The sequence below is a fragment of the Mytilus galloprovincialis genome, chromosome 5 (genome assembly GCF_965363235.1).
Source record: "Mytilus galloprovincialis chromosome 5, xbMytGall1.hap1.1, whole genome shotgun sequence".
NCBI classification, from domain to species: Eukaryota; Metazoa; Mollusca; class Bivalvia; order Mytilida; family Mytilidae; genus Mytilus; species Mytilus galloprovincialis.
Window position 1 is genome coordinate 18354424 of NC_134842.1, and position 133221 is coordinate 18487644.

At 31.5% G+C, this 133221-nt stretch overlaps 6 protein-coding genes across 7 annotated transcripts; 2 read left to right on the forward strand and 4 right to left on the reverse strand.

Annotated features, from left to right (window-relative positions):
* Positions 1 to 1866: 1866 nt before the first annotated feature.
* LOC143077017 (uncharacterized) lies at positions 1867 to 63499 on the reverse strand. Its single transcript, XM_076252906.1, has 8 exons — positions 63416 to 63499; positions 61609 to 62191; positions 48241 to 48789; positions 45746 to 45847; positions 3873 to 4166; positions 2896 to 3090; positions 2327 to 2437; positions 1867 to 1898 (listed from the first exon to the last, which is right to left on the reverse strand). The coding sequence occupies exons 2-8, from the start codon at positions 62156 to 62158 to the stop codon at positions 1867 to 1869; spliced, it is 1833 nt and encodes a 610-aa protein (XP_076109021.1). The 5' UTR covers positions 62159 to 62191; positions 63416 to 63499.
* On the reverse strand, positions 6395 to 23595 carry LOC143075312 (uncharacterized). The gene is made up of 3 exons (XM_076250686.1): positions 22922 to 23595; positions 9641 to 9825; positions 6395 to 7354 (listed from the first exon to the last, which is right to left on the reverse strand). Exons 1-3 carry the CDS (start codon positions 23225 to 23227, stop codon positions 6529 to 6531), a joined length of 1317 nt encoding a protein of 438 aa, XP_076106801.1. The 5' UTR covers positions 23228 to 23595; the 3' UTR covers positions 6395 to 6528.
* LOC143075311 (uncharacterized) lies at positions 13493 to 35647 on the forward strand. 2 transcript variants are annotated; one of them, XM_076250684.1, is made up of 5 exons: positions 13493 to 13590; positions 27369 to 29160; positions 30192 to 30389; positions 31699 to 31860; positions 34100 to 35647. In XM_076250684.1, exons 1-5 carry the CDS (start codon positions 13508 to 13510, stop codon positions 34682 to 34684), a joined length of 2820 nt encoding a protein of 939 aa, XP_076106799.1. In that variant the 5' UTR covers positions 13493 to 13507; the 3' UTR covers positions 34685 to 35647. The 2 variants fall into 2 exon arrangements, with proteins under 2 accessions (XP_076106799.1, XP_076106800.1); XM_076250685.1 differs by lacking the exon at positions 13493 to 13590 and adding an exon at positions 15799 to 15901.
* Positions 63500 to 79934: 16435 nt separating the features above from the next.
* On the reverse strand, positions 79935 to 83952 carry LOC143075313 (cytochrome P450 2J2-like). Its single transcript, XM_076250687.1, has 4 exons — positions 83562 to 83952; positions 82494 to 83003; positions 81414 to 81851; positions 79935 to 80214 (listed from the first exon to the last, which is right to left on the reverse strand). The coding sequence occupies exons 1-4, from the start codon at positions 83893 to 83895 to the stop codon at positions 80030 to 80032; spliced, it is 1467 nt and encodes a 488-aa protein (XP_076106802.1). The 5' UTR covers positions 83896 to 83952; the 3' UTR covers positions 79935 to 80029.
* Positions 83953 to 91096: 7144 nt separating this feature from the next.
* LOC143075316 (serine/threonine-protein phosphatase PP1-gamma catalytic subunit A) lies at positions 91097 to 98272 on the reverse strand. Its single transcript, XM_076250689.1, has 7 exons — positions 98072 to 98272; positions 96185 to 96316; positions 95292 to 95522; positions 94543 to 94647; positions 93009 to 93232; positions 92221 to 92355; positions 91097 to 91716 (listed from the first exon to the last, which is right to left on the reverse strand). Exons 1-7 carry the CDS (start codon positions 98124 to 98126, stop codon positions 91612 to 91614), a joined length of 987 nt encoding a protein of 328 aa, XP_076106804.1. The 5' UTR covers positions 98127 to 98272; the 3' UTR covers positions 91097 to 91611.
* Positions 98273 to 98455: 183 nt separating this feature from the next.
* LOC143075314 (uncharacterized) lies at positions 98456 to 122928 on the forward strand. The gene is made up of 15 exons (XM_076250688.1): positions 98456 to 98659; positions 101427 to 101795; positions 103165 to 103293; positions 106943 to 107097; positions 112379 to 112597; positions 112959 to 113034; positions 113344 to 113487; positions 114416 to 114621; positions 115273 to 115560; positions 115974 to 116598; positions 116916 to 117103; positions 117774 to 118245; positions 118690 to 119008; positions 119482 to 119767; positions 122257 to 122928. Exons 1-15 carry the CDS (start codon positions 98641 to 98643, stop codon positions 122428 to 122430), a joined length of 3669 nt encoding a protein of 1222 aa, XP_076106803.1. The 5' UTR covers positions 98456 to 98640; the 3' UTR covers positions 122431 to 122928.
* The last annotated feature ends 10293 nt before the right edge of the window (positions 122929 to 133221 follow it).

Below are 133221 nucleotides of genomic sequence, written 5' to 3' on the forward strand. Positions count from 1 at the left end.
TTGCAAGACAAAATAGAAGACAAATCAAAGACGATATAATATCAATGGATGTACATCCATTGGCATTTTTGAAAGAGTGCATTTATTATATGTCATTACAAGGAATTCCAGAAATAAAAAAAATAATCTTTTAATTGGCTTTTAGTTGGAGGCTGTGCAGCACACTTTTTTTTTATTATACTTGTAAGGTGTCATTTAATCGCGCTTTTGTTGTATGTTTCCCCACTTTTTCATGTGCATGTCTTGTATGTTCATTTTAAAAATTATACCCTCTGCCGTAAAAAAAGATATACATTTTCTCCTACCTATAGGATAATACTCTCATATAAATACGTTTTATATCAACACCATTAATCATTTGATACAAAAAAAAAGTAGTTATACAAATACGGATATTTCTTAGAATTGACGATCATCCTTTAAAAGTTACGATCATCATTTAGAAATTACGGTCATCCTTTACAAATTACGGTCATCTTTTAACCAATTACGGTCACCCTTGTTATGAATTGATGATTCTGTTACGGTCATCTCGATTGTGATTTACGGTCATCTTAGCGATTTTTTTAAATCGAATTTCCTGTATCATAGATATAGGAAGATGTGGTGTGAGTGCCAATGAGACAACTCTCCATACAAATAACAATTTAAAAAGTAAACCATTATAGGTTAAAGTACGGCCTTCAACACGGAGCCTTAGCTCACACCGAACAACAAGCTATAAAGGGCCCCAAAATTACTAGTGTAAAACCATTCAAACGGGAAAACCAACGGTCTAATCTATATAAACAAAACGAGAAACGAGAAACACGTATATATTACATAAACAAACGACAACTACTGTACATCAGATTCCTGACTTAGGACAGGTGCAAACATTTGCAGCGGGATTAAACGTTTTAATGGATCCAAACCTTCTCCCTTTTTCTGAAACAATAGCATAACATCACAACAAAGAAAAACATACGATAAAATATCAATTGGCAGACTTAACTCAATCAAAAAACGTATGATTAAACAATGAACGAATAAATTTGATCTGCGATATCTGAATACAAATGCACAGTTAATTAAATATTAGAGACAAACATTCATGACCAAAAAGCTAACAAACAAATTCAAAAACAGGACATGACTGAGAAATATTTAACCAATCAATGTTCACTTTAGAAAAAAACCGGTTTTTTTATAATCTTGAAGTTTATACAAATGTTGTAAGAATAAGTGAAGATATTACAAATAATCAAAGCTGGTGTACAGACAAGATCCGTATAAATAAAAAATGACAAAAAAGCATTATAAACAGTATCAACAGGTCGAATTAACAAGAAAATACGATTTGAGAGTACTCGCAGTTACTGACAGCTAGTTAAAAGCCAAAACCAATTAATAATAAAAAATCATGCATCAGAGACATGCACATTTCTCGGAAGTAATTTGTGATTTCCGTGTGAATCTTTTATAAATTTACATCGAATCAATGTCTCCTTTGTAAAGAAAATGATATAGAAACACTGTAACAGACAATACAGATACTGACCTATTTTTTCATCCGACATCTTGGGATGACCGTGAATGCAGTTACGGTCATCAGCTTTACCCCAGTGATTTATTATGCATGTGAATAGTAATTTTATGTCTATGAGTAAAACGGTATTTTGTAAAGGTACAAATGTAAATGCAAATCACAAGCTATCTATATAGTTACCTCCTTGTTTAAAGATTTGTTTGAATTACTAAACATATAAAAGATTTATTCGATAATACCTAACACAGTATTTTTTTAATTTCTTAATCATGCGTATCGATATGCGTTTTTTAAATTTCTATATTAATTCGCAATTGAGTTATTAAGTTTATACCTGCTTAAAACATGCATATTCCCGCCTTTCCTATGACTAGAAAAATATGACACATGGTCATGTCGACACCGGTACTATTATGTTATCCATTATTTTTATCATAATTATAAAAGAGGGACGAAAGATACCAAAGGGACAGTCAAACTCATAAATCTAAAACAAACTGACAACGCCATGGCTAAAAATGAAAAAGACAAACAGAAAAAACAATAGTACACATGACACTGTGTAAACAAGTAGAATATTCCGTATTTTTGTAGTATTGAGAAAATATATTGTATTAAAGGTAATAAATAGCATGTATGCTTTTGATAACTGTTTTACGACTGATGTATCAGACATGTAATGAATGATATAGATTAAAATAAATCAGTGGTTTTATTTATCCTTTTGTAGCTGGCAGCAGGCATGGCAACATACAATATGTTCGTATGAATAAAGCGAGGGGTAACATACAAAATTACCTTTGCCAGATGTTCCTGAGACTATTTTATCCCAGTTTTCAAATTCCACAGATTTATCTATTATAGGACTCGACCTGCAAGTGTCCATACGAAGTGTCTCTTCTGTATTGTCTACAATATATATGAAAATAAATTGAATATTCTGGCGATGAAAAACAAAGTTTATACAAATGAAACAGAATTCTACAAGACAATAAGGACTGTGACCCCCTATTTACATTTGTTTTGTCGGAAACATTGATGAAAACCAATTCTCCCTATTTGAATTTTAACCAATTCTAATATCTAATGTTTCTGCAATAAGTAGAAAATAAAGATTTCCGTATATAGCCCATATAACGGAACCATGATTTCGTTAATTTTAACAAATTTTTACAAAACAAAAACTAGGTCTATAACCACCAGTGTTTTTATATCACAATTAGAGAGAACATTTACCCTGAATTATTATTTTACAGAATTTTAAGAAAAAACTTTCGTCAAACATTTAGACCACCCATTTGACTTAACACATTCTTCTTGCATGGTCATGATCCAACCGAAAAGCAAACATTGTAAATATGGTTTACCTGATTGTTCAGAATCTACTATGGCTGTCACTTCTCCGATAAAACCTTTCCCATTCAGGTTTTTGATTGTTCGCTGCATACATGCATTCATTTCTGATTCAAATTGTTCATCCGTTTCAAAAACATCCATGTCTACGTTGAACTGTAACCTTAAAGACTTTGCAACAGATGAGTTCAAGTCTAATTCCATGTTTCCTTTAAAAAGATATATATTAGATTAATTACTGAGTAAGTATCAACTGCAATACCACATAAGACTATCCGTTTTGAATTTTAATTTGAGTTCTGTTTTTTTTTTTTTTTTATTTTACTTTTATGATATAACAGAGTTGTTATGCATTTGAAGGAGAAAACTATCATAAGAATGACAGAAAAACAATAACTAAAACATTCAAAAAAAATCCTCATAGCTACTTACTGCGTATGTTGTAGCAAATAGCACACATTACATGCTGTTTAAAACTGAGCATTTACACAACCTCTACGAAACGACGTTTAATAGATTTTTTTTTAACTTTTTAGTAGCAAGCTCAAAATTATTGCATCATTTGTAGAAATCACGAAATATGTATAAAATGTAAATAATTTTTCTTCTAGATACAGGGTATTTCATTTTTGAAAAAGCTTCAGTTCTCGAATGGTTTATTTTATTTTTGTTTAAACATCTGATAACCACATATGAACGATTTAAGGATGACGAAAATGTAGACGACATGCGTCAATCATCAATAATAATTCTGAGGAAAACTTGCATTTTCGTGGATATTAGATTTGGTGGCATTACACCTTAAAGAAAATTTGTAATTCGTTTAACATCAAATTTTGTGTTATACCTGTATCACGAAGTCTACGAAAATTGGCATCCAGCGAATAATAATGCATTCACAATATAAGGTTGACAATGTATACACAGAGTATCAAATATAATTCTTTCTGTTTTCTTGTTTTGAATAGCACAAGTTTACAGTTTAAAATACCTTCTGCAAGAAAAATTACAGCATCTATCCATTGAAATGAAGTTATTTGTAATCTTCCTGTATTAAGAATTCTTGTCATAAAGGATGTTAATTCTTCCTGAAGACTTGTGTTTGTTATCAGAGCATTTGTATCAATGTCTGCATGGATAATTAGACTTCCTGTAATAGCGGCAATAAATTTAATCTTAAGGTCACCCTCATTTACTTCATCCTTGAATTCGTTTAATATCTTTGCTCTCGTTTCAGTGTCATCCACATTTGGTAATTCTATATCTATGGCAATCGTTCCTTTTCCTAAAATTTGAATTAAATCAAATTAACAGCAAAGGGAAAGGTATAGCACATGTTTGCTTAGGCACTAATTTCATCTGAATATAAGAATATGAAAATAAGGTTTAATTACCTATGAGACAACTCTCCACCAGATAACAAATGACATAGAAGTTAACACATATCACTACAAACTCCTCAGAGTCTGAATTGACCAGTTTTTGTGCTCGACCAGTAAAATCGAGCACACATTTTACTCGACCTGGCTCGACCTTGTCTCGACAGTACTGAACTGTACTGATTTGTACTCGACTAAGGTCTCGACTTTACTTATTAAGTCTGATTGAGTATTTTAAAGTCTAAATTTGGTCTCGACCAATGCTCGACCAGTCTTGACCAATGCTCAACCAGTCTCGACCAATGCTCGACCAGTCTCGACCAATTCTTGAACAGTCTCGACTGGTCTCGACCAGGCTTGATCAGTCTCGACTCAGTCTCGACCTGTCTCGACTTTTAAATTTAGTCTCGACTGGTCTCGACATGGTCTGAATTAGTCTCGACATAGTATGAATTAGTCTCGACATAGTCTGAATTAGTCTTGACCATACAGGGAAAAATTTATAATAGAGTTGCTTCCCTTCCCTTGATTAAAATTTAATTTTTCTATTTCATTGCATTTGAACATAATTACAATAAAAAAAGTAGCTATGCACAAAATATTCTAATCAGATTAAATATGTTTACTTTTTGCGAATATTTCAACAAAGAACATTACAACCTTAATAGTATGATTGATTTAAAATATTTAAGATATTAACATTCCTTACTATATTTTTGTATTTGTTTATACAAGAGAGTTGCTTCCCTTCCCTTAATCATCAACATTAGATTTTCTATTCCATTGCATTATTTCAACAATCTATTTACAAAAAGAACTACAACTGGAATAGTATGATTGATTTAAAATATTTAAAATAATCACTTTCCTTACTATCATGACTATATTTTTGTATTTGTTTATATAAAAGAGTTGCTTCCCTTCCCTAGATCGAAATTTGTGATTTTCTATTTCATTGCATTATTTCTTCAATCTATTTACAAAAATAACATTACACCTTAAAATGTATGATCGATTGATTTAAAGTAACAAAAATATTAACTGTCCCTGCTATATTTTTGTATTTGTTATATGAATTTTCTTATAAAAAAAATAACAATAAATTGAATATATTTAAAATGAAAATTATTGTGTTGTGATCATTACTTCATGTGTAATTAGATTTTCATTTCCTTATTTTCCATTAAATGTCGAATTCCCTGACCATTTATATTATTTTAATAAGTTGTGAATTTATATTTTCAAAATATCATTTAAATACAAGTATTTTATAATAAATTATATTGAGGCTTCTAGGAGCATTAATCACCCAATCTGCTTTTATTGCACATATATATCTATCAATAAAAAAAAGCGAGAAAAATTACCTACACAATTGTTTTAGGTCTTATCAAATGGTCTTGCATGTCCAAAAACCAAAAATGTGTAGACACCTTTTCATGATCTATACTTCTGAGATTGTTTTTCTGTAATCAACATCAAATATGCGCAATAAGAAAGAAGTAACAAATTCTACAGAGGTTTGAATGTAGGCTTCGAAATTCACAATTAGACATTTTGATATAACAACAGACACCAAAGTTTAAACAAGTATAAAAAATTAAATATACATCTTTGAAATTTGACCAAATTGACCAATTGAGGTCTGAGAAGACCTTCTAAATATAACAAGACTAAACAACGAAGTTACAGCCCTAAGAGACAGAAACATATTTGCATAGTTTGATTTAATTCTGTTCAGTGGTGTTCATAGAGATAAAAGTATGAAGCTCATAGACAATGTATGGAGGATTCAATGTGTCTTTTTTATACTTTCTGATGAAAAATAGCAAGTGTTGTTTACATGTATCATGTGTCTTCTTATGTTCTATTTTAATGTATAATAGCAACACAGTGTGTTTTCAAAAATATATACTCAAAACCATCATTTGGTTTTTTTTCTAGGGTTTTAAGATTCATTTCAGGATGCATAGATTATTCTCTTCAAAATGACCACAAAAAAAGTACAGGAATAAAAAGCACTGATTATTTATTAAAAACATTATCATGATTCATGTAAACATTTTTGACAATACTGAGAAATGATCCTACATATATATATATATAAACATAACTCCATTACACATGTTACAAGTTAGCAAACATGTACACTTGTGAAATATTTTGCAGTTTATATAATAAGAGCATGGCATTGTTCAATTCAAAGCTACATGTGCCTTTTGATAGCATTTCACACAATATAACAATTTTGATTCATATTTGGTTCACCTATTCAAACAACTTGGCTAGCTTGTCTTTAATTGTACAATGAATGTCGGACGACCATTCTGCTTTCCCAAATGAAAAAAAGATTGTGTTGATGTGAACGCTGTCTGTATATGGCTTGTCATGGGAAACGATCCATGTTTTCAAGCCCTTAGCTGTCTTCTTTAAGTAAGTTATGTCCACCTTTGTGTTCCAAACACTTGTTACCTTTGCATAATCGCAACTGTTTTTACCACGGGCAATACAAACAGTGTCCTGAATATGAAATGTTACACCAGAAGAATTCTTGAAGACTTTAACCCTTGTTGTGACAGAAGATGAAGTTGATGCTGGTGATGATATGATATCTTGTGGATTTAATGACTTAGTTGTTTCTGGTGACCCAACAGCTTCAGGTGAGCTCAACGTGACGGGTTGACCTGGAGAAGATCTACTTGAAGAAGAATTCACTGGAGATGAATTTACTGGAGACGAACGGACTGCAGACAGATTGACTGAAGATGAATGGACTGGTGATGAACGGACTGCAGACGGACTGACTGGAGATGCAGGGTCTGGAGATGAACGGACTGGAGATGCACGGTCTGGAGATGAACGAACTGGAGATGAACGGACTGGAGAAGAACGGTCTGGAGATGAACGAACTGGAGATGAGCGGACTGGAGAAGAACGGTCTGGAGATGAAAGGACTGGAGATGAATGGACTGGAGAAGATTTTCTTGGTTGCTTGGTATTTGTTGGTGGTGTTTCAATTGGGTAAGTTAAGTTTCTTTTTACAGCTATAGATTGGCATTTTTTAACACTGACACCATTGGCTTCAGCAATCTGTCTAAATAAAAGTTAAGTTCATAAGTAAAGTTTTGCATTTCAGTTCATTAATATCATTTTTGTATTTCAGTTTAATATTCATGTATAATTTTCTTAACTCAAGTTGAAAACTCATTGGTAAGTCTTATTTTTAAATACAGAAAAAGATTTTACAGGTGACATCAATCCATTGTTTGTACTTATTCGGGCCAATAATTCCATTACAGCACAAGAAAATCTTTAAAATTAATATTTACATCTGTTTTCATATAAAGAATAATATGTTTGAATTTGTAGTTGAAATGTTCTCAAAAGTATACTAATGTGCAATATGGGACTGTACGTCGACCTATAGTTGTCAATTTCTGTGTCTCTTGTGGAGAGTTGTCTCATTGGCAGTCATACCACATTTTTTTTTTAAACATAAACGTCCAATTGGAGGACAGATTTCCAAATTAAAATCTTTTTGTTGTAAAGTTCCAAGTGAAGACAGAAAAGCGCCAAAAACTACTAATCATGGACTGTCACCAACAGCATAAGTGAGAATTGTCAGAAAAAGATTGAACTCTAATAACAGTAAAAACATTTTAAAATTTCAGAATGGGTTTGATTGGTGTTTCTCAAATTATCTCACAAAAAATCTAAAAAAAAGTACTACTTTTTCAATCAATCAAGGACTTTTAAATATCCGAACAGCCAAAGTGAATGCCCCCCTCCCCAGGTTAAAATTAGTCCAGTACACAATTTCTGTAAAACAATGGTGTCAATGAATCATGTCTGTTATAGTTCTTTTACATGAATTATAATTTTAGAAAGTAGACCATGAATTGAATTGGTTCATAATTTCAAGTCTGGGCCTTTTAATGCCAACTAAAAGGTTTGTTTTCACATTGTTGATCGCCATACAGTTGTCTATATTAACTTAGTGAAAAATTTTATTATTGGCAAGCATACCACATCTCCTTTTTTATATTTGAGCAGTAAATGATTACATTGTTACACTTACAACATGTATTTTCTATGTACTGTAGAATTTAACATTGGTAGCATGAATACCCAAAAGGAAAAATTGCCTTGAAATAACAATATTTATATTTCTTAATAGAAATTATGTAATTTATAAAAAAAAAAAAGCAAGAAAAGTTATATTTATTTTAATTTTTCTGACAGTCAAGGACCATAACTCATGAATATTAAAAGTGAAAACAGTGCAGACCAATGCCTACCAAGACCTATAGCTAATAAACACATTTAAATCAGATTGATTTACATGTACAAGGACATTACAACTCACAGTACTAATAAATAATTAAGATTAGGCACATAACAGAGACCTGGAGAATTTGATTATTAATTTAAGCGAACACAGTTCAATTTTGAACCAACTTGAAAACAAGTTAAAAAAATATAAAAAGTTAAGGTACACAATTCAGATTCATCATATTAAATTGGTCAAGACAAACATTTTATCTAAAAGTTTTATAAAATGCTTGTTTTTTTATTCCCTTATTTCTAAATAGTTAGGATCATAACCCCCAAAATCAAATGCAACCTTCCTTTGTAGTATGGAACCTTGTGGTACAATTTCATAATGATCCATTTACTTAAAAACTTTTCTTAATATGACAGAAATTTTTATGTGGTCCAAAAAATGGAAAGATTTATCAGTTTCTCTTTTAAGGTAGATAGGGTGTCTTCCTCCATCTTGGATATGGAAATTCAAGAAAACAAAGTCTAGATCTTTAATAAAATGTGCAAATTTTTAGAGAAGTAGATAATTCAGGTGTAAGAACTTTTATTTCAATATAGAAAATGACATGTTTTATTATACTTATGGTTGTATTTTACAAAAAAAAGAACACTTTTGTTTGAATAAATTTTTTCCAACTTTTCCACTTAAGGGGAGGTACCGCAAATTCAAGGGTAGATAATTCAGATTAAGGTAACTTTACAATAGAATGTGTTAGAAATTTACCTATTTTATAAAGTAGCAAGAAAACGGGTCCGGTGGCCCCACTTTTTCTTTTCTTAACTGAAAGCATTTTATTTTAGCTATCTTTTCATAAGATATATATCTCAAAATTATATGGTGTAGTTTATGCTTCATTGCGGAAAATTGGGTTTTCCATGCATAATCTATACAAAATCTGTCAGCTTCATATTTTTTTTTTATTTTTGAAAAAAAAACATTATATAATATAAACTACATTGTGGCAAAGTATTAAAAAATTCTATGGATTAAAATTTAGACACCCCATCTACCTTCAGCTTGGTTAATTTGAATTCAGTACATGTATATAATACTTACTTGGTTTTCTGGTAACTTTGTTGGTTATAAATTCTTTTCTTTACTCTTTGTTTCACCTTATCTCTTGTTGTTGGAGTATGTTGGAGGCCACTTAAAAAGCTAACAATGCAGGTAACGGCAGATTCAAACCCTTTATCTGATGTGCTGTTGAACTTGTTATCTTTAACTACTCTGTTAATTTCTGCCTGTGAAATGAAATTTAGAAAAGATTGTTTAATTTGGAAATTATTTAAATTCATGAAAATCAATCCATATTTTGTATTAATTAAAATAAATAAGAATGGGTCCCAAGTACATGGAATCCCCACTGGCACTATCATTTTCTATGTTCAGTGGACTGTGAAATTAGGTTAAAAACTCTAATTTGGCATTAAGGAACATGTGTACTAAGTGTCAAGTGGATTGAACTTCAACTTCATCAAAAACTTTATTGACCAAATATTCTAACCTGAAACTTTCAAAATCATTTTCTATGTTCAGTGGGCTGTAAAATTGGGGTAAACAAGAATAAGTCCATAGTTCACAGATGCCCCACTCACACTATCATTTGACTGTGAAATTGGGTAAAAAATCTAATTTGTCATTAAAATTAGAAAGATCATACCATATGGAACATGTGTACTAAGTTTAAAGTTGAATGAACTTCAACTTCATCAAAAACAACCTTGACCAAAAAGGGTTAACCTGAAACTTCCACTTTCATTTTCTTTGTTCAGTTGACTTTGAACTTGGGGTCAAAAGTCTTATTTTGCTTTAAAATTAGAAAGATCATATCATAAGGAACATGTGTACTAAGTTTGGAGTTGATTAGACTTCTATCGTAGGTGGGTCATAAAAATCTAATTTGGCATTAAAATTAGAAAGTTCCTACCATAGGGAACATGTACAATACAAAACAAAAAAGTTTCATGTGGATTAGACTTCAACTTCATCAAAAAATACCTTTTGACTAAAAACTTAAACCTGAAGCAGGACGAACGAAGGGATGAGTGAACGAATGAACCCACAGACCAAAAAACAGAATGCACCTCTACTATCATAAGGTGGACATAAAAATGTACATGTATTTACAATACTGATTTTTAATAGAAAGCATCCCTCTTAAACTTAAATACACATCTTTTTCTTATTGCAATAATTTATAACAAGAGCATAAATTTTAATGTGATGAAGCCTGCTAAGGTCGCATTTCACAACTATCAATCAACTAAATATGATGTAGCATTAGCACTGTTTTAATTAGATGATATCATATACTATTAGAACTCAGCTGCTAAGAATCATTTATGAATCAATAACTATGCAGTGGCGGATCCAGAAATTTTCATAAGTGGGGGCCCACTGACTGACCTAAGAGGGGGCCCCGCTCCAGTCACGCTTTAGTCATTCCCTGTATAAGCAACCAAATTTGTTCCCAAAAAGGAGGGCCCCGGGACCCCTGGGCCCCCCCTAAATCCACCTCTGCTATGAATGCACAAAGACATATTTATAGAATAATAACCTTCTATGAAAACCTTTAAAGATCGCCTGTTTTAACATATATATAAATATAACAAGATGTGGTATTGGTACCAATGACACAAGTCAGTTACTCCCCATTCAAGTCACAATTTGTAAAAGAATAACCATTACAGGACAAATAACGGCCGTCATATTAACAAATAATTCAAGTCTCCTTCATAGTAGGCTTCATCTCCACTTTATTGAATAATTTTCAATGAAAAAAAAAACCGACGTAGTCAAAGTACATGATATCTAGGTTAAACTTGCCATTCTAAAAATGGCGTACAGATTTAGACTCCTGCAGACCTAAGTAAAATGATAGTAGGCATTACAGAATCTTAACAAATAAACTTTGAACTTTACTAAAGAAGCCTGAAATTTAGGGCAGTACGTGTTATACCAACACTCCATGTTACATAAAAGTTAGGACTTAATGTAATTTTTTTCATACTGTGTATATATATAATTCATCACTATGTTGACAAAGTTTCAAATTAAGGTTTTAAGTGTTTTGCTGTGGAAAAAGAAGTAAAAATTTGAAATGAAAAACTCAACAGCTTAATTATAACCATACAAAAATAAAGTAATGGATCAGTAGGCCTATTTTAAAAAATTCTGATAATTTAAAATAGTCATCATTTATTTCATATAAGTATATATTAGACATCCAGTTTCTGATATATAAAACAAAATTTGTATAGGTTGAAATTTCCTTCAGAAGCCACCTACTTCAAAGCAGCCTTAAACTCATAACCCTTTAATGGGTATTAAACTTTAATTTTATTACAGGTTAATTACCACATAAGTTTTAAATTCATATAGCTGATAGTTCACACTTCTTGGGTGTTATCATTTGGTCATCAAAGTGTAATTATTACAGGTTGAATTATCATTAAGTAATTATCAATTTCTAGAACTGAAATTAACCCTTTCATAAGCCATAAACATGCATGTTATTTAACAGGTTAATTACCACTATTTCTAAATATCAGATAATTAATACTACTTTGTTGTTGTTATTTAACACAGATTAAAGGGGTCATAAAATTTCTGCCTTTCTGACCACCTGGCTCTTGTAAATGCTTTATAATGATTAACCAATAAATAGGTATGAAGGAAAACATAACACTAAAACAATGTTACTTTTATGAAATAAAAATAACACACCTATAAAGTTACTAAATATTATTAATTTAAATACTGCAGGTGTACTTTTAATGAAAACTGATTGAGCAATCTGATCTTTTGTCATTATTTTTATTAACATTAAGACATTTTCTATTTATTCATTTTTTCATATTTTTAGTAAACAAATTTTTCAGTAAATTTGTTTAAAACTTTTTCAAATCAAGAATTTTGATGTGGAAGGGTTATCAAATATCATGTCATAATTTCATATCTTGCATGTAATTTCTAATGCTTCTGTATAAATTTGTACCACATAAACATAATTAAAAGTTCACAAATTAGAAAGAAAAAAATCTATACAAATACTATGTCTCAAAATGATAAAAAAAAAATGTTTGCAGAGAAAATCAAGATCCCATGCAACACCACATACTTCAGTACAGTTTTGATTTTAATGGTTTGAGGCTAAATGAAAAATGTTTATCACCAAAAAGGGTTGGCCCCCCTTTTTTTTTGGCCGATCTATGCATTTGAATGGGGGGATATGGTTGGAACCCACCCTTTGTCCTGGGTTGGGAACCCCCCATTTTAATTTGGCTGGATTCGTCACCGCACACTTACATAGATTGTACAACAAAATAATACTGATTTGCACAATCAGAAAAATCAATATGAAGGATAACTGATCAGATTTTATCTTCTTTATATTATTCATTCAGATATTGCATCTTAAATATTTAATTGTAACAATAAAGATATGAAGTCCACCAAAATAAATCTGAAAAAAAGAGAATTATTCTTTAATTCTTACCTGTCTAAAATATTCCTTATAAGAAAAATTATGCTTAGTAGACTACATTTAATAGTATAGCAAACCAAATATATTTCCTAAATCTAAAAGGGGGAAAAAGGTGAGAAATATAGAGAGAAAAAAAAAGATTTTCCTTGTGGTATTATTATATGAACAGCTTATTTATATTCGGTTTTAGAACTTCCTTACAATTTTTAATGTTATTAACAGGATTTATATAAAAAAAACACCTATAGATATATTTCTAAAATGGCCTAATAAATCTAGTGGGAGTGTCAAAAGGCAAGGTAAGTTCTTTTAACCAATCAAAAGTATTCAGGGCAATAAAATTGTCAATCATTGCTGGGTTGATCGAACATACTAATTACAGGTATAAAGAGTAAGGTACAGCAGTAAAACTATTCACAAGCTGATTTAAATTCCAAATGTTAAAGAGGATTATAGTTTTATTTATCTGTATCATTGTTTCATGTGCTAAAATTCAAGATGTGAAGACCAGGAAATTTTGGTGAGTCTTTTTTTTTAAACTATTTTTTTTTAGTCTATGATAATGACTGTAATAAGTTATATATAAACTGAACAATTGTGAAGCGAATTCTCTAAGTTAATTATGTTTTTAATTTGATATCACCTTCATTTCTCATAGTTGGTTCAACCTGAACAAAAATGCATGCAAGCTAGGTACTACTGGTACAAGTGATTTTTATTTACTTGAAAAAGTAAAATAAAATATACTTATATAATGGAATATGTAGGATACTTTATATATACAAGTTATTTGTAGGATATTTATACAAGTGAATTTTATTTACTTTTACATGTTAAAATAAAATTGGCCTACTTATATCCCTTAGACATTCAGATTGTTTTACTTATATATTTTATAAGTGAAAAAGTCATCCTATCTTTTTTTCTTAAATTTTACAGATTTTTAAAATTGCTCTAACAGAATTTTAAATTGTCTGCCCTTAACAGTTGTCTTTCCTTATCATTTAAGTTTAATTTCAGGGACAATGAAAATACAATTTGTTTGTTATCTTCAGAACAAGATAGAATATACAAGTATTTTTTTTAGAAAATTATGGGGAAATTATTTAAACATAATATTTCACTTATATACATGTATAATAAGTATATTTTATTTTACTTCTTAAAGAAAATAAGAATAACTTGTACAAACATAGAACCCCTGCCTGACTGAATGATGACCGAATATTTTTTTTTATCATTTTAAAAGTATAGGATAAAGTTCTTTTATAGAACTATTAGAGAAATCTCATTGTCTTACAACTAATCCCAAGAATTTGCATTCATTTCATTTAAAAAAATAAATCTTGAAAGTCAGGATAAAAAATTTCCAGAATGACAGTTCAACACGAACTGGAGGCTCTCAATGGATAAAACAAGAGATTTCTGACAAAAAATTTAAAACATGTTACATGACAAGCCAACTCCCTTAACATGCTTTAAGTGCATATTCCTATTATTTTTCTCAAAATGGAAACAGATTTTTATAAGAAACATAAGGTATGGAACAATCCTGGGCAATACGTTACAATGGTGATACAAATATATTAATTATTTGGAGTGGGTCTCATTGGGTCTCAGCTTGATGCAGGATCATCGATTTTTTAAGTATGACACATGAAAGTCAAATTATTGTGCCATGAAAATCGGAAATGAAGTCAAGCAGGACACTGTAAATTACAAAATAATGAGATTTGCTTACTTACATAGTGTACCTTAGGCTGTATTAATAGGATAAGGGATTAGAACACCCAATGAGACCCCCTTTGTACTAGGGACATGCATTACCCCAATATAACCTTAAGGTGGTACCTAACACTACAGGGAATTAACTCTGTAAAATCAGCTAAACGTTTTAATTACGTGGTGTTGTTAAAGGGATATTAAAAGCTTCTCAATGATCAAAACGAGTGTTTGTCAAACTCCTTTATAACCCATGTAATTTTCTGATAAAACGGTTGGTTCAAAAATTTGATTTTTTTTTTTGTCAAAGGGTCAAAGTCAATACTTTGTCAAAATTTTAAGAAAATTAAACGAGCCAAATTAATTTTAGTTAAAGTGTTAGGTACCACCTTAAGTCTAAACAATTATCAAATCTTGAAAGTTCATTATATTTCTTTGCTTTGACATACTTTAGGAAAATATAATTTTGAATAAGCGCAGTAAATTATTTTATCTTTAAAGCAATTTAGCCCAATCAGAATAACCTGAAATCAACTGTAGTCAATCATTATTAAAATGTCAAGATTTCTCAACAAAACCAAATTTAAAATGTTTCTCATTGCACTTACAGAAGTTGAACATATCAGTAACAAATAAAATTGTAACAAAATTTCACCTGCATGGCTTTTTTCAGAAAGTCACCACATGACATGGATATATATAAGCAAAAGTATTCAATGTTTCAGTAGATAATTTAAAAATTTGTGTTCCAATTTTAAAATTAGCAAAAACAGAAAATTGTCATGAACATAGCATTGCAATGTTTGACTATATATCGTTTATAAGCTTCTGCTGTGACAAATATAGTAAGACACTGTCACCTTTTGTTATAAATAGTATTGTTACCCACATGACTAGAACATGTTACCTCTCTGATGATTTTGCTGACTGGCAAATGGTGGTCAAATGGTACAAGGGAGCTAATTAGTTTACTTTTGGAAGGCAAAATTGACCTTCACCTTTACTTCTGAATGGCGTCATCAATGATGATGACAAAACATTTAATCCAAAAATATTAAGTTTTTGTCATATTCAGAAATTGAGAAAATATTGCAAAGATGCTTTGTATAGTAAGTTGAAGACATACATGTAATATGTTGAATATCTCATAACTAAGCAAATCATTTTCCTGACACATCTGACATGATCAGATTCTGGGCATGGGAGCACATCGCCACATGATGACGGGCACATGCAGTTGTTTCTGTCATTGTAGGGTTAACTATCCACACCCATATGAAAATGGATGTGGATAGTAGAATCCACATTGACAGAAACAAGTGCCTGTGCATGGGAGGTTGATGAAAAAACCTTAGGTCAGTATTCACCTTATTTAACTCCCTGCATGGTCAGCTTATTTACTGTGAACAACCAGGTGTGAAATTCACATGATATTAAATTTAAATGAATAATGAAGATGTTTCATATACCAGGGTGTAGTCCTATAACATATATGACTTCGCATTCTTATTCAATTTTTGACGTTTTTATACTGATATTTTCATTTTTTATTTTTTTTGGGGTGTAATTAAGCCATTAGTGTTTCAGATCCATTTAACATTTACAAATTACATTAACAAATATAGGTTACTGTACAGCCTTCAACAATGAGCAAAGTCCATACTGCATAGTCAGCTATAAAAGTCCCTGATAAGACATTGTAAAACAATTCAAGCGAGAAAACTATTGGCCTTATTTTTGTAAAAAAAATGAAAGAAAAACAAATTTATATGTAACACATAAACAAACGACAACCACTAACATTGATAGTAAAAAAAATTTGATCAGAACAGTAAATAGAAATAGTAAATAATGCCCCCGAGGTCATATGTTATAGGACTAACCAGGGTGGGACTTATATACTTTCATTAAGTGCTATAAGCTAAGGGAGAACCCATTTAACTTCAAAAAGGGGGGTATTTATTTTGTTATATGTCTTGAGTCAGTTTTTTCTCACAGAAGACCATTTTATAAATTTTTAGCTCTAGATATCCAATTATTTCTTTCATTATAAAGTATGAGGGTAACTGGATTCAAGTATATATTTGTGTCCGGACTCCTCTGCTTTAATAGAATATTTTTCCCTCAGGTTGGGAATCAGATTTTTTTCAGGAAAAAAAAACATTCCTTCCTCTTGAAAGATAAGTGGTAAATTAGTGCTTAGGAGGTCAAAAAGGCCCACTTGGTATAGACAATTGACAATATTTATTAGCACAAACACATTTACATTAAATAGTAATGTCATTCAAATTTGAGACAATAAATTGACAATAGTTAAATTGATTGAAATTATATTAGAGAGACAGTGGTATTCACAGGGAAGAAGAAAAAGACTATATATATCAACAGTTAACACATAATGATGTTCATGAACAATTAATAAAAGAACAAAGGAAAAATTAGGTTGCATTAAAAGAAATACAAGTGAAACAGATGTTCTCAATAAAAAAACAATCATTAATATACTTTAGGCCAATTAAAATTAATTGATAGATTTTCATCACAACCCCCCCCCCCCCCCCCCCCCTTCTGAAATCGTTCCGCCCCAATTTTTTTAAATTTTAAAATAATTACGATTTCCAAATTTTATTTATGTCCGTTAAGGGAAACATCGATAACTTCCTGTTTCAAATTTCGACATATTATGCTGTTGTATGATGACAATATCATCTACCAAGAATAGAGATTGATTACGAGAAGGGCATGAAATATTAGAGTTATGAGTAAAATGCTGTGTCCAAAAACACAAATTTTAGTATGTAACAAATGATTCGAAACCGGCCGTATTTTTTATTTATTTATATACAATGACTTTGTGTCAGGAAATTTGGACTGTGAATGATATCCAAAGTGTAAGAATTATGGAACAAATTGGTACAAAAAACCTTATCGGATTAAAGAAAAGGACATAAGCATAAACTTGGTAGATCTTTGACTGTATATTGGGAAAAAAAGTCGACAAACATAATTTTATTATAGCAAGCCCTTAGATTTACCCATGGCTGTCTTTTTTGGTTGACAAACTGCCTTCTATTCCAATACCCTCAATTTAGTCATTCAACAACATGTGCTTTTTAGTAAAGTTCATGTTTTACATCAAATTTATTTCATTTTTTATTAGTTTTAATTTTATTCTGTACTCGTAGTACTTGTGTTTCATACAATTGTACCAATTATTGATACATTTTCTTAATTTTATGGGGACAACAAACTATCGCTTAGAAAGCAAAATAAATTTGGTGTAGGTATAGTCTAACTCAAGAGAGCATTTCTCTTTGTTTTTGATGTTTACTATAAATAGTTTTCTAAAACGGCAATTACATGTTTAACAGTGGTTGCCAATCAAGAGATATTTATTAAAGAGTTTGAAAAATTATTCATGATTCCTTGTACGTCATGTATATCATATATATATATATAAACATATTAAATATTATTTTACACTTGCTTATACCCCGGGGTATGAATAACTCATGACAAGACGGTTTCATATGAAATAGAATTTAAAAATTAAATCCTCCCACCCACCCCATTTTTTCCAAAAATTTGGATAAAAATCTACTAATTACTTTTTATTGACCTATGGTGATTTTTGTCGAGCCTTCGACTTTAGTCGAAAAGCGAGACTAAGCGATCCTACATTCCGTTGGCGTCGGCGTCGTCGGCGGAGTCAACAAATATTCACTCTGTGGTTAAAGTTTTTTAAATTTTAATAACTTTCTTAAACTATACTGGATTTCTACCAAACTTTGACAGAAGCTTGTTTATGATCATAAGATAGTATCCACAAGTAAATTTTGTAAAAATAAAATTCCATTTTTTTCCGTATTTTACTATAAATGGACTTAGTTTTTTTCGTGGGGAACCAAAACATTCACTCTGTGGTTAAAGTTTTTAGAATTTTAATAACTTTCTCCAACTATCCTGGGTTTGTACCAAACTTGGACAGAAGCTTGTTTATGATCATAAGATAGTATCCACAAGTAAATTTTGTAAAAATAAAATTCCATTTTCCGTATTTTACTATAAATGGAGTTAGATTTTTCAGCGGGGAAACATTACATTCACTCTGTGGTTAAAGTTTTTAGAATTTTAATAACTTTCTTAAACTATCCTGGGTTTGTACCAAACTTGGACAGAAGCTTGTTTATGATCATAAGGTAGTATCCAGAAGTAAATTTTGTAAATAAATAAATTCATTTTTTCCATATTTTACTTTTAAATGGACTTAGTTTTTACATTCACTCTGTGGTTAAAGGTTTTAAAATTTTAATAACTTTTTTAAACTATCCTGGGTTTGTACCAAACTTGGACAGAAGCTTATTTATGATCATAAGATTGTATCCAGAAGTAAAGTTTGTAAAAAGATTACTCCGTTTTTTCTGTAATTTACTTTTAAATGGACTTAGATTTTCTTACAATCATAAAATAGTAACAAGAGGAATATTTTTATTGATTTTTTTCCTCATTGTTGTTGAGTCTGCGATTTACAAAAAAATAGGCGAGACACTGGGTTCCGCGGAACCCTTACAAATTTTTATAATGACTTGTAGACTGCTATATGAAAGTGCAGTCAAATGCTTCAGTGTTATAGCGGACTGCAATTTAATAAAATTGAAATTGCGAATTATTAAACTATTAAAATTTTGTATATATAGGTATCCCTCAATGATTTATACATGTAGTATGGACAGATTGAGAAGAAATGGTATTCATCCTCAATTTCTTGTTTGAAACAGGATTAGCAAATGCGTTTACTTCTTTCAATGTTGGTATAACGCCCTCTTTCAATTGCTAGGGAATGGGCACTTAGTTTAAATTAATTACTGAATACTGATCGATCAGTTTTGAGTTTACATATGTAGGACTCTAAAGTGCGATGGGGACGCTAAAGTACGATGGTCACGCTAAAGTGCGATGGTGTACGCTAAAGTACGATGCCTCCATACGCTAAAGTGCGATGGTCCGGGAAAATATAGACGTACGAAACGTAGTTGGATTATGACGTTAACAGTCGTTTATACAAACCAAAAATGAACATGCCGGAAGATGAAACAAATAATGGAAGCGAACAGATGCAGATTAATGCGATAGGCATCAATATATGGGTCCTTTTTCTAATTCTTTTAGTATGACAAAAGAAATTTAATTTTTCCCATTTATTGATAAATCAATTCCTAATTTGATAAGCCTGGTCATAGATTCTTTGTTGGATAGTATTTATGTGATATTATAAATTTATAGTATCAAAACTGAGATGACCAAAACCTAATTTATTTAACCAGTCTTTTACAATGTTAACCCTTTTACTTGTTTTCTCTACATTATTATATAGTTCACAGTGTGGTTTAGAAATTTTATAGCTGAAAGCGGAATTTGAAAGTACAAAAGGGGTTCTGTTTGTCTCAGCTAAACAGGCTACACTTGTTGTTTTTTAAAAAAGTGGTATGATTGCCATTGAGACATCTATCCACAAAAGACCAATATGACACAAACATTAACAAATATAGGTTACTGTACAACCTTCAACAATGAGTAAAGCCCATACTGCATAGTCAGCTATAAACAGTCAGGGGACTTACTTAAACAAGTGATTTTCTAAATCACTGATTCAAGTAACATTATTTCCATAAAGGTTGGAAGTTAGAGTTGTCTTTCTTTAATAATCACCTATTTAAGTAGTACAAATTAATCACTAGAAGAAGTGATTTAATATTAGTGTAGCTTTAAATATAGAATACTAATGATCCAGGGACTAATTATGTTTCTAAACTTATCAGAACCAACATCTGTGTTGTCTAGGATGACCAGGTCATTTCAGGTGATGACCTTGTACTGAATCTAGGATAATGACATAAAAATCACTTGTTTAAGTATCAGACCTCAATTTATTTCCCAAAAATCACTTCTTTAAGTATCATTCTTTTAATAACCCCCACTAATTTCAACACCCCCGAACAGTGAAATTTTTATCGCGAACAGTAGAATTTTATTACATAATCTGAAAGATGAAACCTTGAACTTCACAGGAAAAATACTCCCACTGCTGTGAAAAATCTTTTAAGAAAGTATCAGTTCATTATGTAAAGCCATTATTATAGCATTTTTTCAACTAAAATAGAATTTTCAGGTAAATGATAGCATTAAAGGCATAAACCTTGCTACTTAAAAGAAGTAAAAAATTTATATTTTTTGATTTTACTAATTAAAAGATGTTATTTAAACCTATGTGTTTAAAATTTTGAAAAAACTACAAAATCCCAATTTGTTACAAAACCTCGAATTTGCTACTCAAATAAGTGATTTAAAAATCACTTATTTCAGTAAGTCCCCTGACTGATAAAAGTCCCTGATAAGACATTGTAAAACAATTCAAGCGAGAAAACTATTAGCCTTATTTATGTAAAAGAAATGAAAGAAAAACAAATATGTAACACATAAACAAACGACAACCACTGAATAACAGGCTCTTGACTTGGGACAGGCACATTCATACTCCTAAGATTTCTTTAAATAAATCTAATATGTAAATGTTAAATGGATCTAAATCTTTGAACACTAATGGCTTACACCCCAAACTTCACTTCCATAAAGAGTTATTGGAACAACTATTGATTCAGGATATGCCTGGTTTCTATGAAGTTAAACTTGTTAAAATATTAAGAAAGCTGTGAAAATGGCACAATTTGATTTAACAGATAGGGACTTTTTATTGGTGGTATGACACCTATAATGTGAATAAATTCTACAAATGTTCTACAGAAAGATAAAAGATCAATCTTCTTAAAACATTGGTTCGAACCCCCCCCCCCTGTAATATTTTGGAAAATAAAAATGGGCCATTATTTGGTATGTAAAGTAGAGGAATCTATGGTATCTCGGCCTATAACATAATCAGCCACCCAAAATCAGATTACCAGAAGAAGTATGATGATTGATATTGGTATAATCTATATTGAAATTCATTATCCATACTAAATTTGAAATTACAATACGTAATAGGCAAATCTTATTTTCACAATTAAGTTCAAGGCTTTAAGATCCAAATATAATTTTATCTAAATTACACAGCTTTTTTACATTCTTTGCTCATTATGTTAATAAATGTGTACATCAATGTTTTTTTCCAATAATAGGGCTATTAAAGATAAATGGACATTTGAGGATGAAATGAAACTCATCCTAAAAGCATTTGTAATAAAGAATAACATATTATATTATTTTTTTTTTAATTTTGAATTACAATATATATATATATGTCATGTATGTTTAATTAATGTATAATTATTCATGTTACTTAACTTACATCATTAAGTTGAGTACAAACCTTTTTTAACCATGTTACATACATATTCCCTATGATATATATATTCAAGGGGCAGCTTGGTGTCTAAATATTTGACTTAATAGAATTTTCCTTTCAAACTTCTGTAAATTTGCTTACACTTTTTAATCTAAAATGTTGGGGTCACAGACAATTAAAATAATTCCAATAAAATAATACAATGAAATTATTTTTTTATATTAAACACAGGTTGAATGGTGAAACTATGTTGTCTTATTTTAAATAACCTTTACAAATGATACAATTGGTTTAAATTCAAAATCGGAATTGCTTTCATCAATTATAAAACAAGTTTATGAAATACAAAATGAAACTAGGATTCAATGGCCTTATTTTTCTAAAGAAATAAAAATGTATATCCCCCTTGATTTTGTAATGGATTTTTTTTAATTAAAAAAGAAACTCATTAATTTTTTGTTCAAGTTTTGTCAATAATTTAAATGTTTTCCATGTTGTCTGGATATTCTCCTTAATTAGTGAAGGTATAGCAGGATTTGAAGCATAAATCTGTAAATTTATTATTTTTTGTAGTAAAGTTCTAATTTACCATACTTGCAATCTTTACTCTTTTAGATAATTAACATTTAAATTTTAATGTTTGAAAATAAATAAGGAATCTTAAATCTGAATAATTTAGCAAAAAACTTTTTTACCAGTCAGAGGTTTAACCTGTAAATATTTACACACACGAGATAATTTTTATTGCATGTTATTTGTAAATTAATCATCAAAGAAAATTACATACCTGTAAGAACTGATACGCTGATGTCTTTGGTTTAAAATAGTCCTCTTTCTGGAAGTTAGCTTGAAGACTGTCAGTCTGTGTACCTATGGATACTTTGTCTTGATGGCATGAACAAGCTTTACCGGTCAAAAGAAACTTAGAACAACATTTACAGTTCAATGTACACCTTACAGTTGGTTGGTTTGGCACATGGTTAGGTAGTTGATTCTGAGGATTCTGTTGAAATGTAGTGTGGTATGAGTGTTGATGGTTATAGTTGTTCATATACGGATAAGATGGAAGGTTATTGCTAGCGTTGTAATCCATACTTGCACAGAAAATGATAATATATAAATCAAAGAATTAACATGCTACTATAAATAGCAAAGAGAATTTTAGTTGTTTTAATATTTCATTAATTTTAATTGGTTAATTTCATACAGCCATCAATTGATTGGACAGTGAAATACAAGATATGTGTCAAAAGTAGAGAAGGTTAGTAAGAACCTGTATGAATGGCTTCTTCTGACACTTATCTCTTATCTTACAATACACAATTTAGTATGGTATGGTTTCAAAAAAATGACATCAGATGGGCATGTATAATGACAATAAACTTTTAATTACCTGTGTGTGAAAACACAAAAATAAAATGCAATATTTGTTTTGATAACAAAATAAAATTATCATTCCTGTTTTTTAACATGGCATTCAAATTAATTAATATGAATTAACTTTTATTGATCCTTTAATAAGGATCTTCACCTCCAATAAAGATCAAGGAAATCCTTATTTAACCATAGCCAAAAATAATTTTCACAACACTGTACACGTACATGTAACTTTGAATTTAGATAACCTTGAATTTCTCTAGTTAGCATTTTGATAAAGTCTTCCTCAATGTGTCTATTTTAGTGAGAATTTTGATAAAAGTCTTATCCAGTGTGTATGGAGTATATTTATATCTTTATACAACTATGTTATATATATATAAGTTAGCATAGAAACCTCATAGTTGGCTTGCTTAAGACTTACTGAAAATATTGACAATTCTTGTTTAGGGGGTCTAAAATTCAGTTTGGAAGCTTCAAATTACTTCTTACCATAAAGATTCAACACCCATTATTTTAACATGTCATTTCAGTAAATGGACAGAAATTATATTATATTGCATTAAAGCATTGGAACATTATTTTTTTTATGAGATTTATTATAACTATTTCAAAGTTAAATTTATATGAGCCTATGCCTGAAAAAAAGATTTTCAAATTAAGGGAACCCTCACATAAACATGATTTATTTCAACCAATTGAAGTTTTTGATGTTTTTAAACCATAACTTATTCTTTTTTATTAATTAAAGGTACTTTGAGAGAAAATTACAAAAAGCATAACGCATGAGGATAATATAAATATGGTCTTAAGTCATGTAATAATGAGAATTATATAGAGGTGATTTAAACGGTATCCCATATATTTCAATATATAAATGCGCACAGAAGCTATAAGAATTGAAAATTAGTAACTTTTTGGTCATTTATATGCTGACGTGTCATGATACAAGAAGTCTAATTGCAAAAGGACTCTGGTACTTTTTTGTAGACAGTATATATATATTCTGATGACCAGTTTTTTTTCACTTTTCAAAGGAAAACATGCATGTAGTTTTAGTCTCAGTTATTAATTGGCATATATTTGGACCATTTACTATCTTTAACATGCTTGAGAAGAAAGTAATGGTTTCATATGAATGAATAAGGTGTACTAATCATTGTAAAGTGTATTTTTTACGGATTTAGGTGGTGTTAAGACGTACCGTATTTAACCTATTCATGTTTAAGTCTATTAATTAACATGATTAAAGTCCTTGGATATCTTATTGAAAGAAATGAAAAATGGCATACAATGAAATCAATGAAAACTGATGGCCTAATTTATTTACATAAAACTGGAGGAAAAACAAATTTAGCAAGTGTAAACTTTGCAGGCTGAGTAAATATATTTTCCAGTAAATAAAGGAAAATACTGATTGAAATTGAGTGGATAATTTTGAGTGGATATTACTTTGAAACCTTTCTCTATAACTGTTTAATTTTTTTTTTTTAAATTGAAATAATGAAAGAGTTTGATTAAGTCATTTTAAGTGTTCTTATTTCTATTTTCATTGTAAACAGTGATAATCACAATGATTTATTTTTACAAAAAAATACAAATGTTTTGCCTGTCACAAGGAAACTCATCAGGTTGGTTTTGCACTGAATATAGCATTGCATTTTGCACTGGTTTTGATATTTTCCTTTATTGTACAGATGTTCAAAATGGGTTCAGTTAAGGTCAAGGTGGTTGCACTTTGTGTATGTAAGAACTGATTAGGTAAAGGTTAAATTTATATTACATTATATATTTTTATTTAAATCATAATAAATTAAGGTTCATCATTCATTCAATTTCCAGCATGAAGATATTTTTTGTTTCTCAGTTAATAAACATGTTTTTTTATTGTTCAGGTGGGTCTCCAATTATCACTTTTATTACTTTCAACCCATGCCCTGTCATCGTTTATTGGGGGGCTGTTGTTTATTAAGAAATTAACTTTTTACACCTCGCAATGCCAGGTGTTAGGACTTTAAGGACTTCATTTACCTGTAGTTTATTTACCTGAAAAAATATTGCATATAATTTTATAATCTTTATTCAAAAATGTTTTAAAAATTAAATTGTTAATTCTTATTCATCTAAAATATAGACTTATTAGGACTTAAATATTAGGTAAAAGTGTTGAAAATTAATCAAAACCAGATTTTTCAGTTCAAACTGATGTCAGAATGCCCTTTTTAAAATATCTATATATATAGATAATATTTTCAAATCAACATGGATTTTTATTATCCTGTTCAATAATATACTGTTCTTTCAAATTGTAAAAACTATTTGTTATATCAAGTGGTATTTTGCTGTCAAATTTCATGTTATAATTAATAGATTATTCTCTTTAACTTCTTTTAATCATTGACATTTGTGGAGCCTAATCAACTTTTGTTGAAAAAGAGAGACATAACAACCCTACATTCCATTGTTGACAGCTGTATCCATAAAAATTCACTCTGTGGTTAAAAGATTTGAAATTTAAATTAATTACTACTCTGGATTTGTACCAAACATGGTCAGAAGGTTGTTTATGACCTTAAGATTATTATCCATAAGTAAATTTCTCCAGTCATGCTTCAATGATTCCCTAAATAATCAACCAATTTATTTCCCACAAAAAGGGGGGGGGGCGGCCCCCAGGGCCCCCTCTCGATCAGCCTTTGCATACAGGTCTCATGTGGACATTTGTCTTATTGGCAAAAATACCATGTCTCCTTTTTTATACATAGTCACCTTTAATTATTTTCCTTAATTATTCAATTCAACTTAAATTTGTATTCAACATTACAACTTATATACAGCTAAGAATTATTTATACAGCTGTAGGGGTTAAATAGGCCATTGCATTTACAAAATCCAATTTTGCAATTTCCCCCAAAAAATAGATTAATACAATGCTGATTAAAAAACTTAACTAATGAACACATTACAAAGCCTTTTTAAGTTATTGTCAGAAGTGTTAAAAATCCCCTTTTTTTTATGAATAAAGCCCCATAAATCCAAAACTTAAAATCTGAAATTACAAAAAAAGTGAAAGGGAGCTTTCAATTATAGATATAAACAATTCACCAAAGTTTCATGGACATTGGTGAAAGCCTTTTTGAGTTATTGTCCGAAGTGTTGAAAATCACCCCTTTTTTATGAATAAAGCCCCATAAATCCAAAACTTAAAATCTGAAATTAAAAAAAAAACGAACAGGAGCTTACGTCAATAGATATAAACAATTCACTTAAGTTTCATGGATATTGGTGAAGGTGTTTTTGAGTTATTGTCCGAAGTGTGGACGACGGACGGACGGATGGACGTACAGACAGACGGACAACGGTATACCATAATACATCCCATCCCAGGCGTATCATAAAAACAGTCTAAAAATGACAAAAATTGTGAGAGTAAACAATTTGATTAACGATCATAAGTTAACACAGAAATGTAAAGTATAAAATCCCTAGATACCGTAAGGGACGACATCAAGAGTTCAATGAAGGATAAAAAACTTAATTCACATAGTTTTTTCACTGACCCCCCTACCCCCCTCTTTTGGGAAAAATTGATTAACCCATATGGTTATCATGGTTATATGTAAAAATCAACGTCGGATAACCAAATCTTGTAGCAGTTCAACCCCCCACCCCCAAACTATTTGAAATAAGTTTTTTATCTTACATTGATATTTTGATGTCGTCCCTAAGAATCCATTGTTTTATCAGTCATGAATTAGAACAGTAGTCAGCAAAATTATTTATTCATGATATTGTTATTGATTTGGGAAAAAATCTCAAAAAATCTATTTTAGTAACAATTTCAATTTATATTTCAGTGAGGTTGTGCCGTCACCAGCAGGCATATTCTACTCTATCATGTCATCAGACAGCAAGAGACATTGTTGCATGTGCAACACCTGCAATGGGAAATTTGTGAACATAAAGACCTTTCGTTTACACTGCAAGAATGCACATGATGAACATATAAACAATTTGGCAGATGTGCAGAACTTCTCTGATGTAGACCACCTTTACAATTTGCAGAAAAGCCAGGATAAAGATGTTTATCAGACACCACTTTTTGATGGATCTTCAAGAACAGTATTTGACGCAATAGCAGAACATATGCTAATTTTTTCAACGAACAATGGCATGTCAAAAGCAGCTCTTACAGAGTGTTTACAGCATGAGAAACATATCCTTCCACAGCCTAACCTTCTTCCAGCAACCTATAAAGAAGCACTTAATATCATCAAGCCACTTCTGATGCCAATTATACAGTACAAATGCTGCATTAATGACTGCAAATGCTTCCCAATAAATGATGATGTCCGCAATTGCTCAGTGTGTAACGAACTGCTACATTACAAAGACAGTAATAGGTGTAGGAAAACTTACAACTACATGCCTGTTGTTCCTAGGATCAACCGTTGGTACGGTACAAAAAATCTTGCAAAACTTATACATGCAGATAAGGTGAAAATAAATGGCCAACTTAGTGACTATACTGATGGTAAAATATTCATAGATCAGATGAAACATGGTATTTTTAAAGATTCTGATGTATCTAGCTGTGTACCACTAGCTTTGTTCACAGATGGAGTTAATCCAAATAAAAACACTGCAGCCTTAAAATCGATGTGGCCTATCATTCTTACTTGGATAACTCTTCCACAGGATATCCGCTATGTCTTAGGTCCAATGATGTTATTGGGAATCGTACCAGGTCATGGACGTAAAGAACCAAAATCTCTTGACCCCTACATATCGATTCTAGTTGATGAACTACTTGTGAACATGGAATCAAAGATGTATGACTCCCATAAAGAGGCACCTGTTACTGTGAAGATAGCTTTGCTGCAGTACTTATGTGACATCCCTGCTTTTTCCAAGCTGCTGCATTTATCAGGCCAAGCTGCATTGAGATCCTGTGTGTTTTGTAAAGAAGATGGTGTCCGAAGCAACACACTGAACAAGACTTTACATGTATGTAATAGGCAATTTTTACCAGCAGATTCACCACTACGACTTGATAGTAAATCATTTGCCATAAAGAGTGCAGTAAACAGTACCAGACCTGAGTCTTTCACTAATGAGGAAGAAATGGCAGCAAGACGGGAGTTTGACCAAAAACCAAACAAAAATCAAAAGACAAATTTTCAAAAGCAAACTGGTGTAAAGGGTATCCATCCACTTACTTCACTACCATATTTTGATAGACTTAAACAGATGCAGACTGATGGCATGCACACTATCTCTGATGTCATCAGCAACATCCTAGACTTGATAAGTGGCAAGACAGACACCATTAAAGTTCGTAACTGTGAGAAACAATACCAACGATTTGAAGAGACATGGCCAAATATGAAGAGAAAGGCACCAGATGCACCTTGTGTCAATCCATCAAAGCAGCGCAAGAAAACTCAACTGCCAAAACCCAAATCTACTCCCACTAGTCTTGAAGAATCACCTACAATACCAGAGGCACCATGGTCACTTTCCAAATTAAAAATTAAGGTTGCAGACAAAAGAGCTGGTTCAATAGAATACCCAAAAGGTTTTGACTACACTCCAGCTGATCACTTCACCCGACAATGGACTCTGAGAACCATGCATGGAAAGCAACAAGTAAGTAATTTCTTAAATTGTTATGTTTTAGAGGCATGTAACCTGTGGGATATTTTCAGGGTTTTTAAATTTTTGAAGCAAATTCATAATACTTTATACTCTTTCGTCCCTCTTTTATAATAATATTTTAAAAATATTTGTAATAATTTTTTTTTCAAAATCACCAAAATCATTAAAATTCAAATCAAATATTGGTCCAAGATTAAATTACATAATTTTATGCCAGAATCACAGGTGAAGAGTTATCAATCTGAAAATTATTTTGAGTTTATCCAAATATTGCCATTGAAGCTAGACAAATCCTGGTGTTTTTCAATATATTCATTGATATTTGAAAAGTCGTTTTTTTTTAATCTCTCAGTCTCAAACATGTTAAATTATTTTTTTTTGAAATTTCTTGATCACATTAGAATTGTGTAACGTACCTTTGTAGTAAATTTACCCTTTTTGTTGTTAAAATCTGAGAATCTGGCTTCTTAGAAATTTAAAGTCACAGTGAGCTAGGATATATATATGTATTTTGAGATAAGATCCTTTACATATATATATCTAATTGTTTATAAATGGACCTGTATTGAGTCCATGATAATCTCTGCAACCTCATGTTTATTAGTTTAAGATAAAAAAAAAACAAAAACAAAAACACCAGTGTTATTATTTTCAAATCAATATTGATTCAAAGCTCCATAGTTGTTTGATTAACAAAATCTTTTTTTTTTTATTATCTATTATATAAGTAGATACTGTCAATTAATTTGGTTAAAGATATGTCATAAGTTTCTGAAAAGTAAAAAAAAAGATTTCACATAAGTTTAACTAAGAGAACCATTCACACTTACATATCATCAGAACTTTGATCAGGAACAATTTAAAAAACTATAACAATGAGCCATAATAATTACATGGGGCAAGTTAGAAATGTTTTTACAAATAAATCAAATGAATCATGGTAAGGATGGGTTTGTAGAGTAGAATATTAATAAATAGAATTTGAATATCAATGCATTCTGAATTTTTAAATTCTGTTTTAGTTTGTGACCTACAATGTAGCTGCCTGGTGTTTGAGAGGACTACTTGGACATCAACAGGAACAAACCCTTTTCCAACTGTTTACTGTGCTTAGTCGACTGGTTAAACCAACCTTCATGAAAGATGAAATACCATCATTGATAGCAGACACTCATCTTGCTGTGGCATTGCTTGAAAGGGATTTTCCACTCACTTTACAGGTAAAATAGGGTTACAGATCTGTACTTTAAAATATATAAAAAAAGATGTGGTATGATTGCCAATGAGACAACTCTCCACAAGAGACCAAATGACACAGAAATTTACAACTAAGGCCTTCAGCAATAAGCAAAACCCATACCGCATAGTCAGCTATAAAAGGACACTACAGTGTAAATGACAAATTCAATTGAGAAAACTAATGGTCTAATTTATGTACAAAATATGAATAGAATAAATTTGTAACACATCAACAAACAACAACCACTCAATTACAGGCTGCTGACTTGAGAAAGTACATACATACAGAATGTGGCAGGGTGAAACAGTGGGACAGTAGTGTTACAGTACAACATATTAAATAACTATAAAAATCTGTTTGAAATGGCTTAACTCATCAGATGGATACCATATGGGTACAAATTGAAATATACATCTTACAAATAAACACAGATTAGACGTGGCTGGGTACATATACATTTATATATATAATAATAATGACTTGGCAACCAAGGAGGACAGCCAATTTTATTGAAAATAGAACATGGTGGGAAAAATGAAAAGTATCTTTGTGATGAAGATGGCCTTTGGTGGGAGGATTTAACAGAGTTGTTTAGCTTTAGATATTAACTTATTTTTGCTTATAATATGATTTATACCAAACATCTGAAACCTGTTACCGCAGAAAGTGTTTTTATTTATAAATTTGTGACATAAAATAACTTCTTATAGCTGACTATGTGGTATATGGGCTTTGCTCATTGTGGAAGGCTGTACATTTACCTATAATTGTTAATGTCTGTGTCATTTTCATCTTTTGTGGATAGTTGTCTCATTGGCAATCATACCACATATTCTTTTTTTTTATATATTTTATGGGTTTGTTTATTAAACAAAATGATTTATCATGTTTATATGAAAATTATGTTCACAAAATGTATTGAAGTGGCCAGATAAGAATTGTGACCTTTGCTGATTAGGGCCTTATCGTAGGACTTCTAGTGTATGAGTCATATGATGCAATAAATGCAGGATCCCCCTTTTAATTAATTCAATTTAGTATAATTAACTCGTTCGCAGTTCCTGTTCTCTCTATAATTGCAGTAAATAATCAACATGTGTGTTTTGTAATATGCATTGACCTCTTTGGCATATGAAAACTTTACTTCTGGTGATACTAATTAGTTTCCAAATAACTTGAAAGATTGGAATAAATGTCAGCCTAACAGGTTCTAACTTTATTTTAAGAATCACTTTACACTTACAACAAATAATAATTATAATGTGTAGAAATTGTTTCTTGATTTGCAGAACTTGACCACCCACTTACTTCATCACATTCCTGAAGGCTATAATGATTTTGGGCCATTGTACGACAGATGGTTGTATCCATTAGAAAGAGCCAATAGTTGGATTACAAGACAGATCGTGCAACATGGTCATGAGGAGTCAACAGTTATGCAAACATATCGTGTAAGTTTTAAATTTATTTTTGTCAACAAGTGCTAAAAAACAATTTGATCATTAAAAAATTGCGGTATAAAGAAAAAAAAAAAAATTATCGGCACAATATTTTGTCTTATAATGGGAATATAAATTTTCTGTTTTCTTATCATCTAAAATCTTTGAAAATTGTCTTTGATAAAACTTTATATTCACTGCAGCAAGAATCACAAGAGGTTCCGCGTCCATGTTACTAAATATTTGATCAAGATAGTTGAATTATAAAGGAGTAGGTCCGGTAAGGACTCATTTTGGCCTCAAATTTCAGTTTCATCTGACAAAAGATTTTGACCACTTTTTAAACATTTAAGGTGGTATGGGAGTCTAAAATAGAAATGATAGAATTTGTTCATACTTTGCCAAAACGTAGTATCTATTGATATATGTTGAAAAATATAATAAAAATGATAGGTCACCGCGCATTTTCTCAAGCTACAGGATGTGACAAAATGACACATTTTGTATGGATTATACAGGAAAAAACACCATTTTGTGATTAAAAAGTAAACAAAATGATAGAATTGTTAAAAAAGGAAAAGATAGCTTTCAGACAATGCTCGGAGAATATCAAAAGAAAAGATAGGGTCACTGTACGTTTTTTTCAGCTAAAATACAAAATAGGAAAATTCCATGTAGAATCCTTTAGAAAATGCATTGTTTCAGAGCTATACCTCCCCTTAAAATGCCAGTTTAAAAAAAAAACAAAAAAACAAACAATATTAATCAATATTTTCAAAAATGTTAATATTTATAAGTAATATTCTTATAAATTGGTTCTTTTTAATGAAAATTCATATTAAATATCTGCATTCCTGCATCAAATTTTGCTTATTTGTTAGAAAATCTGGACCTTTGGTTCTCTGTTTTTAACAATCCAAGATGGAGGAAGACACCCATACTACCTTAAGTGTCTATTTCACTTGATTCAATTAGTAAATGTGAAAGATTTTTACTGATTTAGTAATTAAAATTGATCCGATTCAAGCTCAAATATGCAAAATTTCTCAAATATGCCAAAAAAGGTCACTTTTCAGATCGTTTTTGTCGAAATTGAAAGTGGCCGCATCCTTGTTCATCCACAACCTCTATATATGTTATGTATTATCATAAAATACAACTTACATTTCAATATTAGGGATGAACATGAATGCGGCCACTTTCGATTTAAAAGGGAAACCGTCAAAAATTTAACTAAAATGATAGAATTTTGAAGTTTTCAGTAATTTAGCATGACTTAATGGTGCCACAACATGATATATGTCAATTGTATTGTCAAAAACAGCCAATTTTTATGTAGCAGAAGCATTCAACTGTCCAATAAATAACTTTTACAAGTTTACATTTTAACAATTTTGTAAAACTGTTATATTTTGGGGCCAAAAAGGGGTCTTACCGGACCTACTCCTTTTTAAGCCCAAGCCTAGGTGGGACCTTTAAAATTCATACTTTTAACTATTGAGATTGGATAAATTTGATAATCCACAAGTAACTATGTAGAAATCTGTTTCTTTATATGAAAAAAATAATTTTCATTAACACCTGTTTGTATATTTTGATTTATTCATGTAGGTCAATCCTGTTTGGTATGCAGTTGCCTTAGCATTGACACATCTCATTTCCATTTTCCACTGCCCCCTCAGTCAAGGTTTATTGACTTTGAAAATTTGACTAAGTTAACATGTATTTGATTGGGATTAGGTCAGTTCAATGGGAACCATTAGTTGTAGGCCAATGTAAATTGGTATTCAATTGCATAAGCATTTGTACATCTAATTTCCAGGGAGAATATTTGTCTATGCCCCCTCAGTCATTGTCTAACAACTTGTAAACTCTTGCTAAGTTTAAATTAATAAGTTTCTGATTAGATCAGTATAGAGGAACTACTTATGTGAAGTCAATGATAATTAGTAAGCAATCATTTCAATGGAGATTATATTTGCCCCTCCCCCCCCCCCTTTTTCCCACCTCTTCATGGTTCAGTTGTATTCGCATTGGCACATCTCATTAACATGGAGATTCTTTAGCCATGTACCTCAGTCATAGTTCGTCGACTTTGAATATTTGCATAACTTATGTAAAAGTATTGCTATTTTAGTTTCGACATTTGCATAATGGTAATCAAAATTAAAAAAAGGCGAGACATATCTCATTGATAATAGTTTATTTAAAGATGTCCTGCATTTTATTATTAATTTTCTTTTTCTTTCAGATTTATGATTGGAGTGTGTTTAATTTATTAAGCGGTACAGTTAAACAAGAAACAACTGATAGGCAGACATCACTTCGACGAATTGTCAAGAAGATATGCAATTCAGAAGAAGACTTGCTAAAAACCAACAAACATTCAAGTAAGACAATGCTTCCAACTGATCACATCAAAATAATCAAGGAAAAGTATTGCAAAATATTCAGCAATTCTGACATTGAAATGTGCGACATTGATCCAGTTGTAGAATCAATACAAACAACAACAAGATACGACAAAACCAAAAGAAAGGACATTTTCTTTGCCACAGAGTCCCATCAAATTTCAGCAAGATCATGTGATTTTATAATTCATACAAGAGATCCTTCAAAGGTTTTTGGCAAAATAAAAAAATTGTACCGACATTCATTTAGGAACAATGTGTACACCTGGGTACTGCTGGATCGTTTTCCATTAGCAGAACAATGTGGACTATTTTGGTTTTCAGAAAACAAGACTTTAATGACAAATCTTTGCCTGTTGAGTGACATAAGCGATCCACTTGTTTCTGCTGTGGAAGAGGACAATCGTTGGTTTTTGAATGTATGATTAAATTAGTGATAACATCTATCGTACATAAGGATCACCACACATAAGAATTTTAGGATGTGTCTGTGCCTAATATGCAGGATACCTTTGTGTTTTTAAAACTTCCTAAATAAAATAAATACATTTTTCATGGACTGTATAAAGTGTGCACTTGCTTTCACAGTCATGACAGTGTAGGATATCTGTAGTTTTAAATTTTCCTAAATTAATGAATAATTTTGATGGGAACAACTTTAAATTGATATAAGCCTCTTGATGTATACATTAACAGTTTAAAATTTATTCAGATATTTCTAAATGAAATGAATAACTTTTTGTGGCAATCAAAATGTATGCCTGTACCTTGTGCTGGGTACTTTTGCTGTTTCAAATTTTCTTAATTTAAATACTTCATTTTTATAATTGAATAAGATATATCTGTCTCTTGTGTGGGGTACTTTTTGATATTATTTTTTCCTGATCATATAAACTACCGGTATATGTAAATAACAAAAGATAATAAAAACACCTTCTCAACACTTTATTTTTTAAGGGGAAATTGCATGAATCTCTATGTATGAAATAAGACCATTTGTTTTTCTGAGAGCTATTTAATAATAATAACAAATATCTTTGTTATGCCTTATTGATATTGATTATTAATAAAAGAATAGTGTGTATTTCTATTTAAATGCATGACTTAGCAGAAGTTGAAGTGAATTAATTTATTTAATAAAATTCCATTTTGAAATTAATAGAATTTGAAGAATTTGTGGAAACTATTCATATCCTGGATTTGCTTTGTGCTGTATTTTAACTGTTTTAACTTTTAACACAAATTTTGTTTAGTTTAAAGAGTAAATGTGTGTATATCTGTTTTATTATCTGTTTTATTATATATATAGTTTTAAGTTTTGTGTTATATATATTATATCACTATTTATAATATTGAGTTTGTGCTGGAAATAAATTATTTGATCTATATATATACATCTCTTATTTTACACATCTAGAAATTAAATTGAAAAAAAGACGTCTTTGTTGAATTACATCAATAACTCGTCATCTTATTATCACTAAGTTCGTCTTGAACATTCATTTAAAATGATATCAGCATCTGCAATATTTGGCAGTTTATATGTCATTTCAAAAAGAAAAAAAATCTAACACACACATGTGGAGCAGGATCTGCTTTAACAGTTCACCTGAGATCACCCCCAGTTTTTGGTGGGGTTAATGTTGCTTATAAAAAAGAAGATGTGGTATGATTGTCAATGAGACAACTATCCATAAAAGGCCAAAATGACACAGACATTAACAACTATAGGTCACTGTACGGCCTTCAACAATGAGCAGAGCCCATACCGCATAATTAGTTATAACAGGCCCCTATAAGGCAATGTAAAACAATTCAAACGAGAAAACTAATGGCCTTACTTATGTTACACAAACACAAACAACAACCACTGATTATGCAGGCTAGCACTTAGTCTTTAGTTTTCATGTTATGTTTTCTGTATCATTCTTTGTCTGTTTGTCATTTTATTTTTAGCTATGGTGTTGTCAGTTTATTTTTAATCTATGTGTTTGACTATTTCTCTGGTATCTTTCGTCCCTCTTTTACAATTATAATCAACAGAAGGAATAAAAATATATAATTTAATCACTGCATGATTTCATGGGTCAGGAATTTTATAACGGTCGATTACTGACACGTGTTATCAAACAAAATCTTTTTTTATCTGGATATATCAAATTACTCAAAACCTAACATAGTGTTTTCATCCAAAAATTAAGATATGGTATTTTTTTTTAAACCTGTTGTATGATGATTAGTTTTTATACCCACAACTATTTTGCATCACTTTCTATTGCAGTATTTTTTAAGATATCTTTGGTGGTGTTTGGATACACCCATTTATCTTTTGTCAAAGTTCATTTAGGTAACAAATTCAAATTATCATTCAAATAATTATGAAATTAAGTCTTAATCAGTTACATTTCAATATTCCAAGACATGAATGTAATTACATGTAGATTTATTTTGTTAAATTATTGTTGCAATGCTAGCCAGGGGAAGTAACTCTTATTCAAATCTGTTACTACACAAAGTAGATTTCTTCTAATAATTTTTTTGGTTAGAAAATTTGGTCGAGACAAGTCGAGAATAGGTTAAGACCAGTCAAGACTTGGTCGATACCAGTCGAGACTTGGTCGATACCAGTCGAGACTCAATTTAAAGGTCGAGACTGATTAAGCATTAGTCGAGACTGGTCGAGCATTGGTCGAGACTGGTCGAGCATTGGTCGAGACAGGTCGAGCATTGGTCGAGACTGGTCGAGCACTGTCGAGACAAGTCGAGACTGGTTGAGAAAAGGTCGAGACCAATTCAGATTTTTCAAGTAAAGTCGAGACTGAAGTCGAGTACAAATCAGTACAGTTAAGTACTGTCGAGACCAGGTCGAGCCAGGTCGAGTAAAATGTGTGCTCGATTTTACTGGTCGAGCACAAAAACTGGTCAATTCAGACTCTGAGGAGTTTGTAGTGTATAGGTCACGGTACGGTCTTCAACAATGAACAAAAACATACAACACATTCAGCTATAAAAGACCCATAAAAGACAAATGTTAAACAAATTTAAATGATAAAATTTAACGGCCTGATCTATGTCAAACAACAATGAATGAAATACAAATATGAAGCATGTTGTAAATTGTCCTTACTTTGCGTTTTTATCGTACACTTATTTTTCTTTTTGTTTTGCCAACATGACAAGTTGTTTCTAAAAAAATAAAAAAATAAGGCTTTCAACAAAAACAAAACTCCATTGCGCCAAGTAAATTCTCAATTTAGTTCTCCGGCACAACCTATAGAGGGGAGCAAACAAATTCAGCTGAAATGAAGTTACCCACTGCGATTTCAACCTGCAAAGAGACCTAGAATGATCATAAGAATGAGAAATAGTATGCCAATAAATAAGCTGTAGATGTTTTTCACAAGGACAGAATGGACAAAACAAATCAGGTTGTATGCCATCATTGACGACCACAGCAACCGGTCTCGCGCAACGCCTGAATTCCAAAGACTTTTTGACATTCGAGATAAACATAAACAACTTCTCTCTACCAACATGTTGGTTTTGAAACTCCTTACAGCTAAATTGCTTACTGTATGCAAATCACCTATTATCGATGTCAGAAACAGCTAATTGTTTACAGAAGTGTATTGATAAGCTATATAACTACGGTGATAAATGGAGGCTCCCAATAAATATAAAGAAAATTAAATCAAAAGAATTTTTAATACATAAGGAAGACTTGTATGAAAAGTTATCTACTTTTAATAAAATACTGTTGAACGGGCTAAAAATTACACATATGTAGACATTTATGAAAATGCAAGTGGAAGCTTTACGGAGGCTAGAGAAGATAAATATAAAATTAAAGGTGTTCAAAAGCTTTATTTTAAGTATAAAAAGAATTTCAACTTATAAAAACCTTAAATAAACATACTTAAGATAAAGATAAAAAAGCCAGGTCATTGATATATCCCCCAGAACTAGAAATTAAAAGAACAGACACGGCATCCTCCGCCCTGTTTTTAGACTTATACCTCCAATTTGACATACAATTTCATTTCAGTACCAGAATCTATGACAAACGAGACGATTTTAATTTTGAAGTTTCCTCCACCTTAGTAGCAATATACCAATTTCACTTGCATATGGGATATATACATTTTCCAACTTATTCCGTATTCAAGAGCATGCAGCAACTACCCAGACTTTGTAAAATGTCTCTAGTGTCTGAGCAGAAAGTTTGTGAACCATGGGTATGTAAAAGAACCTCTCGTCCTTTTTCTAAAAGAAAATTTATCGAAAGGTATCTAGATCTCCATAAAGTTCATAAACATTCCGTATCAACTTCTTAAATAACACACGATGTTCTAGAGTGTATAGATTCTGGGTACTGATTTTGTTTATCATCTTAATAACGTGTTATAGTATTCTTTTATTTGTATTTATGAATATTACTTTTACTGTTCAGTGTGTTTTGGTAGTATCTATTTGACATGGCTCTGTACTATATTTCTTGTCATTCTGTTATTGTTTAATGCTAAATTTTGTATTCATCTTTCAATTTTGCTAAGTTAATATGCTTTGTCTATATGCTGTTTTTTGTTTCTTTTTTTACATATGACGTGACTCTGTACTAAACATCCCATAGTTGTGTTATTGTTCTAATATTGTTTGTATTGTAAGATTTCATTTTTGCTAATATGCTTTGTCTATGTGCCTTTTTGTGTTTCTTTGATACATATGATGTGGCTCTGTGTTTATACATCCTGTCATTGTGTTATTGTTCAAATATTTGTTTACATATTTGTTTGTTTTTATAGTGATTAAGATCAAAACACAATATTGACTGCTGTACCCCTATTTTTGACATGTTTACTATTATATAAAAAAAAAGAAGATGTGGTATGATTGCCAATGAGACAACTCTCTTCAAGAGACAAAATACCACAGAAATTAATAACTATAGGTCACCGTACGTGTCTTTATTTTGTTCACACATTGTTGCCAATATAATGGAATTTTATTTGACTGTCATACAAGTGAGAGTTTTAGATAGCTATTTGACAGTTTTTATCCATGTGTTTGATGTGTTTGATCTGTTGTTGTTACCTTTTGATTACGGACTTTCCGTTTTGAACTTTCCACGGAGTTCATTATTTTGTGATTTTAATTTTTACATTATGTGAAACATGTGATGCTATATCGGAGTGAAATATGGGTAGCTTCAGTGATAAATAAACTATAAAGGGCAATAACTCCTCATGTTGACCTATTTGTAGATCTTACTTTGCTGAGCATTATTGCTGTTTTCAGTTTATCTCTATCTATAAAAATATTCAAGATAATAACCAAAAACGGTAAAATTTACTTAAAAATTACCAATTCCGGGGAAGCAATCCAACAAACAGTTGTCTGATTCGTCTGAAAATTTCAGGGCAGATAGATATTTACTTGATTAACAATAATACCCATGTCAGATTTGCTCTAAATGCTTTGGTTTCAGAGTTATAAGCCAAAATCTACATTTTACCCCGATGTTCTATTTTTAGTCATGGCGGCAATCTTGGTTGGTTGGCCGGGTCATCCACACATTTTTTAAACAGGATACTCCAATGATGATTGTGTCCAAGTTTGGTTAAATTTGGCCCAGTAGTTTCAGATGAAAAGATTTTTGTACAAGATTACAAAAAATTACGAAAAACAGGTAACAAATGACTAAAAAGGGCAATAACTCCTAAAGGGGTCAACTGACCATTTTGGTCATTTAACTTATGTGTAGATCTTACTTTGCTGAACATTATTGCTGTTTACAGTTTATCTCTATCTATAATAATATTCAAGATAATAACAAAAAACAGCAAAAATTTCTTAGAATTACCAATTTAGGGGCAGCAACCAAACAACCAGTTGTCCGATTCATCTAAAAATTTCAGGGCAGATAGATCTTGACCTAAAAAACAATTTGACACCATGTCAGATTTGCTCTAAATGCTTTGGTTTCAGAGATATAAGCCAAAATCTACATTTTACCCCTATGTTCTATTTTTAGCCATGGAGGCCACCTTGGTTGGTTGGCCATGTCACCGGACACATTTATAAACAAGATACCCCACTGATGAGTGTGGCCAAGTTTGGTTAAATTTGACCCAGTGGTTTCAGAGGAGAAGATTTTTGTTAACAGACGACGCCGGACGACGACGGACGACGGACGTAAAGTGATGAGAAAAGAATTTGGGGATCACTGTTTTACTTGTCTGTCCATCCATCCGTAAGTCCTTCCATCCGTCAGTCTATCCATCCGTCAGTCCGTCAGTCCCATGAATATTCTCGTCACATTTTTCTCAGGAACTATGTCAGGGTTAATATAAGTAAGTTATACCGTGTGATGCGTTTTCAGATTCATCACTCAACAACTTCCTGTTTACCGAACACTTGTATCATTTTACACATGATAGCCAAGTTGAAAACTTTCGTCACATTTTTCTCAGGAACTACAATACAAGGATTTCTGAAATTTTGTTTCAGGGTTTATATTAGTCAGCTATACTGTGTGGTGGCTTTTCAGATTCATCACTCAACTTCCTGTTTACCGAAATATTTCGGCGGGTATCATCAGCGAGCAGTAGCTCACAGTTTTACTTGTTTAAAATGTTTAGATATTATAAATATCTGCTAGAATCTGATAATATCCTTCTCTCTGAGGATCTGAATGTCTCTAGTTCACTAAAGAGCTTTACCACAATGAGTTGGTATAGTTGTAATGTAATATAATAAAATATCTTAATGTAGATTTAAAAATTGTTTAAATATAAAAGATGAATATAAAATCACTTATTTACAGGAAATTAAAACAGAAGTATTCTTGTATTTGGAAATCATAACTTTTCAATAATACAATTAACAAACAGCATAGAAAAAGTTAAGAACTTGCAGATTTTTTAAATGAAATATTTGTATGGACAAATACATCTTAATTATAAATGAGGATAAAAGGCGACTGCTCGCTAAGTTTGGAGTCAGTGCACATAAATTAGAAATAGAAAGAGCAGATATGCAGGAATTCTACAATTGAGAATTGTACAACACTGAATTTGAAGATGAAATTCATTTCCTTCTTCAGTGTCCTGGTTTAGAAAATAAATTATCTGATTATATAAATAACTTAAACAAGGTTAACAACAACTATGAAATCCTCCAAAATATATAACAATTAATATGGTAAATGTCATCTGACGATACTGTTTGGCAAGCCGTTCTCGTCAAAACTATGTATAAACCTTTTTTTCGAAAAAAATACACACTGAGATTTAAAAACCTAAAATAACACACTGAGAAATCGAAATTACACACTGAGATTTAAAAAAAACAAAATACACACACTGAGAATTCAAAATTACACACTGAGATTTTAAAAAGACACACTGAGATGAAATAAATTGAAAAACACACAATGAGAATTGTTAATTACACACTGAGATTTCAAAAATACACACTGAGATTAATATGCAAATTACTAATGAATATTCATGAGATGAATAATTCAACAGATTAATATCTTGATCTCAAGAACTCTTGTCATTATAATGAAATGCGATTCCTTCAACCAACATTCGTAATAAATTTCAAGACTTAACATCGCTCATATTCATAAGTTTGTTGCCTATAATTCAGATCATTACTACCAGTAATTAAGCATGTGTCTCTTTTCAAAAGTCTTCCAACTGTTTCCCTGATTTCGCTAGTTAATCTTTTATATGTTTGTTACATTTATATGCTATAATAGACACTTGAGTAAAAAAATTCACTGCATTCTTTTGCAGATTGTTCCAATGTTTTCTTATAATTTTAATAAATTTTTTCACCATTTGGTTATATTTTGGAATAAGAGTTATTGGGTATTTTTCTTGTTCTTGTATTTCTAAAGGTTTTTTTATTAATAATTTGGAACCAAATCGAAGGACTAACGAGTTATGTCCCCTTGTTGTTTTAAGCTTGTAATAGATTCAGATTAAGTATGCTAATTAGATATGTGCGCAAAAAAAAAGTGCGCACAAATCTCAGTGTGTAATTTCAGATTCTCAGTGTGTAATTTTAAATTCTCAGTGTGTAATTTCAAATTCTCAGTGTGTGTTTTCAGTTTATTTATTCTCAGTGTGTCTTTTTGAAATCTCAGTGTGTAATTTTCAATTCTCAGTGTGTAGTTTTCAATTCTCAGTGTGTAATTTTCAATTCTCAGTGTGCGTTTTTCATTTTTGTAATCTCAGTGCGTCTTTATGAAATCTCGGTGTGTAATTTTTAATTCTCAGTGTGTAATTTTCAATTCTCAGTGTGTAATTTTCAATTCTCAGTGTGCGTTTTGAAGTTTTTAAATCTCAGTGTGCTTTGTTGTAATTCTCAGTGTGTAAATTTTTCGAAAAATGGTTTAAACATAGTTTTGACGAGAACGGCTTGCCATAATACTGTTCTATAAAGAGCTCTCCCATAATATAGATGCAGTTTATACACTGTACGGAAAGATTCGATTTTGTTAAATTGTTATAATAATCAAAGTAATTAATATGTAATCACTGATATGAAATTTTAATTGTTCTGCTCAAATCATTGAGCTTCATAATTGACAATAAAAGACCTCGTATTGTATTGCTCTGGAAGAGTAGCTACGTCGGGGAAAAGGGAGAGAGATCTCGTAATGAAATCCGTACATGGTGACGTACAATTCGATATACCTTCATTAGTGGAATGCGATTATATTCCAAATAATCGAGACACAATCCCGACACTAAAACTTTAACTACATATTTCCATAGATATAAAGATTTGGTTTTGAAGTTTGGTTGTACCTGTAGAAATCTTATTCCAAACGAAAATGTTGTTTACCGTGCCCGGAAATTTAGATACGATCCTGGTAAAGTTATCGATCCCTTAAATAAACTAATTCTAAAAGCACTGAAATTAGATTACTGAACATTGGGTTTTTTTTTGTGAAATTATTTAATTTTCTTATCAGTTTTTTTAAAGCAAACTACAAATTATTGTTATATACATATTCACATTCAAGAATCTACATTCAGTCGATACCTGTATCTTGGCATTGCACAATGTCATGTTTTTCTCTGGCTGTTTATGACGTCTTTATACAAAATCCATTTGATATTGGATGTGTACTGATTGATAATTTAATCTTACATGCATGATTGTTTTATGATTTTTTAGTGGCTTTGAACTAGCTGTCAGTAACTGCGAGTACTATAAGATCTGTACGCAGTGTCTTTCTAATGTTGGAATAAACACAAGTACCCGGCCACGCCCACTCTGTGTTTTTGTTAGATGTATTTCTATTTGTATCCATCTGATGAGTAAAGCCTTTTTAAATCGATTTTTACACTCCTGTCCCAGGTTGGGGGAAATGTTAGGATTCTGCTAACAGGTTAAACCCCGCGGGCCCAGCAACGTATCAATTTTGCTTTGTATCCAAGGTCGACGTCACATCTGCAACGTCAGCTTAGCTTAAGTTGGTAACAAGAAAACTTCAAACTGTAAAGCTGTTGTTTATCTTATTAGAGTTACATAATAAGAAATCGTCCCCACATTTATGGTGCCGTGACTAATTGAGGTACCCAAGTTCAAATCAATAAGAACGGGCAATCGTAGGGACTTTTACGAAAATTTGACGAAGCAAAAGAAAGTTCTGAATTCGACAGAGAGGAGCTGTTAGCCACATACGAAACCTTATAACAGAAAAAGAAGGTACTCGACACACTGAATGAACAATATGTGAATGCATCGGAAATAGAGGATTCACATTGCCATATTAATTCCTACGTCAAGCTATGCTGACCCGTTCGCTATTTCTAACAACCGCCGTATGCCAAATTAACATTACCTACATTTAATGGCAATATATTAGAATGGCCAAGCTTTTGGGATTCTTACGATCAGCAGTTCATTAAAACCAAACATTGACAGATGTTCAAAAGTTAAATCATTTGCAGGACCATTTAGAAAACGAAGCCTCTCAGACAATTGCCGGATTTTCTCTAACGCTAATTATGCCAAAGCCGTAAATGTTCTGATAGAGAGATGTGGACCGACGCATAAAATTACGCAAGCACACCTACAAGAACTGCTTGATATTACGCCACCCCGAAATGACCTCATAAGCTTGAGAATTTTTTATGACAAAATGGAGAGCTTAGTTAGAGGTCCTGAATCGCTTGTATAAAACCAGGTTCAATCCACCATTTTCTACATTAGAAAATGCCTGTACCAAGTCAAGAATATGACAGTTGTTATCCATTCGTTCGATGTGTTTGGACTTTTGATTTTGCCTTTTGATTTTGGAATTTCCTTTTTGAATTTTCCTCGGAGATCAGTATTTTTGTGTTTTTACTTTTTTTGTACAGACACAGGACTCGTATGGTAATTTATTAGTCCCAATTATAATCAACAAACTGCCCGGAGAAATTAGAAAACATCTTGCTCGGGAGCATGGTTCGACAAATTGGCTTTTACGAGATCTTCAAACAAGTGTACATAAAGAGATACAAATAATGGAAGCGGAGCAGTTATACATACATAAAGCGATATTTCGACTTCAACCTTTTTCGACGGTTCAAAATCACAAAGAAAACAAAATGCAAGTACAAGAAGTGCAAATCAGCATTTACCAACATGTGCAACGTTTTCTTGCATTCAACGGCCTGTGCTATCATTTATATTTGATATTTCTTTCATTTTGTATTTTTTATGAATCATTTGTTTGAGTGGTTTAGGAATACATTATTAGCTCCTAATATACTTTCTTGTTTGAACTCAATCGACAGTTAAACTAAACTGTATATGAAAATAAGTAGCTGTAGTATACTTGAAGATGGGACAACCCTCCATCAGAGACCAAATGACAAAGACGTTAACGACTATAATTCACCATATGGCTTTCAACAGTGAGCAAAACCCATATAGCATAGTTAACAATAAAATGCCTCAGTCAGAACACGAGTATGCGACTGTCGTACACGATTGATTAATCGATACTTGCTTCACGACTTGTAGTAAAGATGTCATGCCTATTCAGAACGATAACAATGATAGGAAGGTCGATGGAAAGGACATACCTACTACCATTGAAAATGAGGTTATGGCAAACACTATTATAAATTTTGGCTTAAAACAAGCCATCTCCAACCCACTAAAGAAGTTTTGCAAAATTTATCATAGAGAAATAGTGGCACTCTTCAAACAGACGGCATTTGCTTTATCGTTCTTATACTGACCGGACGTGACTGCGTATTTATTCATCTCGTAAAGCAAATAAAACTCTCCACATTGGCAATTGTTCTACTCATGGACGAGTAACGTTATGGTATGACACAATATTTATCGTATAGTCAATAATTAGTGGTTCATTCTAGTGTAACTAAACGTAGGTTTAGATTTGATAACTAAAATGCATTATATTAATATAAAACTGATACAAACAATGGACGTTGGAAAAATATAATTACCTATTATAACCTTTCCTGTCTTTATCCTCTGCCTTATATCTTTAATCTTCATCTCAAATTTATTCCCCCAATAATACCTCACATAATCCTTTTCAAATCGCTCTAAAAAAAAATTGAAGAAATATGTTTGATTAACAGGAGACAAAACCTGAACAGAAATTTGTAACCCTATGTTTCAACACTTTTGTTCATAGAGTCATACCATTTAAATTTGTAATTACAATTTGTATCCACGTTCATATTGTTTCGTATCTAGAATTGTCAGATTTTGAACAAACAGGCATGCCTTAGCCGTAAACAAATTATTAGTACGTTTTATGTATAATTAGGAAATGTTATTGTCATTGTCAGATATGTGAAAAATTTACAAATCAATCAAATATGCAAAATTAATTAAGAAGCTCTCCAATAATGGAAACGGTGTTTTATTTATAACAAAATAGAAATCCATTTAGGTTTAAGTTAGAAATTTGATCCACGATTAAATAAGTTGCTGTATTATAATATTACTCTAAACATTTTATATAACTTATATGAAAATGAAAACAGTTGTGAAGTGTTCATTAGTTTACAAGATTGAACCGTCTGACTCTAATAGGTTTTATGCTCCCCTTTATAAACTTTTCAGTATGTTTTGTGAGTGAAGGATTTTAGGAATTGGTATCTGAAATGAGATGGGATTTAAAACTATAATTTTGTTAAAGGGATGAATGTCAAACTAACTTGCGTTTTGAGTAATATGACTATGAAACCATATACAAAGACATTTATTTATCTTATTCCCGATTCAGCAATATGATTGTAAAAATATGACAATGTCAATGGTGAGTGTGTTATATTATCTCAATATTGATAATCCAGAGGTATTTGACAGTTACCTGGTCTGATGAAATAGCATAGCCAGCAGAGACTATTTCTTATTTCGATTTTTTATAGATATCTTTTCTTAGAAAATATGAGTGTGATTTCAAAAACGTTTTTCTTATATATTTTTAGTCTCAAATGGTGTTATTTGAAGCATTAACACCGCTGAACCAGATTGTTTCGTATGAACATCCTCTGAAGTAAAGGATGTGTAGTGCATTTGGTAGAAATATCAGCTGCCAATGCAAAAGAATTTTTGTAACATACTGTGGATTCATTAATATTCGTTGGATACCAAATTTCGTGTATTAAGTGGGTAAAGGTGAACCACGCAATTAAATTTTTCCCGAATGTCAAAATCCCTATACGCTTGAATGCAGACTTTGCCAAAACCATGAAATTAAATATCCACAAACATGCACATTTTCCCTAATTCACGAAAATTGATACCAACAAAAATATACAAAACCACACAATTACAAGGCAGCATAATACATATTCAAGGTTAATCCAAATGTATCAAGCAATACAGGCTGTTGAGCCTTCAGTTTTTTTATCATTAAACTAGTTTTAAATTTTCAAAATCGCAACAAAATACGATTTATCTGAAGAAAAAAAAGAAATAGCATAAGTTTTTACATATTTTTTTATTTCACTAATGGCCAAGGATTTCACTCACAAAAACGTACAATTATAATAGCTAAAAGATAAATATACTTGTATATTCATATTTTGCAAAATTGATATCAAAATAAAAGAAAAGGGCTGAAAAAGTTATATAAGAAGTCTAAGATTTAATCTCTTAAATAGTTTTTTTTTATGGTAAACTAGTTGCTTAATATAGAATAATACGTATATCGTGACTGGCTATTAAGTGAGAGGAATTTTTATAAACAAAATCAAAACAAGATTATGCAAAATAATTTAGGGGGAAAATACATCCTACACAAAAAAATCTTAGAGACATATACGTTTAATAAATCTGAGGCGAATTATGACCACAAAAGGCTTCAAACAAAAACGAAGTAAATTTATTAGTTTCTTAAAGCTAACATCAGCGCTCTGAGATTATTAAAAATGCACACTCTTATTCATTTTGGTGGTCTTGATTTGACTACGTCTCATATCAGAACACATAGATGTGTTATATCACCAAATCAAAGTACGTCACATCCGGTTGCATAAGAAAAAGGGTCGAAAAAAATATTCTCTTGAATTTGACAGTTGTAGGAAACTTATGCTACATTTCATTGTAGTAAAAAACTCTTTGTCAAAGAATAATATCTTGGGTGTTTCAAAGCACCATTATTTTTTTATTTGGTGTTTCAATAGAACATCTTTGAAACTTGAGGTTACGTGGTTCATTAAGCTAGTACACAGGAAAAAAGTGTGAACATTTGATTGGTTAACTTCCAGTGATGGTTACTTTCTTATAAGCAATGAAACAGTATGTAAATTGTTTTCTATAGTACTGGACAGGATAATACTTTATTCATGCCGTGTATTTCTTTATTTGAAACAAAGATAACCTGTGTACAATCTTTTTGAAAATGCAAGTTTAACAAAGACTTATGAAGAAAATCAATGGTGGTATTACACCTGGAGGCAAAGTAAACAAATAGTATACATACCTTTAATATCCTCCAATTCATGCAGAGCTTTCTCTAACTCAATCTGCCTCTTGTGGTCCAAACTATCTGTTTCTATTGCAGTTAACTCGTTTTCATGATCAATAGAAATTCGTCGTGTTATATCATGAAACTGTAAAAATTGGTTTTCAAACTCTGTCTGATCGATGCGAGTGTCACATCTATGTGCGGACTTATTTCTCAGGATGCGTATTCGCTCTATATCGTCCGAAATACTTAGATCGTAGTTGGTAGGTAATTTTCCCCATCCTTGGGTAGGTTCGTCTACGCATGTAAATGTTCTAAACAACTTATAAAGCATCGAAGCATCTAGCGATTCGTAATTGTTACTAGATTTTAATGTATTAACCTGTGATTTCTCTGAATAGTTCCAATGAACGCCTGGTTTTATACATAAATTATATAACATCGAAGGTGAAACTTTTGATTGTAATATATTTCGCAGTAATTTTGGGAAAAACTCTGTTATCACAGCACTGATTTTACTGTATCTTTCCCGGTCTTGTAATTTTATATGCTCAATATTAGAACCTTCAAAATAAGGAAAACAAGACAATTAGTTGAAGAAAGAGTTTATTTTTTAAGTATTATCTATTCAAGAACATAACGAAGTTAACCAACAAGTATGCACATGTTTGTAAATACATTTTTATAGTGTTTTGAAATTACACAAATGGTCCCAATTTTTCTGCATCGGATGCGCATCAATGTGTCTTCAGTGATGCGCCCCAGGTCAAAATATTTGAAAATTTAAACCTTATTAAAATGATACAGACCTATAATAGGTATTTGCTCATTAAATTTAACATGTTATACATCTTGACCCTTTATTGTAATGCAAAGTGTCATTTAATTGCATAACAATCGGCAAATACCCGTGCATTTCACAGTCTACATAAGAAAATACCTGTACCAAGTCAGGAATATGACAGTTGATATCCATTCGTTTATGTGTATGAGCTTTTGATTTTGCTATTAGATCAGGGACCTTCCTTTTTGAATTTTCCATGGAGTTCAGTATTTTTGTAAAAAAAAATCATTATTTTGTATTGTTATATCCAACATCAAAGAGTTGTTTATGTTCTTTTTTCAAAGATAACTAGCATAATCGAAATGTCAAAATTGGTAAATTTATAGATCAGTCGAAATGTCTGGTATTTAAAGGTTTATGATCAAAAATACGTCTCTATTGAATCGAAACATAGACACATTGTATCAGACAAACAAATTATTATTATGCTAAGAACGGAAGTGTCGTTTTCAGTTGTTCTTTCTAAAAAATCTGTTTCAGAGCAACTTTAATTTGAAGCACGCCTCCAAATCAATTATACTGCGTAAAGTGAATTTATATTTAAATGGATTGAATGAGAACATTTCTAAAATCAATGACTTATGAATAAACTGTTATTAATGGATGTTTAATCTCAGAGGCGGATTTAGGGGGGGGCGCCCCCCCCCCTTTTTCAGAAAAATGTTGGTTGTTTATATAGGGAATCACTGAAGCGTGACGGAATCGGGCCCCCCTTAGGCAGTCAGTGGGCCCCCTCTTATTAAAATTTCTAGATCCGCCACTGAATCTTTTAAGGACTATATTTATACATGAATACCACAACAAATCTAACAACGAATAAATACATCGCTTTTGATTTCCTTATTAATTGTAATCATAAACTATTGTGATTGAACTAAAATGACAAAATGTTGACTAAAGATTCTTAAAGCTAATAGCTTCCAATCTATTAACATGGACGCAACACTTAATCAAAATCATAAGTGCTTAGTGAGTGAAATGTATTTCACACGACAACCACTTAATAATAAACTACTGACTGATGACAAGCACATATAGAACATAAGAACAAACTATAGGTATCAATTGAAAACAGCTTTAGTTTGTAATCAGGATTTGTTTTCTCTAAATCGATAAACGACTTTCGAACAGCGGTTTACTACTGTTGCCTTTTTGTTAACTCATCGGATGGATACAAATAGAACTTCATCTTATAACAACACAGATCAGACGTGCATATTACTTAAACAATAAGTAGCTGTATTCACAAAACTGTAAGAACATACATTATAAATAGTAAGTTAGCATCAATGCAAAAGGAAATGACAGCTACCGTCACTTTTGCATTGATTTTGGTTAAGTTTTCGCCTAAGTTTGTGTTTTTGTATTCAAAAGTGAAAAGTTTTTTAACCCAAATTTGGTAGAAAAAGTTAGTTACAGTCGCCTTCAAAGCACCGTTTGTTTATGATTTAAAGCTTTGCGATAAGCTCAGTTAAATAAGATTGAGAAATTGAACGAAAAATGTGACAAAGAAACAGCAGTTTAGTTAAAATGGTATGTTATATAAGGTGCATATTCAAGGGTGGATATTTTCGTTGCAAAAGCAAAAATTCCACCGAAAAAAATCCTACCCCCAAAATATAATAATTTAGTATTTTAAAAACATAATTTTTCGTCTCTACCCTCGGCGACACTTTTTTGGAGACAAATCACCAAAAAAGAAAATAATTTCATCGAAAAAGAGAATGTTTAGTACACATATTATGTTCAGACGTTTTTGATTTGGATGCTCCGTCTTAAAAACAGTTATAAGAAAAACTTTAAGAATATCATATCGATTCGGCTGTTAAATTCTTTTTTTAAATACTGTACTGAAAGCTGAAGTGAAATACCTTATTGATGTATTTCATGTGTTCATATAACAATTTTTTTTATGAAAAGTACTTGACGTCAGATTTTTTAAGTGCATGACTTAAAAAAAACTTAATTGTGTGTGTGTGTGTTTTTTTAACAAGAATTATGTTTGACATTTTTAGAAGATTTCCCCTGACAAAAGATGGCAATAGGTCATCTTTTGTAGCAACAAACAAACAAAAGAACTATGTCAATTGCACATGCTTTGATACTATATCTGCGCTTGAATGTTTACTTGATAACATATTTGTTCGCTTTGAAGAATAACTGTGCACCACTTATTGAGGACCTGTTTTTGAATTGTTATGAGTTACAATTTATGACTAAAATCAGCAAAGACTCATCGACACAACATTTGATACAAAAATTTAACAATACTTTTAGACATTTGAATGATATATTGGCTCCCAATAATGACGATTTCAGTATGTATACTAAAGAAATTTATCCTGTTGAACTTACTTTAAAAAAAAAAGCTAATACTTACAATGACCACTGCCCTTTCCTGGATCTTGATATTTATATCATTAACGGATAGCTTAATACAAAAATTTATGAAAAAGAGATGATTTTTCATTTCCTATCGTTAATTATCCATTTGTAGATGGTGACGTTCCCCTGTCACCATGCTATGGTGTTTATATATCCAACTTGTACGATTCGCTCGTGTATATTACAACGTATTAGATTTTAGCGAGAGAAAATTATGTGGTACTAAAAAATTATTACACAAGGGTTTTCGATATCACCATATCACAAAACTAGTCAAAATTTTTACTAAATTTTATCATCGGTATAAGTAAATCTTATTCTTTCAGCTATTTCATATTCAATCTGTTATGGTAATATTCTTTAAAAGCACAAAAATGTCAGTATTCACCTCAAAACCTAACAAAACCTTTAAACATACTTATTAAGAAGGAATATAGTTACGATACTGCTGTCAGGTCAATAAGATTGCATATTGTGGCTTTAATATTGATTCACTTATTTGGTCTTTGCATCGAAATTAAACACATTTATTCTAAAACCAGTTGTTGGCATGACACGGTTTATGTTCTTCTCATGTATTTCATGATGGTATAATACTAGACCCCTAACAGGAGGGATTGTGCCTAATACATATGATGAAATTATAATATTTCAATATTGACCAAATGTTTAAAATTATGTAAAATGTTGCTCAATTGCCGATAGTTACATTTATCTTTAAAAATACAACTGACGTATACTGATTGTAATGATGCTATGTGAATAATTTAATAGGTTTGAAAGAACTTAATTCATAGCGCGTAATCACTATACGATTGAAAAAAAATTGGTGGCGTAACTTGGGGATGATTTGACGAAGTATTTTATTTGCGCCTGTCCCAATTAAGATGCCTCAGGCCTTTGTTAGTCTTGTATGATTTTTAGTTCAATTATCTATTTCGGAGTGTAGTATGAACTAGTACATATTTTTTGTTTAGGGGCCAACTTAAGCACGGCTTTCTTCGGATTCTTCCGCTGTATTGAAGATCCTATGGTGGCTTTCGACTGTTTTCTACTGCTGTTGTCTCTTTGACACATTCCCGATTTCCATTCTCAACTTTAAGTATATTCCTTCATACAAAATAACAACACGATTGGTCAACGTGTTTTTGAGATCATGTTTATGACACGAACACGTAAATTGATGACATTTTTAGTCAATCAGTTTTTTATTTCATCGTTGAGTCGAAAAACTTTGCATATTAATAGGATTTCTTAAAGTTGTTATAGATTAAAGTTATTCATCGTTTTTACCTATATAAGAATATTTTTTGTGAATCGAAACAGTCAATCAAATAATTTACCTACACTCTCAAAGTCAACATTCTTTTCCGTTGCATTGTTGAACACGCGCAATGAATGCGTTATTCAACCTTTTACTTTTTCAAAAAAATTAAGTTGTGTAAACATGGAATTTACACAAATGACCACATAATTGATATTCATGTCAAAACCGAAGTGCTGACTACTAGGCTGGTGATACCATCGGGGACGAAACGTCCACCACCAGTGTCATCGACCCAGTGATGTAAATAGTTATCAAAGGTACCAGGATTATAATTAAGTAAGCCAGACGCGCGTTTCGTCTTCATAAGACTCATCAGTTACGCTCATATCAACAAAGTTCTTAAAAAGCCAAACAAGTACAAAGTTGAAGAGCATTGAGGATCTAACGTTCACAAAAGTTGTGTCGAATACTGCTAAGGTTATCTATGCCTGGGATAAGAACATCCTTAGTTTTTCGAAAAATTTAAAAGTTTAATCTTCAATTAAATGGCAAAGTCAAAACCTCAAAACCTCAAACATATCAAACGCATGGATACAACTGTCATATTTCTGATTTGGCACAGGCATTTTCTCATGTCAAAAATGGTGGACCGAACTTGGCCCTATAGCTAGCTACATATCTCACTTGCATGACAGTCGCATCAAATCTCAACTACTTCGATGACGCGTGAACAAAACAAACAGAAAATTCACCATCAATGTTTATAACCTTATTTTGACAAAATTGAACCATTCTGGCTGCTAAAAAGAATATTTCACTTTTTCATTTTCAGTAATGATTGAACAAAAAAATAGATATGTTTTTTTTTACATCTCGTAGCTATTATCCCTTTAGGAATCAAACAAATTTATATTTTGTTTTCTTTTCTTTTTAGGTCTTACCATCTTTCCGGGTAAAGACCTTTTGATTTTGTTTTTGTTTCCGCAAAAAAAATTTCTTGCGTAGTATGGTTGTTTCATAAGTTGTCGCTTAGATTTTTGGAAGAAGATATCGTATAATTTATACACTTTAAAAACTGACAACCGCGTAACCGAATACACTGAAATGCAGTCAACTTTAGCGTTTGATAGTTCATTGATAACATTCTGGCGTATCACAAACAAACAACTTGTAACGTCTCATTTGACAATGTATTGTTTACAAATCTTTGGTCAAAAGAATTAAAAAAATGTTTTGTGAATTTCAAATTGTTGTGTCGAAATATTATACTTCAGCAACATAATTATCGTGTATATAATGTACCGCATTATGAAACATATAAGGATAACATAAAATACATGTGCCGCTTTTATACATGATTAAGTAACCACTTTTAATTTCTTTCAATGTCGTAGTTACTTATAATAAGGATCTCATAATGCTGATCCATTACAAAAACATGAAAAAGTTATAATGGGTTGCATATTCCTCTTTTAGGGTTTTCATGTTATAAACCGAAGATACAGAAAGTTACGCAGTAGCTAAGCGTTTGGTCATTAAGAATTTACGTATCATAAACGGAGCAAATTGTCCCCGAAATATAGAAACAAAAACAAAAATAATAATCGTATCATTTGTGCACGTGAATGAAGACGTAGTATGCAATGTACTATCATGATCACCACGAAATTCAATTGAATTCAGTGAAGGCATTTTGGTGTAAAAACTTAAAGGATTGAAATGTTACATCGGCGAAGATTTTTTCTTTTGTATGTGTGGAGCTAAAAAAAATCTTATCGTAGTTTATAAGGAACAATATGAATATACTGTTTTCGATTTAAATTGGCTAAAACCCTCTCCTTTAATTTAATACCGTAAGAAAGTGATTGTTTTCTCTGTAACTATTTAGATATTCACAAATATATAGTCTACGTTCGAATTACAACCGAGAATAGAAAAACAGTTAACTTATAAAATGCATTAAGTATATCGCTGGAGTTTATAAAGTACATATCTGTGCCATAGTTTTCCATCTTTATTTTTCTCAAAGTATGGTTGGTTACATATTCTGAATTTACTCAGAATTTCGGGATTTTTGTCTCAAAATTAAGTAAATTGAATTACAAAAAAAATCACACTATTCTTAGTCGAATACCTAAAACTTGCGAAAGATATAAAAAGGCAACTTGGCAAAAAAGCCGAATAACGATTTATGTTAAAAAAAACACTAAAAAGGCAGGACCAAATAGACTAAAAATTAAAGACAGGACAAAGAATACAACTTAAAAAAAAGGACTAAATGTTTCATCAAAGTCCACTCTCCTATCAAAATAAAATGGTAGATCTCTTAATCCAGAAACAACTGAGAGGAGAAAGTTGAATTAAATATTTCGATGTGAAACCTTAAGATTTTAAAGTTTAAAATTTTACTAGCGCACACAAAATTATAAATTCAATGAATTTTACATGCACATACATGTATCATTGAAAAGCTAGAATTGCTATGGGATAATCAAGAACACAATAATGTAAGTGAATACGACCGGCTTAGTGAATACTGATCAGTCCATTCAACTTATAGTACGCGTGTTCTATTTTCGCAGGTGTGAGGTCGAAGGTTTGAATTGACCAATGAAAACGATCGTTCCTTTACGAGTTTATCTAATAAAGTTTGTTTGACTCATTACGTCGCACTACCTTTCGCTAAGCTTTGCCGCATTTGAGTGTACTTTAAGTTGAAACACTGTTTTTCTTGTGGCCACTTTTCCTTCGCAACCGTAAAAGATTACGACAAATTTATTTTACCAAATTGCTCGTTACATCTTCAGGATTAGGTTGGCTATTTGGACTGAAGCTATACGGAGACTCCATTTGAGAATTAATTCCCCTTTTCTTTTGATTCAAGTGATATGCATTTCTAACTGTTAAACCATAAGCGATGGAGACATCGGGTCTTTAGATTGAGGTCCTTGGTCCCAAAAAAAGAAAACAAGGCCAAGGTCAAAGGTCAAGGTCATATTCTAAATTTTAGATTTTGGCATATTTTCCCTTATTTTCAAAAATCGAAGAACATACCGACAATTATGTTTACTAAATTGTTAAAGGGAAACTTCGCAAAAAAATCAAAAATTGATATTATGTTCATTCTGTATAAAAATGCTCAAATTCATAGATATTAAAGTTTTATTCCGCTAGATAAGCGATCACCATCGATTTTAAATTTAGGGTATCAATTCTCTGCGATCCGCCATTTTGTCGTCTTTCCCGATTAATAAAAACGATATGTCTATAAACCACAAAGAAACAAAACTACAGTAACCGATGCAGTCATAATTGCGTGTCGATATCTTGTCAATCGTACGGTTGTTTTATCCGACTAACTAACTTGATACGAAAAATATTCTTACTTTTTTTAAATTACCATGGTCTGTTGTTTTTAAACTGTTGATGTTGGAATTAGGTGAAAAGTCAAAGTTGAAATCATAAATAAGTGTTCCGTGAAAATTGTTTTCGAAAATCTAATTTGTTCATAATTCTTTAAAGTAATAAACAAATATATTTTGATCTTCCCTCATCTGATCACCAGCATGGCTAAAGGTATTATTTCCAAAGGTATTGTGAGGGGTGTGAGGTGACACGTCCAGGTATTCAAGCGATTTCCTGTCGGGCTTGCAAGTTCATGCATCGTTTCACTTCTGCAGGTATTGATCAGTGTACACGGCTGATAACTTATAGCTTATAACTTTCCATTTTGAACTATCAGATGAATAATATACAACTCTGTCTTACTTGTCATTACTAAACTCATACGCTTGTTTATAAATAACATTTCTGGTGTAAAGAATATAATTCATCAACATATAAATAATACCCAAAAAATAAGATTTGATGAAATTAAAATCTATTTAAATATTTTTTCCAAGGGTGAATTTGGGAAAATGTAATATATAGTCATTGTCAATAGTGAAGGACAGATTGGAACAGACCAGAAATATTGATTTAAAAAAATGTACGCACTTGCCGACGATTCGTTTATACGACTGGATAGAAAGTTACGGAACTATAGCGCAATTTAAAATATATACATGTATACATTGAACATAAGAAAAAAACATATATTTTGAATAAATAGGGATAAAAGTGTTGTAAATAGACTAGTCCACGTATGCCAACAGTATGTAATCATCGAATGTCGATAGACTATTGTATACCAGAAGAAGAAGAGAACCAATTTGATTTAAATACAGGTCGATGTATAACTTTTGCTTTGGTTCATTGAAGCTGTGGACCTAGTAAAATCACAGATTTATATTTCAATAAGATTGTTCTCGAACAAAGGAAGTAATTCGTTATCACAATTGTTATATATGCCACTGGACGAACACTAATTATCCCCAGGGAATGTGAATATTTTGCTGGGAAACTTTTGAGTATCAAAGTTTCAAATTAATTTCGGGATTTATTTTCTTTCTTGGTATTCAATAACAGAAAAAAGAATAAATTACTTGTTTGCTAAATAGGGGTATTCTTGTCAGATAAAAGACTTTTAGTTATATTTAAAAAATAGGGAAATATGACATTAAATTGGTTCTGTCTTTTTTTAAACATCGTTAAAAAGATGTGTGTCTAAGGTGAACGCCACAAGAACCCTGTAATACTAGTACGAGAGTATAGCATGTAAACATTCCTTCTCAATAATATGGTTGTATTGTAAATCTTTTCATACAGATTGACAACTCATTGTCCGATATGCATGTAATATTTGCCACATGACGTCCATAGTTCTTTCTACCCTCATCATCTTATTCTGTGATATTGCTGTAAAAGGGCTATAAACATCGATGGTTCACACCCAAACAAAATGGGAGTAATGGACCTTCAGAGCTTCTCCGTGTTATACACTTGTGAAATATATAGACTAAATTTCTGTATTGAATGAATCTACATCTCACAAACAGGATTTTCAAATAACGATTGTGAGTAATCACCTTACAAACCAATATAAACGTATGGCAAGATATAACCATGAAGGAATTTAGTTTTTGTCAGACGCAAGAACTCATCATTATATATATCATAAACGTATACGTATATATATGCATACAGTTTCAAATATCAAGAACAAGCGGTCAATGTCGATAGTCTGTTTTATAACTGTTCAGAGTTAGACATGTCACTTGTTCATTCTTGGAAGCCTTCATATTCCCAGTCCAACGATGGGAACTCTTTCTGATTGTGTTGACTTTAAATGCTTGTATGGTAATTCTGTCGTTTATCTGTACAAGCGGTTGCATTTTCTCTCCTTTCCCAACAAACAAACGAACGAAACGCCACTAGTCTGATTTTTCTGGAGCTTATCCTCAATGGCTCTTATACGTCAGGAAACTTACATGTATACTAATAATGATTGTTTCAAGAACAACGATGTATGGACGAACTATTATAAATTCGTCAATATCAATTATGCATGACTAAAATATAACTTTTATTACAACTACTGTATTACTTATTTGGATTAATGACGGCTATCATGTTCAACATTGCACAAATATTATCATAGAATTTTTAAAAAAATCCTCAAAAATCCTCAAAAGAAATAATGCCTTAGCTTAGATAATTGATATTCTTTTCACAAAAAGTTCGTGTAAATGATTGTCAAATGAATTTAATTATGTAAGAATAAAATGTTAAAAAGAAACTAAAAAAGAATCATGCATGTTGTATGTTGTATTTTTTTGTCAATTAAAAACTTTAAAATTGCAATAGTTTTATTAGCATTTAAACACAGCCAGATTTGAATACAAGTTAAGAAATTCCGGTAAAGTCAATGATATCAAACAGATGTACAATGGTATATCAAATTGGGTAATATTGCATTTAGTTTTTATAAAAGATTAAAACTACTATTTTTTGCTTCATATTTGAATCTTTACGCCAATTGCCGCTAAGAAAGTAATCAAAAATTGTTTCCTTTTATTTTTATACACTTTCGGAATTACGAATCTGAATTTTATTTTCAATTAATTTACACAATTTAATTATTGTATCTTTATTCTCATCGTGTATTAAATCTTAGTGTATTAACATCGTGACAGCATACTCTTTCTAATCCTTTCTGTTGACCTCAAGCCGAGACATATACAGTGACCTTTACAAAATAATATACACACTCTGCTCACACATTAGTTGCATTGAAATGATTATCAAAACAATAACGGTAAATAGAACTGAAATATTTTCCGTTCAATATCAGTAAAAATGTTCAATAAATATTTTACGAAAACAATCTCAACAATAATTAATTAAATTTATTCAAAAACATTTACTAGAGATAATTTTATAGGAGTTTAATTCAATCAATCCAAAACGGTATATGCATATTCATTTTCGTTCATTCTTATATTGTGGTTAATAACTTCGACCATTCGTCAGCTGTGCGCTTTTAATTACGTATATTGTCGATAAGCTATAAGAGTTAAACAGATTTTATTTTTTCCCAGAATTCAATAAATCGGGCTAATACGTCACGACCCACTCGAGAATTCAACCAAAAAAGTTACAAATACTTGATTTTCTCCGTTATTAGAAGGAATATAAATTTAAAACTTTGCAAATGTGTTTTTTATGTTAAGATGAACATAATTAGATGATAAAATCGCGGAATTTCCCTTTAATTGCAACATGTCGTCACTACTAAATTTTTGTTGAAAGGGTGCGTAAACAAGAATTTGGAGTTTTCGCCCATCTTATATTTAGAATTATGAGTTCAGTGGTATAAGTCATTTACCAAAAATATTAAAGACCTAGGGTCTTTTGATTTTAGGTCCTTAGTTTGGGACCTTGAAATTGAGGCAAGGTCAAAGGTTGATAGGATGTTCTAGATTTTAACCTTTGCTTTATATTCACATTTTTACATCATAAAGCCATCGGAAATGACACTTTAGACTGATTTTTTAATATTTTAATATCAAAATAGATCTTTACTGGTGGAAAGACCTCGAGTTGGTCTCTGAACAATGGGTTTTTAATTTTTTTTTTTCTTCCACCTAATGTTTTTTTCTTACGTCGATTGTGGTTTCAAAAGGTGTTGCTTAGATATTTAAAATATGATATTGTATAGTTTATCCGTTTTGAAATTGACAACCGTGTAACACAATACTTTACGTTGTAAGAGTTATCTCCCCAAACACTGTTTTTTTCTTGTGACCACTACTCCTGCGCAACCGTTAAAGATTACGACAAATTTATTTTACCCAATTTCTCGTTATATTCTCATGATTAGGATTTTAATTTTGATCGAAGCTATCTGGAGACTCCATATAAGAGTTATTCCCCCTTATGTATTTGATATCGGGGGAATGCGTTTCTAACTGGTAAAACATTAGTTATATAGGTTTATGGTCTTTCGATTTGAGGTCCTTGGTCCAAAAAAATGAAAATTAGGTCAAGGTCAAAGGTCAAGGTCATATTCTAAATTTTGATTTTGGCTTATTTTAACTAATTTTCAAAAACCGTAAAAGATAGCGACACATTATTTTTACTAAATTGTTCGTTGCGACATTTCGTAACACTTACATTTTGATTGTGAGGCTACGATGACTGTAAATAGGAGTTTTCTCCCCTTTTATAATTAGAATAATGCTTAAAGTGATATAACTAATTGACAATGCATATAACAGACCTAGTGTCTTTTGATTTGAGATCCTTTGTTTATGACCTTGAAATTGAGGTCAAGGTCATAGGCAAATTGGACGTACCAGATTTTGACCTTTGCTTAAAATTCATATTTATACATCATAAAGCCATAGGATTTAACATTTAAACTGAATGTTTTCATATCAAAATATATTGTTACTGGTGTAAGTCCTTCAATTGTTCTCTGAAAAATTTGTTTTTAATTTTTTCAAAGGTTAATTGTACTGTTTTATTGGATATAATAGGGTTGAACATATACATAATATTTAACATGATAAACATGTAGTACTATACGGAACTTTATGTACAAGGTGTTGTTTGATGAGAAGTTTATGTTCACTTTTGAACAGCCGCATACTAATGTTGCCTTTATGTGTTAAGTTTCCTTTAGGAAATCAATTTGTTTGAAGTAGCCTTTTCCTAGCTGACATCTGGTATTTCAATACCTGAAAACACTCAAGTTTGTGGTGAGAACATTAATATTTATTGCATAAAATCAAAAGTGAAACCTTTCAAGGTTTCATGAAATTAATGGAAAAAAATCGAAGAAAGTAGGCGGGGCAATTGACAAAGACAAAAATTGGGTGCAGAATGGCCATGAAGCAGGCATTTTGTGACTGCTATCCTCATCAGTAAATGCATTTCCAAAATTTAATAAACTTTGAAAATTGCCTCAGTTCATTCTAATAACTGTGAAATACGAAAATGCTGCAAAATTAGTATAGCAAAGGTGAATAAGTGTCGCATTTAAATAAACATAGATGTGATTAATCTTTTCCAACAGTTTGTTACGTATCAAAATAATAATATTTTAATAATTGCCAACTTATATCCTACTTCCGAGAATGTAGTTCACCTGATTGTTCAGAATGAATCAATAAAACTGGTTACGATCTTGATACACTAAATGACAGGAAATCTACTGAATGTACTTCTAAATGTATGAATAAACTTATTTGATATACCAAACAGTGGAAGAAAATTATCTAATCATATTAAGTATGTGACAATATAAGTCTATGTCTCTTGCTATTTTGTCCTAAAATCAAGTTTGAGTAATATTAAATGTTATAATATCCGGATGGCGTTGTGTTATTCTATCCACTATTTGTTGTGAAATACAATTTAGAAAAATAAGTACAAAATAACAGAAATTTATTGGATCTATGGATTACAATTTCTGTAATGTTTTATATATGTATATATTTCTTACCTCTTATAATGTCAACATTGATGAATTCACCGAGAACCACTTCAGTATCAATATTCTTTATCAGGAAAGATTTGAAAATTACATAAAGAGTTTTATTTCCCAAAGCAATCTGAACTCGCTGAATAATCCTTTCTAATTTATAAAGAAATTTGACAAAGTAGTTTTTTGTACATTCATCATCGTTCGTTGTAATAATTTCATTTATTGCATGCCGTATCCGCTCTATATCATCTTCGACTTCTAATCTCTTTTCATCTGGAAATTTTCCCCATCCATTTGATGGTTTAGGTAGCAGTTCTTCCAAAGTAATAAATTTATAACATAGATGTATAGTAAAATTTTCAATGGACGGTAACTCTTGTATCAAAAGTAATTCGGTAGGCGTTAATATAGATGGATTTCTTGTATTGTTGCAGTACTTGTTCGTAAGACCGTTTTGCTTGATACAATACGATAAAAAACATCGCATTAATTTAGGGAAAAAATTAGTCACAAAACAAACAAGTGTTGCACGTCTGTCTGCATTAGCGCTTCTATTCTGATGAAACATGGTGTTTGTTTATATCCCTGTTTGCATTCAAACCTGAAATAAATTTAAATATAACAGAAAAACAAACGTTTACAACGACAACTTTGAAGAGGTAGTAGCAATCTCAATTTAAGAACAATTTCATTATGTATACACCTGTTATGTTTTATGAAATTTGAAGTTTGAAAAACTATGACAACGAAAATCAATTAACGACCTTTACTGAACACAAAAATTGGTATGAAAGAAAAATACATTGCTTTTTGTACATGATAACAATTGAATCAAGGTCAATAAACTGATAATACTAAATAGCGTAGGGAATTTAATATGTTTGAAGTTAAAAATCATTTCAAAATGGCGTTAGTGATTGTATTTGCTTTTCTAATACACATTACTTCCATTAATAAGATGTTGTCAAAAGCCAGACTTTTAACTCGGGGCCTCGGCTAACAACGAACAGCAAGCTATGAAGGGCCCCACAATTCAAACAGGAAAACAAGAAACCCAACGATACATACCACTTACAAACGACATATAAAAACTTTTTATAAATAAAAAATTGGTTTAGGAAATCATTTGGGGAATGCATGAACTTTCTTGAGCAATGTTAAACATTTTTGTATTGATACCTGGATATGGAGGCTTGAATAACCAATTCAGCAAAACATTTATTTATAAATAGATTTTTAACTGACTTGTGAATCCTAAAATCAATCATTCTAAGCAATATTGATTATATCCATATTCATCTGGTGTCTAATCAATATAAAACGATAGCAAACCTTTTTTTGATGATGTAAACCTGATGCTCATAGGTATTCGTTTGTTGTTGTGGTTCATGAGTGTTTTTCGTATATCTGTTTATATACAGATTACACCGTTGGCTTTTCTGTTTGAATGGTCTAACACAACAAATGAAAGTTTTGAACGACATAGACTGTTGTGTTAGACCATTCAAACACTAGACTTTTTCGGGCCTTTTAAAGCTTTCTGTTCGATGTGAGCCAAGGCTCCACGTTGAAGACGTACTTTGACCTATACAGATTTACTTTTACAAATTGTGACATATATAGAGAGTTGTCTCATTGGCATTAATACAACATCTTCTTATGTCTATCAATTTATTACACCATTATCTCAAATTTGCCTTATTTAAACTTCGTGATTTTTACCTTGAATATGTACTAAGTATGTATTCATCTATCATGTCTATGACCCTCGCTAATATCAGTTGAACATATATGGATGGAAATCAAAAACAAAATTCAAACTAACCTTTATCATTTGTTTTATATTCATTACCAATAGTTTCCTGTTGTGTTCTATATTTATTTCTTGATTATTTGTCATGAGACGGAAATAACAACCTGCGCATGACATATTATTAAAAATTGCGATCTAGTGACTGATTATACACAGGTACCTGTGTTATGTGTTTGACGGGTGGTTGGTTATAATGTTTTGTTGATTAAAAAGCTGTGTGAACTAGATAGTATTTTATTTCGAAAGAGACCTTTACATATCGTTTTTTAGGTCATCCAGGTAACACGTGATTTTTAAGTGATAAAAAAAAAAATATTTACCCTAAAATAAAGTTCAGCTCTGTTTGTTACATTTAATAAGACGTATTTATAAAAAAAAAATGTAAAACATCACACGTTCTAACATATTTGTTTCGTTGAACAGTGAAAATGTATTTATTGATCTATGACCCTCGCTAATATTAGTTAAAGTGCTAAAATTTATGTTTATGTGGGCCTAAATTCTATAGTAGAGTTTAATTTTTTACAGTGGTAGTAAGTGATTATTTCTAATCTAAATCCGTTTTCTGCATCCTTTCATTCCCTATTCGAAACATAGATATATAGGAAGAGGTGGTATGAGTGTCGATGAGACAGGTCTCCATCTTAGTCACAATTTGTAAAAGAAAAACATTATAGGTCAAACGGAGGCTTTGATCACACTGAACAGCAAGTTATAAAAGGCTTTTTGCAATTTGAGATATGAAGGTCCCAAGATGCATTTATTTTATTATCTAGGTTCGTCACATCCTCTCTTGGATTCATGTTTTCGACGCTTTTCAACTCCGTTTTTAAAAACGTTTTCCAATTGTGTTGACCCGATCCTCTAATGCGTATTATGTTGGTGGTCAAATTGATTAAACAGTTCACCTTTAATAATTTCAACAAAATTAGGGTGAGACATGAGAAGCTAACATTTACCTTTAATTACCGTTAAAACAAAGTAAGGAGATGTGGTATGATTGCTAACGATATTAACTATCTACCTAAAGTTAGAGGAAGGAGGTGTAAACAATTGTGGGCCAGTGTTTGACATTCAACATTGAGAAAAATTCATATTATATAGCGGCTATAACAATCAGTCAAAGAAAAACATTTTTCTTTTTATAGGGCCAATATAGCTGCCTAAATCTGTGGCTGTAATAGTCTCCTCAAATTATATCCAATTGTGTCCTTTGTATGCTTAATTTTATGAACTTTGAATAGGCTAATTTACTGATGTCTATGTACTATAAAAATTAATTTATCTAGAAGCTAAATTTATCTTTGGTTCTTTTAGTTTGTCCTCACTGAGAATAGAAAGTCTCCATAAAGTCTATTATATGTGACTGACATCAATATATCGACGAAAACTTTCGGCTACCAATGCATTGCAATTTAGATTACATTGAGAATGGAAATGGACTGTGCCATAGAGATCAACGAGCAAACAACAGTCTTCAATACAGTGAGAAACTCCCGCCCTTAAAGGTGTTCCTTAGCTGGCCCCCAAACAAAGGTGTATACCAGTCCAGTGACCTCATAATAAACTCCGATATATACACAAGAAACTAAAATTTAAAATCATACAAGACTAATAAAGGCCAGAGGCTCCTGACCTGGAACAGGCACAATAATGCGGCGGTGTTAAACATGTTTTTGAGATCTCAACCCCCATAGATGTCTGTTTTATATATCTATATTAATGACCATATATAATATAATACAACGGAATCACAGGATTTGTATATACATACTAGACAATCTTATTGTACAAGTTAGTAGTTGCAAGGGTGAGATCGATAAGTTGTTGAGTCAAGTAAGAAGTATTGATTGGAATCTTTGTTTTTTTCTTTGATGCTTAGTTTTATCATTTTATGTTTTATTGTGAATATTTTGTAACAATTGTATCTTTACAAAAGGGACAAAAGATACCAGAGGACAGTCAAACGCATAGATCGCAAATACCTGACAACGTCATGGCTAAAAAAAAATAGACAAACAGACAAATAAAAGTACACAAGACACAACACAGAAAACTAATGACTAAGCCACACAACTCCACCAAAACCTTAAGCAGATCCTGCTCAGTAGTGTGCCTCATGTTATTACAAACCCTGTAGATAGTCTAATCCGGTAGATCAAATTCGTAAAATGGGAACCATTATCTATTGCATGTATCATACACATTTTATTGTCAAACTGATACATGACAGTACTATCGGACACAAGTTATACAACTAATAATTCACACAATACACAAATATCATTGCTTTTTAAAATCCAAAACAATCGGAGTGTTGTAAATATATAATTAAGCAAAGAAGGCAAAATTCGACATGTAGATTTTGTTTGTATATGGTCGCACTGCCCACACTAGTAAACAGATGATTCAGTAAACAGGATTGACCGCTATAAGTCGTTATCACCAATGGGATCAAAGGAGTGGGTTCAGTAAGACCCCTTTTTGGCCCCAAAATATAGCAGTTTTACAAAATTGTGAAAATGTCATCTTTTAGCTGGTTATTGGAAAGTAGAATGCTTCTGCTACACACATATAGGCTGTTTTTGTCAATACAATGCACATATATCGAGTACTAACATCATTAAGTCATGCTAAATTACTGAAATTTTAACAATTTTAGCATTTTACCTAAATTTTAGACGGTTTCCGTCGTAAATGAAAGTGGCCGCATTCGTGTTCATTCATAATATTGAAATGTAAGTTGTATTTGATAATAATACATACATGTAACATATATAAAGGTTGAGGATGAACACGGATGCGGCCACTTTCATTTTTGACAAAAACCATCTGAAAAGTGACGATTTTTTGCATATTTGACAGATTTTTCATTATTAAACTTGAATCTGAGCGTTTTTAATGACATGATCAGTTAAAATCTTTTACATTTAATTATTGAATCAACCAAAATAGACACTTAAGTGTTTAAAAAGTGTCTAAAATCTTTCGTCAGCTGAACTTGAAATTTGAGGCCAAAATCGGTCCTTACCGGACCTACTCCTTTGCAAAGGTCATCAGTTAATAGTTATCAAAAGTACCAGGATTATAATTTTATACGCCAGACGCGCGTTTCGTCTACATAAGACTCATCAGTGACGCTCAGATCAAAATAGTTAAAAAGCCAAATAAATACAAAGTTGAAGAGCATTGAGGATCAAAAGTTCCTAAAAGTTGTGCCAAATATGGCTAAGGTAATCTACTCCTGGGGTAAGAAAATCCTTAGTTTTTCGAAAAATTCAAAGTTTTGTAAACAGAAAATTTATAAAAATGACCATATAATTGATATTCATGTCAACACCGAAGTGCTGACTACTGGGCTGGTGATACCCTCGGGGACGAAACGTCCACCAGCAGTGGCATCGACCCAGTGGTGTAAATAGTTATCAAAAGTACCAGGATTATAATTTTATACGCCAGACGCGCGTTTCGTCTACATAAGACTCATCAGTGACGCTCAGATTAAAATAGTTAAAAAGCCAAATAAATACAAAGTTGAAGAGCATTGAGGATCAAAAGTTCCTAAAAGTTGTGCCAAATATGGCTAAGGTAATCTACTCCTGGGGTAAGAAAATCCTTAGTTTTTCGAAAAATTCAAAGTTTTGTATCCAGAAAATTTATAAAAATGACCATATAATTGATATTCATGTCAACACCGAAGTGCTGACTACTGGGCTGGTGATACCCTCGGGGACGAAACGTCCACCAGCAGTGGCATCGACCCAGTGGTGTAAATAGTTATCAAAAGTACCAGGATTATAATTTTATACGCCAGACGCGCGTTTCGTCTACATAAGACTCATCAGTGACGCTCAGATCAAAATAGTTAAAAAGCCAAATAAATACAAAGTTGAAGAGCATTGAGGATCAAAAGTTCCTAAAAGTTGTGCCAAATATGGCTAAGGTAATCTACTCCTGGGGTAAGAAAATCCTTAGTTTTTCGAAAAATTCAAAGTTTTGTAAACAGAAAATTTATAAAAATGACCATATAATTGATATTCATGTCAACACCGAAGTGCTGACTACTGGGCTGGTGATACCCTCGGGGACGAAACGTCCACCAGCAGTGGCATCGACCCAGTGGTGTAAATAGTTATCAAAAGTACCAGGATTATAATTTTATACGCCAGACGCGCGTTTCGTCTACATAAGACTCATCAGTGACGCTCAGATCAAAATAGTTAAAAAGCCAAATAAATACAAAGTTGAAGAGCATTGAGGATCAAAAGTTCCTAAAAGTTGTGCCAAATATGGCTAAGGTAATCTACTCCTGGGGTAAGAAAATCCTTAGTTTTTCGAAAAATTCAAAGTTTTGTAAACAGAAAATTTATAAAAATGACCATATAATTGATATTCATGTCAACACCGAAGTGCTGACTACTGGGCTGGTGATACCCTCGGGGACGAAACGTCCACCAGCAGTGGCATCGACCCAGTGGTGTAAATAGTTATCAAAAGTACCAGGATTATAATTTTATACGCCAGACGCGCGTTTCGTCTACATAAGACTCATCAGTGACGCTCAGATCAAAATAGTTAAAAAGCCAAATAAATACAAAGTTGAAGAGCATTGAGGATCAAAAGTTCCTAAAAGTTGTGCCAAATATGGCTAAGGTAATCTACTCCTGGGGTAAGAAAATCCTTAGTTTTTCGAAAAATTCAAAGTTTTGTAAACAGAAAATTTATAAAAATGACCATATAATTGATATTCATGTCAACACCGAAGTGCTGACTACTGGGCTGGTGATACCCTCGGGGACGAAACGTCCACCAGCAGTGGCATCGACCCAGTGGTGTAAATAGTTATCAAAAGTACCAGGATTATAATTTTATACGCCAGACGCGCGTTTCGTCTACATAAGACTCATCAGTGACGCTCAGATCAAAATAGTTAAAAAGCCAAATAAATACAAAGTTGAAGAGCATTGAGGATCAAAAGTTCCTAAAAGTTGTGCCAAATATGGCTAAGGTAATCTACTCCTGGGGTAAGAAAATCCTTAGTTTTTCGAAAAATTCAAAGTTTTGTAAACAGAAAATTTATAAAAATGACCATATAATTGATATTCATGTCAACACCGAAGTGCTGACTACTGGGCTGGTGATACCCTCGGGGACGAAACGTCCACCAGCAGTGGCATCGACCCAGTGGTGTAAATAGTTATCAAAAGTACCAGGATTATAATTTTATACGCCAGACGCGCGTTTCGTCTACATAAGACTCATCAGTGACGCTCAGATCAAAATAGTTAAAAAGCCAAATAAATACAAAGTTGAAGAGCATTGAGGATCAAAAGTTCCTAAAAGTTGTGCCAAATATGGCTAAGGTAATCTACTCCTGGGGTAAGAAAATCCTTAGTTTTTCGAAAAATTCAAAGTTTTGTAAACAGAAAATTTATAAAAATGACCATATAATTGATATTCATGTCAACACCGAAGTGCTGACTACTGGGCTGGTGATACCCTCGGGGACGAAACGTCCACCAGCAGTGGCATCGACCCAGTGGTGTAAATAGTTATCAAAAGTACCAGGATTATAATTTTATACGCCAGACGCGCGTTTCGTCTACATAAGACTCATCAGTGACGCTCAGATCAAAATAGTTAAAAAGCCAAATAAATACAAAGTTGAAGAGCATTGAGGATCAAAAGTTCCTAAAAGTTGTGCCAAATATGGCTAAGGTAATCTACTCCTGGGGTAAGAAAATCCTTAGTTTTTCGAAAAATTCAAAGTTTTGTAAACAGAAAATTTATAAAAATGACCATATAATTGATATTCATGTCAACACCGAAGTGCTGACTACTGGGCTGGTGATACCCTCGGGGACGAAACGTCCACCAGCAGTGGCATCGACCCAGTGGTGTAAATAGTTATCAAAAGTACCAGGATTATAATTTTATACGCCAGACGCGCGTTTCGTCTACATAAGACTCATCAGTGACGCTCAGATCAAAATAGTTAAAAAGCCAAATAAATACAAAGTTGAAGAGCATTGAGGATCAAAAGTTCCTAAAAGTTGTGCCAAATATGGCTAAGGTAATCTACTCCTGGGGTAAGAAAATCCTTAGTTTTTCGAAAAATTCAAAGTTTTGTAAACAGAAAATTTATAAAAATGACCATATAATTGATATTCATGTCAACACCGAAGTGCTGACTACTGGGCTGGTGATACCCTCGGGGACGAAACGTCCACCAGCAGTGGCATCGACCCAGTGGTGTAAATAGTTATCAAAAGTACCAGGATTATAATTTTATACGCCAGACGCGCGTTTCGTCTACATAAGACTCATCAGTGACGCTCAGATCAAAATAGTTAAAAAGCCAAATAAATACAAAGTTGAAGAGCATTGAGGATCAAAAGTTCCTAAAAGTTGTGCCAAATATGGCTAAGGTAATCTACTCCTGGGGTAAGAAAATCCTTAGTTTTTCGAAAAATTCAAAGTTTTGTAAACAGAAAATTTATAAAAATGACCATATAATTGATATTCATGTCAACACCGAAGTGCTGACTACTGGGCTGGTGATACCCTCGGGGACGAAACGTCCACCAGCAGTGGCATCGACCCAGTGGTGTAAATAGTTATCAAAAGTACCAGGATTATAATTTTATACGCCAGACGCGCGTTTCGTCTACATAAGACTCATCAGTGACGCTCAGATCAAAATAGTTAAAAAGCCAAATAAATACAAAGTTGAAGAGCATTGAGGATCAAAAGTTCCTAAAAGTTGTGCCAAATATGGCTAAGGTAATCTACTCCTGGGGTAAGAAAATCCTTAGTTTTTCGAAAAATTCAAAGTTTTGTAAACAGAAAATTTATAAAAATGACCATATAATTGATATTCATGTCAACACCGAAGTGCTGACTACTGGGCTGGTGATACCCTCGGGGACGAAACGTCCACCAGCAGTGGCATCGACCCAGTGGTGTAAATAGTTATCAAAAGTACCAGGATTATAATTTTATACGCCAGACGCGCGTTTCGTCTACATAAGACTCATCAGTGACGCTCAGATCAAAATAGTTAAAAAGCCAAATAAATACAAAGTTGAAGAGCATTGAGGATCAAAAGTTCCTAAAAGTTGTGCCAAATATGGCTAAGGTAATCTACTCCTGGGGTAAGAAAATCCTTAGTTTTTCGAAAAATTCAAAGTTTTGTAAACAGAAAATTTATAAAAATGACCATATAATTGATATTCATGTCAACACCGAAGTGCTGACTACTGGGCTGTATCTATACGTTTACGAAAGTATAATTATTGTTCTTTAAGGACATGGTAACATTACATACCAAAAACAATATATGTGAAATAATTTAATTATGTCAGCTTTTTGTGGAAATATTTGGATGGGCAAGAACTTTTTTTTAAATATTTAGTGGATGGGCCAGAACATATTTTATAGGAAAAATTTTGCTATCAATTTTATTGGTTTGTAGGATATTTCTTTTGCGGGCACTCAAAACTTGTCTCAACAAACTGGTAGCTTGGCTCATTTCTGTTAATTTCAAGGATTTAATTAAGGAATAAAAAGCTAGAATTTTCTGTTCAGACTATCTTTTAAATTATTTTGACCTTATAGAATACCAAATTGTTTAATAGTTTGGTGTATTGCGGTAAAATTTATGGATTTAAGTAATAGGTAAGAAAAAAAAGCTCAAATTTTTAGATAAGGCTAAATTCAGATAGTGAACTTTAAATTTTTTTCTAACTTTTTCAAATCAACTTGGATTTTCCTAAAACTCTACAGTTATCTCATTTATATATTGATCTTATAGAAAGCCAGGTTGCTTGGTAGTTAGGTGTATTGCTGTTAAATTTATAGATTTAATTAATAGGTAAGAAAAAAAAGCTCAAATATTAAGTTTAGGTTGAATCTAGATAGTCATCTTTGATTTTTTTTAAATCAACATGGACTTTTATAAAACTCTACAGCTATTTCATTTATATATTGATCTTACAGAATGCCAGGTTGATTGGTAGTTTGGTGTATTGCTGTCATTCTTATGGATTTAAAAAAAAAGTCAAAAAAAAAGCTCAAATTTTCAGTTTAGGCTAAATCCAGATAGTCATCTTTATAAATTTTTTTATAACTTTTTCAAATCAGCATGGATTTTCATAAAACTTTACAGCTATTTCATTTCGATATTGATCTTATAGAATGCCTAAATGTTTGGTAGTTTGGTGTGTTGCTGTCATTCTTATGGATTTAATAAAAAGGTTTAAGAAAAAGCTTAAATTTTTAGTTTTTGTTTTTTTCAAGATAGTCATCTTTAATTTTTCATAAATCTCTACTGCTATATCATTTTTATATTGATCTTACTGAATGCCAGGCTGTTTAGTACTTCGGTTTTTTGCTGTCATTTTATGGATTTAGTTAATGGTTTGAAAAAAAGCTACAATTTTAAGTTTAGACTAAGTTCATATGGTCACCTTTCATTTTTTTTATAACTTTTTCAAATCAACTTAGATTTTCATATAACTGTACAGCTATCTCATTTATATATTGATCTTAAAGAATGCCAGGTTGTTTTATAGTTTTGTGTAAAGCTGTCAAATTTAGGGAATTAATTAATAGGCGAAAAAGGCTGCATCATTAAAGTCAAAAACATGTCTGCCTATATTTGCTAAAAAAGACCATATTAAATTTCTTTTTTGAAAAGTAGAATAGATAAAGGGACATTGATATTTGAACTATAAACATGTTCTGTTATTAGAACAATAATTAGTAATTCGGTATATGATAATATGTTTACTAGTCCAAGAGTTATTGTCCCTTAATTTAAATTATTTCGTTTATTTTAAATCAATATTGTATTTGAGGCTGTACATATTAAATCAAATCTGTACAAGTATATTCATACTGGTTTTGAAAATCAATAAAATGTATGGTTCTGATACACACATAGATATATACATATAGAATTAACTAGCACATTTTAAATTTTGTATAAAGTCTATTCTTTGATTTCAAGACATAAAAATTTAAAAACTTAAAAATAGAAAAAGAACCTAAATCATTTTTGATTGTCTTTTGATTGAGTTTTAGAGGGGCAAGGACTTTTTTTATAGATTTTTTTAGATGGGCAAGGACTTTTTTCAGAATTTAAAAGGATGGGCAATAACTTTGTTAATGAAACAATATTAAGAATGCACCGGCCCATCCATCTGATAAATATTGAACGGTCCTTTAAGACACAGTTGTTGCAGTACTAGAGATACCATACTCTTTTATGTATATCTGAACCAAATCAAAAGATTTTATTTGAATTGGTTTACACTAGTCATTGTGAGGGGCCCTTTATAGCTTGCTGTATGGTGTGACCCAATGCTCCGTTTTGGAAGGCCGTACTTTGACCTATAATGTTTTTTTCTTTTATAAATTGTGACTTAGATGGAGAGTTTTTTCAAGATCTAGAAAATCACTATAGTGCAGCAGGTTGATATGTGCTTACCTCTTCTTTTTATTCAGAAATTATTCTCCTTATTTTGCACTTTGTCGGAGTATCATGTTTCATGCATCTTACTATATGACACATCAGCCCATCTGTATGTTGATATGCATTTTTATTTGATTTTTACTATCCTTTTTATTTAAATGTGGATATTTGCAATAGTACAAATACAAATACTTTTATTCACTAATCACAGTTCCCGTACTAGGGCAGAATAATAAAAAATTCACACAATAATAGAAATATAATAAAGGGGGCAAGCTCTTTAGTCAATTGTTCAATAATAGTATTTCTCATTGTTTTAACCGTTGTTTTAAAAGTTAATTTATTATATTCATGATGTCTATATCTTCGTTGCTTAACAAACAAACAAATGTGTTGCAATAGTGATTGTGATCTAACGTGACACTTATAAGTTATTGTACAGTGAAAGTACAAGGTATGTACTTGCTGGTGTTGCAAGTCGTGATATTGTGGAAGGGTAAATTCTTCCAGGCAGTGTATTAGTAAATGTGCACTGTGTTTAACCTTACCAGAATATTCATTGCGTGTGATCTCATAGCAGCCTACTTAATTTAACTAAAAGATCAATGTACCTATAGCTAATTGATATACAATATTTTCCCGTGCAAATTAGAATATAGACTTGTGCAAACAACATGTTTAAAATCCAAACTGATATTTCTGAGGAAAAGATTAATTTTGGATGAAATATTTGTTTTTTAGAGAAAAAAAATCCTAAAACTGAACAAAAAGAAACTTGTTATTAATGGTTACATATTTAGACAGTAGTTATCAAAGGTATCAGGCTTATAATTTAATACGCCAGACGCGCTTTTCGTCTACAAAAGACTCATCAGTGACGCTCAGATCAAAAGAGCTATAAAGCCAAACAAGCACAAAGTTGAAGAGCATTGAGAACCCAAAATTTCAAAAGGTTTTGCCAAAAAATGCTAATGTAATCTAAATTTGGGATAAGAAAATCCTTAGTATTTCAAAAAATTCATACTTTTATAAACAGGAAATTTATAAACCTGACCATATAATTGATATTCATGTCAACACCAAAGTGCTGACAACTGGTCTGGTCATACCCTCGGGGACGAAACTTCAACCACCAGTGGCATCGACCAAGTGGTGTAAATATTTATCAAAGGAACCAGGCTTACAATTTAAGACGCACGATATAAGTCATGATCTGATGAAAAAAATAAACAAAAGAGGTGTTGCATTTTTAAATCCACGTATTGTTAATACCACTATGCGAGTAAACAGTTTCACAGTATTTTTGAAGACCCATTATCGCTGCGGACAGAATTGTGTGTCAAACTATTGGACAATTATTTAGTCGAAAATATAGATGCACCAGCAATGTACCTTTTTTGTACGGAAGTTTGTGAAGCTAGGGTATCCAATACAAACAATCTAAGTCATCCGATTGGCTTTTAGTTGGTTAAGCCATGAAGGACTTGTGATTCACCGAAATCACACCCTTGTCAATTGATATGTTTTTGTATGTGGGATTACCCGGGTGCTCATTTATTACTAATTATTTTACACGACACTCGTAGTAGTACGATTTACATTAAAAAAAAAGACAATATTATTTGAAGCTTTTTCCACAGGAACAACAACATACTTATCGCGCGGAGATGATAGAGACTCTTTGTTATTGAACAGTCAGTATCATTATACCAATAAAAGAGGGACGAAAGATACCAAAGTGACAGTCAAACTCATAGATTGAAAACGCCATGGCTAAAAATAAAAAGACAAACAGACGAATAATAGTACACAAGACAATATATAGAAAACTAAAGACTAAGCAACACGAACCTTCAAAAAAACGGGGGGGGGGGGGGGGGATCTCAGGTGCTCCGGAAGGGTAAACAGATCCTGCTTCACATGTGGCACCCGTCGTTTTGCTTATGTTATTACAAATCCGGTAAAACGTCTAAATAGAGAAAAGGGAAATTGTAGTTACGACATAAGGAACATATTCAATATCATCTGTGAAACATCATGATAGGAAATACAAGTCCGAGAATATCGTATCAATTTGGAGATATATACTCCGTATGCAGGCGCTGCTGGAATGTTGCTACATAGAAATGGAAAGTTCACAATTGGGAATCTGAAATCATCTCTTTTGTCGAAACGTTTTGTTTTCAACCGACCCTCATTGTCAATTTCTAGATGTAAGTCAAGATTTGAGGCAGACTTAACTGTATCTGTAGTATCCTTTATCTCTAGTTCGATGGGATATATTCGTTCAACATAGTCACCAAATTTTGTATTATTTAGTGAGAGAACATCATCTATATAGCGGAACGTAAAGTTAAAGGGTGGTGCTTACTTCTTATCTTTCTTCCTAAGAAGTTTCTGTATATATGATATTGGATGATAAAAGTTATTGTTTCTTCTCTGTGACAATTAACAGTTAACAATGTATCCGTGTATTCCGTTTTCCAAATACAAATGTATAATATTTGTTTTTTTCTCCATTAACAGTGCGTAATAAAAATAGGATATTTTTTTTAGTATAGATCTTCTTTCTTCTAAATAAAAAAATGTACACAATTTCGTTTTAAAAGTCAATAGCATACTATATTAAAATTATAAAAGTGAGAGGTTTAGCGCTATAAAACCAGGTTCAATCCAATATTTTCTACATTAGAAAATGCCTGTACCAAGTCAGGAATATAACAGTTGTTGTCCATTCGTTTGGTGTGTTTTGCCATTTGATTTTGCCATGTGATTAGGGACTTTCCGATTGAATTTTCCTCGGAGTTCAGTATTTTTGTGATTTTACTTTTTATGCCGATCTTTACAAAATGTATGCCAAATCTTATTTATCAAAAACAAATCTAACGTATTAAACGTGTTTAAAACGCAGTTACAGCTTCTATAATACTAAAATTACGAGGTCCAATTTGTCAGCCGTCATCGGGTAAACACGACAAATCAAAGAATTCAACTCTATATATAACTAATACATGTAATATAGGACAATGGTGTAGATTAAAAATTACACCACTCCAGAACCTTTTGTTTTCACAATAATTAATATTGCCAATAATTAACAAGTTCCGGGTCGAATCCGATACCGATACAAATAGTATATTCAGCTATAACCTTATCTGTACGTTCCGCGTTTGACAGGCGCACCACCAAACGGTGTATTTACGATTTTGCTATATACACGGGTCATAATCAAAGGACTGACACTACTAAATTCAATCATTGTCAAATTATTCCCTATTGTAGTTTTATTCAGCAATCAGCAAGACTTTCTAGGATAACTAATATAGGACAATGCTGTTGATTAAAAAATACTCCATTCCTGGATAGCCAAGACCTTTTGTTTTCCGAATAATTAATATTTCCAATAACTGATAAGTTCCAGGTCGACGGGTTCAAACAGAAAGATTTGAAAGCAGAGAAAACTGTGTATCTTATAATCGACATGACTTATCAGATGACAATACCAATTACTAAAATAAAGCTTAGGCATAGTTATATACTTAATTCAGTCACGGACCCGCGATATCACGGGTGTGTACTTGTATAATATAAGAAGATGGAATGAGACTAGTGCCAACGAGACAACTCTCCATCCATGTCACACATTGTAAAAAGTAAACAATTAATATCGGTCAAAGTACGGCCTTCAACACGAAGCCTTTGCCCACACTGAATACAGCAAGCTATAACGGGTCCAAAAATAATGAGTGTAAAACCATTCAAACATGGAAACCTAATATATATAAAAAAAAAAAAATTAAAAAAGAAACACTGATGAGAAACATCAACAAACGACAACAACTGAACAACTTGTTTTGTCGACATGCGGTATTTTTTCAGGGAAAACTAAAGACACAAACATTATAATTAATAATTCTCATTTACCATGCGAATTTAGTAGAAAGAGAAAATAGTTATATGTGTTGAAAATTTTGTGACATGTCTTTTTTGGAATTGTTATACCATTTGTACCAGCACGCTCAAACTCAGCTTCGGTGTATTTATATAGTTATCATACGGTATGCAGTACCACTTAAAAACGTTATTGATAAACATATTCTGCTCAAACCGATGAAAGGAACAATTCTTAATCTTTCAGTGAGGTGAAAGTTTGTTTGCGAATTAATGTGTCTACAGGAGAAAAACATTGCTGTTCATTTGCTTTGCATGGTTTTTTTTGCTGTGCACATGCTGATTTTGCGACATGAATGGATAGTCAATATCATTTATGTTCTAGTATATTCTGGTGATATGCTCGCTAAAACATTGTTAAAAAGTAATCAAAGATTTGGTAAACCATAATTTTGTTTATTGTAGTTAAGAAAATATGAGTTGTAAAAAACGACTTTTGACTTATATTTGATATAAAAAAAGAAGATGTAGTATTATTGCCAATGAGACAACTTTCCATTATCAACAATGGGTCACCGTACGGCCTTCAACAATGAGCAGAGTACATACCGCATAGTCAGCTATAAAAAGACCCGAAATAAAAAGTCTGTTTCTCAGACTTTGTGTAAAATCAATAGTGTCTGAGCAGAAAGTAGATGAACCAGGGGTATGTCAATGAACGTTTTGTCCTTTTTCTAAATAAGTTCATCAAAAGGTACCAAGACATTGTTAGTAAATATTCCGTATCAACTTTACAAATAAAACACGATGGTCTTGACGTATAGGTAATTGGTACTGACGTTGTTTATAAACTTAATAACGTGTCATAGTATTCTTTTATTTGTCTTTATGAATATTACTCTTACTGTTTAAATCTGTTTTTGGTGATATCAATTAGACGTGACTCTGAACTTATACATCCCGTCATTGTGTTGTTGTACTATTCTAATTTGTGTATGCTTGTGCTTTATTTTTGTTAATGTACCTTTTTGTGTTTCATTAATACATATGACCTGGCTCTGTACTTATGCATCCCGTCATTGTGTTATTGTTCTATGATAATTTTTGTATTCTTGTCTTTCATTTTTGCTAATGTCCTTTGTCTATATACCTAGTTTATTTATATACTTGACATGGCTCTGTGCTTATACATCTCGTCATTGTGTAAATAAATTTATCATAGACACCAGGACTAAATTTTGTGTATACGCCAGACGCGCGTTTCGTCTACAAAAGACTATCAGTGACGCTCGATTCCAAAAAAGTTGAAAAGGCCAAATGAAGTCCGAAGTTGAAGAGCATTAAGGACAAAAATTCCTAAAAGTTTGCCAAATACAGCTAAGGTAATCTATGCCTGAGGTAAAAAAGCCTTAGTTTTTTTCAAAAATTCTAAATTTTGTAAATAGTTAATTTATAAATATTAACATTGTGCTTTTGTAAAATTGTGTATTCTTGACTTTCATTTATGCTTGTGTACTTTCTTTGTATACCTTGTTGTGCTTATTTGTTACATATACAGACGAAATTTTAAAACGCAACACCTATTTTGTTTATTTATTTTTCATCTAACCTTGGGCGTTGAAGAAATAAATCAACGTTATATTACATTTAGTATTTCATGCTTTAATATGTGTATTTTAAAAATGAAAATCTAGAAGAATAATCGAGTGTTGCGTTTCTAAGGTCCGTCAGTATTATGAGTATATGTGTGTGTTTTTATAGTTATTGAGATTATACACATTGTTTACTGCTGTGCCCTATATTTGATATGTTTACCTATTTTGTCTTAGGTTTTTTTGTTGTCCACACGACGTTGAAAATATAATAGTCCATTCAATCTAGCATTTTGACCCTTACCTTGAAGTAATTGCAACAGAAATCTTTTTAATCGTTATCGTTATCCTTATACCCCAAATATACACAGAAAAACAGTCCAAAAAAATGTAACTTTGAGGAAAACTAACAATCATGATTTTAAAATTCCTTTGGAGATTTGCATTTAAATGGGAGATAACTCTGCAAAAAGGCAAAATTATCAATAAAAATTGAATGTATTGATTCTTGATATTTTAGCCGTTTTTAGAGTATAACAAACAACTCTCAAGTTGTTTTCGTATTTTTTATGAAGCTTTGACCTAGATTTCATTATTCACTCGTTTACTTTTTATTAGATTTTTCAGTATGTCAAGGTAAAGAATCTCAAATTTACTAAAACTAATTAAGCATATTGGTATAAAGTTTCTTTAAATAAGGTAGATGCTGAACAAATATATTTTACAGATATAACTAATACCAAATATTCACATAATGTTTTCGAAATGGTCAGAAAGCCATAAATTTGCAATTTCTTGAATTAAAAATGTGGAGGAAAAAAAAATTAAAATACCCATTACCCTTCGGTTGTTATGAGCAGAAGATTATAAAATATAGTCAAATACGAACTTATAACCCCATCAAAGTATCATACGTTACATGAATTTTAAGAAAATCAACCAAAAACTGACAAAAAAACTCAGTTTTGCTGATTTTGAGTTTTCCTCAATTAAGATTTCATAGGACTTTTTTCTGTGTATATTTGGGGCTTAATGCTATAATAGATTAGAACTAAAACATTTCTGTTGCAATTAGTTTGAGGTTCAAACTTAGTTTGACTGGACTATAATAAATTTGATGCGACTGTTATACAAGTGAGAGGTTTATCTAGCTAGCTATATAAAACCAAGTTTAATCCACCATTTTCTACATAGAAAACTATTGTATCAAGTCAGGAATATGACAGTTGTTATTCATTCGTTTGATGGGTTTTAGCTTTTGATTTCGTAATTTGATAAGCGACTTTCCGTTTAGAATTTTCTTCGGAGTTCAGTATTTTTGTGATTTTATTTTTACCTCAAAACGAGAAATACATAAAAAAAAATATTATATATTATATTTTTGAAAAGACAGCATAACATTAACACTGTTAGAAATATTTATATTGATAAACTATAGATAGACATTTTTCTAGTCTTCCTTTTCCCATTTCAGAGTGTCTGAACATTATGAACTGTTTAATAATATGCTTTTTTAATATGTAACATTTTATCATACTAGCAGCATGTCTGTTAAATATATCTATATATGCAATAGGTCTTTAACATTTATTGTTTTTTGATTTTTGCCAATAAATTATTTGTAATGTATTGCACTTTGTAACTGTCGTATAAATATTTCATTCAAAATTAGTCTCTGTATTTTACAAATCTAACTTTATAGGGAAGAGGTCCATAGGTCACACCAAGTTTACCTACAATCGGTGGAGGTGGTTGACCTTCTGGAGGTAGGATCTTAAAATTCCAAAGTAAAGAGGTAAAGAACAGGAACAGTTCATTCCGTGCTAATGCTTCACCTGGACATACTCTCTTACCTATAAACAAAAACAAGATGATATAATTTTATTTAACCTACACGACAGTGAATAAACTCATCATAGATACCAGGATTTACAGTATGTACACCAAACGCGTCTTAATTTGTCATTAACAGGTGTTTTCTTTTATGAACATTCAGAGCTTTTTGGTTCATAGCTCTTCTTCTTTTTAATAAGCTTAGGATTTTCAAATATTTTGTCCTCAAGCTTCACTGAAGAGACATTGATTGTCGAAATGCGCATCTGGTGCTGAAAATTGCTACTGTTTATGTTATTAATGCTTATGTTTTTAACAGAACAATCAGGATTAATCTTATTAGTGTATCTGTGCTTATTACATTCTATACGCTAAAATGCAGAATTGGTCTGATGAATTTTACAAAAGAGACAAGGTCTATCCCTGGCTTATCTATTGTATTACCCTTCGCGAAGACACTTTAGCATTCTTGCGCTTTACTAAATACGCCGGATGCTTGTTACATATTTACATGACATGGCATAGTATGTTACTTTCAAAATTAAGTTTTTAAAGACAATTATCAAACAACATTTAGTTCAATTAGCTCATAATTGAGAGGGTGATATAGTTGATTTTTTACTCTTTCAAAACAAAAACGAGACAAAACTAATGTTGACAATGTTTTCCAGTGGTCACAATCTGCTTTATTACCACCACAGAGGCGTGTTATCAATACAATAAATAATAATTGACACAAAAATTAAAATAGTAAGTTCATTTAGAATTGTTATACGTTATTGAGTATAATATAATTGATATTCGTGCTTCGCATAAATAGACATCTGATAGAAACCAGGAGTAAACTTTTGAGTTTACGCAAGACGCGCGATTCGTCTAGAAAAGACTTATCAGCGATGCTCGAACCAAAAACAAATTAAAAGGCCAAAACAATACGAAGTTGAAGAGCATTGAAAACCAATAAAATATGAGCAGGGGATTTACAAGACTGCGCGGCAGAGAATAATAGATTATATTTATGGTGAAGTTCCAGAATAGCATTCTCGTATTGAAATATAACTAAATTCGACTGGATGTGAAAAACCATGAGTATTATTAAAAATCTGACCCCATCAGACAATCTAAAATATGTATGCATTGTCATGAAAACATTAAATGTTACGTTTCTGTTGCATATTTTGATAGTTTGAAGTTAAAACACCGAATGTGCATAACTTACCTAATGAAAACGGCAAAAACTTTTCTGGCGCATGGAATTTTCCGTTACCGTCTAGAAATCTTCCAGGATCAAACTTGTTTGAATCAGGAAATACTTCCTCATCATGCATTACAGAATATAAATTTGGAACAACAATAGCACCCTTAGGAATCCGGTAACCATTGACGACAGTATCTTCTGATGCCGTATGGGATATGGACATTGGTAAAATAGGCTCCATTCTCATAACTTCATGGATAACTGCTTCACAGTAAGGAAGATTATTTCTATCAGACAGAATAGGAGGTCCGCTGGATACGTTTTTCTGCATTTCAGTTCGAATCTTTTCTTGAATTTCAGGGTGGTTAACAAGACATAAGACCGCCCATCCAATAGTCGACGAAGTAGTTTCAGTTCCGCCGCTAAACAAATCGAGTATTACATATTTAAGGTTTTCCTCTGAAATTATATTAGATAAAAAGGGAAATATTTATTGATTCCTTCTTTTCTGGCAGACTTTTCATCGAGTTTGTTCTTATATCAACAACTATAGGAGCAGGACATGCTTAACCTTGAAGGGTAACTGAGATTATCCCGCTGTTTGATGGGTTTCGTATTGTTCAGTCTTTAGTGTTCTATGTTTGTGTTTATAGTTTCTCTTTTTTCGTTTTTTTACGATATCGTTGTCAGTTTATATTCGACTTAAAGTTTGAATTTCCATTTGGTATCTTTCGCCTCTCTTTCAAGCCTTATATGTTTAACTATACATTTTTAGGGTGTATTCCATTTCTGTAAATGAGAAAAATTTACACTTGCGAGATAAATACTACTTTTATCTTAAGTATGATTAATAAAAAAAAAATGCTGTTGTTGTTGTTTTGGGTTGTTGTTTTTTTTTGTTTTTTTGTTTTTTTTTAACTTTTTTAAATAATTATAATCACTTCTGATGTCATGGCATACTCTTTTAACAAATACTGTGACATTGGTGGAGAAATTTAGTCTAATCGAAGTAGAGTACACCAAAGTACCCTTAGTCTTGGTTAAATTTAAAAAATTTAGAAACAGCTTACACCTATCAAAGTAACCCCTACAAGAACAAACCTGTAAATTGAGTGTCTGATTCTCTCTTCATCTTCTTAATTTGAACCAAGTAAGCATCAATAAAATCTCTCCAGTGGTCCTCGTTAAGCGTTTCTTTGTGTTCATCTATTTGCTTTTGAAACCAAGCTCTAATCAAATTATTTTGTTCAATGCAATGATCACATCTACTTTTTACTTTCGGTATATGAAGTAGTACGGGCAATATGTTTACCTTCGGAGTGTATTCATTTACTACTGTTTCGGTTATTATTTTGACGAATTTATCAAATTCTTGGTCATCGTAACTAAACCGTTTTCCTAAAACAATGGAACAAATAACGTTAGATACAGCTTTATTAATAACTCCACTAATCGCAAATTCTTTCCCTTGAGTGTCTGCCAACAGTTCAGTAAACTTTTCACATTCCTCTGTAATAATGGATTCCATTGACCTCGTACCAAATCCGAATCCTCTTAGGAGGTTCAGTGTGAAAGCTCTCTGTTCTTTCCACGGATAACCTGCAGCAAGACCTGTTAATACAAAAAAACAACCGATAGGTGATATCTTTTGATTCAAAATAACCAAACCGATTCTATAACTATAACGTTAAAATTGAGAATGGAAATGGGGAATGTGTCAATGAGACAACAACCCGACCAAAGGGCAGAATATGTTTCTTGATACATAATGATCTTATTCATTTTCGTAGCTGAATCCTCGATAAAACTTAATTTTAAACTTTATATTAAGCTGTAATACCCGTTTTCGATTCCTTTTAGACGCAGAAACAATACCCAAAAAATAAAATTGTGTATTATGTTTGAGGCCCACGTATGTCACTCCTACCTTTTCCGTTTGGTCATGATGTTATGCGTGGTTTCTTTTAAACAATAATTATGACTGTCCAATGGGTTTTCTCTTTATATTTTAAACTTATAAACATGAAGACCATATGCGGAATTGTTTTCTTGCATAAATGCAGGTTTTAGAAATTTGATAGCTCGCATAGTTCTAACAACAATACAAGTGTATGGGAACATTATCAAATATCTAAATTTACTCATCGTGAACTAATATGTACACCTTACCTTTCTTCTTCTTCACTTCTCTTAGGTACCAGACATCTGGTCTATCTGAAAATGTATTCCCATGTTTCACAAAAACCTCTCTCAGTGCATCGTATCTGTTTATAAACACCATCCAATATGGTCCAATAGACAGGCTAAATATATCACCATACTTCTTCTGTAATGTTGCTGCAACATCTAGTAAACTTTTGCCCCAAATTAATTTGAGGTTACCCAAAACGGGAAGTGGTGTGGGTCCGGGTGGCAGATCAGAAGGTTTTCTACATCGCATCAACAAATACGTCACCAGAAATACTATCAATGCCACCAAAATAGTACCGACACCTACTACCATGATTTATGCAAGATTTGTCTAAATAGAACATAAACGGAAATAATATCTAGTCATCTATATGACCGTCATTTACCTGGGGTCAATTTTTGTTTATCATATCTCGACAAGTTCAATGTGTAGCTCAATGTTGATCGAGGGTTTAGTTTATAATTCAATGTCATTTAATTGTTATTGCTTACGCCGCACCCTTTTTTGACACTTTAAAAAAGATAACAAGAAAAAATCAAGAAATAGAAGAAACAAATGATTAAGCAACATGTCAGTAATTCCACACAAAAAGCTAATCCAGGACGGTCATCAATCTCTGATCCACCAAATGATATGTTTATTAAGATACATTGTATACATATATCTTCAGTGATTTGTCAATTTTTCATCAAAACGAAACTTAGGGACGACATCAAAAGTTCAATGTAGGATAAAAAAAAACTTAATTCACATAGTTTTTCGTTGACCCCCCTACCCACCCCCTTTCCTATCTTAATTTTGGAAAAATTGATTGATCAATAAGGATATATGTAAAATCGATGTCAATCAACCAAAACTTGCAGCAATTTTCACCCCCACCCCCAAACTATTTGAATTAAGTTGTGTATCCTTCATTGATCTTTTGATGTCGTCCCTTACGGGGCCCCGATAAATTCGCAATAGTGTAAGATAATAACAGGATTACCGCCGTTTTTTTTTCGGTGAACATTCGACTAAGTGATATTGTAGGCACCCCGTGCTGTTGGCGAAACATACAACAAAACCTCGATCTATAATAGTAGTTCGTAGTCGCGTTGCATTTAGCCATAGTGACACAGGCACCCCGTGCTGTTGGCGAAACATACAACAAAACCTCGATCTATAATAGTAGTTCGTAGTCGCGTTGTATTTAGCCATAGTGACACAGTGACGATTATGGCTCTCGTTTTAGATCAGACAGCGCTACGTAAAATGTCGAATAACCATCCTCATTGATCTGAAATGTCCATTAAAGTGGTAAACGTTCGTAACAGATAACTATACGGATCGGGAATGTTCTGGAGAGGTCTGGAAAAAAACCCTGACATGCACGGAGTTAGGTGCGTCTAACTTAATTGTCTAGTCAGATGACAGTCTTGAATATATCGTGACAGATTCTGATGTGTCGGATTGAAATCGTAACAATTTTCTGTGTTTTCTGGACATTGTCCACTGGAACGTGCATGATCTGAAGAAATTAGTCATTGCTGGTTTTTTGGCCGATTGGGTCGAGATTGCATCCAGATCTTGCCGAATGTGAACCGTTTTTGCCGAAACCGTTTAGGAATAGTCCAGTTATTAATACGAAATTCGGCAAAGATACCCACGTCAGAGTCCCGACAATCAGTACAATCACATTATGACAGACTCCAAACAAAGCCGTTTGCAATGCGGTACAGCAGATTGTGAATGGATTGCGTTCCGACAGTACCTGGTCATCCTAAATATGGCTACAGTTTTCTTACAGATATCTTCCGTCAGCGTCGGTTCACGGTCTGGTCACTGTCTACTCTATGTCAGATCACATTCGGTAAAATCGGGACTCTGGGGATTCGATCGTTGTGTACCATGAGAAAGATACAAATCGGATAAGAATCGGACAAATACGGCTGAATTTGGACGCTACCTGAACAATATCAGATTTTTGTAGGGATTCAATAAATGTTTTAATAAATTTTAATTAAGTTTTGAATTCCAAGCCATTTTTTATCTGTGTTTTATGTAAATAAGCATTGTGTGTACGTTTCATTATATTTGATTGAGAGAAAATAAAGTTAGAGAACGGAAACTAAAAGACAAAGGTAAAACTTACTGTTCGTATTTCAAGATATCTTATATAATACATCTATCTTGTATAATAGATAAGATATCTCCTTTAATATGTATATAAGATATCTCATATAATACATCATATATCTTGTATAATAGATAAGATATCTCATATAATACATCATATATCTTGTATAATAGATAAGATATATCATATAATACATCATATATCTTGTATAATAGATAAGATATATCATATAATACATCATATATCTTGTATAATAGATAAGATATCTTCTTTAATATATAAGACATCTCATATAATACATCATATATCTCGTTTAATAGATAAGATATCTCCTTTAATATATAAGATATCTCATTTAATACATCATATATCATGTATAATAGATAGGATATCTCCTTTGATATATAAGATATCTCATATAATACATCATGTATCTTATATAAAAGATAAGATATCTCCTTTAATATATAAGATATCTCATATAATACATAATATATCTTGTTTAATAGATAAGATATCTCCTTTAATAAATAAGATATCTCATATAATACATCATATATCATGTATAATAGATAGGATATCTCCTTTAATATATATGATATCTCACATAATACATCATGTATCTTGTATAATAGATAGGATATCTCCTTTAATATATAAGATATCTCACATAATACATCATGTATCTTGTATAATAGATAGGATATCTCCTTTAATATATAAGATATCTCATATAATACATCATAAATTTTGTGTAATAGACAACATATCTACTTTAATATAAGATATCTCATATAATACATCATGTATCTTGTATAATAGATAAAATATCTCCTTTAATATATAAGATATCTCATATAGTTTATAAGATATCTCATAGACTATATAATATCTTATAAAGTTTATGAGATATTTTGAAGAAATTAGAATGAAAAACAAAACGGCTTGCCATATTAACTACCAGCTTCCCATGCCCTGACAGGTTGGGACACAAATTCTTCTTTTTTTGGGCTATAGGTAAGATATCCATGTTTATGCTTTTGCGGAGGGATGCAGAAAAATTCCAAACTCTTCCGATAAGTTTTTCAACGGGAGATCAGGAATCCGCCGTTAACGATGGTCGTGCATTTGTCGCATCGTTGTTTCACTCAAGGGAAAGTTCAGATAGCATGATGAGTTAAACAAGCTTAAGTTGGAATTTGACACCACAAAGGATCTTGTGTAAGAATTCGCCCATGCATGTGAAAACTAGTTTTTACAGCACATCATACGTCCATTGCTTCAAACGCAAGTCTGGGTGTACGTTAATATTGCTAAACCAGCGAACATACTTCCCAAAGTCTCTGAAAGGTTGGCAAGAGGGTAAAAACGGTTTGCTCTCGATTTTCTTTGCGGGACCTATGTCAGCAGATTTCCTTCAAGACTTTGTTTGTACGCGCAAGGGCAAAACAGCTTGCAACAAAATTATGTGAAAACGATGACTGATGTCAATCATACGAAATTTGACATGCCCTTTGTTTGTAAAATTACCCCCACAACCAACCTTTTTGAGGTTCCATGTTTGCTTTTTGTACAGGATAATAAAATAAAACCTCAAAAGTTCATAGAGCTAGAATATGCGATGAAACTTCAGTCTTTTCTTTCACTCATTTGATTTAATTGCCTTGTGAAATATTTGTAACTGGCAATAAATATACATCAAAGCAAAAAACAGATTGACTTCGATTTTTTTTTTAAAAGCCGTAAAATTAAATAATATGTCTTTGGAAGTACATCCGATGTAACAAAAAAAAAATAAAGAATTGACTAGGGTTGTTCCAGTGTTCCGTCTTGTATTTTCTTATTGTTGCTAGTTTTAATTTCACTTTAAATGGGCATTTGGTGCTTTTATTGTTTTGAACTTTAGTTGAGAATGAAGTGTCACAGTCTATTTCATTATTAATTTCTCGTTCAGTAACGAGATACTTTTTGCTGACTTTTTGTAACCTCTTGTGAAATAAATTAACACAGTGAAAACTCAATCACTAATTTTTGGTCTTATTTAAAACAAAAAAAGTAACATATTTAGATTATACGATCACGCAAAAATTAAAGTACAAAAATTTCTCTTTCCGAATTTTTTTTTGGCTTGGTTAGCTTTTTCGGTGAATCCAGACATTTTTGAACTTTGTGAAGAATATTACCATACATGTTATGTCATAAAGTTTCTGTGTGTCATATATAACATCATTGTCCTGTACTTAATTTGGTATACATGATTCTTGTCATGTATACATGCGTCATCTGACCTTAAACTCACTTCCATAATTCATTAGTCAATGTCCATTTACTGTATACATCTATATTTTGTGTATGAAATGAATGTTAGGGAAAAGTCTGTCTTTGCAGTACTAGTGTTAACTGACCTGGATTACTTTACCAAGGTTATGTCCGTTCTCAGAAACTATTTATAGCAATAGGTCAACTATATTCTGCATATGGATCGATAGAATGCCATATAACATGAACGGCAGTGTTCATCTTACATTAACCTCATTTTTATAGTTTATTGGTTAACATTCATTTTTTTCATAATTAGGGGTTTCTATTAAAGATACTATAAGCAGAGCTATATTCAGTGCATAGCATATAATTTCTCTCACAAGAACAATGTAACAAGGCAGGCAAGACACTTCAAGATTGTGCACTTTTCAGTGTCGTTACTAAACTTGTTTTATAGCTTTTCCAGATAACTTGTGAAATATTGATGTCACACAATCGGGAAATTTCTTCACCTCATCATATCTTAAAACTGACTAATCAGACTGTTAGGTTAGAATATGATACATTTATCCTGACGTATGACAAGTTCTCTTTTGCAATCTGCCTTAACTTCCTAATATAAACCAATAAATACATGCTTATCAGTAGAAAGAGACGGATACAATCTTCAATTTGTATGTCTTAGTTTAGTAACATTAGTCGCAAGAAGTTTTGTAGAAACGATCTTTTCAAAAGTTACAACAGATGCAATTTAATGATAATCCTTAATATCCATGTGAGCGCTTCATTTTCAATTGTTAATACCAGTACACTCTCAGTTTACTTACAAATAAAATGAACAGACAAGAAATTTGAAATATAGCTTCCAAATCTGCAAATGATCGAATTACAAATTATTTCCCTCATTAAAGAATCCAGGGTGTTTATTATCTGATCATCACATTTTTAGACTGTGGAATTGCATTTAGATCCAAACCATTCATCAAAATAACACCTTTGTCTACAAATCCTTCTCAACTAGTTCACTATTGGTATTGAACAACTTCACTTAAAGGTCAGAAATTTTTCAACCATCAATAACAAGAGTACACTACGTTTATTTTAAATTTTGGCATTTTGCATCCTTCAACAGTTGTGTGTACATAACTTATAGAATGTGATCCCCTTAATCCACGCATCTTCTTTTTAATGCACCTGCTAAAGCAAGCAGGGACATCATTCATATGTGTCCAATACAATGTTTTCAATCTCCCAAGCTGAGGGAGAATCAATACAAGTTAAACCAAAACATGACTTGGACAACAGGAACAAAGTGATCCCATGAAACAATTAACTAGCTTGACACTGAGGCAACTCAACCAGCACCTGTGATAATTGACAATAAAGTCCATAAAGGATATTACAACTCCCCCCGAGCAGTTTGTCGGAACTCAAAATAAAAGACATGTCATTTTTTTTTTACAAAATTTATTTGTATCTATACACAATAGCATCTACATGTACATGACAAAAACTATATTTCATTTAAACAAAGGCAATGACAGGATAGCAAGTTTTTGAAATTAAAACAGGTAACAGTCAGAACACCAAAGATTAAAATCTACACACAATCAATGACCTCAAGTGCAATAAAATAGGAACCAACAAATAACATTGTTATATATATATATGCAACAGTCTAAGAATTTAGGAATGCATATTACACCTGAAAGAAAGCAATTTGTAATGAAGGAATACTTTATATCTTAATATAAGCAAAGTAAAGTAAATCAAATCACAACTTTCTCATTTATGACATCTTGCTGAATTTTTTGGGAAGCAGATGAAATTTTACCACACCGATGCAAGTTTTGACATGCGAAGCAATAAACTGTTTTTTCTTTCTTTTTAAAGTACTCCAAGTATAACCTATACTGTGCCACACACAAAAGTTGCCATTATGAATTACAGACAAAGAACCTACCATGACAAGCTCTATGAAACACTAAATGAAATAAATCCTGTACTATTTCTTACTATCCACAGATTTCCAATGAGAATTTCCAATAAAAAATAGTACAGGACAACCTCTTAAACTTAAATCGCCTAAATGAAGGGTCGTCTAATGGTAGTTCAAAAATAGTATTAGGATGAAACTGGAAATTTGATCAGACAAGAATGTAATAATATTTTAACTAAAAATTATAGTTTTAAGCATTCTTGATACACTCTTTGCACTTGTGTATAGATGATAAATGATATTTTTATAATTTGATATTCCGTTTATTTTCTTAATTTATTATTTTTTAACATAATTTGATCATCATAATGTTTCTTGTACCTGTCATTTACTGTTACCATAGATACATGTACCTTTGCTTGCAAGCAAATTATAAAAAGTATAAAAAGTTATTTTCTGACATACTACTGCCATTAAATTATCAAATATTATAAGCCTTTGAAAAGTGAATAGATAAACTATACCATTCAATTCCGATTTGTATCATGTGTATAGGCAAAATGTAACAAACATTCCAAAGTTATTTTTTGTTATTCTTTTGAACCCTGTGAATACGTTTTAACATTTCAAATTTTTTTCTTCATAATCCTATGATACTACTTTCTTATAAATTAAAGAAAAACAGTCATTAAGATTAACTGCTATTTTATGCTGTAAATAAGTATGATTATAGTAAACAAATACATATTTCATTTTAAACAATTGAATTCAGGTTTCAGATTTATTTGATAAGGTCAGGAAGAGCAAAATCAATCAATAAATTGAATAGTATAACAATATTGAAATTATGTTCACAATTTATATTTGGGAAATTACAGTAGCTAAACATAGAAGTTTTAACAGAAGAAATGTACAAAACTATCATCATTTAGATTGGAGGGGGAAGGATATATTCTACATTTCTTCTGTTTTAATCTCAGAGAAATATATTTACATATAAAATTATATACACAGGACATGGACACAAAATATTTACATCTTGACGTCTGAAAAATATTGAATTACCTCCCTTTACCCATTTCTTTATCTAGATTATATAAATCTTTAAAACACCTGTTGCTTACCAAATGTTAAATTACGTTTTTTTAATCAAATTTACAACAATTTTACAGGCATGTTTTTATAACCAAACACTATTTCTTACAATATATAATTTTAATGTAATTTGACACATAATTTCAGAATTTGTAGATTTACAAAATATGACATATATATTACACTGTACATCAAATGCTTTCAATAAATATTTGGACACAAAAAAGAATGTACAAATCAGATCACAATCACTTCATGAGAATTAACTTTGGGTTACAATTTCCTTAACAATTTATGATAATATGAATCGATTACGATATATAAGAAATTGTAGCTCAAAGTTACTTTATAACTGCAATTAGAATTGACTGGTTCACCATTGTTCACTGTAATTTAAAGTGGCACTCATTCAATATGGAGCTCACACACATACACACAATTTATTTGCCTTTGGCCTAAAGAACTTTAATTTAAATGAGCTTTCACACTCACGAAATATTTAAAAATTTGACCTCTGAAATAATTTCCATCGAGATCTTCAACAAAGTTTCCACTGAATTAAAATGTTCACAGTGATTTAGCACTGTTTTTTATTATCCATATCTATTTGAATGTATTACACTTTCCCTTTACTTTTGACCTGTCCTCTTGGTGGTGTTACTGGACGGCCTGCATTTAATCCACCATAAGGAAATTTCTTCTTATCGGCTGGTTTCAAAATCTGAAGAAAAAAAGGATATTGTCCTATTATTTAATATTCTCTAATAATTAACAGTATCAGTACCAAAGAGTAGAATGCTTTGTAGATCATACTATGATTTCCAAGTGTTAATGAGTTAGGTACAATAAAGCATAATAGAAGTGCAGTGGCTTCTCTTCACAGTTGTGTTTGTGTGTTGTACAATGCCATTTTTTGGTCATCTCATAGCAGCAAATCTTTAATGCTTTAGAACCAAGATTTATCCAGGAAATCTTTCACTCGTTGTTATTTACAATCAGTCAAACCCCTCTCAGAAATAGGTTTGAATTCTCAACCAATATGTCTATTTATATTGTTTTGGTTTTTTTTATAGATCAAAAGGGTGTAACCAGGTAAATATCCAAGTATCAAGTTTGCACAATTTCCAACATACTGAGATGCATAAACTGTACCTTATGACATTAAGTACTTTAAGACATTATAAAGAGTGCATACAATATTTATGATTTAAAGATTTATCATTACCTGGAATGAGCACATTAGAGTTTCATCAACACTCATCATTGCTCCTGCATTATCAAATTCACCACAATAGTTTGGAGCAGAGAATAAAGTTACAAGCTGTCTTTTGGCAAAGAATTCATATCCATCTTCTACTACCTGTAAAGAAAAAAATATTGATGTAAAAGATAAGTATCAAATAGTTTTACTCTTATATAATTCTATGATGAAACAGTTTTGGCCAATTGAATAAAATCTTCTATACATGTTGTGTCCGATTTGAATTGCCATTAAAAACCACACAAGTAGCTTCAGTTTTGTGAATAAATGTTTATTTCTCTATCTATTCTGTGTACATTTACTGTTTATTCCAATTTGGTAAATTTTATTACTGAAAATTAATTTGTGTATCGGTTTTTTTTTCAGTGATGGAAATCTAAGCTATGACCTATAGTTAAATGGTCATCTTATTGACATTCATTCTCTCTGCTTTATTTATACAGTTTATGTATGCACTTTTGTACAACTTTGTAAGATATGATTATAAGACTTGTATGAAATAATTATACTTGTTATAATTTATTATACAAGATTAAAAAGAACTTTGTAAAGAACAAGCCAAACTAGGCTCTTTCAAAATGCATGATATCTTGTGCTGAGAAAATCATTTCTGCATAAAGTAGTCAATCTTCAAACCATACATTTTCCAAATGAGTTAACCTTTCATATCAAATAAATACATAATGAGCCACTAAAGTCATTCAAGAGTTGAGAAAAAAACAACCTTTTAATAAAATATTTTTGTGACTTACCTGATGAGCCCTGCATATAAGATCAAGGTCATGTTTATGTAAAAACTTAGCAACAACTTCTGCACCAAATGTGAATGATACACCTCTATCATTTTCTCCCCAGCCCATCGTTTCCTTGTCTGGATCAGACCATAATAAATCACACAATAATCCCTGATCTGGTACATCTGTAGGCCTCATTATTCTTCTGATCTGTTCCATAGATTGTAAATCTGGACTCAGACCTACAAGTAAACCAAAATGAATGATCTAAGTTAGTGTTTTACAAAAAAGTTCATCTTTTGATTGAGGAACCAGTTTTTTGGTATTTTGCTATTTTGAATATTTTGTACTTTTTATTTGAAATTGCCTAATCACACACACATTACATGTATGATATACTCAACTTATCAATGCAATTGTACATACCTTCCAACTGTCACTATTTGCGGGGGATTTTTCCCATGGAGGCTCCCAATTTGAAATTTTAAAGAGCAATTATGTCCACAATTTTAACAAAAAAAATAATTTTACAATGAATTGAGGCTTATTAAAGTATGAAGAAGCCAAAAAACAACATTACACTGTATTTGAAGGCCCCCTTGAAAGTTTTTTAGAAGTATGGCAGCCATCTTGCACGCAAAAACCCCCATGGTCATTTTGAAAACTTGGCAGGTATGATTGTACATTCTAGAATAAGATAGTTATAGCACAACTGACTATTGTTTGCTTAAAATTCAAATAGCAAATATTTCATTCATCATGTTCAGATTTTACAACCATTGTTATTTTACTCTTTGAATTTTTTATACAACTGATATTTATTCTTGTTACTTGTATCAGTCTGACATTGTCTGAAGACACTTAATAAAAGTACATGTATGTACTTATTGTTTTTCAGCATGTTTATGATTTATATAATGAGGGCCTCAGATAGGCCGTTTAACTGTGTAGCCATCTCACAATTAAAATTGTTGTTGAATCAAGTTTTCTGCACTTCAATTCCAAATTCAGCTATATTTAACGTAACTGAAAGGTAATAGGTAATTTATATATTTTGAACAAGATTTCTTACAAGTCACAAATCAAGTTCATGTCAGATATGTCACCAAGCCTGCCTAGTGCAATGTAGTGGGTTCTCAACACATCTCATGTCATATATACTTGTTTCAACATCAGATCTCTACATTCAATGGTAGTGGCGACTTGAAATTTCTGGCATCTCCCAGCACAAGTCAATACGTTTAATCTTCTAACTGCTTATAAAATAAACAATCATCTGTCGTGGTATATAAACAATATTTATGCAGAGAATGTAAAAATTTCCACCAACAAGTAAAAAACATCACATATCTCTGTATGATTGTTTTGTTGATGAATTTTACCTGAATGTTAGAAATAGGTTTTTTTGCTTATAAGATGGAAACTATTCTTTGCTCGAAATCCACACAAACTCAATGACATTAAAACTAGCGATTTCTTGTCATTGTTCATCTAAACATTTTCTATTTCTTTTTAAATAAACAAAATATTAAAACCAATGAAATATTCCTACCTCCATGACAGCAGAAGATTTTCTCGTCAATAATTGCAGCAATAGGTAAACAATTGAAACAGTCTGTGAATGTTTTCCACAGCTTTATATTGTATCTTCGTTTACCTAAAAAGAACAATACATTATAATTAAAAGATGATCTCTTCTCAAAAAATCAAAATATTCATTATATTTTCAATAGATGGAAGTTTTTTTAGATAACAAAATACTGAAGGGCATATCTTCGGAATAGCAAGACTGTGTTCAGTGTGTCCTTTAAACAATATCTTTCTGTTAACAAAATCCTCTTCTAATAATACTTTTATATAAAGTATGTTCCCTTATTGGAATTTTGAAAATAAAAGCTGTTTAAAGTTTGCAGTAGATTATAACAAATCATTTGTATCCTGTCCAACATTTTAAAAGTTATTATGTAGTTTTTTTACTCCTCGAGTTAACTTAAGTTTAATTTTTATATCCAGAACATCAACAGTTAATCAAACACATTATTTTTGTCCCTATGAAATATAGTTTGCACACCTTAATGTCTAAATAGAAATTGTGACATTTCTCAGAACTAGTTATATTCTTTCGAGGATGTACATGTTGTTTTAATTCCAGCAGCACTATATCCTGCTAATGTACAAGACTAATGTGTGCATTTAAATCTTATTTGTTAAGAGTCCAGAAGTATGCGTTTTTCAAGATGTCTCTCATTATTTCTAGTTTAATCAATTTTAATTCTTATTAAAAATCTTCCTTTCACTTACATTCATCATAAAATCCATAGATTCTGTTTATACTAGCACATTCATGATTGCCTCTGAGTAAGAAGAAATTTTCAGGGTATTTGATTTTATATGCCAGAAGGAGACATATAGTTTCCAGTGACTGTTTTCCTCTGTCTACGTAATCTCCTAGGAAGAGATAGTTACTCTCTGGTGGGAACCCACCATATTCAAACAATCGTAGTAAATCATAATACTGTCCATGTATATCACCTAAAACAGAACAATTTGTATTTAAGAAAAGTAATATGTTCAGCAATAAAATACAAGAAAATTCAAAATCATATATAACCCTCTAAACAAGCAAAATATCTAGAATCATCATAACAAATGGTTTATTTCTTCTTAATTTAAATGAACTGTACCATTATAATACAGCTCAGAAAAATATATCAAACATTTGACAGCTAAATACATGGATTTTCAATGTGATTTTGTTTTGATCTGAAGTAGGACATCAAGAAAAGGATTCAAGGATCATCATTTAAACTAGCATGCATTATTTAATCACTTGAATAGTTTTGTGTACTAGTTTTCATCTGTATATTTCTGAAGTATCTCAGCTGTGTTTGACTTATGAACGATTTTTCTTTTCATGTAGATTTGCTGAAAAGGTTTTGAACATAAAGATGATGAATAAGGAATCATAAAAGGGTACAAAGATGCACATATTTACAATACATTTTTTTTAAATGTTAACAAGAAGCAATAATGCAATTGTAGGAAGACTCTTTAAACATGGTTCAGTCAGTGTTTAAATTAATAAATTGTGACCCTTTTTATGTGAATAAGCCAGGCCCATTGTTGTAAGGTTTTTATATATCAATAACCTTCATTTCAATGCATAATAATGAAACTCTGATTATTCCACTTACCACATATCTTCAAAGGAGCTTCTAGTTCTAAAAGAATTGGTTGACTTAGAAATATTTCTCTTGACTTGAGACAAAGTCCTCTTATTTCTGATTCTGTCAGTTGTACATTTTTCCCTGGTCTTGATCCTCTCACTATAAAAGATAATTTGTTCGATAGTAAATACATGTACATTTAAATGTTGGTATTTCAAATTTTCGTCATGGTTTAGTGAATTATAGTTTGATTACTGTGAAGAGGAGCACTGTGTGGGATATAAAATTTGTTTAGTGTTAAAACAAAATATTAAATGAATTGATTCATATACATGAAAGGTAAGGATTTTTTTGCATGAACTTAAAAGCTTTAATAGAATAAGCATTCTAAGCAGAAACGGTTTAACCTACAAAAAGTTTTGTTAGCCACCTTCTATTAATATGGCTAGTAGACCTTCCAATGAATAGAAACAAGTGACTGTGGTCTGGATACCAGAGATGCAAGGCGACTATCATTCTACTGATGTACTGATATTTTCAGCACCCGAGTCAAAACTGAACTCAGGCCCTCAGCCCTGTAGCAATTGATGTTGTGAACTAGACCAGGGGGTCTCATTGGGGGGTTCTGATCCCAGATCCCGCTAAATGTTTTATTTGAGTCCTGAATCTTGCTAACACGATGTGCGAAGGCAATTCTCATTTTTATGTAATTTCCTGTGTCAAGCTAGATTTTTTTCCCACCACAATAATTTGACTTTCACGTTTACAAAATTTGGCAATCAACAGAGTTTGCGAAAATGTTTTTTCATCCGTCGTTCATAGGACCGACAAAGCAAGATTATTTGTCAGTTCTACAAAATTTAAACCAGTCATGAAAAAATCTGTCAATTTTATCCTGAAATAAAAAAATAACATTTATCGAAAAATAACTTTATTATTATTAGTTTTATTTTTCACAGCCACAGACAAATTAACAATAAAGGAACAGTTCTGTACTTGTTTGGCTTTATAAATAAATATTTTGATATGAGCGTCAGAGTCTTATGTAGACGAAACGCGCGTCTGGCGTACCAAATTATAATCCTGATACCTCTGATAACTTTAACTATCTGCTTGTTTCTATTTTAAGTCATCTTCACTATCCATTTCATCATCTGAGTTAGTTTCTCAGTATAATTTTTTATGTTATCTCCATCGAAGGGTTCAATCAGCGATTGTTTGCTGGGATGGCTACATGAACAAATTTAACAGGCCACGTGTGGATTGCCACTTTGGTTTCAGTTTGTTTATAATCGGAAACCAGTAGTCCAGTACCGGTTAACAGCAGGTACATTTCATGCAGATGTAAGCACGTACTGGAATTAGTTGCAGTACAACTAATTACCAATAAAAAAGGCACTAGCTTTCAAAATACTGGTCGGAGCCTCATTTTGACCGACCATTTTCGAAAACTCTGAATTCCGCGTCACGCTTTGACCCCAATGAGACCCACACAAATTCAATTTTAATGTTATGCACTCTGTATAGACTTTATTTCATATTTGGTTGACCTTCCTACCCAGTACACATTTAAAACATAAATGCCTATCAAAACTTATTAGGTATTACAACTATCTTCTTGTTAATTCAAAATGATGACTTATGACTCAATATATACTATTGGTTTATGCAGACCTGTGTCAACAGGTGCAATTCTTTGCAAGAACTCTTGGACTAAGAATACGTCAGAAACTGTTGGGTTTCGCGTCTCAATAACGGGTTTATACATATGTACTTTATTTCGAAAGTTCACATATCACAATTTTCAATTGCAAAATTGTATTGCTAATTCTATATGAACTATCCGGCGATCGTCTCCTCCTAGTCAACGGAGAATCGTAAATATATTGTTTGGGGACGGAAGCTACTACTTACCTTCTAATAATCTTGCTATTATGCTATCTATATTTAATTTATCAGTGTCTGCCATTACAAAGAAGACTTGTCCTGAGGTCTACGATGTTTTCAAAAATTTAGATGACCCCAACAGCCGGATGATTGCGGATTTTGTTTGATCCCCCTCCAATATTTCAGAAGTATTAAAATGGCGGTCGTCAAGATGCGTATGAAATTATCACGCATTGAGTAGTAATTCGGCTCTTAACTACATTAAATATTAGGGACTATATTTTATATTCACCAGAAATTGTAGAAAAAAAACAAATGTTAAATCGTGATTGAGCTAGATTTTATTAAACTTTATGAAAATGTCAAATGAGAATTTCACATAATTAATACTTTTAATGAAAGTCAGAGAAGTTAATTCTGTCTGGATACAGACCCGTTGCATGATGGGATTTGTAAACTAATGGCGGCGAAGGGCACCAACAATGGGGTGAACATGTTTTGATGATAACTTGTATACAAATGGATACGCAGAATTCCCCCAGTCCTTCGCAGTTTAAATTGTACTTTCATACAGCTCAATTTACTATACTTAGATCATGACTATAAAACGAAAAGGTTAGTTTTGCACCGTACCTAGTAGTATACTAGCTCATTTAAGTTGTTGACAAAATAACAACAATAAATAAACTGTGAACAACATAATTGACTGCATGCAGTATTAAATTTCATACCATTTAGCAAAAGCATGTGGTAGATATGTTTAATAAGAGTGTTTTCTGATGATTAAACTGTTAAACAAAGCTAGTCATATATTGTAGTAATTGGGGTAACCAAATTAGAATTTTGACCCAATTCTGTGCCTCACAACAGCATGTTCAGCCTTGTTCTACATCAATTTTTTTCCCAGATAACTAATATCTCATTTATTGCTGTATATTTTTTTTATTCATTTTTTTCAAATTTGATGTGTAAAGATCATTGAAGATCAAGTTGTCATATAAACTTTTGTTTTTAATATAAAATAAGATTGAGATTCAAGTGTATTATTCATGTACATATATATATAACATGTACACCGTGTATCATCGTACAACAGATATACATGTAGGTACTAACCAAGCAAGCATTAGTGATTTTGACCTTACATGGTAAGGAAAATCATTGTTTTGTTCACATAATATCAATGTGTACTTCAATCTAAACATAATTGTTGTTTTAAGAAATGATTTGGTCGTAAGTTGATGATTAAAGATGTCTCACTATTTTCCCAAAACAAGAACAATTACTGAAAACATGTGAAAATACTTGTCAAAGAAGTTGGCGCTAGTCTCATCCAATATGATTCTATATTCATTGCAACTCTTTTCTGATAGAAGGCCACTGTTTATGTGTGATAAGTATAGCTGCTTCAATAATTGGCATTGAAATCTTTCATGCATATGTTATTTTTCGATATTTTATTCCGAAAAGAAGCATTGTGTATGGTGTTTAGCTGACCACAAAAATCCTTCTGTACGGTGCATAGTTAAGTTGCTGTACACCGTACACAAAAACTTTATTTTCATACTCGTTTATTACCCAAAAAATTTAAAAGAATGAGTAATCACAGGTAGGTTTTGATTGGTAACTATTACTTTTGCCCTGTATTAGCTTTCTTTCAGATAAAATATGTAAATGTCTCGACAACTGTATCGAAATTGAAAGTTGGTGTTGACATTCACAACTTTTTGCGCATTTACACGTTTATTGTTCTTATTAGAATATCAAAGTTGTTTCACAAATAGGAAAATATTGATGCAAAAATTATTTTGGAGCAGGAATTTCAAATGTTGAGAAATGTATATTGAATATTGATAAACATGATTAAGCAAAACAAAGATTTTCGTTACCGTGTAAGGTGACTACTTGAAAAAAAGTTAAGATTTTTTGTAATGTTAAATTCTCTCTTATTATAAGTAATAGGATAACTTTATTTGGTATATGCGTACCTTGCTAGGTCCTCATGCCCGACAGTTTTCACTTGACCTCGACCTCATTTCATGGATCAGTGAAGGTTAAGTTTTGGTGGTCAAGTCCATATCTCAGATACTATAAGCAATAGGTATATTTGGTGTATGGAAAGACTGTGAGGTGTACATGTCCAACTGGCAGTTGTCATCTGATTTTGACCCCATTTTTTCATGGTTCAGTGGTTATAGTTTAGTTTTTGTGTTTTGGTCTGTTTTTCTTATACTGTATGCAATAGGTCTACTTTATTTGGTGTATGGAATGATTGTAAGGTGTCTAGCTGGCAGGTGTCATCTGACCTTGACCTCATTTTCATGGTTCAGTGGTCAAAGTTAAGTTTTTGTGTTTTGGTTTGTTTTTCTTAAACTATAGGCAATATATCAACTATATTTGTTGTATAGAATAATTGTTTGCTGTATATGTCTGCCTGGCATGGTTCATCTGACCTTGACCTCATTTTCATTGTTCATTGGTCAATGTTTAGTTTACTTGGTTAATGTTAAGTTTATGTGACAGTTGTAATAAAGCTTTATATTTAGGACTATCAACATAATATCAATGATTAGTAAAGAAGGCGAGATATTTTAGCATGTGCACTCTTGTTAAGTTTAGGAAATAGTTCATTTATGCCTTGATAAATAAAAAATCATCAAATTTTAGTCATACTAAGTAAGGATACAATTCTTGACACAATGGAGCCATTTAATGCAACAAGCCATGTTCCTGTGACTTTCTGTCCTACATTCATATACATTGTACATATTGTACACATGAGTCAGGTTGGTGTTTAAGTAAAAGATTATTTTGTTTATGTTAAGTTTTTATTTTGTTTTTGAGTATTTGATGACTTGATTTCTTCCCTTGATACATAGTCAGCTGTAAATGGTTACATTTGTAATTGGCACCCAACTTAAAAAAACTCATGGTAATTAGATAGGATATTCATGATATTTTGGTGTCAAATTGAATGCATATTTAACATCATGAATGTAAAGCTCAGATGAAAAATTTAATACATAAAAAACTGAACTGTCCCTTTTGGCTCCACCAGCCAATAGTCTGGAGTAAACAACTATATCAATGGAAATAATATGAGCCATTTGACATGATTGTCAAGTTAAAGAAATCCATCTTACAAATGTAAGCAACTGTAACCAAAAAGTTATAATGATTATGATGCTTTGCTAATTAGCCTCAATGACAGTTACAAACGTAAGAGCTGTCTGAGCATGTTGCCTCAAAATGAGAAAAAATGCATGGTGCTTCATCATGGCCATTGTTGTTTTTTTTTTAATTGAAACGCTTTTAACCAGAATTTATTATGTTGTGGAACAGTTACATGTAATAGTTACAAAAATTATTCTTTTATTTATAGATTTTCAAAAGGCTGCTGCCTTCTTACATGAATTTCTCCTGAAGCTGAATGAGGAATCAGAATGTGCAGAACTCAGGGATGTTCTAAATTTAGCACTGTTACAGTTACAGAAATACTATCGCCAGCTGCAAAATCGATCACAAGACAAAAATGTAACAACTTTATCTTTAACTGCAAGAGGATTAAGTCCTATGACACCTTTTGTGGATGCACCAGACAAATTTCAATGGAAATGGCTAAACTTAGACAGTATAAAAAATATAACTGGTGTCCGGACAGACGAAAGTATGAACATAACTGTGTTACCTCCCCTGATTGATGCTACAAAACAAGGAGATTATCACACTGTAAAAGAGTTAATAGCTGATGGTAAATATTAAGTTTCTATAAGGCCAATTAAAATTAATTGCTCGATTTTCATCCCCGCCCGCCCCTCTAAAATCGTCCCGCCCCGATTTTTTTTATTTAACAAAAATACGATTTCCAGATTTTGTTCATGTCCGTTACTGGGAACCATCGATACTTTCGTTTCATTCAAAACTTCCTGTTTCAAATTTCGTTTTTCTTTTGCGAGTAATCTAACGAAAATGATTAAGTAGACATATTCTGCTGCTCTATGATGACAACATCATCTACCGAGAATAGAGATTAATTTAATAAAAACGAAAAGGGCATGACATATTCGAGTACGAGTACAACGCCTTGTCCTTGAACGCAAATTGCGGTAGTCACAAGTGAATCGAAAACCGTGTTTTTTTTCTTTATTTATACAATGAATTTGTGTCAGGAAATTTGGACTGTGAATGATATCCAATGCGCAAGAATCGTAGAACAAATTGGTACAAAAAACATGACTGGATTAAAGAAATTGACACCAGCACGAACTTGTTTGATTTTATGACCGTATATTGAGAAAAAAAGTCGACAAACACGCATTTTAATTATAACAAGCCCTTATATTTCCCCATAACTGTTGTTTTTGTTGACAAACAGCAAACACCCTCTGTAACTGTCCCAATACCCTCAATTTAGTCATTAAACATGTTAAACAACAACTACTTTTTGGTTAAGTTCATGTATTCCATCATAATTACTTTCAACACTGAGTTTACATTTTATTCTGTACTCAAAATACTTGTGTTGCATACAATTGTACCAATACATTTTATTGCCAATCAGGGATTTTTATTCAAGAGTTTAAAAAATAGTGTAGGATTCCTTATACAGCATGTATATACATTATACAAGCTTGTTTTCCACTAGCATATACCCCGCAGTATGGAGAATCGTAACAAGGGTTTCATGTGAAATAAAATCCTCCCACCCACCCCATTTTTTTCAAAAATTTGGATGAAAATCTTCTTATTAATTTTAGTTGGCCTAATGTGTAGCAGGGGTTTCATTATCTTAATTATGTTGACTGGTACATCTTATTAGTAGCTATAGGTGGTATATTCTATACAATCAATAAACATCTCACAAATGCTTTATATTAAAACAAAAATGAATTCAGGCTGTACTTATCAGTAGCATAGAAGAGTAAAAGTACATTTTTATGAAAAGTAAATGCAACTATTGAAGACAAACAATTAGAAACACTATATAGCTATGGGAGATAACTCTTGTTTCCATCTATTTTACCTGTACCAGTTATCATGGTAATGCAAACAGATACCTATTTTCTTCTGATAACATGGTGAGCTTATAATTTTATAATGTTTTAAATATCTAATTTCAGATCCATCACATGTTGAGGAAAGAGATGGCACTGGACGTACACCTTTATATTATGCTATACATTTTAAACACATGGAAATTTTACATCACTTATTGGAAAATAGCTGTGAAGTAAACACTTCGGCACATGGTAAGTAAAACAAAACAATTACAACTGTATTCATGATATTTTATGAAATAATTTATAAATACGTACATTATAATGATCAAAATGCACTCATATGTAGCTACATACATGTATTTACAAAACAGAGTATTAAAATTGTAAAGGCATGTTAGGCTGTACTTAATTGCTGTGTCGGTAATTCCGGTATATTAACATGATTAATCCCACATCTGAAACTCTCATAAAATTTTGAATAGCATACATACGGTTTTCATTAAGGGTTTTTGAAGGCGAGTCTCTAGTGGGTCAAACAGTAAGAAAAAGATATTTTATTGCAATATGATTTATGTATCCATATGCATGACCTTATAGAGCAATGAAAGGACATTAATTTTGATTACTTTTAAACTTTTGATGTGAAAATGATATGTCACAGTGTTCATTGGTGTTCAGTTTATTATGTACAAAATTTTACATTCTTGAAATTTTTGATGCATCTTTGGCATGTTTGGTCTATAATTTTGATTTATTCAGAAAATTCTTTTTTGTACTGCACATGTTGCATGTATGAAATGCTGTGATTTCAGATAGACCTTCAAGCAAAAATCATCCATAGCTTCCCACTGGGCTGGGCAATACTCATATAACCCGGGTTTTTGCCAACCCTGCAGTGATAGGAGTGATAGTTTAAGCCAAAGGATAATAAACTTCTGATCAATGCATTTGAAAACAACCATGATTACACTTGCGGACATGTCACTAAATATTAGCCGAATGCTTTCATCAATTAAAAATACAAGGGTCTAGTAGTAGTTTGTTTCTTTCTATGACATTACAGGTTATATATAAGCATTGATTGATAATCATACACCATTTCATGAAATTGAACCTGTGCGTTTTCTGAACACATCTTGCAAACCGTTATTGTGATAATGCATTATGGGTCACCCCACTGTCTTTATCACTCTTCTAAGCTCTTTATTAAATTTCTTATCTGTCTTCCCTCTGCCTTTAAAACTCTGTTCAGCTCTAAATAAAATGCATATCACAGCTTTGTGACGTCACAGTGTTCTCCCCAGGATTTTTGGATAGCGCTGTGGTAAGCGCGTGATTTTCGACAATTCTCAGAAACTTTGTCGCGGCGCGCGGTTGGTTTGTAATTGATTTGTTATGTGTTTTTCTTATATAATGCTATTGATGTTTTCTCTTGTAATGATGTCCTCATCATGCTCATGGAAGTTACCCCTTTGTTTGCTAATGTTATTGTCTGGATATAGACATGATAGAAGAAAAGTCTTTTTGTCTCCATTGTAAATACATATAATCCTCATATTATCTGTCTATAAAACCCAAGGTGAAGTCTTTTCCATGGTGGGTCTATACCAGACTGCCTAGATGTGAAGATTTCTTATCACTAACAGGTGATGTTGCAGAACATGTAGGACCAACAATAAAGTCATTGTCAGCTTCTGTGAGAAAGTTTTCAATGAAAAGATTGGTATTTTTTACATTTACTTTTATTAACATTTCTAGCAAAGTACAACATTTCAATAAAAATGAGTATAGTATTTCAAAGGAAGAAATGAAATTGCCCTTTTAATAATATTCAAATCTTATCAAAGACTTGCTTAAAAAAAAAGGCTAAAATATTCCAATTATGAATATGAAAGAAATCCTTTAAAAATATTTTAAAGAGATTTTTTTATTTCAAAGGTGAATTACCAATCAAATACATTATGTATGCCAATTGAAACAACTACCACCTTTAAAGGTTTTGTTTGATAATTTTATAAACATTTGAATACATGCCACCAGATAAGTTTGTCAAGATTTGACAATACTTCTTTTAGGTCTTTCCCTCCCAAATTATCTCCCTTACTGGCTGACATAACTTCCTGTTTACACTTGTGTCTTTTTTTAGCATTAAATACTATTCCTTATCCAAGCCATCCTCTGTTTACATTAAATTTAAAGCAATATTTAATTAAGATATATTGATGATTGGTTGACAAATATCGATATTTTATATATATTTACACAAAATTTTCGTTTTGTTTTATTCCCTTATCCATTTGAAAAAGAGCCATGTATGGTCAAGTAATCGTAAAATACGGGCTTATAAATGAATCCCTTGATAACAGGGATGCTTCTTTCAAGCAATACAGGTTCGACAGTTCGGTTGTAAACGCAAAAAAAGTAATGATATAATCGTAGATGGTTCAAAAATTGGTCGAGACAACGTTGTCAGAGAAGGGGGTAAAACTTCCCTTATATAATTTAGAAATGAACTTTTCAGCACCCGAGACATGTATTATATGTCTCTGTTAGCACTGTCCATTCATTTCATACGTTTCGGCATCTTTATAAAGCGAAAAAATGTAGCAGTGTTCTGTTAACCTTACGACGTTTAACTTGGCTTCACCCAAGCTGGACATCGAGAAAGTGAATTTCTCAAGTCTAGTATCAGCTTGGGGTTTGTTTTTCTAATCATATCCTCTTAATTGTTTACAAAGGGTAAAATTCATTACTGTAGAATTGCTGATTAAACAGGTATTAGTTCGATTGGGTGATAATTAATACTTCAATTCAAAGACTAGCTCATTGAAGCCAATTTGATCGTTCTTAAAATCAGTGTTTGTTCAAAGTTCGTTAAACAAGTTTGTGAATGTCGTTGGGAAATGCGGTCAATTTATTTCTTCTCATTTCATTCATATATGCCTCTATATATTCATTAAATAGATGTCAATGTTGAAATCATTGTTTATTTTGATCTCTCAACGACGCCATTTTGTAAAATTTATTAGACTGGTCCCGCGGAGTTACTTTAATACAACGGAAATAATTCTTTCAAAAATCGTTAACCAGTCAATCACGTGATCCGAAAAGAAAAATAAGCGGGAAATTTTAAAAAATACGAAAAAAAATATAGCGACGCGGTTGAACGGGATAGCGACGCGGTCAGTGCAATAGGACAGCGGGAAATTGAAATAGCGCTGAAAATCGCGGCGCTAAAACGGCCTGGGGAGAACACTGCGTCAAATTCGTTGACCCGTCCATATAATTTGACCTGGTCATAACAGCGAGGTCATAATGTATGGACCGATGTTGATAAGTTTGTTCTGAGGAATCCTCTGGTTTGCTTGTGAAGCAAAGAAAACACAAGTACTTGTTTCTAGTATGCAAAAAGACACAAATGCAACCTGATAAATTGATTTTCTGGCTGTCCAATGTATTCAAATTGTAAAAATATAAGCTGCTTGACACAATTTGAAGCCTTTTTGAACTAGTTCACTATGCTCACTAGATGTATATCAATATCATTCATGAATATGCAGACAACCTGATAATCGGTACCTTATGGTTCATCAGAATTATTGGAGAACCCAAACACTCTATGATATGAAGTAGGCTTTGCATATCAAATTTGAAGAAAAATCTGTACGATAAACATATTCACAAGTTCTATTTAAATGTTGTTACAGCTTTCTGGTTATGTTTTACCAGGTACCATATGCCTTTAATTTTTTTCAAATTGAATATTTTTGTGTCCATGTTGTATGACTGAAGTTTGTAAATGGTTAATTTTACACAAAGGCATAAACAAACACATAATGCATGTATTGGGTCATATTGATTAAGTGAAATGTAATCATAAACTTATATGTAATTTCAGATGGGTCAACTGCCTTACACCAAGCTTGCCATGATGGAAATCATGTAGGACTAAGTTTGTTGCTACAGTGTGGGGGAGATTTTACTATACAAGATACCCAAGGGAGAGCACCCATACATTGGGCTGTAACTACAAAGACAACAGAATGTCTTAAGGTAAATTATGATACTAGATTTGTTTAGTCTCGGACAAGGATAATACAATGTAAAGGAATACATTATCACTGAACTAGTATATATATTTGTTTATAGGCCAACTGAAGGACAACTCCGTGTGTGGGAGTTTCTCGCTGCATTGAAGACCTATTGGTGACCTTCTGCTGTTGTCTGTTCTATGGTCGAGTTGTTGTCTCTTTGACACAGTCCCCATTTCCATTCTCAATTTTGTTGTTTTTATTTTATTTCCTGGTTTGATATGGAAGTAAGCAACAACCATCTTCTTTTATGGGATCCGCCTCCTATCGATGTTTGTGGTTTGTGAAAAACTGCTGTAACATTTGTCATTAACAGAATAGGGGGTTTAAAGTAAATCTGTAATAATGAATGATGATAAATACTGCATGTACAATTTTTTGAAAATGAAAATAGGAATTTTCTGCCTCAATCTCATCAAAGGTCCTAAGATGAGAATAAGCCAAGAAACTTCATAGAGTTAAAGACTGGATTACGCCTTGTTGATGTTTGTTTAAATATATAGCAATATGTTTTAAACTGGGTGTTTAAGGGGGTTGTCTCTTTGACATATTCACCATTTCCATTCTCAATTTTACTTTATTTCTTTTTTATTTGGAAGGCATTGACTCGAGCTCTTAATAGGTGTCACAACGCCATCTAAACCATTCAGCATCAAGAGCATATGTAAAGGAAGTCCAGCTAAATGTATTCTAACAAAGCATAGTATATTTGATGTTTTTGAGTACCTATACATGTACTAACAAACAAATGTTCCAAAATGAAACATTTGCTGTCAGAATTGGGTATAGGAATGTGATCATCTGAATTTCATCCATCCAACAGTAAGATGTATGCTGAGGTTACATCAATTCAATGCAATGATTTGGATGATTTTGATACAATACGCAGCTAAAACTCTTACCTAAGTCTTTACATGTTCGCATGGCAAGATTTCTGCCTCTACCAAGCATACTCTCATTGCCCTGTGACAAACCAAGTCTAGAGTCCCATATCCTGGTTCACACACTTTGTAGAACCTTATTGATGTATTGTTGAATTTGTTCTTGTCATATCAGAAGTTCATCAATTATTTGTCATTGGACAATCATAGGATTCATAGCAAACGTAAGTCGATCTAATCAGTCAATTGTGTTCAATGGTCTAATCCAAAATGATTTTTGGTGGAAGAAGACTTCAAGTCTTCTGAAAGCCTTCACTGCTGGCTGTATAATCGTTGAACCGTTACCAGGTTGTATGCCGTATATCTTTCGTTGAATTACAATTTCATTACAACTTCTGCGCCATTCCTTCACACCAATTTTTATTTTTATTTTATAAATTGATTTGTTTTCTTGTATAAACCGGATATTTTTTAATGTAGATTTTTGTAGTATGCATGTGTGAATTTGGTATCGGGTCGGTTTGCCCTGTTTTGCTTTTGATGTAATTTTTTCTTCAAAAGCAATAATGGGACAAAGCAGGCAGGGTTGATGGGTCTGCTTTTCCTATAATTCAAGTTACCTTTTATGCATCTTCTTCCACCTCAGAGCAATCAGCTCTTTGATTTATAAATTTTGCTTCATATGTTACAAGTAAATATGTCTTGGTACCTGTGTTTGGTTTAAAAAAAAAATTAAAGCGGTTCATGATTACATTTTAATAAAAATGTCAAATTGAAAAATATTTCAAAGGAACAGAAATCAAGTCTTTTTTAAAAAAAAAAATTAATTTGAACAATCATGCAAAATGCTTGAATATGTTATTTTTTTTCATTCAATTTACAGTAAAATCCTTTGTAAATTTTGTAAAAATGATGTAAAAAATGTACAAAATATATGTGAAGAAGTAGCGTACTACTTGTCAACATGGTTAAGTAGCATGAGTAGCTATTGTATGGGGAAAAATGTCATAAACGGAAATACTTTTCGTAACAAATAAACAGATCATCTCAAGTTTTGATAACTCTACTTGAAAACCGGTATTTATTCAATTGCCTAAAGATTTAGATCTCTTGTAAAATGCATGTAACGTAAGCCATTAAATACACGTAATGTGATGTAAATACATATAAAAAGATGTTGAATGTTGTTTATTTGTAAAGTATTACACAAAAGGTATGATTTTCTGTGTAAGGACTCTGAAGGGGACAACTTGAAAGTTTGAGGATTGTAATGTTGATTTTGTCCAATGTTCAATGACATTTAAAAAGATAAAAGTAAAATTTCAACCAGTTTACCTTTGGAAAAATGCCAGATATATATTGTTTTGGTACTTTCAATCAGAAGTTTTATTAGCTCAATAGGTAAAAGTAAACTTTTCAAAACAAATTCATGTATATGTTAATAGCTTGGAATCTTATCAAAGTTTATAAAACATTATGTTCATCTCAAATGAATTATGAATATCAAGCCAAAAATGTATTTTGCTGGCTACGATATTTGAATTAGCGCAGGTGTACTGTATTTAAACCTTGAGATAGATATGGTCTTATAATTATAGTATTTAAATGGTACTATTTGTGTCAAGTGTTTAACCATGTCAATGACCAAGTCGTACAAAGAGACATTTGTATGATTACGGATATTATCAGACAATGGACAAATATCTTCATTAAATGATGATATGTAATTGTTTAACTTTGTTAACAGACGATGGATATAATTTTTTATATAAATAAGAATTTCTTTTTAATAAAGTATACTAGTGTACATAGATGGTGATCTAATGATAATTAGACAAAAAACAAAATTTTGTCAATTTAATATATAGTTCCATGTGTGCTACAAAAGTGTAGTAATGCCCTTTCCCTTCAGGTGTCAAAGGGTCATTTTTGGCTACAGTTAGCTTGAAAATGAATTAGATTTAACTGTCATTTGTCAATATCATCTTATCTTGATTTGTCAGAGGTCTCAAATACTTATCGTTACCATTAATTTTGGAGAAAAAAATAACGTGATTCGTCAAAATCATTAGATTTATTTATCATCTAAAAGAAAGTGCACATTTTATCGTCATGCACCAAAAATAACTTCATTTGGCAAGAATTTTTACCATCATTCGTCATGAAGGTACCCCCATTACCACCTTCCTTTAAGACTTGCGAAATAATTTGTTATGCTAAAAGTTCTATGGTATGGTCTAGGTCCATTTTATGTCATAGAGGATTGATAGTGTCACCTATTAGCAGACATGGTTCAAGGCAAAAACTTTGCTCACCTCAATTAATTCAGTTTAATCATGTTAATCTTTATAATTTTTTGCATGAGAATTTTTCTCAAATTACTTTCTAATTTCTATATTTATCCTGTTTGTAGTGTAATGAAATTAGCTGATACTTCTCTTTTATGATTAAATTAAATTATCTAATCTAATTCACTTATAATAAAATTATGTGTACATAAAATGTTATTGTTATAAAAATTATACACCTAACAACCAAACTGTGAATTAAAATCTGATAATAAATTTTTTTGAAATATAAATAATTGAGATTTAAGAAATATTTATTGATTTGAAATTAATGTAATTGTCGTTAAACTGTTATTTAAAAGACTTGAAAGTAAGCCATTGTATTGGTAGAAAATAATGGAGAAAAGCAATGCACCCCATTGACAATGTTGTTCTTGTTCATGTTGTTTGTTGCCTAATAAGAAACTGATGGTGTGATTATTAATTTAAATCCCATTGAAAAGGTGATTGGCTATTGTAACTGACAGTGGGAGGGCTGTATAGTCAGGCAAGGTTGTTATAAACTCCTATCATATTTATTGTTACTATTAACACATTGAGGTTAACAGTTTAAAGGATTTGGTGTTATAAAACACCAGACATTTCTTGTATAATTCGAAATGTGGTTATAAATTTTTAATCTTTATTATTGTAACTTTTAAAGCAAGCTTTGTGTTAAAATTAAACAAAAACAAGGTTATAAATTTAATAAACATAATTTGTTATGGACTAAAGGGTATATTACAGCAGTGCGGGTCACAAGTTATGGGTATTTAAAGCCCCATTAAATAATATTACAAGTGTAGATTAATAAATCCATGATTAATTAAAAGTTTATTTATCCATGTCACAAGTCTGAATATATATAATAATGTTATAATAGAAATATAACTGGCAGTGTTTTGTATGTTTAAAATTTATCAGTGCTTAACAGAAATTCATAATTCAATTTTATCATTTTAGCCATTGAATGTAAATAACGTTATATATGATAATCAATCATACCATGTTAAGGTGAACATTTTATGAATATTCAATTGAATTCATTCTGATCATATTGCAGTTTGTAATTGACTTCTAAAACTTTCAAATTTCTTTTTTTTTTAAATTCAAATTCTGTAAAACCTTTTATTTGTGATGGTATACATAAAATTTGAATGACTGAATGTTATACATGTACTGCAAAAGTTTATATAAGATGATATGAATAAAAGGAGATGTTGTGTATATAGCAATTTGACAGCAAACCAACAACACAAATAACATGAGACAAAGTGGAAAGGGATTAATAATTTAATATCAGTTGCAAAACTTTTTTCCCAATCCACTATAAATAAATATGGTTAAATTAACCATGATACATCTCTAATTTGGACAACAAACAGTCTGAAACAAAAGATAGATCATTTAGTGAGCATAAATATTTGAATGATTAAACAGAAGAACACCATCTTTCCAAATGCTCAAAGTAACAAAAAAACATAGAATAAAAACAGGTTTATAACTGACTATCAGTAGGATCTTTGCTCATTGTTGAAGGCTATACAGTCACTTTACAGTGACCTATAATTGTTAACTTCTGTGTCTTAGCTTTCAGTCTCAATTTAATAGGGTATAAACATGTACTTTGAAAATATAGTTTTTAATATTATATAAGGTTTAAATGACTCATATTAGAAGAAAATCTAGATCATGAATTGTGTAGATTTGAAGCATTTGTTGTTTTAATTTTTTCTTTAATTACACGACATATATCTTATGTTTTTTCTTTAATTACACGACATATATCTTATGTTTTTTCTTTAATTACATGACATATATCTTATGTTTTTTTCTTTAATTACACGACATATATCTTATGTTTTTTCTTTAATTACACGACATATATCTTATGTTTTTTTCTTTAATTACACGACCTATATCTTATGTTTTTTCTTTAATTACACGACATATATCTTAAGTTTTTTTCTTTAATTACACGACATATATCTTATGTTTTTTCTTTAATTACACGACATATATCTTATGTTTTTAGTATTTGATAGCCAACCAGGCGGATGTCAATGTACGAGACAAAGATGGATTGACACCATGTATGTGGGCATGTCGTCTTGATCATATCAAACATTTTGAACTATTGACCTCAGCAAGATCCTTCCGTCCAGAGGAACATGATGGGATTGAACGAGATAATGGGGGAAGGACTTGGATGCATTGGTCTATAAGAAGGACAGAACCTCTGGAATGTTTACAGGTCTGTTACAACACTGAATAATTTAAATATTTTGGAAAACTGAATTTAATGGAATATGTTTTATGGTTTAGTTTGATTATATTCTTTATCATTGCAATTTGAACTTACATCTGCTTGTCATCCACTAGTACTTGTATGAGCAGTATTTTTGGTAGCGGTTGATAACACCTCATCTGTGCACTGAAGAACAAATGAAACTCCATTAAAATTTCTGCTTTTTTAAAAGTATAACTTAAAATAAGTTGTAAAACAAATTTGAAAATTTTGTGGTATCTACAAAAGAAAACATTTTTTTCATACAAAACTATTGCATTGATTTTTTCCACTACCATTTTGCTAAATTTAACCTGTTCTATTTCAGACTCTACTTACAGCAGAAACAGCCACTATACAAGATGAAGATGGCAAGACAGTATTACTGCTAGCAGCTGAAATGGGTGGGTATATTTGTGTATAAAACATGATTAGAACATTGCTTAAAAGTCATATCTTCAGATAAAACATAACTCATGCCTACTTATCAGTTCTGTCATTTCATTGCTTTTTAAAAACTAGAAAAAAATATTAAATACTGAACTCTATTGGGGCATAACATAGTTGACCGCAGATCATTTTGTATGTAGCTTTCTCATGAATATATATGTTATACAGTTTTTGTTAATGCCATCAACATAGTTGTTAAGGGATATCATTAAAGCATTTTGCTTTTTATTGTCATTATATATAAACTGTTTTTTCATTAATAGGTTCCCTGTTAGCTTGCAAGATAATAGTTGAGATTGGAGGATATAATCGTGTACACGACAGAGATAATCAAGATAGAACTGTCTTACATCTAGCTGCTATTGGTGGTCATGGTGACGTGGTTAATTATCTGTTGGACAAGGGAGGTAATAAATACTGAAGTTATGCATCAGACAAATTAATGCAGTAAATGCATTTTTATGCCCCATTTATGGGTTTTATGTTTTCTGGTCTGTGCGTCCGTCTGTTCGTCCGTTCATCCCACTTCAGGTTAAAGTTTTTGGTCGAGGTAGTATTGATGAAGTTAAAGTCCAATCAACTTGAAACTTAGTTTACATGTTTCTTATGATATGATCTTTCTAATTGTAATGCCAAATTAAAGTTTTTACGCCATTTGCATGGTTCACTGAACATAGAAAATGATAATGCGGATGGGGCATCTGTGTACTTGGGACACATTCTTGTTGGTAGCTAAAAAATTAAAGAAAACAGTGGAAAATCAATCATATTATATTCTGAATGAATGTTACATATCTTTTGGTAAAGATCAGCTATATGAATAATTTTGTTTTCAAAATATTTATAATTGTATTTCTTGAATACTATTATTGAAAATCTGCACTGTTCTATCTATCATAAGACACAGTCAATTTGTCTCTGGTCAGTATCTGAAAGTTCTTCAGCAATGAGATGAAAATAAGAGTGTTTCTGTGATATAGTGAGAAACATTACACATTTTAAAGGAGTATTTGCAGGATTAGTAGCTATAGATATAAACAACAAGTCACATCATTATGTGGAAGTGTTCAAAAATTAAATATTAAAACAATAACAGGTTTCCCTACAAATATTGAAGATAATAAATGGACAACATAAAATGTCAATTTATTGACATATATTTTTTTTTAAACTAAGCCAAAGGTTATGTTACAGTCATAATGCATTTTGTCAGAAGTAAACAATAAGTTTGCATCAATGAGAAAAAGAGAATTTCAATGCTACAATTTACTTATAATTTGAACTTTCATAATGCTGCATGATTAATATAATAAACTTGTTTATTTCTTGTTTCAGCTGAACTGGAGGCAAGGGATAAGTTCAACATTTCGCCATGGGACTACGCCAAGAATAAACAGTTACATTATTGTCAGTTGATTATAATGTCACATCAGAGACAAAGATTAAAAAGTAATCCTACAAGTCCTCTACCTAATGGCCTTGGTCTGAGTCTTGGCAGTTTAAACGGGTACATGAACGGTGACGATTATGATCACATGATTGTAAGTTATCGTGCTAGTAATATGCAATAATCTTATACCTTTGATTGATAAACTTGAATTTATACAAGGTGAACCAACACCTGAAATGGTAATTGTGTGGTTGGGTAAAAGTGGGTGTATAGCGAAAGGTATTCACTGTTGTCCTTCGCTATCAATTACTGCATGGTAATAGTTTATTCTGGTTGACATGTTTCATCATCAAGCGTATCGTCTTCAGGACAATATTACTTATGAAATCAAGCCCTGAAGTTCAAATTAGGCATTTCATGTGGTTCGCCAGAAGAAATGTTACAATGCCGACCAGAATAAACTCTTACCATGCGATAATTAATGGGTGTTGTCTTTATTATTGTTTTACTTTGTTTAATAAACACAAGTGATAACTTTTCAGGTTGAAGACATTGTAATTTTATATTGACAACTGTATATATGATAACCAATATATGCAAAGATGTGTTTATAGACAAATAGATATCTGGGAATTGTAATGCTGAGAGAAAACATACTTTGAGTTTTAATCTGTGATGTATTTGTGACATGGTATTTGTTTGAATAAGAGTGGATGCAAAGAGTATCATTAAGAAAATACATGTTGGAAAACAAGTCAGTTCATTATGAAGCTTATCCTAATTTCAAATTTATATTTTTCAGAATACTCAAGACAGTTTTGATAATATGCCAATTACTCCACCTCATCCTCCCAAACGACCAAGGACAGGGAGACATCCAATCAGAAGATCCCATAGTCTGACTTCTCCTGACAGAGGGCGCTCTTACATTCCAGCAGACCAAGAAAGACTTATTATTAGTGCTGGTGGAGATCTCCAACAAGGGAGATCATCCTTAACAAGTGATAGACCTAACTCCTATTCAAATAGAGAACAGTATACAAGGAGAGAAACAGGGAGAGAAACAGGGAGAACCAATGAAAGAATAGAGGTTTGTTATAAAAATATACAGTAGTGGAATGGACCACTAGCTGTTGGTTTCTTGCATACCTGCATCATTTTCATGTAAAATTTTAAGCTCTGTCTCTTAGTTATACTTCAATGGCTTGATTCTTTGCATAATTCAAACGTTTGTAATTTCTTTACCAGGCATGGCATATATGAGACATGTTGTTTTAGTTATGCTCATCTGAGTTCAAATGATTGCTTTGTTTTTTACAATGATTTGTAATCAAGAAAGCTTAAGGAGTATTAAAAAGGGGTTATCTACTGCCTAGAACATGCAGTTTTTCCTGTATTTATTAAGTTTATATATTGTTTTCAATTTTGCTGCAAAGCAGGTATTACTGTGTAAACAGTTGTATTTTACCTCAAAATTTATATATCAAATAATTATTTTTGCAGGTTTCTTTAAATCCCAGACAAACCTCTGCAGATGGCAGAATACCTAGTGAACATAGAAGGAGAGATGATAACAGATTTGATCATCCCAATGGTCATAAAAGAACAGAGGACAATAGATTTGACTATCCCAATGATCATAGGCGGACAGAGGATAACAGATTTGACCATCCCAATGATCAAAGGCGGCAAGAGGATAATAGATTTGACCATCCCAATGATCAAAGGCGGCAAGAGGATAACAGATTTGACCATCACAATGATCATAGGCGGCAAGATGATAATAGATTTGACCATCCCAATGATCATAGGCGGCAAGATGATAATAGATTTGACCATCCCAATGATCATAGGCGGCAAGATGATAATAGATTTGATCCTCGAAGTGATGATCGATTACACCAGTCAAACAATAGATTTGAATCTTCTAGAGACAATAGGTTTAATTCTGAAGAGGGGTTAGACTCAGCAGATGGTCGTTTTAGTTCAACTGTTGATAGTGGATTTCATTCGAACATTAATAGACAATTAAATTCCACTGGGGATGCACATGCGGACAGGAGATTTAATTCTGAATATGAAGTGCTAGACCGACCTAATGATGTCGATATGGAAGATGATAATAGATGTAAGTAATTCAGGGTTTTAGAAATAATTCAATAAAGAAATTTTACTTAATACCAAAAAAACAAAGGTGAGTTTAGAACTTATCTAGGTTGGTTACCTAGAACCCTGAGTATATTATTATGATTAAATTGTCTCTTTGGTTATCTATTTGTGGAAGACTACAAAGTTGTTATGATAGCAGTCCATAAAATCATTTAATTATAACTGGGGAAATCATTATCTTAGTTATCAAGACAAGACAATTTTCTGGAAAAGTTGTCTACATTCTTGTCCGTTGTTCAAATTTCCATAATGGACATCAATATTTTCTATTTTTAGCCAATCCAGACGATGATATTGATAATGTCAGTGTTGGTGGAATGGATGTATCAGATATCGAGGATGATGAGAGAGGTCCTCCCATGACATCACGGAGGTCAGATACAAGGTCAGATAAAAGTGGGTCGGTACACCATCCTCGTCCACCACCAAGAAAAAATCAACAGAAATCCTATGCACAGCCTTTGGTATGTTGTAATTTAGTTTTCTTTTGTGTAATATTAACCAACTAATTTTTGTGAGCAATTTTTTTTTGATTTTGGAAAGGAGAAAAGTATTTGGAATATAAATCCTCATGAATATGCAAAATTTGGATTTTTCCTTAATGAACTACATCAAGTAAATTTGAGAATTGCGCAAAAATTAAATCACCTCAAAATTAGCTAGAGAAGGACTAACTCTTAATAAAGTATCTGTGAAAGTATGTTTTATTTTAGTCTTTATGAATTTTTATTAAGCCTACTCAGTTTGAACATTTGTATTACAAATGCAAATGTTAACTTTTACAAAAATTGTAAATCCCAATCCACTGAATTACTAACTTAAAAAAAAAATGTTGATGACTAAGAATAAATGATGTCCATACATTCCTTTTCTGGAGTAGAAAGTATAATTTTTGGAGGTTGAAATGTATGCAAAGACACTTTTGACTAAAATACTTAATAATATTCCTTGTATAGATCTCATTAATTTCAGTATTTTTTTAGGCAAAAATGTAGATAGTATGACATTTTATTTTAAGAGGTAAATATGTTACTCAATCAAGATACACTTTAAACTGCTAAAAAAAAGTTTTGTTTTTTTGAAGGATTGTTTTTATATTTGTTAGTTAAATGCTTGGTTATGATCTATTTATAGGAGCCTCCATACAGACAGCAAAGCTCATCACAAGATTATAATGAGTACCCAGATGATAGAAGGGATAATTTCCGTCAAAATGATGTTTTAAGTCGTTCTGATGGATTCTCAAATAGCAGACCAGATAACTTTCCTAAAAATAGATCAATGGAATTTCCTGGCAACAAATCTATGCAACCAAAGCCTCCTTCAAAATTTAACCAAAGAGTTATTTCCCCTAATTTCAATCCCCCATCAAATAGTAATACTGACAACTTTCCACCAGGAAAACCAAGGCCAGCACCTAGGCAACCAAGTATGCCTAAGCCACGCCCACCTCCACGAAGAACTCCTTCACCCACACAGCCTGGATCAAGAGATCAGATATACAGTCCACCACTGTCAAGTCAGAGCAATGACTTACCAATACAGAAACCATCCCCTCCACCTCCAATAGATTCAACCAGACCAGATTCTGGCTCTAAACCTCCAGGTTTGTTGTGTTCATATATTGTTAGTTATAAGGACTCTACTCAATTAGAATAGTATGCATAGCGATGTTAGATAAAATATGCATTCTGACACTTTCATATCATATGTACTTGTTGGAACAGTCCTAAATTGATTCAGTAGTAATCTAAATTAAATAACAACTCACTTATTTACAAGTTTGTTATTAGAAAGCATCATTTAACAAATGGATAAAATACAAAAATAATCATGCAATGCAAAAGTTTAAATATTTAGTTGAATAAAAAGAAATGATGGTAACTCTCAATAAAAAAGCAACCCAACACTACAAAATACTAGACATTGCTAGAGGAGTACAAACTTTGGTCTTCAACAATGAAAAAAAGTGTTCATACTTTATGCCAATCTCTTCTCTTTAGACAAGTTGTAAACAAATATAATTAACAACCAATTATTTGTGTTTTAGGTGTTGTTGAAGGAAGACGTATACCACCACCCATGTTAATGCCATTAGAAAATGCACCAAAACCTCCAATGCTGAGTATTTTTGATAGAAAGGAAGAAAAGAGAAAGAAGAGAAGAAAAAAGAAAGAAAGAGATCAAGAAAGGGAGAGGGAACGAGATTTAGATTTGAAATCTCCACCAATGGATATTGAACCTCCCAGGGGATATGCTGCCCCACTCCATCCACCACCCTCAGCAACATCTCGACCTCCAAGGGCACAGTCTGGTGTTCCTGCTCCAAAGTTTTCCAAACAACCACCTCAGAGACATAATGAGCAAAGGTTAGAGTAGAACAAGCTGGATATAAAAAAATATTATGAAAAGGCAAATTTGACCTTAATATATGATACAACTAATAACTAAATACTATCAAGTATTTAACCCTTTAGTCAATAAAAAAACATTTTGTATCTTTGGTTTACCAATGATAACTTAAGTATAACTTGACCAAGGATTTTGATTTAGCATATTTCAATGAGCATATTCTACAGGTTAGGGGTGAAATTGATGAATTTACACGACTGATCAAAAGTTATGCCCCTTATTTTGCTATAAATTTAGACTTCATTTTAGTTTCAGGAGAGTAAATTTTATTTTCACAAAATCTAGATACGTGTACTTTAATATACAGTTTGAGATCTATTTTGTCAGAGTGTACATTTTCTATTTTAACTATTATACTGGAGTGTGCAGCAAGACAAACTAGATCTCTAATTCTAGTTTTATCCAAAATTCATTAATAATTAATTTGTAGATTGGTTTATGAGAGCATGGATGAAGAAATAAAAGATGATTTTGAACCACCAAAAATAAATGGTCATGCTGTTCCAATAAAAGAAGGTCCTCCAAAATCTGGAAAGCCAGTTCACCGGACACAGTCATTAGAGAGTGAAGATTTAGAAATGGAATTGATTGGCCAGTCTTATGATACAATAAATGAGGAAGATGATCAAGCTGGGCCATTGATACCTCCACCTAAAGGATTTGGAACTCCATCCAAATCTCCATCGGGGAGACCACTCTCACATTCTATTCCACAGGTAGGTGAATCATTGATTCTTCAGAACTCCATCCAAATCTCCATTGGGGAGACCACTCTCACATTCTATTCCACAGGTAGGTGAATCATTGATTCTTCAGAACTCCATCCAAATCTTCATCGAGGAGACCACTCTCACATTCTATTCCATAGGTAGGTGAATCAAAGGGTTAGAAATTATATTAATCATCCTGAGAAATAGTTAATTGTTTTCCTCTATCCTAGGGAACCGCCACTTTGGTCTAGTGGAGTGCTCATTTTGAGTGCAGGAGGTTGTGGGTTATATCCCCAGCTGGGTCTAACCAAAAACTTAAATGGTATTGCTGCTTCTCTGCTAAGCAAATGACATTAAGGAGTTAAAAAAATGTGTCCAGGAAGGTTGACATATCTTCCTGCTAACATTTAAATTTTTGCATCCAGACATTTAAAAAAAAAATACAAGATATTTAAAATCTATTAAAAAAAAAACACATTAAATTGACAATAAGTAAAAACTTAATTACAAGAAAATAAGTCATACTGCAAAAATATTTGCCAGTGTTTTAAATGAAACAATGAAAGATATCAAACAAGAAATACTTTTAAATTCAAATACATGTATATGTTATAATAAAAATGAAGTCAGCATAGTTGACTCAGTATATGATTTTAAACAGGGTTCTGATATTTCTTCGTAAGTAATGAAAACAATGCATGGTTAGGGATTACGACAGACAGCATGAAATATATGTATTTGGTTTTATAATGTTGTATCTTCATTTTTAAAGAGCTATACTTTTATTTCTTCTGTAAAGGTTATTGGTTAAATCACACTAATTAGCATAGAAAATACAATTGTACAAGTGTTTGTAAAGTTTGGTTTGCATGCCATATTCAATCGTAATTTATCCATTAGAACATTAATGGAATATGATAGTACATATTTATTTAAAAAAATATAATGAAATACCATTGTTACCAGATAATTAGTTTGTATCATTTAAAAATGGATAACAGATTTTATACTGACTTGTAAAAAGGAATTTAGCAATGTCACAACTAAATATTTTTAAAAACAGACCAAACTTGAACTTCATGGATTTATGAAACATTGACAATTGGTCAATTTTTTATAAGGTATTATGCTCATCTCTTTCTTAGACAAAGGTGACCTTTCGTGGATACATGTATTATCTTCTTTTTTTTTTTTAATTTCATGAACTATTTAAAAGTTGTTCTTCTGCTTCCATGCTGTCCATGTTCTGTGTATATTCTGTTATCTTCTATATTTATCAAGTATACTTGGAAATGTTGAACTCAAATATTTCCTTAATTACATTGGCATTACAAGTCATACCCCTGCTCAATAGAATGGTGTTCATCTGTTCAACAAAGTTTATATAAAATATGTGGTATGATTGCCAATGAGACAGCTATCTGTAATGAGACCCAATGACCTAAGAGGATGTCTGGGTCAAATGTTGAGGATTACCCAGTAGGATTTATTAAAATTCAAATAAAACAGTTAAAACTTTAGTTTTACTCTGTAACTAACCCAAAACTTCAAGTGAATATGCTTTCACATTAAAAAACCTTCAAAATTCAGTTCTTTTGCATTTACACCTCCATCAAAAATATCCAGTTAATTTTTCAGACCAAATTTAACTCCTTTGCTCTAAATATACTTGTAAAACTTGGTTTAGAAAATTATATATACAACTACCAATCATTTCAAATCTAATCTAATCTAATTTGTCTTTATAGATTTTTAACATATAGCTCTTAGCTGGTATTGAATTAAGTGTATTTATTGGAAAATGGATGGACCAGCATGCCATACTTTTGAATGTATTAACAGAGCATCAGTGTTATACTACACAACATAGTATTAACAATGTCCTAGATTTATTGATGGATTAAACTCTTGATTAACTTCTATTGCTAGACTCTATAGACTATTCAAAGTTTTCAGTGTTTGGTGTTTCTGCATGAGCTTACATAGAAAATATGTGAAATGAAGTCTTAATAACTGTATCAAAATTATTCTCAAATTAAGAAATAATACTTATGCTATGCTTTTTCCTCATTTTATCATGGGTAGGCATTATATTTGTTGATATTTTACACTGAGGGTTGTCCTTTTGGAGAATTGTTCATGAAAACAATTTCATCACAAAAATAGAAAATTGTCAAGTCAATGACCTGGTTTATATGTAAAAAAAAATACATAGTCGATAGAAACCAATGAAATTGTGTTGCTTGAATTCAGAATTTACTACAGAAGATATAGCAATTTATATCAGCAAAGCATCTAGATATGATTACAGAATCATTTTGCAATAATTAGTGGCTTTGTACAGTTTTAATTTTGGTATCTGTCCTAAGGATTAAAATGTTATTTAGTTTATATACCAGTATATTGTTCTACATAATTATTTGATGTGTGATTTGGTCACGACAAACTACACTTTTGACAACTGCTAATTTAAAATAACACTTTATGAATTGTAGGACAACAGAACAGCAAGAATGACCCCTACAAGTGCTAAACCTCCACTACCGCAGTCTGGTAGATCCAGTGGACAGTCAGGTCGTACCAGTGCATCATACCGAAGGAAAAGTCCTTCACCTCATCGGAGGTCACGCCCACCTACAGGGGGACGTTCTAGCAGTACTTCATCATAGTTATATAATTAGTTTTTATATTCCGTCCATATTATAATGACTAGTCTGTATATGTTATTTATTTATTTGTGTATTGCAGGATATTGAAATTTCCTATTGAAATTCTTAAAAAAACTTGTTTATTTAGCTAGCATTCATCTTGACAAAATTTGACATGTTGTTTTAAATCTCAGTTGTAACTAACCCATGGATACACGAGAACTCAGAAAAGGAATTGAGAAAATGTGAAACCAATAAAGGTTTCTGTAATTCAGATATTACTGGATTGTTTCCCTTTAGTTTAATGGAATTAGATGGTACATGTAGTTGCATCGTGAAAATAGAAAGTAAAAGGCTTTTTTTAAAGTTAGGGATGTTTACCTCTCTGTTTCAAAATAACAAGCTTTGTAACGACTGTTTTTAAAATTTATAGTTCTGGGAAATTATAAAGCAGAAAAATGAAAGGTCTGTGTCCTTATTTTTGAGGTATAATCAATTCATAGATTTAATGTTGGCACTATTTTTATGCCCCGTCTACGATAGTAGTAGGGGCATTATGTTTTCTGGTCTGTGCGTCCGTTCGTCCGTCTGTTCGTTCGTCTGTTCGTTCGTCTGTTCGTTCGTCCGTTCGTCCGTCTGTCCCATGTCAGGTTAAAGTTTTTGGTCAAGGTAGTTTTTGATGAAGTTGAAGTCCAATCAACTTGAAACTTAGTACACATGTTCCTTATGATATGATCTTTCTAATTTAAATGCCAAATTAGAGTTTTGACCCCAATTTTACGGTTCACTGATAGAAAATGATAGTGCAAATTTCAGGTTAAAGTTTTTGGCTTCAGGTTAAAGTTTTTGGTCAAGGTAGTTTTTGATGAAGTTGAAGTCCAATCAAATTGAAACTTAGTACACATGTGCCCTATGATATGATCTTTCTAATTTAAATGCCAAATTAGAGTTTTGACCCCAATTTTACGGTTCACTGAACATAGAAAATGATAGTGCAAATTTCAGGTTAAAGTTTTTGGCTTCAGGTTAAAGTTTTTGGTCAAGGTAGTTTTTGATGAAGTTGAAGTCCAATCAACTTGAAACTTAGTATACATGTGCCCTATGATATGATCTTTCTAATTTAAATGCCAAATTAGAGTTTTGACCCCAATTTTACGGTTCACTGAACATAGAAAATGATAGTGCAAATTTCAGGTTAAAGTTTTTGGTCAAGGTAGTTTTTGATGAAGTTGAAGTCCAATCAACTTGAAACTTAGTATACATGTGCCCTATGATATGATCTTTCTAATTTAAATGCCAAATTAGAGTTTTGACCCCAATTTTACGGTTCACTGAACATAGAAAATGATAGTGCAAATTTCAGGTTAAAGTTTTTGGCTTCAGGTTAAAGTTTTTGGTCAAGGTAGTTTTTGATGAAGTTGAAGTCCAATCAACTTGAAACTTAGTATACATGTGCCCTATGATATGATCTTTCTAATTTAAATGCCAAATTAGAGTTTTGACCCCAATTTTACGGTTCACTGAACATAGAAAATGATAGTGCAAATTTCAGGTTAAAGTTTTTGGTCAAGGTAGTTTTTGATAAAGTAGAAGTCCAATCAACTTGAAACTTAGTATACATGTTCCCTTTGATAAGATCATTCTAATTTTAATGCCAAATTAGAGAATTTATTCCAATTTCACAGTCCTTTAAACATAGAAAATGATAGTGTGAGTGGGGCATCCGTGTACTGTGGACACATTCTTGTTCTTTGAAGAACTATGAAAAAATAATAAGACTTCATAAGATTTAAAAAAAAAAAGAAGCTTTTTAAACTATATGAAGTAATATTTTGAAAAGAAAGTTGGGGGATAACAGTTTTTTTTTATTGGCACTATGTGGAATTTTTTTAGGACCATTAATATCTGACAAAATCTTTAAAACTAGAGCAGTTAACATGCCTTAAAAGTATTAACTAATTTTAACTAACTTATTTCTAAAATATGATTAGTGTGGGACTTTGAACTGAAATAATGAATTTAGTTCAGAGTAACAGTAGTATCAGCAATGTTAAGTTATGGTTTGTAAATGTGCTTTAGATGTTAGAACATTTATATTTTTATACTTTGTTGAAATGTTAAAATATGTTAAGATTTATATGTTATTTATTTACAATCCAATCTTTGTTAAAAGAGGATATATATATATATATATATATACACACAATTACACATAAACACAAATATTTATATATGTACATTTATATACTAATTTTTATTTTTATTTTCTTGAAGGAATTGTCATACAGTTTTTCAGAAGAATAGTCATATTTTTTTGTTAGGAGAAAGTGATTTGTACTTGATAAATAATCAAGCTTATAAATTTAATTCTCAATAAATACTGTATTTATTTTACTCTTTTTAAACAAAAACATAGGAAAGAACATTTAAAAAAAAGAAGTTCTGACTTAAAAATATTGAAAACTTAAAGGTTTTTTTTCAAATTGGCTTGGGGAAATTCTAAAGATGTTTTTTTATCAAACATTGTTTTAGTTCAATTAAATTTAAAGGAGAATAAAAAATCCTTTCTTTTATTTTTGCATTTATGGCTTAAAATCACACATAACCCCAAGACAAAAAAGCACTCTAAAATCTCATTAATGGGTGGGGTTTTAGAATATGTGAAAGTGAAATTCTAAAATTGCCCCTAAAGATGGTCACCTTATATTCAAGGTACCTTCTCTGGTTGCCTTGTATGTTTCAATTAACAATCCCTTATGAAGTATTAAATAGATATTTTTTTCTGACAAACTTTTACATAAAGAATTCATAATATTCTTGATCATGTCTAGGTTTTTTATAAACCTGATATTTGTATTTAATGTGATATAGCACTGTATATAGAAGAGCACATTTGTAATTTCATTCATCATGTGCCAAATCAAATTTTAAAGAGAATTTTTCATCTTTTTTAAATGCTTTTATTATGCCCCACCTACGATAGTAGAGGGGCATTATGTTTTCTGGTCTGTGCGTCCGTTCGTCCGTCCGTCTGTCTGTCTGTCTGTTCGTCCGTTCGTCCGTCTGTCCCGCTTCAGGTTAAAGTTTTTGGTCAAGGTAGTTTTTGATGAAGTTGAAGTCCAATCAACTTGAAACTTAGTATACATGTGCCCTATGATATGATCTTTCTAATTTAAATGCCAAATTATAGTTTTGACCCCAATTTTACGGTTCACTGAACATAGAAAATGATAGTGCAAATTTCAGGTTAAAGTTTTTGGTCAAGGTAGTTTTTGATGAAGTTGAAGTCCAATCAACTTGAAACTTAGTATACATGTGCCCTATGATATGATCTTTCTAATTTTAATGCCAAATTATAGTTTTGACCCCAATTTTATGGTTCACTGAACATAGAAAATGATAGTGCAAATTTCAGGTTAAAGTTTTTGGTCAAGGTAGTTTTTGATGAAGTTGAAGTCCAATCAACTTGAAACTTAGTATACATGTGCCCTATGATATGATCTTTCTAATTTAAATGCCAAATTATAGTTTTGACCCCAATTTTATGGTTCACTGAACATAGAAAATGATAGTGCAAATTTCAGGTTAAAGTTTTTGGTCAAGGTAGTTTTTGATAAAGTATAAGTCCAATCAACTTGAAACTTAGTATACATGTTCCTTTGATAAGATCATTCTAATTTTAATGCCAAATTAGAGAATTTATTCCAATTTCACTGTCCACTAAACATAGAAAATGATAGTGCGAGTGGGGCATCCGTGTACTGTGGACACATTCTTGTTAGTAGTATTTTAATGAATCAACAAATGTGTCAATTTTTTACTGCCTAAACTATCAAGAAAAATGCAAAAAAAAGCATAAAAAGCATGTTTATCAAACAATGCGTACTAAAACAAAAATTTTGGTTTTTATAAAATCTCATTATCTTTACACAGAACCTTATGGCAAACAATAAATATTATTTGACTTTAAAGATTTTGGTTGGTGTCAATTAAATGTACAGGCAAAATTTTTGTACCTAAAATCACCCCATGAATTAATTTTAACTATGTATTGGTAAAGTCTTATTTGACATTGATAGGGGAACAGCCATATCATGCTCCTATGGCACAGCTGTTTATATATGTGTATAAAATGTTGATATGTTATCTTTAGTCTATATGCATTGTTGTTATACCTATAACTGTGATACTTTTACCGTCCATTTTGTTGTTATTTATATACTAATGTATATTCTATTTAATACATAAAACATATCAGTCTTATACTCAAAGGATGTTAAGGGCTATTACAGGAAAATGGTATGGGAGTTTTGGACACCACTGAACCTCTCTTTTTTAATAGGTAATGGGAGTAATTGGGAATGAAAAGAGAAGTGTCCAAACCCCAATCCTTTTTTTCCTTGAATAGTCCTTAATCATATATAATGTATTCGAGAATCACTTGTATATTTTTTAACCTTTCATGAATATTACAAATATTGTTATATTGGATGAAAATAAACAAAACAAATTGTTGGTGAGTTGAATTATTTTAAATTTGTGTCCACATGAATTTAGTTTATTCAAATACAACTCTTAACCTTTACAGCCTTATTATTTAATCTTCAGCAAATTTTAATATAAAATATTTTGGACTTTGAATCATGTGAGATTTTTTGTTGCCTTAAATTTTGTGATGTTTCTTCTTGTTAATCTTTATTGTGCCTTGTACAGATAAGAAATCCTTTTTATTAAAATGTTTATAAATACTTGCAAGATGTTACCATCTCATTTGCATATATTGTACTATATACACACTTCATCAGTCTGGCACATGTTATGTATTATCAGTCACCTCAGGTTTAACTTACTCTACTCATAGACTGTGATATCTTTGTGTCATGTCATGTGATGTCATGTGATCACTGAATGGTTCTTGTGATATGTCATGTGATCACTGAAGGATTCTTGTGATATGTCATGTGATCACTGAAGGAGTCTTGTGATGTCATGTGATCACTGAATTATCTTGTGATATGTCATGTGGTATCTTTGTGTCATGTCAAGTGATATGTCATGTAATATGTCATGTGATCACTGAATGATTCATGTGATATGTCCTGTGATCACTGAAGAATACTTGTGATATGTCTTGTGATCACTGAAGAATTCTTGCCATTGTGAGGGGTAGGTAATAATGTAATGGTTTTAGGAAGAGTTAACTCCCTTAATCAAATATAACAACCCATTCATTTTGGCCTACCAGACACAAGGGCAAAAACTACTTGCTGATCAGCAGATGTATTTGTTTTAAACTGTATTAGTGTGTTTAATAATGGTTTCATTTAACATTTTGATTTAGTTTCTTTGTTAAAAGAAAGGAAATGAGTCATTTACTGTTCTTAGTTTATGTACCACAAGTTTTATTTACATTGCCAATTTGTGAAATAGCCACAAGCCAATAATGTCAGTTTTAAAGTTTTTGTATTATAATTTTCACATTTGTTTTGGTTAGAATTATGATTATACAAGTTTTTGTTGTTTTTTAATTGTTACCACAAATGTGTATTTTGTTATTTGGTTATACACAGTAGTTGCCGAATGTCACCATGGTTTTTTCATCAAACATATGTTCTAGGAAAACATTTTAGATTTATAACAAAAAAAAGGTTAAACAAAACATTTGTGATATTTTTTAAGTTGTACTTTTTGAATTTACAAGAAGGAGACTTGTTCCCAGAGAAAACTTGTTATTGCTCTTTCTTGAATTCATCTTTCGTTAAAGAGGCCATGTTCATTTGTTGTGATTTTCTGTTTCACATTGTTATGTATTGAAACATCTTTTTTTCATTTAATTGCAGCTACTTTTATAGTATGACAGTTAGAAAAATAAAAAATATATATAAAATGTTTTTGTTTTATTATAAATCCACTCTAGGATTGGGGCTGTCTTGTGTTTATCCTTTACTCTGGTATGCTGCTCATCCAATAAATATTTTAGTTGCACTTTTCTGATGTACTACTCAACAGAATGACCTCATATTTGGTCAGTAGCTTCATAATTAATTGTTATCAGACACCTACTTTCTGTTTGCTGATACTTTCAATTTGTCAATACGTTGAAAGAACGAAAAACAAATATTCTTATTTTTACTACAATCATAATTGACAAGGATTGTCAGTTTTCCTCTCCCAGCACTCAAACTTCTTCCACCAATAAATCCTGACCACCAGGTAATAGCCAATAGTGCAGAAAGCAGCATTAAACAAGGGTCAATAATCAAACCAAATGTTTGGAGAGCCTGTTTCACAACACTGGAGAGTGAAATCAAATTTTTAAAATCAATAGGATATTTTGCTCGTCATTTGAAAACTGTAGTATATTGTAAATTAGCACATTTATAATTGGTATTATTTTAATACAAGGAGAGGTAGGTATACAATGTATACACCTAAGGGACAGTAAAAACACAAAAGACATATGGAGGTCACCATGCTAACAACAGACAGGTGGTTCTCAAAAATCTATAATCAGAATTTTAACCAATGCAAGAAGTAAGAAAAAAATCATAGAAAACAACAAAAAAAAGTTTCCAACTTAAACAATTTTTGCATAGACTTTTCAATTCTCAGTGATTTATTAAATGATATCAGACAACTACTGATAAAGTTTATAGCAGCAAAGGAATCTCAATATTTGTAATCACGATTTTATTGTCAAAGTGAACTGACATGATGTACAAACAATATTTACAATAGTAAATATACAAACATTTTACATATGAAATATTTAACAGATTTCAACAATTATGGATATATATCAAAATATTATATAAAACTGCAAATCACAGATATCTTTGATGAAATATTTATGATATGATATTTTGAAACCCACTTATAAAATGCTATTAAAGTAAAAATAATGATATATATTTAGTTACTGTTTAATAAGGATGAAGATATAGTGAGTACATAACCTAGATAAGAGTCCTAAAACACTTTTTTCATACACATTTTGTACTAATAACGCAGGCATAAAAAATATTGTATCTGAATTTCTAAGTATTTGCCATTTTCACAAAAAAAAATTCAACCATCTCCAGTAATTTTCTACATGTTCTAATCAAACTTTTTACTTCTAAACTTGTGAATTTTCATGTTTTGGTGGAAAGTCCTTGTTTTTTTTCCTGTGACACAGAGTAAAATATTTTGTTCTATAATACACTTCTCTTTTCATTCAAGACTTCAATAGCTCATAAAAAGTCATTTACCAAAATTCAAGTAGATTCTAGATTTCTTTTTTTACGACTTGAGACCCTAATACCGTAATGCCAATTTCTTAATATAAAGTAAAAGACAGAGTTAGCATTTTTCTGCCATTATTTTAAAAATTAAATATCTATAAAAGGAGTTCAATAACCTATCAATATTTTTAGCTTATTTTGTTCCTAAACTAATGCCCTTTTGATTGATAATATCAATTTCAAATCTCTGTTTTTTTTTAAATTTTACCTGTCTTCATCATTAAGAAATCTTAAGGTGTCAGACCACCAATTACTCCCTCCAATTTAGAACGTATATGAAATATATTAAAACCATTTTGGGCCAAAATTTAATTGTCTATGAGTTTGCATTCAAAATTGAGGATTAATGCACTCCATAGTGTACTAATTTAACATTTCCAGAAAACGGGGGGTTATTTTTAGTGGTACCTCTATTCGGACAACCTCTTCTTTCTTATATGATTTTAAACGTATGTTGAAAATTGGCAAGTAGAAAGCTGATACATGTACAATTCAGAATATACCTGATTTCTATGAAGTTAAAACTTGAGGTAAAATATTTAGAAAGCTGTGAAAATTGCAAAATTTGGTTGCAATTATAGTGACTTTTAATTGGTGGTCTGACACCTTTAAAATCATTAAGATAGAACATAGGATATAATTCATAAATGATGGTTAATAGTGTTCTATAATTTTGTATACAGTTTCCGGTCTATGACCACCTGTTTTATATAATTTTTTAATTAAAGCACTATCAAACTCAAATGATTAGTAAACTCAAACTTTTATCTTGCAAAAACACATTCTAAAATGATAAAATGGACATAACAAGCATTATTTCAACATATGAAACTTTGGGACATAAATTATGCATTTTATGATTAAATATAACAATATATGCAAATTACAATTGAAATATATGGAAAATCAACACATTTGAAATGATAATTATAGATTATCACTGATCATCTCAACGAGATTGATTTTCTTGCTTGAGCCAGTACGGGGAAAGCAAGAAAAGCAATCAAGTTGAAATGACCAATGATAATCTGTTTATCGCTATTTTACCTATGACGTCAATTTCATTAGTAACACCATGTGTCTTCTTAGTTTCTAGCGATAATTTTCCATCTCGAGGAGTAGCATGATATGAATAAAAATTATCACAAAAAAAGATCAAAGGAAAAATGCACAAAATAGCGATAATGTAACTTATGACAAGATAATGAATGCTGAAAGGGGCATTAAAGTCATAATAAACGCCTGACCGGTGAAACACAATGTTATTCCAATTCTTGAACCAATGCATACAAACATCATAAACTTAGTCTTCTGAGCACGATTTTATCATTTTTTCGCATAAATTTCGTATAATCGTCAATTTTTTTTCAATCGGTCAGTGTTGTTGTGAAAATATGGCAGGTAATTAAAGTTCATATTTTGAAGCCGAATTTAACGATTCGGATTGTCACCTGTTTGTCAACAATCAACAAAAAAGTATGGATATTGAGCACGTGTTTAACATGTACAATCAGATAATAGTTTATTTTAAGGACATCCATGCGTATTGGATTGCCACATTTTTACGAGATGGGTCACACTGAGGTCACTTTGGATACGGAAAATATGTCGGGAAATTGCTTCCTGGAAGGCATTAAAATTAAGTAAACTTCTTCTAAATATGAACAAATTAAAGAATTTTCTTCGGAAAAAAGTATATGTACATAAGTTTTATAATGAAAACTATCCATTGAGTTATAAAAAAACATATGCCTTTTTTTATTTGATTTGTGGTTTCTGATGACTTTAACTACGATTTTGATATGGTAGATGCAGGATTTCTATTTGATCATATTAAAATTTCTAAATAATTAAAAAAAATAGTTTGTGATCCTAGTATCAATATTGGTATCTATAGGAATGACAGAGAGAAAATAATTGCTCTAATGAGTCTGTATTGCTCACCTGTTATTTATACATTATTTTGATGTATTTGTAAGATTTGAAAAAAAGTGCTCTGGAAACAAAAACATCTCCTTTTACAGTGAGTTGACTGTTAGTGTTGCTCTCCACCAATTGCAACTCATTCAAAATTTTGACCAAATTGCAATTTGTTTTATTAAACCAAATTGTTCAACTGGTCAGAAAATTGAACAAATTGTTCAGTCAAAATGTGAAACTGCAAGGTGATAAAATAAAACATACTTACAATCCTATAAGACTTTAACTCCACTTTAATGATGTTGTAACAAAAATTAGTTTATCAGTTTGTATAGTTATATTATATTCATTTCCATGCTGAAGGGGAACTGTTTATTTTGAATTGCTATTAAATTGTCCAAACTAAGCTTTCATATAGTTTTTCTTTCTAAAAGTATTCTATATTTATAAGAATCAGATATCATTTTAAATGAAACATCATATATTCAGTAAAATATGTGTGAAATAACAATATGCTATTGATAAATTTTCAGGGGAGATAACCTAAAATATTATTCTTTTGAATAAAGACTTTTTGAAAGAAAAGTTATTATCTCCCCCATGGAAACTTCCTACAAACATATATTGCAATTTTACACATATTTTACTGAATATGAAATGTTTTAATTCACATAATGTCTGATTCTTATGAATACTAGAACACACCTGTGATATCGCAGGTCCGTGACTGAATTAAAGTATATAACTATGCGCAAGCCTTATTTTAGTATTAGTATTGTCATTTGATAAAGTCATGCCGATTATAAGATACACAGTTTTCTCCGCTTTCAAATCTTTCTGTTTGAACCCGTCGAACTGGAACTTATCAATTATTGATAATATTAATTATTTGGAAAACAAAAGGTCCTGGAATGGAGTACTTTTTAATCAACAGCATTGTCCTATATTAGTCATAAATAAAGTTGAATTCTTTGATTCGCTGTTTTACGTCATGCCCGCTAACAAATTGAAAACTGTACCTATACACCTTATTTTAGTCCAGATTTTTAGTATTCGTATTGTTATCTTAGAAAGTCTAACTGATTAAAATACTATAATAGGTAACAATTTGACAATTGAGTAGTGTCAACCCTGTGATTATGACCCGTGTAATACTGTATAACATATTAATCCTGAATACACCATTTGGGTGGTGCGCCTGTCAGATGCTGAAAGTACTTGCAATATATGTTTGTAGGAAGTTTCCATGGGGGAGATAATAACTTTTCTTACTAAAAGTCTTTATTCAAAAGAATAATATTTTAGGTTATCTCCCCTGAAAATTTATCAATAGCATATTGTTATTTCACACATATTTTACTGAATATATGATGTTTTATTTAAAATGATATCTGATTCTTATAAATATAGAATACTTTTAGAAAGAAAAACTATATGAAAGCTTAGTTTGGACAATTTAATAGCAATTCAAAATAAACAGTTCCCCTTCAGCATGGAAATGAATATAATATAACTATACAAACGGATAAACTAATTTTGTCACAACATCATTAAAGTGGAGTTAAAGTCTTATAGGATTATAAATATATTTTATTTTATCACCTTTCAC

Excerpts from the sequence above, each read along its gene's own strand:
- LOC143077017 (XM_076252906.1), bottom strand. The coding sequence starts at position 62,158 with ATGTTTCATCAGAATAGAAGCGCTAATGCAGACAGACGTGCAACACTT. Across the intron at positions 2,438-2,895 it reads AGTAGATTCTGAACAATCAG|ACAATACAGAAGAGACACTT; the intron begins GTAAACCATATT and ends TATATATTGTAG. Across the intron at positions 1,899-2,326 it reads CTCAGGAACATCTGGCAAAG|TCATAGGAAAGGCGGGAATA; the intron begins GTAATTTTGTAT and ends ATATTTTTCTAG.
- LOC143075311 (XM_076250684.1), top strand. The coding sequence starts at position 13,508 with ATGTTAAAGAGGATTATAGTTTTATTTATCTGTATCATTGTTTCATGT. Across the intron at positions 29,161-30,191 it reads CCATGCATGGAAAGCAACAA|TTTGTGACCTACAATGTAGC; the intron begins GTAAGTAATTTC and ends ATTCTGTTTTAG. Across the intron at positions 31,861-34,099 it reads CAGTTATGCAAACATATCGT|ATTTATGATTGGAGTGTGTT; the intron begins GTAAGTTTTAAA and ends TTTTTCTTTCAG.
- LOC143075314 (XM_076250688.1), top strand. Across the intron at positions 113,035-113,343 it reads ACTGCTAGCAGCTGAAATGG|GTTCCCTGTTAGCTTGCAAG; the intron begins GTGGGTATATTT and ends TTTCATTAATAG. Across the intron at positions 118,246-118,689 it reads TTCTGGCTCTAAACCTCCAG|GTGTTGTTGAAGGAAGACGT; the intron begins GTTTGTTGTGTT and ends TTTGTGTTTTAG.
- LOC143075312 (XM_076250686.1), bottom strand. The coding sequence starts at position 23,227 with ATGGATTACAACGCTAGCAATAACCTTCCATCTTATCCGTATATGAAC. Across the intron at positions 9,826-22,921 it reads CAGCGTATCAGTTCTTACAG|GCAGAAATTAACAGAGTAGT; the intron begins GTATGTAATTTT and ends TTCATTTCACAG. Across the intron at positions 7,355-9,640 it reads CAAAGTTACCAGAAAACCAA|ACAGATTGCTGAAGCCAATG; the intron begins GTAAGTATTATA and ends ACTTTTATTTAG.
- LOC143075316 (XM_076250689.1), bottom strand. The coding sequence starts at position 98,126 with ATGGCAGACACTGATAAATTAAATATAGATAGCATAATAGCAAGATTA. Across the intron at positions 95,523-96,184 it reads AGCTCCTTTGAAGATATGTG|GTGATATACATGGACAGTAT; the intron begins GTAAGTGGAATA and ends GTTCTGTTTTAG. Across the intron at positions 94,648-95,291 it reads CTATGGATTTTATGATGAAT|GTAAACGAAGATACAATATA; the intron begins GTAAGTGAAAGG and ends TGTTCTTTTTAG.
- LOC143075313 (XM_076250687.1), bottom strand. The coding sequence starts at position 83,895 with ATGGTAGTAGGTGTCGGTACTATTTTGGTGGCATTGATAGTATTTCTG. Across the intron at positions 83,004-83,561 it reads AGAAGTGAAGAAGAAGAAAG|GTCTTGCTGCAGGTTATCCG; the intron begins GTAAGGTGTACA and ends TTGTATTAACAG. Across the intron at positions 80,215-81,413 it reads GTTTTTGCCGTTTTCATTAG|GTAAGAGAGTATGTCCAGGT; the intron begins GTAAGTTATGCA and ends TTTTGTTTATAG.